The following is a 144,179-nucleotide window of genomic DNA, read 5'->3' as shown; positions in this document are numbered from 1 at the left end:
TGGCCGCAAGAGGCGCTATTGGAGGTGGCACAGAAGTTTTTAATGGGCTTCCAAATAAATGTTGCAGTACCCGGCAAAGAAGATGAGAAACACAGAGACAGTTTGATTGTTACCACTGAAGACAGGCTGCAGAAAGCTGTTGCTTACGTGTTCTCTGTGATTCATTCTAGTGTGGCACAAATGTCGGTGCAAATGCTAGCGGAAGTAAAACGGCACAATTATGTCACATCACCCAACTATCTGGAACTGGTAAGTGGTTTTAAGGCGCTACTAGAAAGTAAACGCTACGAAGTTTCGTCGAGCGCAAACAAACTACGAAATGGACTCTCGAAAATTCAAGAAACTCAAGAGAAAGTATCAGTAATGTCCGAGGAATTGAAAATCAGCTCGGAACAAGTGAAAGTCTTAGCTAAAGAATGTGAAGAATTTATTGCAATTATTGAAATACAAAAAGCCGAGGCTACAGAACAAAAGGAAAAAGTCGATGCAGAGGCTATAATAATAAGACAAGAAGAAGTTGTTTGTTTAGAGTTAGCGGCAACAGCGCAGGCTGATTTGGACGTCGTTATGCCGATGATTGATGCTGCAATTAAGGCCTTAGATGCGCTAAGTAAGAAGGATGTAGCCGAAGTGAAGTCTTACGGACGTCCGCCAATGAAAATCGAGAAAGTCATGGAAGCCGTATTGATACTGCTGGGAAAAGAACCTACCTGGGAGAACGCCAAGAAAGTGCTCGGCGATGTAAACTTCTTGAATGACTTGAAAAATTTCGATCGTGATCATGTCACCGATAAGACCCTCAAAAGAATTGGATTATACACCAAAAATCCAGAGCTGGAACCCGATAAAGTAGCTATAGTATCTGTGGCCTGCAAATCACTTATGCAGTGGATTATGGCCATCGAGAATTACGCTAAAGTATATCGCATCGTGGCGCCAAAGCAGGAGAAGTTGGACAATGCAATGCGTTCGCTGGCTGAAAAACAGGCAATGTTGGCAGCTGCTATGAAGAAACTAGAAGAACTTAATGCCGCCATAGCTGAACTATATCGTCAATTAAATGAGAAGACAGAGCTACTTAATGAACTGCGAATAAAAGAGGAAAAGTTGAGGTAATATAACTTATATTATAAATCAATAATCTTAGAATATAATGATCGCAATTTTATTTTTTTATTAGAAAACAACTTGAACGCGCCATCATTTTGGTGGAATCTCTGTCAGGCGAACGTGAACGTTGGATTGAGACTGTTGCCTTACTGGATATATCATTCGAAAAACTGCCTGGCGATTGCCTACTATCAACAGCATTCACATCATACCTCGGGCCATTCGATACCAAATATCGTGATATTCTCGTTGAGAAGTGGATCGGCTTGATTGTCTCAAATCAGATTCCCTGTACCGATGAAATGAAAATAACGCTCTTCCTCAGCGATGCCGTGACCATACGCGAGTGGAATATACAAGGTTTGCCGGCCGATGACTTCAGCACAGAGAATGGTGTCATTGTTATGGGAGGACAACGTTGGCCGCTCATTATAGATCCTCAATCGCAAGCGAATACTTGGATCAAAAACTATGAGGCTAATAACGATTTAAAAGTTATTGATTTTTCGCAAACTGACTATCTAAAGTCTTTGGAGCGTGCGATGTCAGCTGGTAACCCGGTATTGTTGCAAAATGTTGGCGAAGCTTTGGATCAAGCAATAAATCCGATTTTACGCAAAAGCTTTACCATGCAGAGTGGACAGAAACTGATCAAGTTCAATGATAAATATATAACCTACAATGATAACTTCAAATTGTACATAACCACCAAAATCACAAATCCACATTATCCACCGGAAATTTCCTCGAAAACGACTATTGTTAACTTTGCTGTGAAGCAAGATGGCTTACAGGCACAACTATTGGGCATCATCGTGCGTAAAGAGAAGCCAGCGCTAGAGGAGCAAAAGGATGAATTGGTATTGACGATCGCACGCAACAAGCGCACACTTATTGATTTGGACAATGAGATCCTGCGTCTTTTGAATGAAAGTCGTGGTTCACTGCTCGAGGATGATGAGCTTTTCGCTACACTGCAAAAATCGCGCCAAACATCTGTGCTTGTAAAGGAATCCCTGGCTACCGCTGAAGTAACCGAGATCGAAATCGATTCCGCGCGTCAAGAATACCAACCGGCAGCCGAACGCGCAGCTATACTCTTCTTCGTACTCATGGATATGTCCAAAATCGATCCGATGTATGAATTCTCACTGGCCGCTTACATTTTACTATTCATACAGTCTATTGAGCGGAGTCCGAAACATCAGATCGTTTTCGAACGTATACAGAATATAAACGATTATCATACCTATTCCGTTTATAAAAATACTTGTCGTGGCCTGTTCGAAATGCATAAACTTCTCTTTTCCATACATATGACGGCCAAGATCTTGGAATGTGCCGGCAAACTAGTCGAAGCGGAATACGATTTTATACTCAAAGGTGGTATCGTACTTGACAAACAAAATCAAGCACCTAATCCAAGTCCAAGTGAGTAACAATTTCCAAAACTCCGTTAGAACAGCATTCCTATGATATAAATTTAATGTTTCTTACAGACTGGATAAGTGAACAGGCTTGGGATAATATAACGGAACTAGACAAAGTCGCAGGCTTTCACGGCATAATAGATTCGTTTGAACAAAATCCGAAATTATGGCAGAGTAAGTATCCAAATCGAAAGTTCTTCTACATTAAACATTTTATCTAAAAACCTTCAAACAGTGTGGTACGCCACCACAACGCCCGAGAGCGAGGACCTCGTCGGTGAGTGGAACGACAAATTAACTGATTTTGAGAAGATCTGTGTCGTTCGTTGTTTACGACCCGATCGTATCTCTTTCTGCCTCACTCAATTCATCATCAATACACTTGGTCCACGCTTTGTGGAACCGCCCGTTTTGGATTTAAAAGCTGCCTTTGACGAATCCATCTCACAAACACCACTTATTTTCGTGCTTTCGCCTGGTGTAGATCCCACACAATCACTCATCACACTAGCCGATCAATGTAGAATGTCTCAACGCATGTTCTCACTCAGTTTGGGGCAAGGTCAAGCACCGGTTGCTACGAAAATGATCATGGATGGTGTACGTGATGGCAACTGGGTATTTTTGGCCAATTGCCATCTTTCCTTAAGTTGGATGCCCACATTGGACAAAATTATTGCCACTATGCAAACAATGAAACTTCATAAACGTTTCCGTTTGTGGTTGAGCTCAAGTCCACATCCCGAGTTTCCTATCTCTATACTACAATCCAGTATAAAAATGACTACAGAACCACCACGTGGCATAAAGGCGAACATGCGTCGTCTATATAATAATATAAACGAACAGAACTTTGAGTCGGTTGATGAAACGGGCAAGTACAAAAAGCTCTTATTCGCTTTGTGCTTTTTCCATACGGTTTTGCTGGAGCGAAAGAAGTTCTTGCAACTTGGTTGGAATGTTATATACAGCTTTAACGATTCTGATTTTGAAGTATCCGATGTACTGTTGGCTTTGTATTTAAATGAGTATGAAGAAACTCCTTGGGGTGCATTGAAATATCTCATTGCTGGCATCAATTATGGCGGGCACGTGACCGACGATTGGGATCGGCGCTTGCTCACTACATATATAAACCAATTCTACTGTGACGCCGCTTTAACTACAAACAAATTTCGGTAAGAAAAATATAAAATTCAGTTACCTTTAGCTGAAGATGATCATACATATTTGCAGCCTATCTTCACTCATAAATTATTTCATACCCGGCGATGGAGACCTGCAATCGTATATTGATCAGATACACCAATTTCCGAACTTTGACAAACCGGAAGCGTTCGGTCAGCATCCCAATGCGGATATCGCTTCATTGATTGGTGAGACGCGTCTGCTTTTTGAGACGCTAATGTCGATGCAAGTGCAGACCACCACTTCGGTAGGCGAGGGTATGGAAACGAAGGTTCTGCGTTTAGCCAAAGACATATTTGCGAGCACTCCAGACGAAATAAATTACGAACAGACCGCCAAGTTAATCGGCATTAATCGTTCGCCACTCGAAGTGGTGCTGCTGCAGGAGATAGAGCGTTACAACTTTCTGCTGAGCAGAATGAAAGTGCATATGCGAGATTTGCAGCGTGGCATAAAAGGACTTGTCGTGATGAGCACCGAACTAGAAGATATTTATCAATCAGTCTATGAAGGTCGTGTACCAGCAGTGTGGCTGAAATGTATGTATATATGCTGGTCAACTTGTCTGAAATACTTCAGCTAATGATGCTCCAACCTTTCCAGCTTACCCGTCCTTAAAACCGCTGGCTGCGTGGTCACGCGATCTCATACTACGCATCGAACACTTCTCACAGTGGGCTAAAACGCTGAAACAACCAATGCTCTTCTGGCTGGCAGCATACACCTTTCCTACTGGTTTCCTTACAGCAGTGCTGCAGACGTCAGCACGCGCCACCCGCACGCCTATCGACGAGCTGTCATGGGACTTCTTTGTATTCATCGAGGATGATGCTCAAGCGGCACGTATAGTACGCGAAGGTGGTGGTGTCTATGTGCGCAATCTCTTTTTGGAAGGTGCCGGTTGGTTACGCAAGTTGCAGTGTCTGCAGGATCCACAACCAATGGAGCTGATATCGCCAATGCCCGTGATACACTTCAAGCCAGTGGAGAATCTTAAAAAGAAAACTCGTGGCGTTTACCAGTGCCCTGCTTACTATTATCCACAGCGCGCGGGTTCCTTCGTTATTGCTGTGGACTTAAAATCCGGTAATGAAAAAGCGGACTACTGGATCAAACGTGGCACTGCTCTCTTACTCAGCCTTAGTGTGTAATCCCCGAGCGGCACTGCTCCACTGTAGCTCAATCCATTCGCTCTAATTAATTTATTGTTATTTTTTATAATTTGTTGGACAACTTCATGCAAATAAAGCCAGATACTTTTAAAATATAAACGATATGTAAGCAAAACATTAGCAGCTTGCACGCGCCACACATGCCTGCACAAAGCGCCACGGTAATTAAGTAATTACTTCTAATTGCGAATAATTATCGAGCGCACGCATTGCAGCGTTACATTAACTGATTGGTTTAAATGCTATGTTGACTTTTTGGCTCTCACTAAATGAGAACTACACCCATACATTAGTACCCTATACGTATGTGTAGTGAGTTGCATCGAAATATTTTGGATATATTAGAAAATTTGGTACAATGGATGGTAAAAAAAATAACATTGATCACGTGTATGTAGAAGAATAACGGTGTTTGTTTCATTACATTTTTTTATACCCAATCCATTTTATAATACGACTTCCTTGAGTAAAGTAACGTGCATTGCATTTGTACATGGTTAGGATAGAGGCTGACCCTCTAGTCAAGGCTCACTTAGAAACTCACTTTGGTAAGTAAAACCACCGGTCCTCGGTGACAATTATGTCTCATATATATATTTGGCGTATGAACCGCTTTAAACGATTATAGCCGAATGTACCTGAGGGCGCCACTCGTTTCTCCTTTCTGCTTTTTGGCGCCAACTGGAAACACCAAGTCATATATAAGAGTACAGGGGGATGGGGTCATATGTAGAAGTTCACGCAAGTGAGGAAAGTTTCTAATTGCCATTCACTTGGGAGTGGCCAGGAACAATTCCTTTGCATATGATTCATTCATTCTTTTGTATGTGGCTCAAGCAGCTCACGACTTCCGGTCATAGATCAAATATTCTCTGTCTATCTATCTATCTATGTAGCCAACAGTCATCCGTTTGAAGGCGAGCTAAAGTGAGAAGGGGAAGCCCGCTTTTGCGGTTGTGTGTAGGGTTTGGGATCTACCACTTAAAAAAAACCTCCCCAATGAAAGACCAATTATGGATCATACAAACCCTTTATATCGACGAAGTCAATATACAAATACAAATACAAATTTATTGAGTCGGAAAATTTCGACTGGTTCATTGGAATTGTGACTAGCGAGATGATTCAATCTGGACAGTGCTGGAGGAAGTAATTTATAGTATAACTTACCAACTCTCGAAATGTGCCGAATCCTATGCTACCTTGTCGTTTCACCGACTGATAAAAAAATAAATGTCATTTCGATTATCGCTTTTTCAATATGAGTTGTAGAAAGAAAATGTTTTGAAAAATTTAAGTATTTTAATGAGTTTTATTACATATTATACCACAGATAAGAAGTTTAAATGCAATATTATTTTTAATAGGGACTGCCTATAAGATCCGCGACAGTAAGTCCAGCTATAAAACTTGCTGCTACTTTAAAATTCCTTGGCCAACGAGGTTATCAGAGTCAAAGACAGCTTTGCAGGATTGGTAGTTAGTTAAACTATATCAGGGTCTAAGGACTAAGAAAAAAACCTTAATTAGATATTAATGCTCGAATAAGCGCCGTGAACCTACTATAAATATGCATAGGTTTTATACCTCCGAGTACGCTAATTCGCGAGGATGTTAGAAAAAATGAGATCCGTGGAATTTGTTTCGATATCGCAATCAATCGTTCAGTGTTAAACCACAAAAGAACAGCCCAGCTTGAGCGTGATAGCAACTTTCGCTTCCATACATCTTCCGACTACGGGTCTACGTCGTCGAGTACTATATGCAGTCAGAAATAAGGTGCCAAGATCAGTGTGGTCCGAAGCGTACCAACAACTCTTTAAACGATTTTTCATCCTATATCACCTTCTCTATCACACGTAGACTTAAACAACTACTATATAGAAATTCGTTAATATTAAAAAAATATTGAAATTAATTAAATTTTTTATAAATATAAATACTTTTTTATTGATACTTGTTCCCCGCTAACGATTTTGTGAACAAATTTTATGGTTTCATAATGCAGAAAAATAAGTGACACTTGTGAAAAATACAAACCAGTGAATTTTTTCATTGAAAATGAGTATGAATTAAAATACATTTGTATGATTAACCATACAACATATATAACAAATTTGTAACTGATAACATTGAATTTCAATTGTTATTGGATTGAAAGGCACCGAATAATATTCGAAGGCAGGATATAAGTTAAGTATTAGTAGCTATATATAGTATCTAAATGCCTACATAAGAACAGGTAAAAATGATATTAGCACCAATTTAAAAGGAATGCAACTTAATTTTTTTATTTTATTTGTTTTTTTTTTTAATACGATTTACGAAGTTTCCAGCTTGCCATAATTTATTTAATTCATCGCATTTTCTCACTACTGCAAGCAGATACCCCGATACATGAGCTGAGCCGAATTAGACGAATCGATTGGTCGAAAACAAAGCGACTAACGCCAGCCACAATTAATGACACTGCTGCTGAATGTAGAATAATTGAACCAAATATGGTGTATATATGTATGTACGAGAAACGTCTGAGTGGCGAGTATTCGTGCGCAAACCCCGTAATTATCCTTCGATGCCAAATCGAAAGACATAAAATTTATTATTACGAATTAATAAATTTCTTATACAATATATTGCATTGCCACTGTTGCAACAAAATTTCTTCAGATATATACATACATGTATACACACATTATACAAATGTATCTTACGTGGTTGTGCACGTTGCTATCTTTTCACTTGTCATGCTTCTTTTCTTTTCAGTTGGGTCGCTTGCTTGTGCTGCTCCTTCTTACGTATAGCTTTAAATATATAAGTTTATACAAATCTATACCCAGACACATTGCTGAAGTAACGAAACCTTGAGAAGAAATTTTTTATATTGCAAGTGATATGCGCTTATATGTGTGCATGTATAGACGCAGCACAACAATTTCGCATAAATTTTTTGCAGCTTTGCAACTTTTCACGATAACATCTCGCTGGTATTATTATTATTATTATTTATTTGTGAGTTATTTACCCGTTTGCTGCAGGAAATACTACTAGTAATGGCACTAGCGCACTCCACAGTGGCACGTTTGGCAACATGGGTGCCATAATCAGAGTTGCCACAACTTTTATAATGATACAGCTAAACCAAAAATCGTTTCCTTTAATTTTCAAAAAGTCATTTACTTCGTTCAAAGTATAAAGATTATGAAAATCAGATATAGAATTACTTATGATGAGAGAAAAGTCTTAAAAAGCCTTCCGTTTGGAAAAAAGCTAAAGTAAGAAGTCGAAGCCCACTTTTGTAGTTGTATATATATATACAATATATATAATAAAGTCCTCTAAATATATAAGATTTCTTTTCTTACGAAAAAATTTTAAATTGAAGTCATTTTTCTATGGATAAAAATTTTAAATATATTCCTGCTTCATAAGACTATAGGATTTAAAAAAATATACCATTAGTTGAAGGGCGTTATATATGACTTTTTAAATTGGAAGATGATTATGGCAAGTATTTTTGTAGTAATGAATAATTAGCTCCATTTGGTACTAGATGTTAGCTGTAGATATGGTTATTTGGTACTAAGAATTTTTATATTTGAATATGAGTCATTAAACAAAAAAAAATAAGATGATTTCCTATCAATCACGAATGGATTGCACTCATTTTCATAATAAATGGCAACACTGTCTGCATTGAAGAACGGGCGCGCTATGTGTATAGGATCGTATATTTCAAATGCTTAATATTGTTGCTGCAATTGTTGTTGTTGTTGTTGTTCTATGCTGTCTACAACAGCGATTAATGTCTGCCATCCTGAAGGTGGAAGATTAAGTTATAGGGTTTTAATATGCCTCGCCACCGCTTAGTCGCTGACTGCTATGAGTCACTGATAAGGTTGGATTAGTCAGCAGTAAATTACGCTCATGTCATGCACTTTTTTAGTTACACACAGTTGGTTTGGTGAGAAAGGATTACATTGGCTACTATATGCAGGTCCTAATACGTATAAATTTGTATATACTACATAGATATGTACTGACATGGCACTTCTGATGGAAATGATTTGTAAATGCATTGCATAGAAATAAACTCTAATTAACTTTCTGTAAGCACTTTAAAAGTTATGAATGACTTCAATTAGTAAATTTAAGTGCAAACTGATACTTATTTTTATTAATGTGATATTAATTATTATTTTCGGAGTGCGATTGGCGGTTTGGGTCTAATAAAAATTATACTTTAAAAAGTTACTTGTGTGCTCTTTTGACTTTTTATACTGAGGCAAATATGTATATACATACATGTATAATAGCTCTATCTAAATCTATCATTTAAATAGTTTATCTAGAAGGAACTATCTATAATAAGACTCTTATTATAATTTTTTTTTAATTTTTGATTTAAAGCGGGATTTACTTACTTTACTAACCGGTCTCCATTCCAATTCCCTTATGCAATATTTCATACATGAAATACATATGAAGTTCTCCCAATAAAATGAGATATGATTATTTTCATTACAGCTGATGAAATCTATGAGGAAGTATTTTTCCCCATTACACAAATATAACATATTTTATGATACACCATTTTCACCACCTTACATACAAAAAAGTTTAACTGATTGATATAAAATGTGTATTTTATTCGCCAGCAAATATTTACAATATTACCACACGTTGATTTACCACCCATCCGAAAGCCAAACACACAATGATCATTAAAAACTCCAATAAAATGAACAAAATTCCACCAGCCAATCCAAACAAATGGTCAAAGGCAGTGTGTATTGTTGACGGGCCGCGTAGCATCAACAAAATGGCTCAGCGATTTCATCACGGCATTAACGCAAAAAAGGCGTGGCACATGGCGACAACAAACGACAACGGTGACGACGACGAAGTCGAAGTCGACGAAACTATGATGACATTTGTATTGCTGGCGCAGCGATACAAGTAACCACTTACGCAGCGACGGCAATATGTGGGTGCTGTCACCCAAACCGTTGTATCGCAGCTATGTATTGTATGTGAAGTTGCGGTGGGCTGAAGGTGGCATCGGCTGTGTAAAAGCGTTGGGGTAACAACAAGAAAGTCCTACAACTTCAAGCAGTGAATTGTGCGTAACCCATGCCACCATGAAGCAATCAACCATATGCCTCATGTTTGACGTTGGCCGTGTTTGCTTTTGTTGTCGGCGAATTTTCACTACCACTTGTACTATGAGGTACTTGCCGTTGAGGTGATTATTGCCAGTTGTTGTTTTGGTTTCTCTTGTTTTGATTGTTGTACTGCTGTCAAGTTTTATTGCGCTGTCAGCTAAGCGACGCAACAACATCACTTTAACGTCTGCGTACTCGTACACACTACACATATACATAAGAGAGGGTATACACAGAGGGGTAGTAAGCATCATAAAAAGCACAGCGCTTATCCATTTTTTACACCGAACTGAAGAAAGGATAGTCACTGGAATGCACATTTGATATGCTAATTTACAGACGTAATAAAAATGTCACCAGAATTTATTTTCCTTTTTAACAATTTGTGAAAAAAATCACTTCACAAATAAAGCGGAATGCATTTATGCCTTGGATATAATGTGTGGCATTGGAATTTTCTATATTGTTTAGAACATTAAGATGTAGTGGGCTCATATCCAAATTTGTCTCAAATATGTACGTATAAAACCTCTCGGGCAGATGGTAGATATAATTATATGCCGGGTGGTGTTCGCGGACACAAAGTAAGACAAGTTAGAAAATGCTAATATAAAGTGCTGTTAGACAGATAAACAAGCCAAGATATATTAATGAAATATTCCTAAATAATTTTTTATTTTACATACTCAAATATCGACTAAAGTTAACTGAAATATCGGGAAATACTAAAATACTATAATGGGTATTCAGGTGCGTATGCCGATCATATTGATATCATTGGAAGCAGCGAACGTTAGTTTTGCTTTCTCCAGACTAGATAAGAAAACTAATGGGTCTGGTAGTGAATGAGAGCAAAGAGAAATACATATCTGTTGTCATCAAACAAACTGTCAGCGCATTTGCGTCTTGGCTCCCAAGTCACTGTTCTGCGAATTCTGCAGACGATGGAGCGGTGAGCTGTATGAACTATACGACGACATTGACATAGTTCAGTAAATAAAAATACAGCGGTTGGACGAAAGTGCTCCATCTTTGAAAGTGTTCGATGCAGTACTCGAACCGCATAAGCGGTGTTTACTTTAATAAAGAAGAAGAATAATTGAAGTGCTGGAGGAGGTAATAACCGATTTCAAATATTTCTTATACAAAATGACAATTTTTACTTAGAAATCTATCATACTGACCAACCGTAAAAGGTCAATATCAAGTTCTTTAGTTGAAACTTTCTAAGGTTTAACATCTGGTCCAATCGAGTAATTGTTTTGGATCTACAATCTGAAGAAATTGTACGCTCCAGACTACCTGCTATTATCGCTCAAAACTTTAAATTAAATCGTCCCTCGATAACTATCTAACGATCTTGATGAAATTTTAGACAGTTCTTGGAAATACAATTTACAAGGGATTGAAGGAGGAATTACTTTTTCATACAGCTATTTAAAACCAAAAAATTCACAAAATTTTAACCAAAATTGTTCTTTAAAACCTCTTCAAACAATCCAGATGTCTTAACTAAACACCTATTTTATATTGGTCTACAACTTTGCTTCCGCCGTTTTTTTTTTGTAAATTTAAATTTTTTTTGTATAAAACGGTTACAAAAATGTTATTCAAAAATGTTACAAAAAATGTTACAAAAATGTTATCCTGCTAGAAGTTAAGCTGTTAACACGGATGCACCTTTCTCCAAAAAGGCTCGCCGAAAATGATGCCACAATGGTACAAATTTTAATATATTTTTCAAACAATTTCTGTAATCCTTCATTAAATATGTATCTTTATGAATATGAATAATATGTATCTTTTGAACTAAATATTTCAATTTTTATATTAAAAAAACGTTATTGTAATTATACGTAATTTCCGTTTTTTCCGGACAAAACACCTTATTGCTAGAATCTCAATTTTCTGGAAATAGTTCCAGAAGAGAGTCGAGTACGGAGCGTGTGCAGCTGCATGAAGATCAAAATATTAGAAATATGCAAGCTCGCACTAGGGTGTCGAATTCTGAGCGTTCACAACGCCATCATAAACAGAGAGAAAGCCAACGAACACCGAAGACTAGAGATCGTAATCAGGTTTCAGCTTATGAAATGAAAAATGAAATTTATTAAGAGTATGCGGAAGTATATGTAGGTCGCAGACTGTCTGAGTGGTTTGTCGAACATAAAAATGTCAAATGGTTTAATAATAATATTGCATAACCTGTGTAATCAAATGTGTACACTTTATTAAGTAAGATAAATGTACGTATTAAGTTGTATATGGTATATATGTATGTCAAATTAGCACATAAGCTATTATTGTTTATTTTAAACTGCATATGTAACCGCCCAACGTCAGCTTGGAAAAACACCTACTTATGATACATACAAATGAACATATATACATACATATGTATACACATATACAGCTCTATCATTCAGCCCCTTGTCAAATTCATTACGACTGTCAATTTGATGGTTCGCTAATAACACTTCACGTAACAAAAAGTTCAAAACGTCTCTGGCAACATTGTGTGAGAATTTAAATATGCTAAGAGAGTGCATATTTGAAAAATGACTTCACAGCTGGACATACCACCACGCCATGCCGCATGGCTATGATTTAAATCAACGCCTCCTGACGTGTTGAAAGATTGACAATATTAATTGCGGGTTACTAATTGAATTAGGCAAATTTTTTATTGCCAAACTTACCATAAATAGTATGGTTTAAAACGAGTTCGTGTTTAACTTGACTAGGAAGTGGCATATGATGTCGCTAAGATACAATCATTAAGAAATATTTTAAGAGATATTGCTGGCATTTATATTCAATATATTTTGACAAATCGCCATATGTGTATGGAACTTTGGTACGCCCACCCCCTAAAAGCTTATATTCAAAATTAGTAAAAACGTGATAACTTCAAGAATATCGTACAGCAGGTTTATATTTGTACCACTATTTTGACAATGGGCGTGGTACTACCAAAATTTAGGTAAACAATTTTAAATTTCATAAGATTCTTCAATGATATATACACGACTGATCTCAGAACGAAACTTTACGCTCAATATTTCTTCTTCTCTTCTTGACAGCCGTAGACACCGCTTACGCGGTTATAGCCGAGGCCACTACAGCGCGCCACGCCTCTCTCCTTTTGCCAGTTTGGCGCCAATTGGTAATACCAAGGGTACTACATCGAACACTTTCAGAGCTGGAGCACTTTCCTTCATTCATGACCTAGCCAGCGTAGCCGCTGTCTTTTTATTCGCTGGACTATGTCTATGTCGTTGAATAAAAAATACAGCTCATCGTTCCATTGTCTGCGGTATTCGCCGTTGCCAATGTTTAAGGGACCATAAATCTTCCGCAAAACCTTTCTCTCGAGAACTCCTAGTGCCTCAAGGTTTGTTACCTCAAAATTATCTAAATCGAACTAAGTTTTGATAACTTTCAAGATCCCAAATATAAAATATGAGGAGATCAGTTTCTAAAGTTAATTTTAAAACCGAATATATCGATCAATATGTAAGGTATTTCAATACAATTAAGAATCATACTAACCCAACCAAAATTAACAATGTGTCTTGTTGCTAAGATTGAATACAATCGATTTAGTACTTAATACAGCCCCCATATGTGTACCTAATAAGAAGATTTTTACCATCCGGTGGACTACTGGTAGTATACCATAAATTAGTGGACTTCTTGCCTAATATACCGGGGAAATTGTGAATTGTCTTAAGAAAAATGCAAAGAAACATACTTGAACTTAAGGTTAAATAATAAGCTCAGAACTTCGCCTTTCCCATATTAACCACCATACCCCTAATATTTATTAGGACCCCTTCTGGTTGATACTTCAAATACTCTATATATTAAATTCGAATATGCAATATATCATTAGGAAGGAAAATGTATGGTATTACTTATATATAGTGGTTTTGGTTATATCGATTTTCATGTAAATATCGATAACATTAAACAAAACATAGTAATGAAACTATGGCCAATGGTATAAGTTGATAAAGTTACCAAATGCGACTGTAATTCATTAATACAGTGGAACTTCTCTAACTCGAATTACCATTATCCACAAAAAACTTCGAGTTAGAGAGACTTCAAATTAAAGAATTCTTCATTAAAACATAAAATTTCCCAAAAAGCTGTAAAATGTAGATTTATACACAGTATAATTTATTTACTTCGCATAAAGTTGTATGTAAATACGTTAAAACATATATTCTGTAATTTGTTGTTGTTTGTTGCAATATGCTGTTGTTTGGTTCTTGACGTCTGTATCCCATATCTGTGTTACATGATTTATGCAACCCTAAGTGTAATATCATATTTTTTGTTCGCCTCCATTCGAATATAGGGACTCTTTTAAAATCCTGCCTCGATAGTAAAATTTTATATTTTGTATTATACCCTGGTCGATAAGTTCGATTTATCGAAGAAAGTTTGTATGAAATTTTACTTCTATTGCCAATTCAAAAGTTCGAGTTATCGAGATCTTTGACTTATAGAAGTTCGAGTTATGGAAGTTCCACTGTATTTTCATTAAGCTACGAATATTGAAGATAATCAATATTTCTTAACCCTAAATATTCGCGAATTGCATGAATGGAATATAGCTTCTCCTTCTAAATAAAAAAACAACAACAATGGTCAGAGATCACGTAGACCTCTTATAAGTTTAATGTAGTCTTCGGCTTGGATTTGTTTTAAATAATTATTTCATACTGCTAATTTCGGTTCAAAACTAAATTATATCAAATTAATAACAACAATTGTTTTTTCACAGAAAACTCAACCGAAAACATGAAATTTTAAATTTGCATTTTGACAAAATTTTAACCAAAAAACTCACTTTTTTTGGAAAATTTTCGCCATTCATTCATTAACTAGATAATATTATTCCAAAGATGTGAGCAAAATTTGAAAAAAAAATTTCACAACTTTTCGAGAAATTGTATCCACCAGCCAAGATAAAGATAAACGCGTTTAAAGTTTACATTAAATTTAATTTAAATTAAAGAAGTAAACATATTGTACTATTTAATAAGACAAACATTTTTTTTTTACATTTTGAAATTTTGAAACCCACCTAACCCCTTGAGGAAAATCGGAATATTTATATTTAAATACCAGCTCCACACACACGAATATATCTGTACATATCGGTTTCATTTATCGTTCTAGTAAAACAAACAGCTAATTGATGAAAGCCAACATTCTGGGTACATAAAGGCTCATCAGGAGACAGCACTTGCTTTATTCAGTGTGCATAAAGGATCATCATTAAGTGTTACTACAACCAGAAGCTGATCTACAAATGTCATTAAAGTGTTCTTGCTCCGTTTTGAAATGTTCCAAATCTATATTTATCTTTCTAAAAAAATAGATTCTTGCTTTGTTTCTTAGATGCGATGTCGAATTTCATCAATTACACACCATGTTTACTCATTATTGCAGTTAGGTGCAACAGCAGCCTTTGTAACGCCTCACTCCGCATGCACTTGTCGGCGGAACCTTTGCGTATTCATTTATCACTTTCGTCGTGAGTTTTGTGCATCTTTCGGAAATTGCACTCTTTTTTGCACTTATGCGTTTGCATGTGCACTTGAATGTGTACAATTTGACAAATTGTACATTTTGTTCGACAGTAATTTGCCTGCTGCAACTGGTGTGCGCCACTATTTTGCACTGCTAGAATTCACAATTAGTCCTAACAAAAAGTAGCCAATTTCAGCCTACCCGCCGATCGTCCGACTAACTGAGGGACCAGACGATTCTTGTTTCCTTTTCTAATGAAATTAATTGACGCAGCAAGCAAAGGGCGTCTCTAATTTGGAAATTCAAATCGATCGACATTGTCATATTATATGCGTTTGGATTTCTATGTTCTGCCCGACTTCGTTGTTCTAGTTTGCTACACGTGTAGTTAATTTCTTTCCTTTCGTTCAATACATTAGTATAAACACTTGGGAGTCTAAGAGTATTCTCTTCGCAATAAACCAAGCAGACTTACATATCGATAAAACGAAAACAAGAAACATGTATTCTTGACTTACCGAAGGCATCATATATTTATTACGTGCTCCTTCCAACGGAGTGGAGGTCTTCCTCTTCCGCGGCTTCCTTTCTAAGCTGGAGTGTTTTCGTCCATTCGAACAACATGACCTAACATAGGCTGATATGCTATATTATTCTTCGTTGAACTATGTCAATGTCGTCGTATAACTCGTACAGCTCGACGTTCCATCGTCTGCGTTATTCGCCTTTACTCAGTTAAATTGTTAGTGTTGTTAAAACTAATAGTGAGTAGAAAACTGATCTCACAGCTAAAATTTGAGAAGCTAATGAATGACTACTGTGTGATCAAAGAAGCGCCTAAATTTCACTCTGAATATTTCACAACCGCATATGCTTCGTTTGGTTCGATTTGCACTATTTTTGAACTAGCTAAATTTACTGCAAGGAGATAACTTATCTAAAGACGCGCTTAGTATCCACATTTTCATAGTATTATCACAGAAATATTGGCTGTTTAGTATGCATCCATTGCGTGCTTATTCAGTGCATGCTTCAGGCAGAATCTAGTCAAAGATACACATAAACGCTGCCTTTTTTGACACCTGTTTGTTATAATCGTCTACATCCTTACGTCCGCCCCAAGTCTACAATGTATATGGCTGTAGTAGGCGTCATTCATCATTCGATATACAACGAATGGCTAGAAACACAAAGTAGCTAAAGAAAAGTTGGCTTCACCTTTTTTCGATTCATTAGTAGTTGCCGGCGTTTCTTTGCTCTGCTCTACTTTACCTGATATTCAGCACAATTTATTATAGTTTGAACATTTCTTGCCTTTCATTTTTGTTTTACATCGCAAACCTGTAATTAAATATCTGTAAGTTTAAACTTAGAAAGAATATTAAATTATTCAAAAAATGTTGTTTTTTTTTTACGAAAGGCATTGGTGGAAACATTCCTTGTAAGAATCTGTATATGTTTCTAGCAAGAGTTACAACATGCCGCTTACACTTCGGCAGATGTTTGGCCAAACTTCTGCTCCAATTTGTGGAATGTGTCATACATTAAAAACTACAAGTATTGAAATGAGACTGAACGGCCGACGATTACCGATTAATGTATACACTTTTATGTATGTATATATATCTTATATGTATGATTGTTGGGAATGGAAGTCGACTTTAAAACGTTTTTAAAGAACCACGTCAAGGTGCCACGAAAAGGGTTTCCTTTGGAAAATAACGTGCCAAAAGTCCACAATCTCGTATTTACAGTCTGCCGATTGAAGCTGCCAAATTAGCTGAGACCCTACTGTCCCAAACCAGGTTCAGTCGCAATTCGAAGGAGTTTCTTCGTGGTTTAATAGGCGTCTTAGAAACATGAATCCACTGGCACACACGACAGACTAAGGCAGAGGTAAAACAGTGGACTTCACACGGAAAATATCTGCCAAAGAAAGCGAAAGTTGTCCTATTGACCGAAAAGGTGTTATCTACCGTTTTCAAATCATTCGCTGGCCAGAAATTTGGGTGGAATGGTAATATGAACGCCAACACGGAAAACGCCAGAAAATGTACTTTTCAGACGGGCGATTAATATTACCCAGGCTTATTAACATTTTTGCAAAATATAACCTCTGCAACTTTTATATCATCCATAATTTATATTTAAAACCGTTTCAATCGATAACTACTTCTACTTTTTTATCGACAATATTTCAAGTGTTCAGCTCCTTTCCTAAAATGCGTAAATGTTTAAATTAGAAATTATTTCTCATAACATGCATATACAAATCGCTTAAAGAACATTACTCAAAATGTTGTGCGCATATTCTTACGTATCACACCCACTTCTGAGAAATCGTTTTAACTTAAATCCAACTTTAGAAAAATATAACGATTCCCACAGTATATTCAAGACAAAAATCATTTTTCTTTTTTCGAAATCAACCAAAACAAAAAAATAGGCAGCCAACTTGCAGCATTAACGGCAACAATTAAAAAGAAACCCTCAAAATAGAAATTAATTCACGAAATCATGTTGGCCCTTATTGCGAGGATTTCAACACAGCCGCACATATACGCGTACATGTACTTATGTTGTGATGCAACACTTTATCCTTTCGTTCCTCTTTTTAATCATCCTTAACGATGTGTATTTTTTTGTACAACACAATAACAACAAAATATGTGTGTTTTGATTGCGAAGACTAAAATTTGCTTTTTAATGTCTGCATCTTCCATCATCAACCAACAACTAGCAACCATCAACCAACAGGCATCACCTTCATATTTGAGCAACAACAACAATTTGTTAGCCAATAGCAAACATAATAATATCAGCAAAAAATAAGCAACCTTCAATGCCTACATCCCGGTTCAGCTAGAACAATACACAAGTATTTCCATACGCGTATGTAGGTGGAACCGGTGTTATGATGCCCGACGCTTCGCTTTCGTTACAGTTTCTCTACAAGTATACAAATCGGAATTGTGCTCTACTCTGCTGGCTGGCTGCCCAGTGGCGTCCGTTGTGTTTGTTGGCTTGGTCGCCACGGTTGTCCGCTTTGCGCTTTGTTCTTTGCCGCATTTTTGATTTGAAATCGTATTGTTGTTGTTGCTACATTTCTCCCTTTCTGCTGCTGCTACAACATCAACGTTTTTAGTTTGGCGTTGGTTGCAGTCTAAAGGCGTCGCGAGGCTTGGCTTTTATTTTCTCCGCACCTCGGTTAATTATGCGAAATCGGTGAGTGGCGCCACTGCGCTAGACTTTTTTGTTCTGTTCACTAATTTTTAATCGATTTCGTTTGGGTAATTTTATTGACCTAAAAATCAATTATTTTTCTATGACATACAATAGTTTAAAGTAAAATTAATTTCTCTTAAACAAAAATTAGTTACACACCTAACAGGTTACACTTCAATGCAGCGCTCCATGTAGACAGTGCGCCCCTCACATCTTCTCATCTAGCGCTGTTAGCATCATAAGCATGCAGCATATTTTCTCAGCAGCGCACTCTTTCAAAAAATTTTTTTCTTGTATTTTTGCCTTCTTTTACCACCGATTTCCTTTTTATTGCTTAATGAAGCATTTTTCTGTAGAAACTTTTTAAAAACATTTCGCCGTTGTGGCAACCTGTAATTAGTTGCCTTCACAAAGAGCTTTAAAAGCGTTTAGCTTTTGCCATAGCTATTGCCATTATTGTTGTTATTGTAGTTTGAAGGTGCTTAACCTAGTTGCAGTTTGACGTTTATTTTTTCTGCATAGCTGGCCATTCAATGATCTTTTCTTTGCGCACGGCTGATCCTGTGCAGCTTCGCTTCACACTCACTGCCTCCGAATGTTGCGGTAAGATGCTTATGCGGCCATTGGCCGCTAGCCAGTATCAAAGGCTTTGGCAAATATTTTATTCTTTACATACATACGAGGGGTACATTTCATGCATCTTTCGTTTCAGCATTGCTTTTGTTTTAAATGCCATGCATGTAGTTGCTAAGCACGCCATGTTGTTTCTTGTTCTTCGGTTACTCCGCCGTTTTTGGTGGGTGCAACCCGCCAAAGTCTAGACGTGATTGTATCACGATTTCTATCGCCATTTTTTAGACAGTTGCATGAACAAGTACATGCCCCAAATGCATGCTGTCTTATTTAACTTCAGCAATAAAATGGAAAAAAGCATGTCTTCTATACAAATTTTGTAATTGTATATATTGTAATATTAATTAAAAAAGTTGAAATTTATAATTTTTGTAATAGTTATAAATAATTTAGAAAATGTGGTTCAGTGCATTGAAACATTATGCAGTTGTTCACTACTCACAACAACAGACTTCATTGCTAAGATTGGTTTTAAGAGGTTTCCATTAATTTGGTTTATTTCCTGCAAAATTATACAATAAAATTTCTAGTTGTATGGTCTTGGAACACAAGGTCAGCAGCAAAGTTGTTCATTTAATTACAAGGTACCCCATACAATTAAAAGGAATCTAAGAAAGCGTACTCATTACATTTTCATAATTTGCTACATTCGATTAGATTAAGAATTGAGGAGCGCACTACGAACTAAGATCTATTGTGGTCTCTCCTGTTATCACAATGTACCATCCAACCCCATCGCTTTAAGAAAACTTACTAGTGTTCCAGGGCTTATGGACAATCAAGTAATCGATGCTCAGGTGTATCCGCTGCTAGATCACAGAGTCGCACTGATCCACCCAGCAGATTCCTGGGTTGTACAGATGGCACTTTAGTCTGCAGTGGTCGGTGTAAAGTGTCACTAGTTGAGTCAGTTTGTTTCTTGGTTGCACTATTAGTTGTTTAAATCCTTTCTGGTTATATTCCCCGAGAAACAGTGGCGAAGTCCCTGTAGATACAGCCAGCAACGGTTCCTACTTCTTGTAGACGACGATCAACTGCAAAGAAGGGCTCCGAGACTACATGCCGGGCAGTCGTGCCCTTTTTGGCCAGTTGGTCCGCAAGTTCGTTGATTTGTATATCTTTGTGTCCTAGATCAATGTTATACTATTGCTGTTGCAAACCCTGTTAAGTTTTTCAATGCAGTCCAGAACCAGCCCTGAATGTGTTTACACTGTGACTTAATGTAATTTCAGAACTATAGTTTAAATGGTCAGGATTAAATAGTATTTAAATGTAAAGTTTGAGTAATAAGAAAACACTTCGTCTATCTTTCACAAATTTCAGCCATCTTGAACAAAATTTGATTTTCGATATGCTAAGGAAATTCACTTTTTAAATGTCATTTGCTACACGGTTATGGCGACTGCTACATCTCCGACGCCCGCCGAGTGTGGTGTGAAAATAGGAGCAGAAAATCGAAGAAGTAGTTAGTAGTGCTAAAAACAATCGATCAGTTATCGTAAACAAGGAGTGTAAGATAGACAACTTTGATATGACTCAGGTATTAAACGCAGGTAGAGTCAAATTAACTTCAATATGAATCAGCTAAATTAAAAAAAAAACCTTAGTGATATAGAAAGTGTGAACTGATTAATGATAAATTCACATTATAATACAATAAATTATAATTCTCTTTTTAACACATAATTTATAAATAAATGCTAGTAGCTTAAACAAATCAAAGACGGAGATTCTTCTAAGTGGTATTTGTTAATTTCTAAGCAAACAAAGTGAACAAGAAATGAAGTTACACCTTTTCCACAATTAGTGCTTATTTTTAGCATATTGGAAAGTCAACAATGCGGTTTTCAAAATTTCAAATGTATTATAAGGATTATATTAATATTTTCTTTTTCCTGGAAATATTAAAACTTGAATTTCTATCGAAATAGAAATAATACATTTTGTATGAATTTATTTACAAAATATTTGTATTTGTAAATAAGATAATGTTACATCCTTACCGTAATGTTACATATATTATAGACATAATCACTGGAAGTGCTCCCTAAAATAAGCGAAATGTAAATATTTTTAGATCTCAGCAAGAAATTGCCAATAAATGGCGGAATATTGAGTTCCCTTCAGAATATTGGATAATAATTTAATACATTGTGGTAAATTTAGCCGTTGTTGATACCGCTCTTCAAACTAGAACTAGCTGATGTTGTCTTACAGGGTTCAACTATTATGTCAATATCTATACATATCTACATATTTACATATTATCAGCTGATAATGATCAGTCAAACAAAGGCTGCCGCGATTGCCACCTACATATAGAGAACATACGCAGGTCTCACGACAATAACAATTCCATTCAATCATTGACAAATTGATTGTCACCTTTTAACAAAATATGTTCTTTGTCCGCTTTCAGACTGTTTATTTGCTACTGTTTGCTTGTTGTTGTAGAAGAAAGAGAAAAAGACTTGTCGATGTCACCGAGGTGATTACCTCGTGTGCAGTAGTGGAACGAGTAGCTGAGCTCATTTTAATAAAATTAAGTATAGCGGTCGACAGGTGAGATTGAATGGAAAGTAACCGAAAAATTAGAAGGAGCAGAAGAAAAGAAATGAAGGATATAAAAAATGGATGTACACACATACATACAAACGTCATGTGCCAAGTAAAATATCAAACATTTACATCTGCACTACTTGATTAAAGTGTTTGTCAGTTAATAAAAGAGAAAACTTAAGCGCGTGTCTAACAACAAATACAATTCACTTAACAGGGATAGTAACTACAAAAAGTGGTTAGGGCGCCATTACGGCTAAAATAAAATCAGTTAATTATGATTACATTTTGTGCGTGAACGAGTACGAGTTTACCAAAAAATCAGCCAAACCAAAAGTTACACACACCCCAGTTTGTTTGTAAGCGTGTTTTAAGGACACGCATGTATCCTTTGTTTCGCTTTTTCCAAAAATACAATTTGTGGTTGAATGGTCAGGCACAAGCGAAAGCACACACCGAACGGTAGTAACACGTAAACTGTAGATTAGCAACTCCAACCTTACTAACTAGACCACTTTACTCGTGAATATACATATATATGTATGTATGTATATACACATATATATTTCAATTTTCCAATGAATAACATCTGGTCAAAACTGAAATATACAAGGTAATATAAAATATGCATATTTCTATATATGGATATACATTTATGTATTACTAAAAAAAATGATTAAAATTGTATTTCTGGTCAAAATCAATAGAAATGGCCCAAATCATTCATGCGGATACGGCACAAAATTAATTAAAACTGAAATACTTTCAACATAGGCTTCTTTCTATATTATTATATATTCGAAATATGGTACGAAAGATATCGAAATGACGATTACATGACGTCTGTCGATTCATTCGACCACTTTCCATATACATCTACTCTTGCCAACAGGTGCTACTTTAGACTGAGTAGGCAATTTAACAGTAAAGTCCTCTCTCGACGAACCAAAACCAAACTCTACAAGTCGCTTATCATTCCCGTCCTGCTTTACGGTGCAGAAGCTTGGACGATGTCAGCATCAGATGAGACGACACTAGGAGTTTTCGAGAGGAAAATTTTGCGCAAGATTTATGGTCCTCAGAACATTGGCAACGGCGAATACCGCAGACGATGGAACGATGAGCTGTACGAGTTATACGACGATATTGACATAGTTCAGCGAATAAAAAGACAGCGGCTACGCTGGCTAGATCATGTTGTCCGAATGGACGAAAACACTCCAGCCCTGAAAGTGTTCGATGCAGTACCCGCCGGAGGAAGCCAAGGAAGGGGAAGGCCTCCACTCCGTTGGAGGGACCAGGTGGAGAGCGACCTGGTTACACTTGGAATCTCCAACTGGCGCCGAACTGCGAAGGAAAGAGAAGAGTGTCGCGCTCTCATCGATTCGGCTATAACCGGCTAAACGGTTGAATGCCAATAACATACATACATAAGATATGTATTAAATTAGCTATAAATGTAAAGAAGGCCAACATACGTCAAATAGTTTTGTCAAAACAATTCCTGAAAACCATCCGATTTTCATGGGTTCAGGGTGCAGTTTGAGCATCGCCTCGCACGAAACTACGTTGAGTTTTCCGGAAATGTTCATTTATTGTTTCTTGAACTCCCATTTTCCAAAATATTAAATTATTTCAGTCTCTTTCGTCGACTTTACACTATAACTCTTGTTGTGCGTCCATGCAATCAAACATTGTATTGGTACTCGAACATGGTGTTGGTATATATTCTGACCTAATTCCCTGTAATAATTTAAAGTTTTTGATAATTTTTTCAAATTACGATAATTCTCGAAATATTAGTCATTTCGGTTTATTGTTACATGATATTACGCTGCGAGAAATGTAATCAACTACAATTATAACGTATGCAATGCACTTTAATAACATTTTCTAACACTCTAGCGAAAAATACAGATATTTCTGGGAATATATTCTAGGTGTTAACTATCAGCGTTTTATTGTAAGCCTTGCTGTCATTTTCAACCTTCTTAGAACAAAATCACCGTCATTAATAATTTGATTCTAACTCATGGCAGGAAGTACTAGCACACAGCGCAAATATGTGTCTTTTCTCTTTCCTCGTAAAGTCAACAAACGAAGTTTTCACTACATTTATTTGAACTCAAAGGAGACACACAGTTAATAGTTATCGTTTTACATATCACTGGGCTTGTCACTTAATAACAATGTGGCTACTGTGCTGAATTTCACCGGCATCGTCCACAGCTGGGGACACGACAAATATACACAATCGTACATACCACATAAAGCCAACAACCAACTCATGTGGTCAACCACTTTCCCGACCTTGCGTCTATACGAATATTGTAATTTATCTAATGCAGTCATTAATTTCGTATTAACAAGGTGTGGATGGAAAATTACCTTTACAATAGTTGCCAAGTCTGCGCTCTGCCAACATACCAAAATAAGACAGTCCATTCCCTTTCAACTCTGCTTTCGTACTAATTTATAATGTATGTCTGTATTTATTTGAATACTAGCGGGGTAATGGGTAATGGAGCGATGTCGTTAAGTGAAAGGAAAATACACGGTGATAAAAAGTGTCACTAACTATGCACAAATAATGGTACTAAATTATTAAATGATTGTATTATAATTAAGTGCCACTACGTAGATATTCATCAGGGTAACAGTTGATTCGGAAACTGATATTGATAATGCCAAACGTTAAACGAAAAATAAGGTGTCAAAGACAAAATAAAAACATTTTAATTATAACAAGTAAGGTCGGCTGAGCCTTAACGAACTTTATATTAACACACGTTCAGCAGATTAGGTCAGGAGATAGGAGTGATCAGTTCATGCTATTGTCTAGCAGACGGAACGATTTGAGATGTCAGCTACAAATACATTGTATCTGGATAAAAAAAAGTAAAATATTTTGAAAGAGAACGTTAATGGAGTCTTCCCTGATAACGTAAAAAAAAGAGTTTTATGGAAGTATTTAGAGCTAACAAAAAATACCTCTCAGAAAATATTTAAAGATATTCCATCTAATGGTTTGATGATGGATGTACTAAATCAAAACATTTACAAAATTACTTAAAGAATATCTGAAGATTCTTCGCTTGACAAACCTTATCTTACAAACTATCAACAACAAGTAAGGAAGGGCTAAGTTCGGATATAACCGAACATTTTATACTCTCACAATCTATTTACGTAGTTTTACTATGAGAACACACAATTCGACCCTTATATTCGGCATAAAGTCCATTAGAATAACGAAAATCATTGTATATAACTACTATATGGTAGCTGAAATAATTTCTGGACCGATTTCAACTATATTTGCCACCAAGCTACATTATATCCAATATTTTACGTTCACATGATATAAGATATCTCACATACTAACCGATATATACGGTATAAAGTGCACCGGAAGTTTGAATAGCGTATATGAGGTATATGGAAACAAGAGGAAATATGAGCCTGATTTTGCCATTTTTCGGCACAGAGGCACACTGTTATAAGTAATATATCTCCTTTGAATTTATTTAGAATACGATAGAATTATCGATATTTAGCCACATGCACCGAAGTCCTCATGATCGATATATGGGCCTTCGAAAAGTTACAGTTCAATGTCGACGATTTTTATACGAGCGATGTAACATTGGAAATGCGGTATGTGTGCAAAGATTTGTGTCGATATATTCACTGATGCTTAATTTATATACTGTAAAGTAAAAGTATCAGATGGACTTCATAATTGTGGTTTTAAAGAAAGTGGGCGTAGTTGTTCATCTATTTCGTCCATTTTCTATTAATACTATTGGCAAGCCAAGAACATGTCATGCAGCGTATTTCGTTGAAATAATTTTAATAATTTTTCACCAATTAGTAAGCGGCGCTACATCCACATAAAATTTTGTTTACCGATATGAGCGAATCTCTCCTGTACCATCTTTACCATAAAATTAAAGGTGTCTGGTATTTTTCCTTACTAAATTAAAGCATTTTTAGTAGATTTCAACATAACCTTTGTATGGGAGGTAGGTGTGGTTATAATCTGATTTCATCCATTTTCATACTGCATAATGAAATATACCCATCTCCAATACCATTCTTTCTACAAAGTATTACTTTTGTAACTTTATTTATGGCTTAGTTCCATCTGTTTATAGGTTTTCTGTTATCGCCATTTTGTTATATGGGAAGTATAGTCGCATGCGTCTCTTTCATATCATCTCATACCATAAATGTAAAAAAATTTGAAGTTTTTCTTTAACGAGTCAAGTAATTTTCACACATTAACATTTTGTGAGGTATGGGTGTGGTGATTAACTGATCCATCTTCACACTATATGTCGAAATCTTATAGGGAAAACACATTCAACCTATTAGGGGCGGAGTCATGGCTAAGTTCAAATTTTCGTCTAAAATTCTAACTCATAAACTATAGTAAAGCAATATTTTCGCACTATATTTTTGTCCCGTTAAAAAGCTAAAAAGAGATCTGAAGTGTAAGTTAAAAATCTTATCCACGAATACATGCCCATACCAGGTTAAAGTATCTGTAAATTCAAGCTTATATGGATTTCTTTGTATATGGATATCCACTTGTATTGACTTGACGCAGCGAGTGTGTAAGAAATGCAATACTGTGGCGTCACTTTATGATGTTGAGATAAAAATCTAATAATGCGCAACGCATGCGCGCTGATCGAACGATGAGAATGGCGAAATAACGATTACATTTTTTACTTATAAAAAAACTTTTCTTGCACATTTCGCGATACATTAGCCGTTCGTAAGGATGTTTGTGTGCTGGGTTCTGAATATGTTACAGATATGTGTGTTACAAAGTTGTGATGCCCAGCACGATAAGCGTAGGCATAAGAGCTTTCAGTTTTTTTCACTTTTATGTTTTATGAATTTTATTATTTTTGTGTGCGTGTTTTTTTTTTTTTCAAGTACACAGAAAACACTTTGGTCATGCGCTTGCACATTCGATCGCAGATGTGCATTGCGAAAATTAATTTCACGTCTATAAGGAATTTTTAATTAACTTGCAGTGCGAAAGATTTCATGTGAAGAAAAAATATTAGTATAACGTGTTTTGGACTCTTGCACCGACTCCCTATTGGCTTGTTGGTGCGGCAGTATACACAGGCGACTGCCAGTGTACGAGTACATACTTGTATATTATATTGGAAGCATAGTTAATGTAAATGCCATTATTTCTTAGATATTAAAGGTTATTTTATCTTGGTAATAACATTATAAGTAAAATTTGCAAACATTTTTATATCTGGGTTAGGTTCTATGGTTGATTCCCACTTGGATAATGCAAAACCTGAACAACAACAAGGCACAATAAATCGCACGAAACCTATCACAAATCTGCTTGTAGTTGTAATTATATTTCCGTCATCGTAGTTCATCTAATGATAGAGATCCAAAAAGTTTTAGACTTGATTTCACAATGGCAGCATTCCAGAAGAAAGTGTTTTCATGATTTTAACTCGTATTCTTTCAAACAACTTCTGCAGTTGACGTCCATACAATTTTTGATCTTACCGCAGGAACCCTGATGGAATAGTGATCAGTTAGAACACCTACAACTAGGGAAAAGTGAAGTTTGCTGCGAAAAGTTCATTAGATCTTCTGCGATTTTTAGATTACTATAATGATTGATTTGTGCCTACAATTTGAAAGTTTTCATACTCATTCTTACTGAAATATAAAGTGCTTGCGGACCAGTCAGACGTACCTACATCATATTTCAAGCTATTGGGATTTTAAATAAAGTATGAATTGCATATAATAAAATGATTGGAATTAATATATAATTGGATTGAAGATTGGGTCAAAGACAGTAGCGACATCTATTTATAAAACATTTCCCAATCAAAAACAATTTTATATACCATTAGGTGGTTTCTATAACGTAACAATGATGCCATCATCTTTTAGCACATATAAAACATCGAACAAATTTATAAATTTAAAATTAATGAAATGAACTATTTAAATTGGACCGCATGGTGACTACAAACAATACACGAATCCAGCTGAAGCTGAAGACAAAAAAATTTCATTCAAATCGGTTCATACGTACAAAATATAAAGATTTATTTATTTTTTTAATTTTGTCAATTTAATACGTATATATGTACATATGTAAATAATATTTTAAATATCTTGACATGTCATATTTTTTATATTCTAGTCAAAGGCTCCTGTATCATTAGATACACTTAAAATCTAAATTTTTTATTTACTTATTCTCTATTATTATCTCTTATAGTACTACTTGCAGTGTAATTAGACGAAACGTTCAAGTAATAAAAGCAATAATCATCTGTAACCACGTGGCACGCGCAAAACCATACTAATCACTACCTCGCTTGACTCCATAAACACATTTCCGCGATCTGTGTAATGCCTTTCCACATAAACTATAACTCAATGTCTGCATTGCAATGCACGCTACAAATTATATGCGCAATTTGTCGACTTACCTCATCCTTACTTCTGCATATATACAACAACACACCCGCACACCTTATCCTCATCGCTGAGACCAAATTACATCCTTCCGTTCGGGCATGCCAGCTACCGCACACAGATTAGATATTGCTAACGTTGTTTTCAACGCAGCGTGTGTCCTAGCTCATTACAAATGCTCCAGTCTGCCTTGGATGCCACACTCAAGCACACACATGCGCCCGTATTGTTTGTGTGTGTAAAGTGAAATTTTAAATCAGTGCAAATGCTCTCTGCGCATTTTCAATTGTCTCGCTCGTAATCAACAGAAAAGCTGTTGTCATTAGTTTCATTTTATAATTTATTACAGTCAACAAAGAACGCCCCATGAAACATATTCGAATAAAATTGATACTCGCACGTATGCGTGTTTGTATGTGTGTGCGTGTGTGCAATTACCACCCACCATCCGTTGCTGTATCTCAGCCTCATCATAATCATCATCAACGCTTTAGCCAACACATCTTCGAGCTCACGCACTAGCAACCACACCTACAAACACACGCACACACAACCAGTCATTATACTCTCCCCCTCCACCCGCTCATGTTGTTGAGCTCTAGTCCTTGTTGATTTGGATGGTGTGCGTGGTGGGGGATGAGTGCGCTTGGTTAGTGTTTTTGAAATGCGTGCAAGATTCTCGGCAAATTTTTCAAATTTAAAGTGTCCAACCAAGCGGATGCACTTTAATTTTACGACAATTGAGTAAATTGCGCAGTCATTGTGGTGCCACAGAAATGTCAATGTTGGCCACGGTTATTGCGAATGTAAGGCACAACCCCGTTACGCTTTGGCCCCACCACTTTTGTTTCATCTCATCTCATCTCATTGTACGTACAACAACTGACACTAATGTGTCAAAGGTCACGTGGCTTTCATTTGCGGGTATTCTCATATTTATCTTTCGGATTTTACAATCACCATTCAAGAGTGGTTGATTTGTAGTATAGCTCGATATGGGGATATGAGAAGGGATATTATATAGTAATTGGAGTTTATTTTCTAATTTGTTAAGAACTCAGCGTTGTCAAGTTTACAAAAAAGAAAACCAGAAACCATAGAAATAACTTATTGTTCAACTTCTGAATAACTCACATAAAAAATTTGTGTTAACCACCAAAACTGGAACAAAACGGAAATAGGTTAAAACTTACGCTGTTCCGATCGGAAGAAATTTTTAAACGAAAGGGTTAAGTCGGGTGTAACCTATATTTTATATTCTCTCAATTTATTTGTTTAATGTTATTAAGATACGAAAATCAATATATTTAGTATACGGGACCTGAGGTGATTCCTGGATCCCATTTTCACCATCAAACTTCATGACAATACGTTCGCTTAATTTTAAAATATCTCACATATTAACCGATATACACTGTATAAGGCCCACCGGATGTTTGCAAACCATAATATTAGGTTAACTCCCATGCTAGGAGAAATTATGAACCGATTTCACCAATTTTTGGTACAGAAACACATTATCAGAAAAAAATATTCTGAATTACATTAAATTAGCCGAGAGATTTAGCTATATTTTCATTAAAAAATCACCCTTAGGCATTAAGTTCTACTTCTTCGATATATGGGACTTTGAAAAGTTATGGTCCTTAAATACTGTGGTTGTGTAAAGTTTTCTTCCGTTTTTTTTTTCAATGGTTCTTGAGGTGTATTATATCTTGAGGTATATTGTAAAGTGAACGAATCATATGGCCTTGAGCATTGTGTTATATGGGAAGTAGGCGTGGTTGTGGTAACGGGGTCAAGAAAAAAATCTATATCAAATTTCTTTGAAATCGGTCGAATAGTTCCGGAACCATCTCGGTTATGCATTCAAGGATGGTACTTCGGATCAGGGTGTCAATATGCTACCTATTTGGATATGTAAATTCCAGGCTTCTGCTTGTGGAGCGCATTTCAGAAGAGGATGCTAAGAAGTTCCATGTCGCAGCGGCGGCAGTCTTATCAAGATATATATATATTATCTGTATGTCTGGACTCTACAGACACGTGTACCCATATTTTAGTCCTAAGGAGGTACACACATTTTTTAAAATACTCGTAACCTCCAGTAGAAGCGCATGTCTCTTTCCTCTTTTCAGAATCACGCAAAGAAGCGTTTTGAGGCCAGCAACTTGGATGTCGCCGTATTGTGGGCTGGTTCATTAGCCCTTTTATTACCACATATTTATACCGTTAAAGCTTTGTCCCAAATTCGGTTGACCTGGTGTTAAGATATAGTTATTATTCTAAATTAATCACATGGAAATTTTCCAATAAAACAATAACACTAAATAACCATCAGATCACTTCAAACATTGTATTATGAAACAAGTAAGGAAGGGTGTAAACGAACATTTTATACGCAATTTATTTATTTAACTTTATTAATATAATATTATATAATACACAATTTTACCCACATATTCGGCATATATATTGTATAAAGTCCATTGAAAGTAGGAAACCATAATATTATGTTAGAAGCACCGAGGTCCTCATGTTCGATATATGGGGCCTTGAAAACCTATGGTCCGATTTCGGCGATTTTTAAAATGGGGCTGCCACACTCTAAACGTAGTATTTGTGCAAAGTTCTGCACCGATATCTTCACTTTATATATTTTAAAGTAAATGATTCAGATCGTCTTCAAAGTTCTGGTATATAGGAAGTAGTCATGGTTGTGAAGCGATTTGGCCTATTTTTACAACATATCATTGGGATGTAAGGAAACTATTACAAACCAAGTTTCATTGAAATCGGTCGAGTAGTTCCTGAGATATGGTTTTTGACCCATAAGTGGCCGACGCCACGCCTATTTTCCATTTTGTAAAAAAATCTGAGTGCAGCTTCCATCTGTCATTTCTTATGTGAAATTTAATGTTTAATTGACGTTTTTCGTTTGTGAGTTAACCCACTTTTAGTAATATTCAACGAAACCTTTGTATGGGAGGTGGGTGTGGTTATTATCCGATTTCTTTCATTTTTGGACTGTATCAAGAAGTGGCTAAAAGAAACGACTGCAGAAAGTTTGGTCTATTTGAGGGCGGAGCAACGCTCACTTCTCCAAAAAAATTACATCCAAATATGCCCCTTCATAGTGCGATCCTTTGTACCAAATTTAATTTCCATAGCTTTGTTTATAGCTTAGTTATGGCACTTTATGTGTTTTCGGTTTTCGCCATTTTGTGGGCGTGGCAGTGGTCCGATTTTGCCCATCTTCGAAAGCAACCTTCCTATGGTGCCAAGAAATAAGTGTGCCAAGTTTTATCAAGATATCTTAATTTTTACTCAAGTTACAGCTTGCACAGACAGACGGACGGACAGACAGACAGACATCCGGATTTGAACTCCACTCTTCACCCTTATCTCTTTGGTATATATAATCCTATATCTAACTTGTTTAGTTTTGGGTGTTACAAACAAACGTTATGTGAACAAAACTATAATACTCTCTAGCAACTTTTTTGCGAGCGTATAAAAAAAAGTCAAAACTGAAGTCCATAATAAAACACCTTTGCATTCGTATATTTTGCATACGATGATTTTTACCTTATTTATTGATCAGAAAATTGAATTTTGCCAAAGAGTCCGCAATCGGCATAATAAACTCATCCAACTGACAATTGACTGACACCCATCATTCAAACGTCAATAGGGGAAGCCGAGCCACACGTTGCCCAGCCGCGGATGCTGCTCTTCGTGCGAACAAATTTGATGGTAAATCATCATGATGATGCTGGTGATGATGATAATAATTAAGTTGTTGTTCTTGTGTATAGTGGATATGAACGTCGCTGAAAAGATCAACGAAGCAACAAAACCGAGTAAGCACTTGCTGCCCGCACAGTAGTTGCAGCTGCTGTCCCAGGCGGCCTGCTTCCTTTATTGGGATTTTATATTTGCGTACATACATATCTGTACGATATACACATATGTATGTGTGTGTGTTCGAACGAATGTAAGTTGCGCGTCAAGTGGAGGGGCAGTCAGTTGTTGAAAGCGTCGATTAACTCTTGATGCTGCTGCGCCATTCAATTAACCTATCAAAATGAAGTGGTCATAAAGCTTAAAACTTCTAGTGGAGGGAGAAAAAAACAACACCAAACATTTTCGCTGCAGCATAAATACTCTTTTCATATGCTTTTGTAACCGACTTTCCAATATTAGTTGCGCGCGTTCAATAATAATAGCACGATATATAGCGCTGTGCCACGCATGTGGGAGCCTAACCTTTTCTCCCCGGTGGGGCGACTTGTCAGTTGGACACCTGTGTTCACATGCGTCCCATTAGACGCTCACTTGATTTGCGTATTCAATGCGGCATATCCACGAGGGCGGGTGGTTGGTAGGCATTTAGCGGTGCATGGCAACACTTCGGCTTTTGTTTTTCCAGCAGCTGAAAAGTGTTGGTCATCGCAAGCGAATTGTGTGCGGCTACCGCTCAGCCGCAACGCCACTTTGCCACTTGGCGGCATTGCCACTTGTTGTTTGCTGTCAAGTCATGTTGTGCACGCGTTCGATTGATGTGCCGCTCATCGACATTTGCCGCACTTTTATTGTATGAAAATCGCATATATTTGAGACACGCGTAAAAGCATTTTGAGTGATGCTGTATGTTATTAAATTTTTTGCACAGAAATTACCTTTTAAATGAAAAAATGACTGAATGCCCACATTTTTACATATTACCTACCTCAAGCGACTTCATTGTTCGATTCGGCGATTATTTATTCAAGAAGGGAGGAGCAACGTCACACAAATAACCCTTTTTTGTGGAGAACTCTGCTTTCGTAGTGGTTTTATTTAAAGTTTATTCATTTGCAATTGCTCTGCACAAATCACTGAATCGCATGAAATCTGTGAATTTCCTTTCATTCCTAAACAAACAAGTTAGAAAATTAATTCTGGAGTAATATTTGCTTTTTAAAAGCAATGCTTACATTTGAGTGAGTGTCAAATCGAACACTAATATACTCAAATAGAAGCCATTGTCTTAGACCTTACAGAGTGACGAATCGAAAAATGAAATAAATCAATTGTAACAGAGAGTGATACTGATGCCCTTGGCTAAGTATTGGCATAATCTATTATATTGAATTGAAAAACGAAGTTTCACAAGAATATATACAGTTACGAATCTAATCTCCTATCTATTATACTCTATGACAGAATAAAAAACTCTTATATAAGCGCTTTAAGGGCTTAAGTGGATTTCTGTAAAATAGCGTATTTTTTTGATACAATCATATAAAGGGTGATTTTTTAAGAGCTTGATAACTTTTTAAAAAAAAAAAACGCATAAAATTTGCAAAATCTCATCGGTTCTTTATTTGAAACGTTAGATTGGTTCATGACATTTACTTTTTGAAGATAATTTCATTTAAATGTTGACCGCGGCTGCGTCTTAGGTGGTCCATTCGGAAAGTCCAATTTTGGGCAACTTTTTCGAGCATTTCGGCCGGAATAGCCCGAATTTCTTCGGAAATGTTGTCTTCCAAAGCTGGAATAGTTGCTGGCTTATTTCTGTAGACTTTAGACTTGACGTAGCCCCACAAAAAATAGTCTAAAGGCGTTAAATCGCATGATCTTGGTGGCCAACTTACGGGTCCATTTCTTGAGATGAATTGTTCTCCGAAGTTTTCCCTCAAAATGGCCATAGAATCGCGAGCTGTGTGGCATGTAGCGCCATCTTGTTGAAACCACATGTCAACCAAGTTCAGTTCTTCCATTTTTGGCAACAAAAAGTTTGTTAGCATCGAACGATAGCGATCGCCATTCACCGTAACGTTGCGTCCAACAGCATCTTTGAAAAAATACGGTCCAATGATTCCACCAGCGTACAAACCACACCAAACAGTGCATTTTTCGGGATGCATGGGCAGTTCTTGAACGGCTTCTGGTTGCTCTTCACCCCAAATGCGGCAATTTTGCTTATTTACGTAGCCATTCAACCAGAAATGAGCCTCATCGCTGAACAAAATTTGTCGATTTGTCGATTTTTCGATTTGTCGAACCGAACACTGATTTTGGTAATAAAATTCAATGATTTGCAAGCGTTGCTCGTTAGTAAGTCTATTCATGATGAAATGTCAAAGCATACTGAGCATCTTTCTCTTTGACACCATGTCTGAAATCCCACGTGATCTGTCAAATACTAATGCATGAAAATCCTAACCTCAAAAAAATCACCCGTTATTTCATTTAAACAATTCAGCACATCAAATAAATGTTTTGTGAAATTTTTGTTTTAAGATACCAAAAACTCATTCGTTGGTACAACTCCCTTGACGTCTCAAAAACAAAATAAAATATTCTTGTCATGGACAGCATAACTCATTGTTGGTTCATCTAAAATCAATAAAGTAAAACTATTTCTCGTTAATGAACGAAGCCAAAAAGAAAATATTAAAATTTACATTTTTTACAGTTTTTTATTTTCGAGATATCGTTAACAAAACTAAAATTAAATTTAATTTTGAGATAAACGTGTTTGAAGTTTTAAATTTAACCGGACGTGGCCTGATAGGCGGAACTTCCAAGGGTATATCTCTTAGAATTTTACTCGGATTCATTTTCCCATGTGACGGCTTGATTTTTTAGAATTCTCTTTCTACGAGTAAATAGATAGACCTTTAAGTTTATTATCATTTATTAACATATATTTCCACAACACAAATGTAAATTGTAAGCTAAAATTAAGTTATCTAAGTTAAGTTAAAGCGTGGAGGATGGGATCATGTGTAGAAGTTCACGCAAGTGAGGAAAGTTTTTGATGGAGGATGGGATCATGTGTAGAAGTTCACGCAAGTGAGGAAAGTTTTTGATTGTCATTCACTTGGGAGTGGCCAGAAACGATTCTTCTCCACATGGTTCAAGCAGCTCACGACTTCCGGTTTTAGACCAAGTATCCTCTGGGTACCCAACAGACATCCGTTTGAAAGCGAGCTAAAGTGAGAAGGCGAAGCCCGCTTATGCGGTTATGCGTAGGGCTTGGGACCCACCACATAAAAACGAAGTACCAATGAAATATCTACGAAAGCCTCGGATGAGACACCCCCCTTTTGATGACGACCCCTGCAAACGTTTTAAGGATAATGATATAAGGGCATGCACCTGGAATGTCCGGACCCTTAATTGGGAAGGTGCCTCTGCCCAGCTAGTTGATGTCCTCATACGACTCAAGGCTGACATCACCGCCATCCAAGAAGTGCGATGGACGGGACAAGGACGGAAGAAGGTTGTGACATCTACTACATCGGCCATATAAAGGAGCGCAAATTTGGTGTTGGATTTGTGGTGGGAGAGAGACTCCGTCGCAGAGTCCTGGCATTCACCCCGGTGGATGAACGTCTTGCCACAATCCGCATCAAAGCGAGGTTCTTCAACATTTCGCTGATTTGCGCCCACGCCCCAACGGAAGAGAAGGACGATGTGACCAAAGATGCTTTCTATGAGCGCCTAGAACGCACCTATGAGCGCTGTCCCCGCCACGATGGGTAAAGAAGGTGTTTTTGGCACAACAGTCGGAAAATTCAGCCTCCATGACGAAACATCGCCAAACGGCCTGAGGCTGATCGACTTCGCTGGGGCCCGAAATATGGTCGTCTGTAGTACCAGATTCCAGCATAAGAAAATACATCAAGCTACTTGGCTGTCTCCTGACCGAAACACGCGGAACCAAATCGATCACGTTGTGATAGACGGAAGACATGTCTCCTGTGTTTTAGACGTGCGTACGCTCCGAGGACCAAATATAGACTCGGACCATTATCTGGTCGCAGCGAAGATACGCACCCGCCTCTGTGCAGCAAAGAATGCCCGTCAACAAACACAAGGAAGGTTCGACGTCGAAAAGCTGCAATCGCAACAGACAGCCACGAAATACTCTACTCGACTTGCACTCCTGCTCTCTGAGAGCACTCATCAGCATCTCGGTATAAGGGAACTGTGGAACGGCATCTCAAACTCACTGCGTACCGCTGCAGCCGAAACAATTGGTTTTCGGCAACGACAAAAAACAAGCTGGTACGATGAGGAGTGCCGTCTCGCAGCGGAGAGAAAACAGACTGCCTACCTCGCAACATTGCAAACGACCACAACACGTGCGGGATGGGATAGATACCGAGAGCTGAAGAGGGAAGCGAGACGCATTTGCAGACAAAAAAAGAAAGAGGCCGAAATGCGTGAGTACGAAGAGCTTGAGAAGCTGGCAGACAGAGGGAATGCTCGAAAATTTTATGAAAAAATGAAGCGACTTAACGAAGGTTTCAAGACCGGAGCATCCTCATGTAGAGACCAAAGTGGTAATCTGGTAACTGATGTCCAGGGCATACTGGGATTATGGAGGGAACACTTCTCCGACCTGCTGAATGGCAGTGAGAGTACAACACCAGGAGATGGCGAACCCGATCCCCCAATCGATGACGATGGAACAGATGTTCCATTACCCGACCATGAAGAAATTCGAATAGCAATTACCCGCTTGAAGAACAACAAAGCAGCGGGGGCCGATAGATTACCGGCAGAACTATTCAAATACGGCGGCGAAGAACTGATAAGGTGCATGCATCAGCTTCTTTGCAGAATATGGTCGGAAGAAAGCATGCCTGACGATTGGAATCTCAGTGTGCTCTGCCCAATCCATAAAAAGGGAGATCCCACAATCTGCGCCAATTACCGTGGGATCAGCCTCCTAAATATCGCATACAAAGTTCTATCGAGCGTACTGTGTGAAAGACTAAAGCCCACCGTCAACAAACTGATTGGACCTTATCAGTGTGGCTTTAGACCTGGAAAATCGACAACTGACCAGATATTCACCATGCGCCAAATTTTGGAGAAGACCCGTGAAAAAAGGATCGACACACACCACCTTTTTGTCGATTTTAAAGCTGCTTTCGACAGCACGAAAAGGAGTTGCCTTTACGCCGCGATGTCTGAATTTGGTATCCCCGCAAAACTAATACGGCTGTGTAAATTGACGTTGAGCAACACCAAAAGCTCCATCATGATTGGGAAGGACCTCTCCGAGCCGTTCGATACCAAACGAGGTTTCAGACGAGGTGACTCACTATCGTGCGACTTCTTTAACCTGATGCTGGAAAAAATTATAAGAGCTGCAGAGCTAAACCGAGAAGGTACAATCTTCTACAAGAGTGTACAGCTCCTGGCGTACGCCGATGATATTGATATCAGCGGAAGCAACAACCGCGCCGTTTGTTCTGCTTTTTCCCGCATGGATAAGGAGGCGAAGCGAATGAGTCTGGAGGTGAATGAGGACAAGACGAAATATCTCCTGTCATCAAACAAACAGTCGGCGCATTCGCGTCTTGGCTCCCACGTCACTGTGACAGTCATAACTTCGAGGTCGTAGATAATTTCGTATACCTGGGAACCAGCATCAACAACACGAACAATGTCAGCCTCGAAATCCAGCGCAGAATAAGTCTTGCCAACAGGTGCTACTTTGGACTGAGTAGGCAATTGAAAAGTAAAGTCCTCTCTCGACGAACCAAAATCAAGCTCTACAAGTCGCTTATCATTCCCGTCCTGCTTTACGGTGCAGAAGCTTGGACGATGTCAACATCAGATGAGACGACACTAGGAGTTTTCGAGAGGAAAATTTTGCGCAAGATTTATGGTCCTCAGAACATTGGCAACGGCGAATACCGCAGACGATGGAACGATGAGCTGTACGAGTTATACGACGACATTGACATAGTTCAGCGAATAAAAAGACAGCGGCTACGCTGGCTAGGTCATGTTGTCCGAATGGACGAAAACACTCCAGCCCTGAAAGTGTTCGATGCAGTACCCGCCGGAGGAAGCCGAGGAAGGGGAAGGCCTCCACTCCGTTGGAGGGACCAGGTGGAGAGCGACCTGGTTACACTTGGGATCTCCAACTGGCGCCGAACTGCGAAATGGGACTGTTTCTCACAATTTCTACTTCAGATCCTCCAAAACCTCTTTATAATTTCAAGCGCATCAAAAAATACTTCGTTCATTCCATTGAAAGTATGAAATTTATTTAGCAAACCTCTTACGAATCGTTTATTCGCCTGGTACAACTCATCGGTGCACTTTTTGAGGATGGACCAGCAGCGACCAACAATAATAAATCTTACGAACGTTAACGCGAAAACACTTAACATGATATATAATAGAACAAAAGTGTTCCTTGAACCCCCTCGTACAAGGATTTAACTTTAGTGGCATCTTACGTAGAAAGAACACGAACTTCTCCCACATTCTCCACATCTCGCGTAATATTTATCTACATTACATAGTTATGTAATTATAAAAATAGTAACTGAAGCAGAATATAAATTGAGATAAGTCAAACATTATCAAAAAATAAATCACCTTTGTCACATGCATATATTAATCGAGCAATATAAATACCAATAGTACCACAGGATGCTCATATTAAGTACTTTTCCACAGATATATTTATTTATTACATTTTTTAACAGCAAAAAAAGGGTTATATGGTGCTTAAGCAAACACTTCGCTGTATAAGAATGAGCAAAAGTAATTGTATGTCGATCAAAGAAAACACCAAATGGATGGGTGTTAACCCATGAAGGCGCGCAACCACTTTGTCTACCATTGAGACTGTGCAAAGGTTCAATTGGAGCGTCCAACATCAAAGCGGTACAAAGAAAATTTCAAAACCTCCTACCACCAAACTTAACAATCGCCAAAGGAAACAAGCAAACAAAAAAGCGCAAGGATTATGAGCAAAAGGGTTCTGTCAACGGCGTCGGCATTTGACTGTTGACAGAGTGACGCATGTTCTCGTATGCTTCAGCGCTCTTGAATACTGGCACACAAGGCCACAGACACCAACTCCAACATCCAAAAGGATGTGTGGGTTGCGCACGCATACAGGCAGATAGTATACGAGTATGTATGTTTATAACAATGTTAATTCAAAATGTCAATGGGAATTCGACTTTGAAGATGCGAAGGGGCGTACGTGTGCGTGTGAGTGTGCAAGTTGGCTTTTGAATTCGAAATTGAATGCTAATGCTAATGCTAATGTGTCGAAAGGCAGAGAATCGGAAAATTTATTCAATTGCTGACAATTGAAGTAAATCACTTATTGGCCTTATTGTTGCTGACTCGCGATATTATTGCCACGATGTTGCAACCGCATAGTAATTGTTGTATGTTGGTATTCGGGTTGTTGGTTTAGATGTCATTTTCTTGCTATTATTGCCTGCCATTTCTGTCGTTGCCATTAGTTGAGTTAATTTAAATACACGCGTTTTAGATTATTTGAATACGCGTTAGGAATACTTTCTGCTTCACTACTATATATTTATATATACATCAATATATATGTATGTACACTAATACAAACCAATTTACATGAATTTGTTTGAACAACTTTTGCTGGAAATAATTTGAAAATTGCCAATAACGGTATTTGAAGTTAGTGATGTTGATTAGAGAAAAAGGAAATTCGCTGACGGTAATTTATTATTATTCAAAAAATTGGTATATGCTATATTTACGATAGATTTTTCAGAATGCTATATTTTAAAGGGCAAAATGTGTCATTCGGACAACCGCTTTCAGCAGCCTTGAAATAATATAATAGCTTTCCCAAAAAAACAAAAAAAAATGATTACTAAGTAACTATTACAATTAAAACTTAAGTCCATAGTTTTGTATAATATATGATAAGAGACCATTATTCTTCTTCTATTCACGTTCTATTAGGTCTAGTAATCAGAAAGACAATATTTTCAATATATGGTTTTAGTTATCTATGTATACCTTAGATTGTAAAAGTTACGCTATAAGGCATTAGAAACATACAATTTTGTACCAAAAACCTTTCGGACCGTTTTGTGATTGCTTGATTCAGTATTGTTTGAATACACTTCAAAGATGGACACCAGTAAAGAGAAAATATCTCATATCTAATAGTTTTTTTTTTCAATAAGGCGATAACGTAAGCTAATTGGCTGTTGTTATGTACTGTTATTGAAAGACCCAATCACGCGCAATTATGGTTTCGTAGATAATGTAATAATAGCAATTTGGCCAATAAAAATGGAATTGTTTTCTATCAGAACGACATACTCATTGACACTTATTATCCGGAAGCTCCGGGTGCTTGGTTGGGAGGTTCTTATGCAACCACTATATATGTAACAAAAGAAAAACAAATACAAATAACATCACAAAATAAGTAATCAACTCAGTTCATATGTAAATATGAAGTTGTTATTCATTTAATTTATATTCAAAATTAAATAAATTATTATTATAAGATATATGTTATAGAAAGAACAAGTAAGGAAGGGCTAAGTTCGGGTGTAACCGAACATTTTATACTCTCGCAATTTATTTATTTGACTTTATTTATATTATGTAATACATAATTTGACCCACATATTCGTCATATATATTGTATAAAGTCCATTGAAAGTTGGAAACCATAATATTAGACTAGAAGCACCGAGGTCCTCGTGTTCGATATATGGGGCCTTAAAACCCTATGGTCCGATTTCGGCGATTTTTAGAATAGGGCTGCCACACTATAAACGTAGTATTTGTGCAAAGTTCTGCACTGATATCTTCACTTTATATATTGTAATGTAAACGATTCAGATCCACTTCAAAGTTCTGGTATATAGGAAGTAGGCGTGGTTGTGAATCGATTTGGCCTATTTTCACAACATATCATTGAGATGTAAGGAAACTATTACAAACCAAGTTTCATTGAAATCGGTCGAGTAGTTCCTGAGATATGGTTTTTGACCCATAAGTGGGCGACGCCACTCCCATTTTCCATTTTGTAAAAAAATCTCAGTGCAGCTTCCATCTGCCATTTCTTATGTGAAATTTAGTGTTTCTGCCGTTTTTCGTTAGTGAGTTAACCCACTTTTATTAATTTTCAAACTAACCTTTGTATGGGAGGTGGGCGTGGTTATTATCCGATTTCTTTCATTTTTGGACTGTACTAAGAAGTGACTAAACAAAACGACTGCAGACAAGTTTGGTTTATATAGCTCTATTGGTTTCCGAGATATGTACAAAAAACCAATTTGAGGGCGGGACCACGCTCACCTACCCAAAAAAATTAAATCCAAATGGGATCCTATGTTCAAAATTTTATTTTCAAAACTCTATTTATGGCTTAGTTATGACACTGTATAGGTTTTCAGTTTGTGGGCGTGGCAGTGGACCAATTTTGCCGATTTTCGAAAACAACCTCCTCAGGGTGCCAAAGAATATGTGTTCCAAGTTTCATTAAGATATCTTAATTTTTACTCAAGTTAGCGCTTGCCTTGCACGGACAGACGGACGGACAGACATCCGGATTTCAAATCGTCATCCTGATCATTTTGATATATATAACCCAATATTTATAACCCCTCTTTTATTTTTTGGTGACACAAACAACCGTTATGTGAACAAAACTATTATTCTCTGTGCAACATGTTGCGAGAGTATAAGAATTCTATTTTAGTGTTATCCGAAAGAAGTAGAAAGAATCGGCTAAGGATCGGTCTAATATGGCTGATGCCGATACCGATGCCGATTCTGAATTTTGTAGCCGATACTGGCCGATGCCGATACCAAGGCCGATTAATCAGTCGGTCTCTGCATACCTATGTTAGCCAAAATAACCAAAATACTTTTACTATATATATAAGCACTGAAGTGCACTGAGATAATTTTACACTGTTGGTAACAGATTACATTACGTTTACTTATATTTGTAATAATTCTTCTAAATTCAACGATATATTCGATATAAACTCACCCATAGACTCGGAGGTCTTTATATACGGTATCTGAGGCTTGGAAAAGTAGCAAGACTACAGGATTACTACAGTAATCCGATATGCAGAATTAAATCAATATATTATTTTTTTTATAATATTTGACCTAGATAGTGCGGAGTTCAGATGTTATTTGAATTAGAGAATGAATTGAATTCTCGACTCCATATGCTCAAGCGATATATGAGTTACTCTTAAATTTAGTTCGAAGAGAACCATATGCTAGAATAGGGTTTTCGAATCGTTCGATGTGCTATAAAAGCAAATCTTAGAAAAGTTTCTTGAACTTCTCTTGAAATGATCACAGTAGGTACGAAGCGCAAATAATTGTAGAGTAATCAAAATTCGTTTCAAAGATTTACTTTTCTGTATTCATTGTAATTCAACAAAAAACTTCCGTCAGATGTTGTCAGCTTATATTCTAAAGTTGTTGAAGAATCATATTCCTAAATGTCCTTTACTGCCTTTCTTATATGGTTGTCAACACCTACAGCTTCTAGTTTTCCTTATGAAATCGTTCACCATATACTAACAAATAGTATACTACACACATATGTATGTTATGCTGAGAGTTACTCCCAGAAGAAATGTGACGCCAAATCATTAGAAGAACATATTTCTATGAAAAACGCGAAAAACCTGAGCTGCAAGGTAGAGGAAATCAAATAAGTAGACTTGAAAATGGTATCAAATTATAACACATTTGTTGCACTCTGCAGATGCGTGTGATTTCTGCGCATATAAAGGACTTGTGTGCTCACCATAAAGACAGGGCTAATTTCGTAGATTTCAAATAGCAACCTGCTGCGATAAAATCTTCTCAATATTCAATGCGTAGATTCCGGCACTCAAGCAAGCAGACGCTCGAACAATGCTTGCAACTTAAGAAGAGACTTGTCAGGATGTGTCAAGGATATCCTTTACAGTAGCAATGCATAAAAATTTGTACGAAATTATTGAAGGATAATGCAAACGTAAGTGGAGAAAATTGGAATATGTATGGAAATATATTACAAATTTATTTATTATACACTGAAAGCATATACATACATTAAACTTGTCACATGAGCACACTACAACAACTGCTCGAGCCCCCTACAAATATAATTTCTTTTTTATCCGAACTCGCACAGTTTTTCCGTTGAGTACAATTTACTTGCCGGCAGCGGATGTGTTGATGTAGTAAATTTTGTCAAACCGTATTGATGTGTTTGTGTTCATTTGTATGTATTCGTATGTCAACATGTCCTTGTGCGAGTGCCTTTGAGTGCTAGCGAATCGTTTGCCTATTCCGCAGCTCCCCTTAACGCTGACACGTGCATTTGTTTGCATTTCGACTACAGTGACAATGTGCAACAAAATAAAAAACACGCCACTGGACAAAGATTCATCCTGTTCTCTGCTTTTTTCCTACTTTTTCCGCACATTCTAGCCGGTTTATTCAATTTACTGCAGCAAAAATGTTGTCACTGCCCATACAGCACTCATCCTTCGTTACTAGCGGTCGGCGCGTTGCCATGCTGCCCTCACACATTTGCAAATGTTTTTTTTGTTGTTTATCAATAATATTTCATATGCATTTTGTCGTTGCTAGTCGCTTTTTGGCAAGTTCATAAAAATTCAAGAGCTTTTTAAATGCCGTGTTGAAAGCACTTTTTATACAGTTGACATATTTGGTTGTTGTTTTTTTGTTTGTGAGCCATTTATCATTGATTTATGTGCATTTGAATGGCGATCAGATACTTAAGTGAAGCACTTCCGCTTCCGACGTTGGTGTGAGATTCACTCGACATTGGACATATTTTGGACATTATGGAGATTTCCATGTGCATCCAATTGTCACATTTTCGTTTAATTTTTTTCTGTGTGAAGTACGTTGTAACTTACTTTGAAAGTGTTACAATCTACATAAATATATTGAATGAAACAAGAATTTGGTGAGAATAGGTTCTTTATGTAAATAAATAAAATTAAATAAAATTTAATATTATATTAAAACAAGTAAGGAAGAGCTAAGTTCGGGTATAACCGAACATTTATCGCAAATATTATTAAAATAGCTCACAATTAGAGGAAAATATTTGGCATAATTTGGCTAGAATAACAAGAATCACTATATACAGTATATGGGGGCTGGGATAATTCCTAGACGGTTTTTCTCATTTTCACCACTCACCTACAACATATACAATATTATATGTTCACATAATATAATATATCTCACATATTAACCGATATCTGCGTTATAAAGTCCACTGTAAGTTTGAAAATCCGTGTATTAGGTCTATTTGAGGCTGCAGAAAGTATTGACCCGATTTTGCCAAATTTTTACACAGAGGCACACTAGTAGAAAAAACAGATGTCCTTTGAATTTCTATAGAATATTTGAGAGATTTAAGGAAATTTTCGGTAATAGGTCACAAACACCAAGGAAATGTTACGAACCGAATTTTGTTCAAATTGGTCGAGCAGTTTTTGACCCATAAGTGGGCGGAGCCACGCCCATTTACAATTTTGTATAGAAATTTCAGAGCAGCACTTCTGTACCATCTTTAACATGAAAAGTAAAGTTTCTGGTGTTTTTCCTTACTGAATTAAAGCATTTATACGATTGACTTCGTTTTACGACTGTACAAAGAAGCGCCTAAAGGAAACGACTCTAGACAGTTTGGTTGAAATAGCTGTATACGATATATGTACAAAAAAGTTGGTAGGGGCGGCGCCAAGCCTACTTTCCCAAAAAAATTACATCCAAATATGCCTAGTGCGATGCTTTGTACCAAATTTTACTTTTATAACTTTATTTATGTCTGAGTAATGGCATTTTATATGTTTCCGATCATCTGCAATGCCAAAGAATACGTGTACCAAGTTTCAATATGATATCTTCATTTTTACTCAAGTTATCGCTTGCACAGACGGACAGTTATCCGGATTTAAAATTTTCTCGTCAACATGATATTGGAGTATGTATATAATAACTTTGGTATATATAACCTTATATCTAAATCGATTAGTTTTAGGTGCAACAAGTTACGAGAGAATAAAAATCACTTATTGTATAGTTTAGTTGTATAGTTTATGGTTTTCAACACAAAACCAAAAGAATAGGTGGTGTTTAAAATACCGAAATATGAGTGGAAGCCATTATACTTAACACTAAAACAGTCTGAATCTATCAATATGTTGCACAGAGTGTAGATCGTCTGACGGTGCATTAAATAAAATCCCATACATAATATTATGTTATATCTTTGTGTTAGAGTTTGAAAATGGGCAAAGTCGTAAATGAAACAAATTTACATAAATGATGCCTCAAAGCATGACGTGTCTAGCGCCCAGATACCGAATACCAGGAACTCAGTGGTTATTGCTGATTTTTTACAGTAAACATCGGCAAATTCAAATGACGTCTTTTCCTGATAATCCCAGTTTCAAATTTGGAAACCGAGTCAATACTTTCCTTATGGGCCATCCATAAATTACGTCACACGAATTTAAGGACTTTTTAACCCCTCCCCCCTCCTTGTCAAAAATTGTCACATTTTGAACTCACTGACCCCCCCCCCCCTGACGTGACGTCACCCATTTTCCAATTTTATGGATTTATCATAAAAAAAAAATAATAATAATCTTTAATAAAATCAACATTTAGTTAAATATTAAAGTACAGAGACAACGAATGACTAGTCAAGAAATAATAGATACTCAATTATGCTGCTGCGTGATCGGCGTGGTACAGAGCAGCCAGTCGTCTAGCACCCAGGAGCGCAGCAGAGTGGGAAACGATATTGCCCTAAATTTTGAAATGTGATGTCACAAAGCTTTTGACCCCCTGCCCCTTCTGAATGATAAAGCCCCCCCCCCCCCTTCAAGGTGTGACGTAATTTATGGATGGCCCCTTAGCTCCCATACATAATATGTTATAAAAACTTTTAAATGCCCGGGATCTTGGTCTAACAAATTCCGAGAATATAAAATATTAATAAATATTTGAGGAGTGTTGCTACCTACTAGCTTATATTATAGGTATTGAAGAAAAAATATTTAAGAAATGTGATAATTGAAAATATTTTTGGAAACGGTTGACACTTCTTAGGAACAAATTATTCAAAGTCTAGAATACGGTAGAAAAGTTCAAGATGCAGCAGTTAGAAGACGGAGCTGTTCGAAGCACTGAGTTGGCAGTTGGAAACTTTGAATGCATTTTTCTCAAAACTTTGTTTTTCATACTTACCTCCATCGTATCTCAGAAATGACTCGGCTGACTTCAAATTTGTTGGATGCTCGCAGCACATGTAACCGCATTGAACGTTCTATTATCAATAAAAAAAAATTGAGATAAAATTTGAGAGTTTCTGATGTAGTTCATAAGTATCTCTCAACTATTTTATTAAAGAATTTGAAATAATTTTGAACGCTTTTTTTTGAAGCCAGTCACAATATTGAACTTTAAATCCTCTGCGGATTTATAAATTGTATTTCATATAATTATTTGTTTGAAAAACACATTCGAAAGATTTGATATTCGTTATAAAAACTGTATAATCTATAATAATTTTATAAATTTTTAATTTGTGAGTTTCAACAACCGCTCTGAATTCTGTAACTAAATGAACACTCAAAATATTATTTTATTTTAAAATTCTTCCTTTATCCTATATATTTTTACTCGTTAAAAAGAGTAATGTCGTTGTTCGAAACACATATTCGCCGCTTCTTTTCTTATTTATCTAAAATAGCACAAACTACAAACAAGAAATAAACCAAAAATACCACAAAGTATGGTAAGTAAATATTACCGTAAAGTAAATATTTTCACTCAAAAACATTTAACACCGCAAGCTAATGACTTGGAGGCCGATTTGTAAGGTGCTATGTGTATAGTAATAAACTCGAATCGTTAGCCTGTGCCACATATACATACATATGACTGCGAATGTAGAAACATCACTCGTATGTCTGTCTGTATATTTATGTGCAGCTATGCAACATGTAAGAGGTGCACATAAATCATAAGCGATTTCCAACCGTCAGACATTGAGCGGCCAAAGCCTATATATCATTGTGCTATATACGCAAAGGTCAAAGTTAAAAAAGAAGGAGTGAAACAACATGCCGTCATTTAAGGGCTCCTCTGAGAGAAAAAGTTGTTAAAGTCTCACTATGTGCCGTGACCGAGTTATCTTGCAATGTAGTTAGTTAGTCTTAATACTATGTGAGTTGTTATTGTTGGCTGTTATTTATTGCATGTAGGCAGACGCTTAAGCTAAAAGCAAAAAGTTTGTTGCGAAATAAAATATATTTTGGAACAAGTAAGCAACTTTGAGCAGAAACATATGACTTTCGGCGGGCTTGCAGTTAATTATAATGTGATATTTGCGACAACTTGGGTCAGGATATGTTAAAAGGAATCTATCAGCAAATCGACATTAACTAAGAATGCGATATGGGACCAATGATGACACCAGAAAAGGGATAATGAGAACATCCTAGAAAGAAAGAAAGAAACTTTCAAATTCAATATATAAATGCCTCAATTGATATGGTATCGTTACTTTAATTTCAATTATTTGAACTATAGTTTAAATTATTTATTCTAAAATTTAATTAGTATACAAATTTTAAAACTCCAAAGCAGTGGAATTTATCAATTTTAAAGACTTATTTTAGGCTAAAGGAATCTGAAACCTGTCATACTATACGAATAAACGATTTTACTAATTTAATATCAAATTCTTACATACTTATCTAAATATTTCAAAAAGGGAGAATTCTTCACACATACCTACATGTATGTGGCAAAAAGCCGTATGTATTTACAGCCGCATGATAAATCAGTTCACTACAGCCCTTACGGCGGTGAATTTTTCACTTCACTCGATAATTATAGTGTGCAATCTTAAAATCACATTTCATTTCAGTTTCGGTTTAAATTCCTTCTTGCCTCGATTCTACTTCATATATCATTGTTTTTATATTGCCCTTACTGAATTTACCATTCCACTTTTTGTTCTTTTTTCACTATTTCTTGACTCTTGCTTAAATTAGATATTAAAAACATTGCCAGACTGAACAATATTTCAAATATGTCATTTTTACTCTTCAAATATACTTAAGTTGCGCCCATTTCTAAGCTTTTGATTACCTGATCCAGTAGATTGATAAATCTTGAGACCCAGCTTTCAGCAGCCAAATTTTAGAGTGTTCATGAAAACCGTGGAGAGTCGATTTGGCACCGACTATATATACATATGTATATGCCAAATAACATTCTTTCGAATGATAATAAGCATTCCCCATTAAATTTAATTTGAAAAGTGTTATTTTAATTTCATATTAACGTTATTAAGTTGAGAGAGAGATAGATAACGGCTATTAAGTTAGATCAACAACGCTGAGTTCAAAATTATATATGCAAATTATGGTATAATGAAAATCACCTGTGCTGTGCACCTATGGCATATCATTAAATTTATAACGGCGGTGAGTTAAAAAACTATCTTATTAAAATAAATTCTTACGCTTCTTCTTCTAACAACAGCACCATAACATAATCGTATTAAGAATTAATTTGCGTTAAAAATATCTGTGGCGCCACTGACCGGTCAAAACTAGCATGCAGTGATTAAACCAAAAATAATCTATACGAATGCGATTATGCGCAAGATCATGCATAAAGCCCCGATTTCACAACTCATCCACCCCCATTGCACAGTCGCTTCTTTACTATTTACTCATTGCTCTTTCTTTCACATAATCGTCCATAGCAAATCGATTTCGAAACAAAAATCATAATCAATTTGTTCCGCTTTTTGTGGTCAAACTGTTTGTATTTTTCTTCCAAAACACTGCATTGTATGTGCATAAGCATTTAAATACATTTTAATTTTCGAAACACAGGCGATGAATAAGGGAACGTATCCTTAAGTGATGATGACTCGTAGAAAGTGGGATATCAGTGAATGACTATATGTATATAGATAGGTGGACTATACGTAGGTGCATGCACTGCGGGGGTGGACACACTTATAGCGGTCCGCAAACTAACCGTATATAAATCATGTGTACACGTAAGTCCTACGATAAACAAATGTAGAAAATCGTCAATCGTCTACTTTGACTATGAGCATATATATCCTTATAAGTACCATATATTCATTGTGCTCACATAAAAAGCCGATTGAAGTACGAATGAATAATAAAATATGTATGTGTCCACACCGCGACCAACAGCAACAACATCGGAAAGTGTCGACAATAAATAATGAAAGTAAAAATGAAGGTGAAGGAATAATACAAAAAAAATACACAGTCATTGTGGGGCCATTAGTTGTGGCACCAGACAGAGCACGCGTCTCGCAGTTGCTACGATTTTTCGCTTCCACACATGAGTGGAATTCTATTACTACTATTAATATAAATATGTATGTATGTATTATAATGGCATTAGCGACAATGCACAACATGCGGTGCTGTGAAAATGAAAATTTCAAGCCTTACATATGTCGTGGTCCTTGCTTGGCATCATGGCACCACAAGCACCAGGACACAGCCCCCATTATCGCCTTATTCTTTATGCTTTAAATACATTGGTTGTTTGTTTTTCTTTATTAAGGCTTATTTTGAGTGAGTTATTTGAGGAAAATCGGAAATTAGAATCTTTCGAACGTTTGTATATCCTTTGGGCGTTGTAAAGTGATAAGCTTATCGTTGAAAATGTCACGGCGGGATGTGATGTTTTCATTTGGAAAATTTTTAATGCAGTTGTAAATATGTTGCAGATAAGCATGACTAAGAAATTTTTTTAAATGCATATTTTTAACAGATGTTTATTTTATGTTTTCTTTTAAGTCATATTGTTTACTTAGTTTTTCATCACTTGTACTTAACCCATATTGGAGAGAGACTTTAAATCACGTAGAAGTAAGAACATTTTGAATAATTGCTGTCACGTGAGCTAATTGCAGGCCTACTGATGAATAGCTAAAAAAACTTCACATTTATACTTTTTAATCTAAATAATCATGGTTGAACTGAAACCGTTACATATATTTTAGTTTTTTAAATCCGAAGAGCAACCATTATTTAGTTAAAAAAACGCTAAAAAACTAATGTCAAATTTAAAATGGTTATTCAACATTTTTGGAGAATAATTTCTTTATTGTAAAAGATATTCTTGCTTGATAATCAAATAAATAGTTTTAAATCCGATCAATTATTTCTGAGTTCTCACCAATATGAAATTTCGTCAGGAACTTCCTGAACAATATTTTTCAAAATATGTAGTATATTTTAACTCTCTTGACATTAATTTCCACATAAGATCTTTAACTGGTCTTTAAATTCTTGAATTTGGTTACATTTATTTAACTTTAAGCCAAAAATGCCTCTTGGTACTAGTTTGTCAGGAACAAGGAGTAATCATAGGAATGCATGAAAGCGGTTCCACAATGTGCGATATTGCATCTAGGCCAAAGCGACATCAAAACCATATATCAAAAATTCTTAAAACCCCACTGATACAGTGCTACGCAGCGAACGGATCGGTATTGATCGGTAACATGACTTTGCGGTTATCAGTGGTGGATTCGATAAGGAGCGGTTAAATACGGACCATGACTGTAAATAACAAGAGATATAATTGTTCAAAAAATACATACAAATCAGCTAATCGCTAAAGAATGGCACATGAAAGCACATTTGACGTTTGCAAATAAAAGTCAGATAAGTGTCAAAATTTAGTATTTAATGACGATATGTAATTAAATTTGGTGTGCCCAGATTATTGCTAGAAATATTGGAGGGATTCGCATCAGGAACGACGATCCCGCCGAAAGCTATGCTTTGAAGGCGGTACTTTGATGAAATGGGTAGTATTCTGCTACATTGAAAAGATATCTACATAGTTTATATCCACACATAGTATTAAAGTTAGTATGTATGTAGATCTTTTGGACAATGAGTTGATTCCATACCCAGAAATACTTTGCAATTTTGTAATCTTTTATTTTTTTTGCAAAAAGTTCTTATATATATAATTATTTGTATGCGGTATATTAGTATCACTTTGATTATGATCTCCTAAGAATAAGCAAAATCACAATTGCATCAAAATCGATATTAATGACTGAATAACAACCTGTCTCAACAGATTCGGGGAGGCACACAAATTTCTTACAAATTAAAATCCCATAACGAATTAGCTAAACTCGATTCTAGCTAAAAATATTATTACATTTTAATCACCCAATTGCTATACAATATGAATTTCTTTTCGTTTCTCTGAGTTCTGGAGTAAACCGAATTTCTTGTTAAATTTATCAGGATTCAGTGGCGAACGCAGGAAAAAAATTGGGGGGGGGGGTTTTAGGTAAAAAGACAATGTTTCATTATTTTATTTACAAATTGAAGTCTAATCTTCTTTTATTTTGGGCCATAACATTTTAAATCTCTTCCTCCGTCACGTCTATATCTCTATGGATATTCAAGAGAGCCATTCCGTTCAGGCGTATTTCTCCAGTTTTATTTCTTAAATATGTTTTAAGCCTGCGAAGTGAGGAAAACGAGCGTTCACTTGAAGCGACAGATATAGGGATTGTTGCTCCAATCTTTAAAAAACGATGCACTGTTTTGAAAATTTTCATTTGAAAAACAAATAATAAGTAAAGTTGTGTATCTAATTCAGACCAGTTTTTTCTGGTTGTTTTTCTTAAAAATATAGACATTTTAGTTAAGGCACTCAAGTATTTTTTTGCAAATAGCATATTTTTTTTTAATTTAAATTTATTTCACAACAGTTTGGTCATGGAACAAAAACAGAAAGTCATAATAAATGAGTTTTTAGTTTTCCTGTGTTATGATTAACAATAAACTCTAAAAAAATAATAGAAACCTTATTGGTGACTTTTCAGTTCAGAACTAATTTTCAAAAGAAGTCCATCTCGGACCCACAATTCTCCTTAAATCTAAAAAAATCCAGTTCAGCAGCCACAGAGTTATAAGGCAAACTCATTACTTTGAAGCAAATTAAAAAAATGTCTCTGTCTAGTTTATATTTGTCTGTGTTTTTTAATTGGCCTACATTCCCACAACTTTTTAATACTATCCAGATACAATAGGTTTGTTTTTAGTTTAACATTTTCATAGTTTCAAAAAATTAAATTCTATCAGCAGAAAAGTATCAAAAGTATCCGTTTGTGAACAAAAAAGTATCAAATCTCAAAATTTAGAAAAAAAGTATCAAAAAAGATGCAAATGTATAAAAACGGCAACGCTGTTAGTGACTAATGTATTCATTTATTTTACATATTCATACATCGTCGGCAGAAAGATTGCTTTGAAAACAACAAATTACAATTTTTCAAATGACTATGTAGAATTAAATTCTATTATTTAAAAATTCAATTTTTTTTGGGGGGGGGGGTTTTAACATCCCAAACCCCCCCCCCCCTGCGTTCGCCCCTGTCAGGATTAATTAAATAGAAATCCGTAATAATAAACTGGCGCAACTGCTCCCTAAAAAACACAAAGACAGAAGGTCTGACTGGACAATTAAAGTCAACATTTATTTTAAATGCACAAAACAACAACAAATGTGGACCATATGTTGCAATATTTTCTAATAACCTTTTGTCCAATAGAAAATTTTGAAAAAACAAAAAACAAAACGCTAACAAGTAAATGCTTACATGAGAAATACATAAATCTATAATCATCGTTGGTCTTGTAGTTAACGCCCACTTTACCGCAGAAAAATACCGCACCGCTGTGCTGCACAGTACGCCAACAAACTTTGTCGTCCTTTTCAACAAAAATTGCATACATACAAACATATATGCAAGACGATCCTGCCTAAATCCAAATGGACATAACAGGCTTCTCAATATTTTCTAGTTAAGTCATATGGTCACATAACTAGCTGCTGCACATGCGCAGACACACACACATATGATATATAAACATACATACATGTATGTATGCACTGCTGACCATAGTGATAATCTCTCGCATGTCCTGTGAGTCGGTTAATGCTGCATTGCTGCTTGCCACGATCACCCTTAGATCTCGAGTTGGCCGCTTGTCAATAAGCGTGAAAAACAACCGAATTTCATACCGACAAAAAGACGAATTTCTGCAGAAAAACTTCGGTCCGTAAAACGAAACACAAAGCGCCATGTACGACAACTACAACACAACTGCCACTAGACCCTTCGTCACTTTGTCCTCTCACATTCGATACACGCTCATTAAATGCGCTACTTCTTTGTCATTTCGGTGCATTGCGGCTTCTTTTGGTGATATTTAGTTTTGTTTTATACCCCTTAGTGATTGGGCGCACGGACTTTTTCAAGTGATGGCAACCTATTGTGCAACATCTTTATTATTTACAGTTTAACTGCAAGTAGCGAGTGCTGCAAGTGATGCAGCCAGCATGTGCTGCATTATGAAACAGCTAAGTACTTTTTCTATAAGTATGTGGCGTTTTGACACTCGTTTTGCGGCCATAAATCTGAATTTACATGTTCGGCTAAGTGGCTCGTGTGTAATATAGTAGTTACGCAAGAAACAAAGATATAGTGTGTAATCCACAATTGTATCGCTTGTTATATTGTTAAAAGTGTCAAATCACTAATTTTCTGAGAAGATTGAAAGAACTTTCTTCATGCTATGTCAATTTGAAAGAAATATGTACATATGAATGATACATACATATGTATATATGAATATGTTTCAATGAATAGACTACATCGAGAAAAATCGGCTTTTTGGCATTAGAAGTTATTGCTCTACTTTTCTCAATGAGCACTTGACTTTTTGTTGAATATTTTTCGAGCCACTAACAAGAGTTAATCAAAAATGGTAATGTAACTAGGTTAAGGTATAAACACAAATTTGTTATAGTAGATCACAGTGGGGAGGGGAAATTTTAAAAGTGCGGTAGTCCCCCTTCTAAATATAAAACAAGTGTTAATGAAGTCTTCAGAATTAAATCTTTACTTTAATAGTCTCAAGTTACAATATAGTCAAGAAAGTAACAAATGACCAAATTTCATAGTTGGCTTTATCTTGGCTTTGGTGACAATATTGATTACCTTCTTCACAGCCAGTCTTGTTCTTTTGCAAAGTTTGATGTTGATTTATGTTACGCAGCATGATGACAACTCACATTACTTTTAATTGCAAGTGAGTGGGGATAGTCCAGCAATTTAAAATAGTATGTGGGATAATTGAATACGTCATCCTGGTTTGTAGTTGAGTCAACTCTCCTTTAACGAAATTCTAAATTGTCGCATTAAGATCAAAGAGATCCTTGTTTTTTTACCACCAATATAGGTCATTAAATCAGTCATTTATGTTTATTATATTACGGTTTCATGTCAGGAAAAACACGATGAATAAGCTCCTCTTTCGAGGCCATGAAGTGACAGAAACCCGTTAAAAATGTTATTAATCCATCGAGGTGTCAACTGTGTCACTACCATTTTCAACTATTTCTACAATCGCAGTATGATATTGTTGGAAAAACACTCGTATACTATTTGTTAATTGGTGATTCTTTATGTGTCGCCACAAATTAGATGATTTTAGGAATGTGATTAGTACGTCAGCAACAGTTGATCCAGGAATAGTCTGGTGAAAATCACCTGCCAACAAAAATATTTTCGTTGTCGCGTAAATCTTTTAAAGTCCTCTGCAGTACCTCCAGCGACTTAAATATCTGGAAAATCTTCTTTATAGCTCTTTTGCAGACTGGTGTTTCGTTGATTTGCAATTTAGGGGTAATTTCAAGGCCGAATTGCCGTTTGTCTGCCTACTAACAGGTGCCAAGTTGCCCCTATTCCCCTTATAACTTTGCGTTGAAGATGAGTGAAATCGGTTCAGGAATTACCTCAACCCTCATGTACTATATATGCTGATTTTCGTTATTCTATTTGACTTTATTTCAAATTGTGTGTAATAAAATTACATCAATAAATTGCGAGAGTATAAAATGTTCGGTTGCTTTTCCCTACTTGTTACAAATTGTTTTGGGCTATCGACACAGCCTTATACAATTGAACAATGATAAAAATATTTTAACAAAGCAACAATGACAACTTTCAAAATATTATTATTTTTTGTTTTTTTTTCACAATTTTTCGATATATACTTACTTTCTAATCCTTCCCTGGCCCTCCATAAATATTTTAAAACTAAAATTAGCCAGATGATGCGAAATCGGTTCAGCGGTTCTCGAGTTATGCGCTTAGCAACACATTTTGCGATTCATTTTTATATTATTGATATAATGAAATTTGAACTTTCGGTTGACTTTATATTCTATTTTCTGAATATACCAAAAATGTGAAGTGAAATGAAATGTGATTTCAGTCCATTAATTACCGTAAACCTGTTAAAACATCGCTTTTCTGTAAAATTTTGATCTTTTAAGGAATCTACAATCATTATTAGATCCAGGATGGTCAAAATATATATGGATAAAGTTTTTATTTGCCATTTTGCACATCGATAGAAATTAAAATATTGATTTGCTTACATTTTTATCAGTCTAAATGGGATTTCTCGCTATTGCCAACTACTTTTTTTTTTTGGAAAAAATCAAATTATTGTGAATGAAAAAAATAAGCTAATAGCCGGTCAAATAAAACACGCCTATTATATTAGAAGATGGCTCCCACAGAACATGTGTAAGATCCTAGATTTCTTCGAAAGATTTTAGGAAACGTCCAAGTGGAGGTATACTTATAATTTGGTATTGCCTCCTGAAAGCTAAGTAGAATGTATGTTTTGGATAATCTCTAGTCTAGTACTCTTGATTTCTTGGTTGTCTTTTCTGGAATACAAATATACTGCTGGCTCTCCTAAATGTCGTGAATCAGTCCGAGCTTAGCACTAAAAGCTGAAAATGGAAAATGATAAAAATGTATAATTAAAATCTAATCTTTTTTTACATTTACTAAGGACTAAAATAATTGCATAATTATTTTTAAATTCTTCACTATGCCATGCAATTAATTTATCTAATACAGTATACTCTCGAAAAGTAAATCGATTGGTATTTTGGGTAATTTACTTTTTCGAATAATTTACTTTTCCAAATATATACATAAATTATCTGTTTTTATAATATTAAATGAATTTTTAAACTTAAAAAAATCATTCATTTATTTGCTTCAATAAAACATATGTATTTACTATGAAGAGAAAAAATCTTGAATATTCTTTTGCTTTATTTCTTTTGCAATATATTTTCTGACCATTTTTGTACGACAATTCAAAAGGTCTGACACCTGATTTGCATCGTTTTCATTTTCATTTAAACCAGTGGATCGATAAACAAGAGAGTAAGTATTTTTGCAACATCGTAAAAAACGCTGCTTGGTTCGTTTCGAATTTTTTATCATACCCTCTGAAAAGTAAATTAAACAATTTACTTTTTCGAGGTGCATGTGTAATCTTAAAGGTGATTAACTTTTCCGGGATTATTTACTTTCTGAGAATTTACTTTTCGAGAGTATACTGTACTCACTATTTTAATATTCAAGATAAATAATTGCGTTAAGTTGTGTTCTCACGATCCAAGATTGATGTGTAACTTCTAACAAGATATACATTTTGAAAGGTTTTTTTATTTATCTGTTTTATTATATTTATGGCTACATACATAAACTTTTTCAAGAACAAGTATTTGTTTACTTTTAGCTTCATGGATCAAACCGCAGCCTAATCATTACATTATGTTGGCTCTGAATTCACATACCTCGATGAATGGTTTCAGGGCATTAAATTTTAAACTTTCAATATTGAAGACGAACAAACTTTTGAACATATACATAATGTTATTGTACGAGTATGTTAGCACATAAACAAAACATACCAACTGATGCTTGAATATGCGTATAGTGTTTGTTGTATAACCCAATAATATAAAATATCAAACACAACAGCATATTGTACTGCATACATATACTATGAAACATAAGAAAAATTAACAAATCATAATATCATAATTTATCATCATTAAATATAGCCAACAAATGTTCTGCATGCCAGTAGGCAGTGCATTACAGGTACCTGTGTACATGGCTACACATTTTAAGTATGTTTGTACAAGTATGTGTCGCAACATTAAAGCCAAGCGCGCCACACGCATGAGACTAACGAAACTTGTGGATTATCATGTGTACATATGTTCATATATGTTATTAATTGTTTCTAAAGCACACACACACAACAGCAACAACGCCAATGGCTGAAAATGGTGTGAACGCGTTCCTAAATATTGCTTTGTATGTATATTAGAAATTTATTGTAAATAACATAAATAATTGCAGCTAAGTAAAAGCCAAAATCCCAGCCAGCGAACCAACCAACACGCTTCGGTTATAAATCAATCAAATGCTTCGTTATATGTGTAGCCACGGGCTTCAATTGGTACCAAAACTGAACCGCTTGAAGATTATTTACAAGTAAAAACCGAAAATATGCGCCAGCCAATAGACGAAAAGAAATTCAAGGCACTCAAGATATTGTTTATTATAACTTTTCTTTTTGTATTAAAGCAGAGATATGGGAAGAGGCTTGCAAAAGGGCCTGCTTACCCCTCCATTATGCCATCATATAAATTTAAAAAATGATGTTTTACTCTTCGATGCCACCACGCCGCGATCGCACCGGGTGCAAATGGGCCGCCGACCAGCCAACTGTCAACACCACACATCAAATGCCACGCAGCATGCGACGGCCGGGACGCATGGAAATGAGTGCGTGACTGACAGTGTGTCTACTTTGTCGCGCATATTTGTGTATGTATGTGTAGACCTTAATAGAATTTGTTTTAGAGAAAACTAGCGACCAACAGAAAACATAAGGCACAACAATAACATTTTAGCCACAAGCTAGGCTCAACGCTTTTACCTTAACATTTAATTGCAGGCTTAGTGCGGCGGAGTACGCCTTAGCTGTCTTAAAAGCGTAATAAAATACTTTGTGGCTATAAGCTGAAAACTCTGCAGCTAGCACCAACTTAGCTCCACTCAGCTCGGGATTGGCGTGATTTGGAGCGCGCGTCTGTGTTACTGTGGCCGCGTTTGATTTGTTAAAGCTGGCGTTGGCGTGTTTCAGTGTATGTGTGTGTGTGTTTGAGTGTAAGAGGTGCGAGATCGATTGCATCGCTCATTCAACTCGAAAATTGATTGATGCAGTTTATTATGGCCGCCCGGCACATAAATCAATATCGTTGTGCTTGGCTGAATAGACAGATAGATATGCCTACACATATGTATATGTACAAGTATATATCTGTAAACATACCTACATACACTTGTGCACTGCAGATTTAGGTGTAGCCATGAGGCTCATGAGTATGCAATCAAAATATCTATAATCTGTGTACTTGACAGCCGCTTGCTTCCATACAAATTTTAAATTTAATTAAAATTTCTTTTCTTTGATATAAACTTAATGAATTGTACATGGTTTGTTGTTGTTGTTTTTAAGTTTAATTTTGTCCCATAGCCAATGGCGTTTACGGCGCTCATCGTAGCGTATCGAATGTATATATTAAGCACTCGTATCTGAAATTGACAGGTGTGGCGCCTTCGCATTTTAATTTTGTACCTCTTAGCAATTTGTCTTATGACTTATAGGCCTCTTTTAATAATACACATATTTCATTTAGGAAGACATATTTGCGTTTTGGCTTTAAATATTTTGATTTTCGTTAACACATTAATTAAACTTGCTTGAGTGAGCTAATCAATGCCTTGAATAACGGTTTTAATTATAAGAAAAATAAAAATTAAAAATTCCATAAATCCGTGAAAATATAATAAAAATCTAAGAGAACTCTCTCTCTCTCGGTTATCAAGATTTCACGGAAACTTCTCAATCGATATTGTTGAAATTTTAGACAGGTGTTCTAGGTAAATAACTGTACGAAGGATATACAAGATTAAATTATTTTTACTACCATTATAAAAATTCTTCTCCTTCTTCTTCTAAAGGCCAAAATTAACCTTCTAGTATGGACTAATTTGTAGAACTTTTCGAGACACACCAAATGTGAATATTGTTTGAAATTGTGGAGAACAGAAGAGTACATTATCGCAAAATGTGTGCCAACATATCCGACACACCGAAAGTTGAAGAAGGAAGCGGGAAGCATTTGCAGACTAAAACGCATGAGACGAAATGCTTGAGTATGAAAGCTTAAAAAGCTGACCGATATGGATAATGCTGGAAAATTCTACGAAAAGATTTAGGACCCCTAGAGGTGATGTAGGGATTGGTTCCCAGAGTACACAAAATTTGTGGAGGGAACACTTCTCCCACCTGCAGAATGGCAGTGAAAGTACAACGCCAGAAGATGTCGAAACCGATTCCCCAATCGACGACGATGGACCGTAAGTTCCATTGGCCGACCATGAAAAATTTCGAATAGCAATTATCCGCTTGAAGAACAACAAAGCGGGGGGGTAGTGGATTGATGACGCCCGAGCTATTCAAATACGGCAAAGAACTGATAAGGTGCATACATCAGCTTCTTTGCAGAATATGGCCGGACGAAAGCATGATCAACGAATGCAATCTAAGTGTACTCTGCCCAATCCACAAAAAGGGAGACCCCAGAAAATCTGTGCCAATTACCGTGGGATAAGCCTTAAATATCGTATAAGGTTCTATTGAGCGTACTGTGTGAAAGACTAAAGCCCACCGTCAACAAACTGATTGGACCTTATCAGTGTGGCTTTAAATCTGCAAAATCTACAACTGACCAGTTATTCACCATGGCCCAATTCTTGGAAAAGAAGACACACACCACATTTTTGTCAATTTTAAAGCTGCTTTTGACAGCACGAAAAGCAGCTGCCTCTATGCCGCTATATCTGAATATGGTACCAAAGCAATACCAAAAGCTCCGTCAGGATCTGAAAGGAGCCAAGCCGTTCGATACCAAACGAAGTTTCAGACAAGGTGACTCACTATCAAGTGACTTCTTTAACTTCAAGCTGGAGAAAATAATACTTGCCGCAGAGCTAAACAGAGAAGGTACAATCTTCTATAAGAGCTGCTGACGTACGCCGATGATATTGATATCATTGAAAGCAACAACCGCGCCGTTAGTTCTGTTTTTTTCAGACTCGATAAGGAAGTGAAGCATATGGTCTGGTGGTGATTGAGTACAAGACAAAATATCTCCTGCCATCAGACAAACAGTCAATCGCGTTTTAGTTCCGACGCCACTTTTGACCGTCATAACTTTAAAGTGGTAGATAATTTCGTCTATCTTGAAACCAGTATTAACACCTATCTATCGACGAAGAAAAACTAAACTCTACAAGCCAGCCCTTATCATGTCCGTCCTGCTCTATGGTGCAGAAGTAGACGTTTTCGAGAGAAATGTTTTGCGGAAGATTTATGGTACCTTGTACATTGACAGCGGCGTGGAAGTTCTGGAGCTCTTTCAGCTCATAACAAATTACAGTCGGATGATGCAATCCACAAGCACGGGGATTTAACAAAAATGAAAGTCAAGTAATTTTGAATGCAAGTAAACTTTTAATTTTATTACATATTATTATATATGGACTTTTATTTATCACCTAGAAAACATGTTGAAAGAACATAACAAGATTGGGGTTATTATTTTTCTAATACATTATTACATACATACATATATACATTCGAGATACATAATTAATACTAACTTTTCATATTTACAATTAATATTTTTAATTTAATACTAATACCATTCAATATAAATATGTTTAAACATTTCGAAAATTGAATGAACTATTAAAAAACAAATAATTATACAATAATAAAACCTTAATAATGTTAGTTAAACTTAGACAACAACAACGAAAAGCCACTTTGTAACGCAGATATTTTGTATACATATAATCTCAACTATATTGAACAAATAAAAAACAAAACAATCGATGTACTTAAATATAATAAGCAGCAATCTGGAACCGTTTCAGATTCTATGGATTGATTTGTCAACATCAGTGCTTAGGCGGTGGCATGTGAATGCTGATATGCGGCTGCTGTCGCCCAAGGATTGTGCGCGTGGTGGTGGAAAGCGCCGGCGCTGGCGTAGCCCGCACTCGCGCTGAAATCCGGATAGGTGGTGTACTCGGATTTCATGTGCAGCAGACCAGGATATGTGTGTGATGTGGTGGTGTGTTGTAGGTGGTGATTCACAGGCGAACTAGAACCGTTAGAGTCACCGGGCGAACTCATCGTGAGCCCGTACTCGGCGGCCAATTGGGACTCACTTTGCATTGCAAGCGCGGCATAATGTTGGCTACTCGTTCCTGTGGTCGATAAACTCGACTGCATGTGTTGTGGCTGTTGTTGTTGTTGTTGCTGGAGGTTAGGCGTTGCAGCTGTTGAGGTAGTTTCAGTATTTGTGTTGTTGTTGTTGCTGGCAGGACTGCCCTGCATTGACTGTTGCTGTAATATGGCACTGCGACTAATTTGTTGTTGTTGATGCTGTTGCTGCTGCTGCTGATTGCTTGTATGGCTGTTCCACAAGTCGAACGAAGTGCTGCTCGACAAGGGTGAGGATAAGGACACGGAGGAATTGGAAGTTACGGACTGTTGCTGTTGTTGTGAGCCGGTATGTTGTTGCAAACCGCCGCTATAGAGGCCAGCGCTAGAAAGCGAATGCGTATGATGGAAGAGCGATGTGCTTTGGTGGTACAAATTCGAATAAGCGTTATAGCCGCTCATTGCGTCTGGTTGTTCGGTCTTCATTTGCAGTTGTGTTGGCGTCGCTGTGGGAGCAGCGAGTCTGGACGCGGCTGTGACTGAAGCGGCAAGCGGTTTCGTCGTGCTATTATTGTTGTTATTGTTGGTGATTATATTTGTGGCGGACGAAACACTAGACTGACTTGCAACCGAAGATTTGGAATTATTTAGACTGCTGCTATGCGCCGTTGTCTTTTCCTGTTGATTATCCTGGACTTTCTCTGGCTTTGCTGCGGCTGATTGCTGTTTAGCTTCTGCTGCAAGCGCTTTCTTGCTCTTCTTGTCTTTAAAGTGTGTCTTTTTGTGCTTGCTCAAGTGATCGCTGCGCGAGAATTTCTTCGAGCAGATCGGACATGCATAAGGACGATAATTGGTATGCGTACGTCCATGACGTTGTAACTCATCTGACCGCGAAAAGCGCTTGCCGCAGGTCAGACACAAGAATGGCCGCTCACCGGTATGCCAACGCAAATGTGTCTTCAAATGTGAGGCTTTGCCGTAGAGACGCTCACAGCCGGGTATATGACAAATATGTTGTTTGCGTCCACGCTCATCAGGACCCACAATTGGTGGCAAACCGGACATTTCGTTAGCACAATTGGGACATGTGCAACGCACTGAGCGACGCTGCAGTTGTGTCTGGAAGGCGATGTCGTCAAAGTTGAAGCTGGGATACGCCTGACTCGACCAGGGCTGATAAAGACGATCCTGGTGCGTGAACCAGGCGCCGGCGGCTGCGGCCGAAGCACTCATGCCTACGTTGCCGTAGTAATCCGAGGCGTATTGGGCGTACGGAAATTGTGTGCTGCAGAGGAGAAAGGAAAAAGGAAAAATTGAAAAATTATTATACGGAAGTGACGGAAATGCAAAAATGAAAACTCAACGGTACTAAACTGTGCAACATATTTCATATTAAAATAATGAATTTTGCTAATGCAACTTACCGTGCAGGCAACGCGGCTGCCGCCGAATAGGTGTTCCACGAATAGGCTGCACTCGCAGCCGCAGCTGCACCTAAATCCGTATTTGATGCAGCGGCTACGGCTGCCGCAGCGGCGCTAGCATGTGCAGCCACCGCTTGGGCGGTGGTCGGTGAGCCGGAAAGTGGCGACACCGACGATGAGGTTGCCGATGCAGGCGGACTCGAGGAAATCGATGCAAATGACTGGGCGGGCGATGGAAATATGCTGGTTGGCGAAACAGACGCCGATGAAGGTCCCGAATGTTGACTCGATATGGGCGAAGCCGTGCCGGTAGAGGATGATTGTGGCGGATATTGCATTTCCATTTTCATGGCAAGTGCCGTACAAGCGTCTGTTGATGATGCGGCTGTTGCTGATTTCTGTCCATAAAGTGAAGTGAAATTGCTGGCGCTTGTTGCGAACCCGCCGAGATGTGTGTTGCTGTTGCTGCTGCTGTGACTAACTTGGCCTGCCAATGTTGAAAAATGTGTCGCAGTTTGTGTAATTGTGGCTGCTGCTGCAGCGGCTGCCGACAACGATGTAGCACCGGGCTGTTGCTGTTGCTGTTGGAGGTGATGATGATTGCTGCCGATGGACGGCATTGTGGCGGCGGCAGCAGCGAGCGAGGCGGTTGTGTAGGGATTCAAATAATTGCACGCAGCGTCAATCATTTTTATATATTTTATACAAATTATATTAGTTGCCTAATATGGGGTCTCACTCTTCTCTTAAGTGTTTAGTGTATACACTTAGTATTTGTCTTGTCTTATTTTAAACTGTAAACGTTTGATTTTTATCTTTTTTATTATAAATGTCATTGCTCTCACGTGTCTTTATTTTACTTTGCTTTCGTCTATTATTTATTAAGTTTTACACTTATTCGCTCTTCTTCATTATGGCACACTTTACACTTGTTAACTTCGCACTATGATTATAGCTCCCCGTACGCCGTCGTAGTGGGCGTTATTATTACGGACTCCTTTATTTTGCCTTCTGTTTTGAGTCAATTTTCTTTCACTTGCTTTTCTTAGTTTTGCGTACTTTTATTCTGAAGCACACAATTCATTCTACACATTTTCTGCTATTTCAAATTAAATTGTTCGCACATCAAAACGGAGTTTCAAAAGCACAAATGCACTAATCAATATTCTCAATAATTACAAGCTTTGACCGAAATTGTTGCGTAGCCGCTAGTTATAAAATTGGTCAGCCAAAAGCGTATGCTCCAGTTGTTTGTTCACAACTTCTTATTTTATTAACTGTGACTGTTGTTGCTGCTGCTGTAATTTACTTAATTCAATTCGCACAAAACTCACAACTCGGTGCTGGATGATGACGATGGCTGGTTGTGGGCTACTCGAAATTGGGCCTCCACGGACGCGCTTACAAAATAATGATGACGATCACAATGACGACGTTCCGTAAATTGCGCCGCAAACGCGTTTACTGAAATAATTACTGGGCTAGTAGTGTTGGCTCGGAGTGTGGCTGTGGCTGTTTGTCGCAGAAGCTGAACACGGCTGTGCATGGAGATAGCACGATACAACGATACTGTGATACCAACGTACTACCAACACTAATTATCGTTGCCGACTGAATTCCAAAACGCAGCGAGAGAGTCCAAACAGTGCCAAACGACCGAACGAACGCGGCACGAAAATCCAAAGACGAGTCAAGGCAGCAGCACAAAAACAGACCCAACAAATACGAGCGGTGTGTGCATGCAGGGGAAATCGCTTATACAAATGAGTGAGTGTGAACGTGCGTGTATCACTGTTGTTGCGGATTGGTGGTGGTTCATAGGCTATTTATGTATGTTTGTAGATTTAGTGTTTTTTTGGTGGTTGTTTCTTGCACTAGAAATATATATGTGTGTTTGTTTGTTTGTATGTACTTATGAGTAACTCTGCTCAACGAACGAACTCAGTGTCGTCGAGTCAATAGTTCAAGGTGTGGTGCGGCTATGCGGTATGTATGGATGCGTTGTGTCGTGTTAGACGGTGCGGTAGAGAGTGTTGCAAGTTTAAATGCGTTGCGCGTATTTTATTAATGTCTGAATACAGCGAGGTGCGGTGCGAGTGAGATAGCAATAGACACGGCAGCATAATGGCAGGATTACTGCTGCACGCGTGTACGTTTGCAGGCATTAGGTAGCATAGCAGCTAGTACCATATACCAAAATTCGGAAAGTATAAATTTATTGCTGGCTGCAGACGTTTTGCCGTTTCAAAATGTCTCTTTCTTACCTCCAAGGCATAATGCGCCGCTAATCTTTGTCTGACTAACTAACAGACAAACGTCCTGTTACCTGTGCGAGTTGTTGTTATTATTGTTGTACAATTAAAATAAGCGTTATGTCAAAATAATTCCATGTAATTTAACAAAAAATTACACCAAACAAAACTAATCGCTTATATTTTTGTTGTTTAAACATACATACAATTCTACTTTTTAATTTCGGTTTTACTTTTGCTTTTTTAGCGCTTCCCTTTATGACGTAAATAATGAAATGCTTAGCTTTTGTCAACAAAGCCGGTAAACGAGTTAATGGCACTACGTCAAAAAAGGCAAAATACTACTGCATACCAAGGTGCATGAATAGTTTTTAAGAACATGCACATTAAGTCAATGTATGTTGACCTTCAATTCTAGGTCAATGAAGGCGAAGGTGTTTAGGAATGTCAATTTTTAAACAGTCGTCATTTACTTCATATTTTACATGGAAAGTAGGGTAGATTGGAATATGATTCAAAAAATGTTATGCACTAACAATTGCATACGTGCTAAATCTAGTGTAATCTTAACTTTTGATCTTTATAAGTTTTCTAGAACTTCAATTTACACATACGCCTTAAGCGACTTAAGTTGCTTCTATAGGGCACATTTAACCAAATGAATATTTATAATTATAAATATAATACTAATTTTTAGAACTTTTCGAAAATCGTATCTTCGGTATATATAAATACTCCTTGAGTTATTATTTTTATTATTATTTAGTTTAGTTTTAAAATTGTAATACTTTAATAATTTTAAAGTTTTAATAATTAAACAACCAGATCCAATTAATACAGATTCTTCAATATATCTTCTAGTTATAATCCATTTTCATACTTAAAAGTATATACAAATGTTTGTCTCAATGTTTGGTTTGCAAGCAATTTTACATATTCATAGACCTTTCATAGCATATATTTTTTAAACCAAAGACATTTCTAGAACGCATCGTTAAGTTTTACTAAAAGTTGAGTTTCAAAACCCTTTTTCAAAATTTTAACACAACAGTTCCTAAACAATGCTCCACTCGTGACTCTCTTCAAATTATGTCTCTGAATAGTCACACTCCCAAATCATAACTCTCAATATGCAACAAATGTAACACGAGAAGTACATATGTACATACATACAAATAAATGACAGCATTTATAGAATTTCTGAAAAATTAAAAAAAATAACAAAACGAATGACACCAATACTTAAGAAGTAACGACGTCAACGCAGAAAGTAATGAAAAAATGGGAAATAAAGCACACAAATTGGAATTGAAATAAATTTTGTGGTTGCGGCCCAATGAAATAACTGTATTTAAAGGGGCGTTACCAAACACCGATGTAGTAGCAACAACAGCAAGCATTGCCAGACAGTCGCACAACAGCTGCTGGCACCGACTAATAATCACAGCTGCATGCCTATAAGCGCATTTGTATATGTGAGTGAGAGAGAGAGCGCGAGGCACAGTGAGAAAATGAGCATAACACTTGGCGGAGAGACGATGCCACAGCATTTATATTGTTGTTACACCACTCTATTTTATTCGACCTCCTCCACACATCCCTTATTTCCACCCACATTTAAATGAAGTATCATTCCACGTGCCGCATAGCACCATTTTATCCTTTTACTTGGCTTAGTTTTTGCTTAACGAACTCTCAGTTTCATATAATTTTTTATTTCCATATATATGTATGTACATATGTACATAATTTTAAAAATAAAAAAATAGTATTTTTATACGATGAAAGAATGAGGCATGAAAATGTTATAAAGATATAAATAAACACAGAATTTTTCACATCTTTGATAAATATAGAAAAGTTTAAAAAATTAGAGAAACAGCTCTTTGTAATCAATTAAAATAATTTTATTATAAACAATTTCTTAATACTATATATGTATGTAAATATTGTGGTAACACTATTAAAGTGGCTCAAGTCATTCCATACTTGAAGCCATGAGCCATTATGGGCAAACAATTGTTAAAAATGGCTTGTCTGTAATTGTCTGGTTAGCTCAGATGTTCTTCTCGTAGCCCTTCACTCTCCACAAGCAACAATCTCCCTCCTCAGAATTATTCAAAGAATTGGCTAAACCAACCTGTAACTTCAAGCGTTTGTGCCCACCAAAATTATACACTGCTCCATAGTACTAGTATGAAGCAGCCAATGCTTGCCCCATTCCCATACTTAAGTACCTTCGAATGTAAGACCTGATATTCGGTTACGAGCCCTGCTTGTAATTGCGGAGCTAATGGCGTGTGCGTAACATATAATGAAACGGAAGATACAATTATACTGAAACTGCTTGCACTTATCGCAGTTAATGGAATGCCTTTCGCACCCATATGATGGGCAGTGAGTAACACACAATAAGCTCGTTGTACAATGATCTAACAAGAGCGAAACAAACAGTAACCAAAATAGAATTGATAAAAAAATAACAGCGTTCATCTTAATGTTGTTGTTATTGTTGTTAACAAGATTTATGACGACTAAGCTGATTGAATGTCTACAGACTGGCCAAATGAGTGCTGTTGAATGTTTGAATGCCTGAGTCTGCTTCTGATTTGGTAGCAAGATGAAATACTATTCAGCTCACTTTCACAAGGAGCCTATCCACTTATGTGGCTGTGCATAGATATCGGCTGTGGTGAATCTATGTATGCGCTATGATGGATAGTAATCAATTATTGTTGTAGCTATTTGTTAAAGTACGTATATGTACGTATAGTGCGGCGCTTGGAAGTGGGCAGGCAGTGATCTATGGGAAATATGTTGCGTTAAATCTAGGACAGTGGTTGGGGAGATTGTACTCTTGTTGTGGATGTTACGCGTGCTTAAGATTATAAATTAATGATAAAACACTCGAGCGCGTACAAATATATGTATGTTTATATATAATAAGGTAATAAAAGGTATTACATATGACTTAAGGAGCCATATGTTTATGTGCCAGGCTTTTTACTAGGTCACATGTAGAAGTTGATTATGGAAAAAATTATTTGTACTTATTATTTGTAATTATAATGTACAATGCCTTGTAAGCTCTTAATTTCATATACATTTTATTTTTTAATTTAGGATTACTACACAATAGTTAAATTTACACCTGCAATTGTTAAATTTTTTTATATTCATACATTATTTAACCATAATTTAATGATTCAATTTTGTGGATGCCCCCTAAAATATATTCGAAAACTTAATAAAAAAAAAATTAAAACAAAATTTCAGAATTTATTTTTATTTCGATTCTGCTGTATACACTACTATGGCGCAAAATCATTAATTTCATTTCATTTTTTTTATTTCAAATTGTTAGTAAAACATATTAAAAATATCTTGCCAAAATTTGAAATGACTCCGTGTTCGATTGACTTGTGCATTAAAGTCAATAACTCTCCTTCATGTCACGAAAGCGCCAAGTGTTGTTGTTATGACTGTTATGATTTTTTATTTCTGGTGATGAAACACACATCTTCTAAAACGACTTTGTTTTTGAAGTCGCGTTCAAGCTAGTTTTAAAAAGTGGCAATTAAAAGTAAATTCTAAGCTCGTTACCCGAATATGCGCAAAATTGTTAGTTTGATTATGATCTGGAATTTGAGCTCGATATTATTTTCGGTGGATATATTTCATAGTATATAATTACTTACATATATGTATCAAATATTTTTAATAATTCAATAAATTACACTGGTCGACACAAAAAATGCATCAAAGATCAGACAATGATATTCTTATAGGATTTTCATCGCTGAACACGAATATGTCCTCCAAAAGTGCCTATCACGTCGAGATTTTGAGCAAAATGGACTCAAAGTCTCAAAAAACCCTGTTTTTGGCCTTTTTAGATCACGTCTAGAGAATTATGCTGACGTGCTAGAAGTCTCTAATTAGGCTTAAATTGAAGCTTAAACTGTCAACTATAAGAATCTAATCGAAAAAGTTCTGAATCAGTCAAAAATGGTCATATAGCACAACTTTTTCATGTACTTGCACTCATAGAGCGGTACACTAGGGCACTCTTACATATTAATGAAAAGTTGTGCTATATGACAATTTATGACTGATTCAGAACTTTTTCGATTTGATTCCTATAGTTGACAGTTTAAGCTTCAATTTAAGCCTAATTACAGACTTCTAGCACGTCAGCATAATTCTCTACACGTGATCAAAAAAGGCCAAAAACAGGGTTTTTTGAGACTTTGAGTCCATTTTGCTCAAAACCTCGACGTGATGGGCACTTTTGGAGGTCATATTCGTGTTCAGCGATGAAAATCCCATAAGAATATCATTGTCTGATCTTTGATGCAGAGAAAAAGTTACTTTTTGTCGACCAGTGTTATCAAAATTGTTATACGGGATATTTTTTATAGTTAGGTACTAAGTTCTTTAAAATTTCAAAATTTCGTTTCAGAAGTAGGATTGAAAATTCGCAGTTTAGATTTAAACTCGATTTAAATATGTGTGTGAGTATGGATTTAAAATCGTTATAGAGTTAAAAATCGTCATTGAGGTTCACGAAACGGTAACTGTATATATTAAAATTATTTAAATGTAAAGTAAAATAAAAATATTTTTCAACACAAATAATGAATGTAGGTACTGTGTGTAATTAACTCTTAACTCTATCGTTTTGACTTTGGGGCGACACTACTGTTTAAGTCTACAACAAACAACTGCAAATTTAACGCCTACCTATAATACATGCATATGCTAAAGTAGTGCAGCATGGGCTTAACGTTAGCAAACTAAATTAAAATCGTTATATTTAACTTGGTTTACGCACAGAATTCAAGAAAATCGGTTAAGGTTCAGCAAAGGTAGTTAAAAGAAAAGGAAAAATCGGTCATTCCTTGAAAAAAAGTCAACATATTATTTGGGATATGGAAAAGTTCCCGGTACAAATGACTTTAGCCTTCATTAATATTCTCGCACCCACAAACAATACATTTCCTTTGTATGATGGGCAGCAGGCAGAAAAGTTAACATGTACACACATACACACAAGCGCTATAAATGCCGCCATGCACTCGAAGTTTTCCCAGAGTTAATCCGGTCAAGTCATCTTTTGTTTTATAAAATATTTACCAACTCCGCGAGAAAATACCAAACAAAATCACCTTTGTTTGGGAGTTTATATGCGCCTTTGTGTTAACTGTTAATAGTATGTACATATGTATATGTATGTGTGAAGGTATATGTATATAGCTGTTCGTGTGCCTACCTATATTTGACCCAAGGCAGTATGTCCTTTCAGCTGAGCGAAAAACAATAATCTTTTAACCAACTAGCGGAGTCTTGTTGTTGTAGAGAACTCAAACCGCAGTTCATAAAAGCGTTTTACTACTAACTTAGACATAGAAAATGTAGGCTGCCAACATGCTAACAAACAATTGCGTTCACCCATACAAATATACATTTCTACTAACTATTGACTGGAAAAGTCAAAAATGTGTACTGCTCTCTGATCATTTCACGCAGACAATTCAGCGCTTCCGTTACTCTAGCTAGCCGCAAACGCTAACATCCTTGGACACGGTACATATTATACAAAGGCACTCACAGTGAATGCCTATATAAAAGAAAAATATTTTCTGGTATTTAAATTTGTTTTGTTCAGTCTACTGTTCGTCGCTATTCAGAAGTCTGCAACATAATGACATTGCAAAAAGTCGATTCATTAAATTGGCTGTACAATGTTGTTCACATTTGTTGTTGTTTTGCCTGTAGCTTAATCCTTTCCTTGTGTTTGGTAAGCCAAATTTTCACACTGCACCACCCATGGTCCGAACTAAGTAAGCGTAGGCTGAACAGCAACACCAACGAGCTCTTCGGCACAATGTCCTGCATCCATAAAAGGTTTCTCGGTTCGTTATGCAGATAAGTTGTTAATTGGATTTATGCGATTTTCGCGTGTAATCCATATTCTGGCAGCAAATATTTTGCCATTTTGCAGCTCAACGAAAGGGGCCACGAAAGGATTATTTATTTAGAAAAATCTCGGTATAATCCAGGGTTTTTTGATCATTGACTTCCAAAGCCATATGCAATTGATTTGGCCTTTCTATAGCTGAGTAGGTGACTTTCGTAGAATTTATCTCCAAAATGATGGTTTGTTTAGGATTAACCCTTTAAGCTCAAACAGAAGCGGAGAAATGGTAATAACAAAGAAATATTGTCATTATAAATATACGATAAAGTTGTTATTTGTTTATGAAACACTTCAGTTCTTTCGATACTTTTATACTCTCGCAACAAATGTTGCTAAAGAGAGTATTATAGTTTTGTTCACATAACGGTTGTTTGTAACACCCAAAACTAAACAAGTTAGATATAGGGTTTTATATATCAAAGTGATCAGGGTGAAGAGTGGAGTTCAAATCCGAATGTCTGTCTGTCCGTCCGTCTGTGCAAGCTGTAACTTGAGTAAAAATTAAGATATCTTGATGAAACTTGACACACTTATTTCTTTCTTGGCACCATAGGAAGGTTGCTTTCGAAAATGAGCAAAATCGGACCACTGCCACGCCCACAAAATGGCGAAAACCGAAAACACATAAAGTGCCATAACTAAGCCATAAATAAAGCTATGGAAATAAAATTTGGTATGAAGGATCGCACTATGAAGGGGCATATTTGGATGTAATTTTTTTGGGGAAGTGGGCGTGGCCCCGCCCCCTACTAAGTTTTTTGTACATATCTCGCAAACCAATAGAGCTATATAAACCGAACTTCCTGCAGTCGTTTTTTTTAGCCACTTCCTAATACAGTCCAAAAATGAAAGAAATCGGATCATAACCACGCCCACCTCCCATACAAAAGTTAGGTTGAAAATTACTAAAAGTGGGTTAACTCACTAGCGAAAAATATCAGTAACACTAAATTTCACATAAAAAATGGCAGATGAAAGCTGCACTCAGATTTTTTTACAAAATGGAAAATGGGCGTGGCGTCGCCCACTTATGGGTCAAAAACCATATCTCAGGAACTACTCGACCGATTTCAATGAAACTTGGTTTGTAATAGTTTCCTTACATCCCAATGATATGTTGTGCAAAATTGGAGAATCGCTTCACAACCACGCCTACTTCCTATATACCAGAACTTTGAAAACAATCTGAATCGTTTACTTTACAATATATAAAGTAAGCACTAGTGAAGATATCGGTGCAGAACTTTGCACAAATACTATGTTAATAGTGTGGCAGCCCCATTCTAAAAATCGCCGAAATCGGACCATAGGTTTTTAAGGCCCCATATATCGAACACGAGGACCTCGGTGCTTCTAACCCTTATTATGGTTTCCAACTTTCAATGGACTTTATACAATATATATGACGAATATGTGGGTCAAATTGTGTATTATATAATAAAAATAAAGTTAAATAAATAAATTGCGAGAGTATAAAATGTTCGGTTACACCCGAACTTAGCCCTTCCTTACTTGTTTTTTATATTTTAATTGAGAAAACATATAAAATTGCGCTCTAAATATCATTAAAATTATAATTAAGTTTTGAAATCTATCAAATATAAAATCATCGTTGCCAAAGTCGAGTTTTTTATTTAATATGCATATTATAATCGTCTAGCAGGTCAGATGAATATAAAAAAATACAAAAATTTTTAAACATCCGTACTTAATCATTGCCAGTCAACTTAGCTGAAATTAAGTGTTTTATTACAAATTGAAAAAAACAACAACAAATAGTGCAAATAATACCAGCTCAAATAGAAAATTTGTAAAATATTAGCGCGTAACATAAACAAGTGCAATGAGACTGAGGCTTGGGTCAAAATACTTTGTTTAATCTCACAATAGATAAATTGAACCTAAATAAATAATACAAAATAGAACTGAATATATATATACATATCGAAATCCATATTCAAATCTTAAATGCTCGAAATGAGACCATAAAACTGAGAATTTCCTGATCCGGAAAATATCTGAATAATGTGGTCTGGTGTTTGGTATGAATAAACCATCCCTAGCCAATACATATATTAATTTTCAAAACGGTTGACTTTCAAAATCAACCTTGGTCTCAGTCTAAATCTGTTTGGTATATTTTATTACTATTAAAATTTAATGATTAGCCCCATACCCCTAATATAATGATTACCAAGGTTGACTTGTTATCCAAAATATTAAAGTGGCATCCTTTGGTTAAGTTTATCAGCGCAGATATCTCAATAATATTAACTACGAATACATTATTATGTCACATCACTAATATGATGAATAGAGTGATTTTTGTTATATACCTCAGTCAAATAATTATATATGCGTGATCTTTTTGCAAAAAAATTAAAGATTACAAAATTGCAAAATATTTCTGAATATGCAAGTTTGTTATTATTAATGTATACGACATAAAAAACAAAAAAATAATAAATTTCAAAAAATTTTTAAAACTATAAAACAGAATTGAAGTAATATTTACATATACATATGTGAATTTTACTATTTTTACCAGTAAAGCCTATACATTTGAATTTAACTGAAAGAAATGTTTATTTATCTAGTCAGTAGAATTGTCCTTATATTTTAAAACTAAATTAAGCCGCTTAATCAGAGAATTAAATACTGACTGTTGAATAGTTATGTAAATATTTTCAAATTCTTGCTTTATGGCTAATTTAACGTAACGTACTGTCTCAAACTGCTTTCCATTTTGGAAAACAGGAGCAGAGAGGTTCTCCCAGAGATCCTCAATAGGATTTAGGTTCGAACTCAATGTTGCACATTGTAATACCGGAATTTTTCGGTCGTTGATGATGTTCTTCGTGTGGATTGAAGCGTTGTCCTTTTGATATGACCAGTTATAAGCCATAAATATTGCCAGCAAATTGTGTTAACTCGCTGTCCAAAAGATCTACATTGATATTTGCATTCATTTGAGTGAATATAAAACATGTAGATAGCTTTCCACAACAGTAAAATACAGCCCATGAAATCCAGGTACCGCTTCCAAAACATCGCTTGTAGTAGGACCGTCGTTCGTGGTGCGAATCTCTCCAATATTTCTTGCAATGACCTGGGCCGACCAAATTTAATTTTTTTTCGTCACTAAAGACTGTATTCTATCACTCATCGGCACAGAATTGGTTAAATAAATTTAAATAAATGTTATCAAATTTTTAATAATTGATTAAGTTAATGCATCTACAATAATTTTGAAAACAAATTTTATCAAAAAAAGTTTTTGCTGCGGCACTATCAGTAAGAAAGATCCGCTAAACTGATTTTGCACATATAAATATTTAATATGCAATACCCAATTCACAAGAACATTCTTAATGTAACTGTACAACGAACGAGAAAAGTATGAAACAATTTTCGTTGCATAGTAACGGTAACATATCAACCTTTTATTCCACATTTACCGAAATCCAAAAAAATAACAGTGAATAAGAAATATAAACAAAAGCAAAAATGCACATATAATTATTTGACTGGGGTACACATATATACATAAACATGCACTAAAGGCAGTAAGTGAGTCATTGGCCCAATAGTATGAGTTTATATTATCCCGAATATAGTTGTAACCGATTAAATACTGCTTCTAGTAAAGATTATGGAATTCACATGAAACACTTAAACTAATAAATAACTGTATATTGGTACTGTTGAATTAAAATTTCCAAGTTATTCATATTTATAGTCTCGCAACATGTTGCACAGAATACATATAAAATATTAAATATTTGAATGTAATTTTTTTCGAAAAGTAAGCATGGCCCTGCACTCAAATACGATTTTTGTATATATCTCCAAAACCACTTAGGCTATATAAACCAAACTTTTCTCTTTAGTACCCCATCATACGCCATGAAAATGCACAGGTGAAAACGGATAATAACCACGCTCACCCCATAAAAACCGTCAAAAACACTAAATTATGTAACCGGGATTATGGGATCAGTTGGAAATCCCAAGTGAAACCGGATCGCTCTCTTTAGATCTTTCCAACGGAGGGGAGGCCTTTCTCGTCCGCGGCTTCCACTGGCGAGTATTGCATCGAACACTTCCAAAGCTTGATAGTTTGTGCCCATCATGACGTCGGCAACATAACTTAGTCCGCAAGCTGCTGTCTTTTTATCCGCTGGAGTATGTCATTGCAGTCGTATAACTCGTACAGCTCATCGTTCCATCGTCTGCGTTCTGCCAATGTTCAGAGGACCATAAATCTTGCGCCAAACTTTTTTCTCGAAAAATCATAGTGTCGTCTCATCGTATGTTTACATCGTCCACGCTTCTGCACCAGTAGTAATAACAGAAAAAACGACACTCAAATTTGTATTAAATATTTAAGATGTCACATCTCCAAAAACCATACCTCAGGAACTACTCCACTGATTTCAAAGAAATTCGGTACATACTATTTACTGAACTATAACTTTTCAAGATCCCGGATATCGAAGATGAGGAACTCAGTGCCTAAGGGTAAATTTTTACCGAATATATCAGTAATCCTCCCAGATATTTTAAGTTATTCAGCGGGAGTTCTCTTCTGTGTCTTTGTACCAAAAATGGTTAAAATCTGGTCATAACTTCCCCTAGCTCCCATATACCTAATTATAGGATTTTCAGAATTACGTAGGACTTCATCTATACTACTATTCTAAAAAGGAAAGGTTTGTATGTATATTTGTAATGAATAAACTCAAAACCGATTTCAAAAATTCTTTCACCATTGGAAAGCTATATTCACCCCGAGTAACAAAGGCTATATTTTTTACTACAATCTCAACTTTCTGGAAATAGTTCCTACATGAGGGTATCACAAAAACTCCGTGATGGAGAATATTAATCTGAAACTGAAAATCGTCTTATTCAAGTCATTCTCTTCGCATCGCAATCGCGTGGCAAAGATTCAAGTAACGTGCACTCGCAGCTGCTTGCTGAACAAAATTTAAAAACCTCCCAAGTACGCGTTTGAGAGTTGCGTTTAAACCCGTGCGAAGCCAGAGCGGTCTGCTAGTACCTTATAAATCAGTTAATATGTGAAATATCTTAGCCAAAGTGAGCGTATAGTCTTGGATATAATGTAGCTTGGTGGTGAAATTAGTTAAGGAATTACCTCAGCCCTCATATACAATATATAATGTTTTCGTTATTCTAGTGGAATTTATGTCGAATGTATGGTTCAATTTATATGTTATCTTATTAAAATTAAACAAATACACGCGAGAATAGAAGATGGTCGGTTACACCCGAACTTAATCGTTCCTTACTTGTTTTTGAGTGTCTCTTGTATTATTTATGATATTATTTATCTGTAACCTGTTTGGCAATAAAATATACCTACTTATTTTATAATTAATATGACTTCAATATTTGGTTCAAACGCACACAATGTTATTCCCTTCACATACATACATACATGCATACCTATCTAAATATAATTTTCATCATTTTGTTAACTTAATATTTTACTATTTTCTATATACGTATTCATATAATACATACATATGTATATTATAAGCCGTGGAATGAAATCTCAAACTCCAAAGCTAACATATGGTTTGAGCGAGCGCGTCAAAATCTAATTTATGACATCACCTGTTACTTCGATTTCAGTTGTTGCTTTTACTCTTTTGCTAAGGAAGGCTCCTCAGACACACATGTTCCAATTGAGAGAATTATGGTGGAATTTCTGTAACTTCTGGCACACCCCCAACTACACTCGCCATGCCAGCAATACGATTTCCTAAGAATTCTCTAATCTAACTGCTTTGATGCAAAAATCAAACTCCGAATTCAAAAGGAATTACCAAACAAGTGTATAAATAAAACCCAAACGAACTATCAAGAAAAAATGTACGAGCGTACGAAATGACACCGTAACGTCAAATGACAACAGCAAATATGCAGTAAGCAATAGTGTATAACATTTTTTTCCTTTTTTTATTAATATTTCGCTTGCATTCGAGCAAGTATATGTATGTTTGTATGCAAGTGCGTTTGTGGGCAGCCACACACACTTCTCTCAAATTGGGTCGAGAACAATCGAAAAGGCGTACAATAAATTTCAATAATACACATTACTTTGTCTATTGGCCAGAGACCGCTCCAAAAATTTTAATTTATTGCCCGCCAACATGAAACGCTCATTGCTGCAAAACCTAACCAAAAACCACACCAAAATATGTGTGCGTGTGTGTGTGTGCATAGTATATAGAAATTCACAATAATTTTGGTTATATAAACGCCGTGTGTTTGTGCAAATTTATGTGTTTGTATGTATGTACATATGTATATACCTGCGTACTTAGTATTTGGTAGAAAAAGAAGAAGCAGAAAATATGTCTAATTTGTGCGTCGATTTGTCGTTAAAGTCACAAGTGTCAAAGTGGCCTTATTGTTGCCTTTGTTGTTATGCCGTTGCGCATAGTAAAAATCGTATGCCATAAAGAAATCACAATTTACGCAGAATTGTTAGAATTCAATACTAAATAGCTGACCTATGTAACGGCAACAACAAAATGCATGCACAAGTGCGCAATAAGACACCACTGACGCACTTGTGTCTGCATTACATGCTCATTTGGAACGTTTGAACAACAAGTGCAACAATGCAACAATGCCCACATTTATATACATACATGCATGTACATATGTATGTATGCATGTGCAACTATGCATTTTTTCTTGCTACTCTTCGCCATCAGATTGGGAATGACATAATTTTTATTTGCTGCCGCTGTATTGTCTGTGCCTGCAACACGCCTTTGATTGTGCCGCACCCCTACTTGCCCGTGGCAATAGTCATGTGTATGGTTGCCCGTGTAGGCGGCGTGTTCTAAAAAGGACACAAACGTAAACGCAGTGAGTTGATTGTTTCCAAGCTGTCTATTGTCCAAGAAGCTACATTGTTTTGAGGTGAATTTAACTGTGCGAAAAATGCATTCGTTGCACTGACCGTTTTTCAATGTACTCGTATTCGAACAGTTAGGAAAATATGCAACATTTGACATTTTTATTACGTAGACCGGGTGGCGCTAAAAAGAACTTGTTCACCAAATATTTTCTCACAGAAATTAGTAACACCACAGCAGAAGGCGTAAGCCATTTTTGTATGCAGTTGATGCCTATATGTATAATCTGGAATCGGTTAAAGTCACATCGGTTAAAGTCAAGTATCTTGCAGGACCCGAACTTGCAAACCTGTAGCACAGGGTATATTAGATTTGTCAAATTCTCGAGAGTGCTTTAAACAGACTCCACAAAAAACGCAACAGGTATTCATTGACCACATAAATCTTGTAGGACCCAGCAATCATTATTGGATAATATTCGACCGAATAGACTATGTCCAGCGTGCGGTGAAGAAAATAAAGCAACCGTAGCTGAAAGTATACACCTAGACCGTAGAGAGTCGATTCAGTGCCGTTCGCAACAACTCAAATGACGTGTGGAACGACCTGACCTATTTTAAAAGATTAAATAGAAAGCGTAAAACTACAGTTTGTGCTAGAACTGAAGCCGCACGACTTTCCCAAGCGACATAGCTTCGCTCTATGGACGCTTGAAAAGTTCCAAGAAGATCCGATGTTTTCGAGCCAAATTCTGTTCAGCGCTGAGGGCCATTTCTGGCTCAATACATGAAGAGATTCTAGAGCTATCATATCATACAAAAAAAACAACTGCTTGGTGTTGTTTGTGGTGTGGTTGTCGGTGGAGTCATCGGTCCATATTTGTTCAAAAAATTATGCATATGAGAACGTAACTCGTGATCTCTGCGACATTTGGTTTCCACAAGGCGGCGCCACTCCCCACACATCGCATCGATTGGCCACCAAGATCGTCTGATATCACACCGTAAGACTTTTTCCTGTTTGAAAGAAATAATCTTAGAATAATCTTAAATGCCAAAGAATGTTCTTTCGGATGATAATAAGTATTTCCCATTAAATTTGAATTATTTGTTTTCTTTTTTCTCCCTTTATATGTATATACATATAGTCTTTACGATACTTACAAAACGAATCTCCTTATCACCTTATCTCCTTTGAGCTGTGTATATATTAGAAAACTGACCAACTTTTTGGTTAAACCCAGCCTGCAAACTACCGTCAGTCAGTTACCATATTCATATATACAGTCATAAGTTAGCGATTGTATATATTACAAATTTGACAACGTCCTATGAACTATTTAACAATTTTAATCGTACTTATAAAGTACTAATGTTTCGCTGAGCTTATATTAGAAGACATTCAGAATATTATATAAACATATATGCTTTATATTGAAGTATAGAACTTAAATGTAAACTTCGAATATTTTCGAGGTTCGGTCGCAGATATTGTTCTTATTGTAGTGTTTCATTACAGTAGCAATAAAGGATGGGGTGTCGAAACCATGATTGCTCATTTGGATACCCACAGAGAGCAACGATGATGTCCAGCTGAGCGCCTGCTGTGTAAAGTGAAGCGTTAGATTATGCCGCTAGCTACTGCAAAGTGTACATACAATGCAGGTGCCAAATTAAAGATTTGTATTTCGATACAACTTTGGTACATATGTTGAAAATGTCTTTAGATTTTTACTTTTGCACAGCAGTAAACAGGAATCGAAATTTTTCTGACTTCTGTTTGGTTTTGGTTTTATTGCTTTTGTATTGAGCAAATCGCTAAGAACAAAAGATTAAACGGAGGTATTCAATAGAGGGATAAAGTCTAGAAAGCGTGTGAAAATTCAATATTATGTGGGTAAATTAAATATGTAAGAAATCTAAAAACTATCTAGTAGGAACTGGCTAAGTACGAGTAATATCTCTAGGTACTAGCGAAACGCTAAACGAATCGACGCCTGTGATATGCTGCTGAAACGGATCGAACTCGACCCATTTTTGAAGCGGATGGTGTCTGGCGACATAAATGGAGCACATACGACAATATCAAGCGACAGCGGTCGTGGTCGAAGGCCTGTGAATAGTCCCAAACAGTGTCCAGCCGGGATTGACGGCCATGAAGGTTTTGCGGTGCATTTGGTGAGATTGGAAGGGAATCATCCACTATGAGCTGCTCCCATAAGGCCAGACGCTTAATTCTACTATCTACTGCGAACGACTGGACCGCTGGAAGAAGGCGATCGACCAGAAGCGTCCAGAATTGGCCAACTGGAAGGATGTAGTGTACCACCAGGACAACGCCAGACCACACACTTCGTTGATGACTAGTCAGAAGCTACGGGAGCTCGGATGGGAGGTTTTATCGCATCCACCATATAGCCCGAATATAGCACCAAGTGATTACCACCTGTTCCTGTCCTTAGCGAACATTGCTGGTGTAAAGTTGAACTCAAAAGAGGCGCAAATAAGGAGGGGGCTTCTACGAGGGGAGTATTATGAAGTTGCCGTCTAGATGGAAACATGGTGAAAAATATTTAAAGTACATATATTCAGAGTATTCATATACTGAAAATGTATTAGATGAAAAAGATACAAGGCGGTAGTGATAGCTTCCCTAACTCGAATCACCATAATCCACAAAAAATCTTCGAATTTGAAAGACTTCGAGAAATAGAAGTTTTCATTAAAACATGGACTTTTTCAAAAATATATAAATTACAGATTTATACACAGTGTTATTTATTTACTTTAATACTTATGCTCTGTAATTTTGTTGGTTAGAAATAAAAGAGGCTATTGTTTAACGTCTTGACGTCTGTAACCCACGCCTTTGTTGCATGATTTGTGCAATCCATAAGTGTTATATCATATTTTTCGCCTCCTTTGGAAATTCTGCCTCGATAGTAAAATTTTAAATTTTGTATTATGGCTTGGAAGGAAAATTCTATGAAATTTGACTTCTAGTGCCAATACAAGAGTTCAAGTTATGGAGATCTTCGATTTATGGGAACTGAACTGTGTTAATTATTTAATTTATTTTATTATAAAAATTAATTAAACATTTATTGCCATACATTTAGTTGATGTTAAAATATATATGGGCATTTCCGCCATAGCGAACGTGACAATCGTACACTTTTAAACTAAAAAAATATGAACTAAAATGTTTTTTTAATATCGACAGTAGGATTTTTTAATAGCCCTTCATTAGTTCTACATTTAGTGTTAAGGTTGATTTTGGAACGGTTTTCATTTTCAAGATAATTGCAAAAAACCAAGGCATTCGCACGGGACAAAAAATGGAAGTCGTTTTTGGGGACAACGGCGATTTCAGCGAATTGTGAGGCAATATTCAGATGTTTTTGATTGTAGAGCGTTGTGAATGGATGCCTATAAAATTGATATGAATTTCACACAAAAATAATGATTAGTTTTTTTAATTAAATATTAATCACATTCGCACAGGATATTTTTTTCCATATTAATATGGATGTTGATTTTGTTGTTATAATACGGAATTATTTAACAACAAGTCCAATAAAATGGACTGAAATAATAGTAAATGTATTTATTTATTTATTTTAACTAACATCCAACGAGAAACACAACAAAAATTCTATACTATAAAATGAAAATAGTATTATGAATGTGAAATACAGTTTTTTCAGAAAATGCTGTCCTCGAGTATACAATTTTTTGGATTTCCTTATCTGCTATACTTTCCTTTTGATAACTGCTCCCACTCCCTGAAGAGTATTTTAATTATTTTATAAAATCAACCAGGCTTGATAATATAAATTTGATTTTAAACTGAGAGCAGTTACCTTAAAAAAAAAAATATTTTAGAAAAGCAACTAAAGGACTTATAAAAGCAAACGATTTTCTCCGACAACCTTGTTAAAATGTGCACTCTTATTTTGATTTGTAAGCCTATAATTTTCGCCAAAATGTTTTTTAATAGCTATTTCAGTGGAATTTAAAGTGCCATTTTTGATCATATGTAAATAATTAATGTAAATGTGTATATTTACATATTTAAGTCAATTTTATAAGACAAAAAATAATTTTAAATTTTTAAATTCCACACCTATGATGTCGCACGTGACCAATTTTAAGTAGTTACCAAAACCGCAAATCTTCTGATTATTGAACAAGGTTTCTTTTATTTTAATTGTATAAAAATTTGCTGTTTATACTCAAAAATTTGCATGTTTTCTGCTTATATTTCCGGTGCAGTGGGAACAAGTGTTGTTTTTTGATGTCGCTTACTTACTTATTATTTATACTTATTATTACTTACAGTTATTTGCAATCGCATTATTTCTTATGCATTTTATTTTCCTCTTTGTACACAAAGCAAAAATTAATACATGATATGTTTCTTTAACAATTTTGACGAAAAAACAAATGCAGAAGAAAAATCGAAATGAGAAAAGTAGCTCCTATTCTACTTGACTTCGGTATATCTTGTAATTGGTTATGAATTAATTTAAAATTAATTTAATATAAATAAATTTAAATATTTTCCTATGAAAATATGCAAAAACTTTGTAAATCTAATAATGTTTAATATTTTGTCTGTGATGTAGCTTCTGGCGGAAATGCCCATATGTGTAGCTATTATACTGATTTGTTTTTAATATATAGTACGACGAAATTGTCTAAATCAGCACTCAGTTGCTTATTTGATAGTTTCTGCACGCTTTGTTCGTTTTTTTTTTGTTTTTTATTTTTTTTTGCCAGTTTATAGTGAAAATCAGCTGTGATGAAACAAAATACGGCAACAAAGGGCGCTAAATCAGAGTCGCGTAGGTAAATTTCGAGTAGATTAGCTTCAAATCACTTCGGTGACGAGATCAGCAAGTGTAATTTCTGTAGGTGGAAATCTTACTAAATCCAGTTGATTAGTGATATAATCTACTCAACAGCCAAAATCTCGCAATTAAGTGTCGATTGGAAGATGCTATTACCAATATATGCTTTCTGGCGCCAACTGGAAACACCAAGTGAAGCCTGGTCACTTTTCACCTGGTTTCTCCAACGGAGTGGAGCTCTTTCTCCTACAGCGGATACTGCATCGAAAACTTTCAATAAATTTAACAATACTTACAATAAATTTCCGTATCCTTCAATTTAGTTTAGTTCCCTATAGAGGTCGCGGCCGTTGAATTTATATCTCTACATATTAACTAAATAAAACGAGATGTCGCTATAACAATATGTTGCATTGCATATATTCCGGTCACATTTGTAGACATTTTATCTGCACTGATGTTTTCTAATTACGCCAACAGATGGCGCTAAATTGACTGCTGCCCCAATTAGTGCATTAGGGTTGCCGAAATGTACCGAAATGTTTGTATAATTTTTTTTGTTTCTACAAATAGGTAAAATGTACAATATTTTCGATATTTGATATATGTATATATATTTATATGCAGAAAATCTACATATTGTTAATAATAACATAACATTTAACATTAACGTGTTATTATAGTATTACTAATGTTTAGTTTGAGTTTTTTTTGTACAAATTATTAAGCGTGTGGCAATCGTGATTGATACATTGTTTTGAAAGCGTTCAAAGCGCTTATCTTGTCACACAAGCATTTCAAGTAGGAATAGTCAACGGAAGCAAGTAAAGCAGGCCTTCACTAGGCCTGGATCTTAGTTTTTACTTAAAAAACATTAAATAAATATAAAATTTAAGTTTAATTCATTCTTGGCAGCGTAATATGTATGCGGAGTGAAAAATGTGAGAAAATTGTGTTAAATATATTGAAAATTTAAATATTTTCAAAACTGTAAGTCTGAGTCACAGTATTTATGCATACATAATCCTTATCTAGAGAGCCACACATACCACAATTCGTTGTTAAACCGGGACCGCCAAAATAATCACAATCTTGTCAAAAATATATATGTATGTATCAGAGAGCAGCTTCGGGCAGAGAACTTACAACATAGAGAAGGTGCAGGTTCGACAGCGAAATAAATTCAAGTCTGAAAACTTTCAACGGGGGAATTTACCACACTAGCGGGGAATTCACCTTCTGAAAAGTTAACAGCAATTTCAGTTTTAGCAGCAGGGAATCTGTAAAACGAGAAATTGCTGGCACATGAAATAATCATGTGATATTTTTCAAATCCATTTAAATTTTTTATTATTTTTTATTTTATGTTATTTTAAACTAATTTATAAATTGATATAATTACTAATTAAAATCATATTTTTACCAAATTATTAATAAAATTAATAAAAATAATGTTTATGATGGGCGTCGAACCTGATGCCCTTTCTCAACTAGGGAATTCGATGGCTAGGCAAAATAGGAAAATATGTGTGAATAAAATATGCGAGAATTTATCAATTGATGGTAAACAATTCTGAAAGTCATGTTTTATTAAATTTATATATTATTCAATAATATTTTTATTTCATTTAATTTTCTATATTTTTTTCATTTAATTTTTATTAGATATTTTTTATTTATTTTAAGTTAATTTTTATTTATATCTGATTAAAAAGTTTGTCTTATTCTTAATTATTTAAATAAAATATATAATAATCTATAATATCATTATGAACTCGAACAATCATTGATTTGCCGTCGGCAAATTTCATAATAATGTGAATGTTATACGTTCTCTGCATACGCGTGCAGAAATATATATATACATATATACATATAAATGTGAACATACAAATCTACATTCCTCACATTTGTGGTACCATAGGAAGGTTGCTTTTGAAGACAGACGAACTCGGACCACTGCCACGCTCACAAAATAGCGAAAATCGAAAATATTTAAAAACATAAAAATATTTTAGAAATAGGGATTTTTCTTCTAATAATTCTAAAAATTACGTTATAAATATTAATAAAATTAAATAAATAAATTGCGAGAGTATAAAATGTTCGGTCCTTCCTTACATGTTATAGTGTGTAATGAGGTGTGTAAGGGAAGTGACTGCAGATAGTTTGGTTTATATAGCTTTATTGGTTTGCGAGGTATATACAAAAGACCTATTTGAGGGCGGCGAAAAGACCATTTTCCCAAAAAAATTAAATCCAAAGTTGCTGCTTCCTAGTACGAACCTTTGCCAAATTTTACTTTTATAACTTCATTTAATTTTCGGTATTCGACATTTTGTGGGCGTGGCAATAGTTCGATTTCGCCCATTTACGAAAGCAACTTTCTTATGGTATATCTATATATCTAAACAGTTAGTTAGTAAAGTTACAGCTTGCACGGACGCACAGACTAGTTTCTCGCAAGAGGATAGCACTATAATGCTGACTGTAGTTCATTTCTACTATATTATGGTATCCTTCATATTGTAGTTTTTACGAGTTTTAATTAATAATTGAATATATTGAATAGTTGCTTTAAGAAGTTAAATCATAATGCACTATTTTCGTAAATTGTCAACCGCAGACATTTTCCAAATAGCAAGTGACGCAATAACGTCTTTTGCTTGTAACATCAAATGGTCGTTTGCGATTAAATAAAAAAATGTGTAATTAACTGACTTTCAATGAAATGAGAGTTGTACGTCTCTTTATCTCTGGGTTGAAGTTTCGAATAAATTTATGTATGTTCTATTGCCAGTGCTTTTGACATTTGATATTTTAGCTACGGTGGCCAGTTTGGCCGAAATATACCAATTTGTGTAATTTTGTTGTTGCTACAAATAGTTAAAATATATTTGATATGCATACATATGTGTTTACATCTATTATTATATATATTATATATGTATTAAAGTATTACTAATGCTTTGTTTGAAATTTTTGTGCACAAATTATTAAGCGTGTGGCAACCGTGATTGATTCATTGTTTTAAAAGCGTTCAAAGCGCTTATCTGGTCATACAATCGTTTCAAGTACGAATAGTCCACGAAAGCAAGTAAAGCCAGCCATCATTAAGCCTGGATATTCAATAATTTTTACTTAAAAAACCTTAAATAAATATAAAATTTAAATTATTTCAATGCTGACAGTGTAATTTTCAATGTGTGAAGTGAAAAATGTGAGAAAATTGTGTTAAACATATAGAAAATTTAAATATTTTCAAAACTATAAGCCTGAGTCACAGTATTTATGTATGTACATATAATCCTTATCTAGAGAGCCACACATACCACAATCCGTTGTCAAACTGTGACCGCCAAAGAATTCTCAATCGTGGCAAAATTATATATGTACACTTATGAACAAAATAATAGCGTGTTTATAGTTTAGCTGATACTGTTTTTTCCAAATCGTGTTGTAAATATTAGTATTTTGTTTTGATGATTTTGGCGTTGTTTGATTATGATGAAGGCGAAATAGTAGCGTAGGATTAACAACAACTTGCATAATTTATTTGTAGATCTTACATTTTGGGCACATGATAACCATTGTTTCATTAAATGTGCTTGGCCAATATAATATAGGTGTAAGTCAAATATTTAAAAAATAAGTGTTTTTTCGAAGTTTCTTTCATGCCAATATAGCATTGGAGTATTTGCATTTTATCTTCCTTTGAACACCAAAAAATATTCAAATTGGGTCGTAGAAGCCCCTACTACACCGATCCAAAGCATCGATTTGTAAAAAATTTATGCATGAAAAACGCACAGATTCACTGTCAGTATATTAGTATATTGGCCAATTTTCACAATATATTATTGGGAGGTAAGGAAACTATTACAAACCATGTTTCATTGAAATCGGTCGAGTAGTTCCTGAGATATGGTTTTTGACCCATAAGTGGGCGATGCCTCGCCTTTTTTTCATTTTGTAAAAAAAATTGAGTGAAGCTTCCTTCTGATATTTCTTCTGTAAAATTTATTGTATCTGACGTTTTTCGTTAGTGAGTTAACCCACTTTTAGTAATTTTCAACCTAACTTTCGTATGGGAGGTGGGTGTGGTTATTATCCGATTTCTTTCATTTTTGGACTGTATAAGGAAATGGCTAAAAGAAAGATTTAGCTCATTTTCAATACCAACCTCCTCATAGATATCTCAATTATTACTCAAGTTATCGCTTGCACAGACAAACGTACAGACAGACTTCCGGATTTGGAATCCTCTCGTCTTTCTGATCATTTATATATATATATATATGTATATATGTATAACCCCATATCTAACTCTTTTATTTCTGGGTGATGTAAACAAAACTAAAATACTCTGTGCAACATGTTGTGAGAGTATTAATATTCGGGAGAACTTGATTGTTGGAAAAAGAAAGATAAAACAAAAGTGGGTACCAGTACCACTGTGACATATAGGGCAACGAATTCGCCGACAAAGAAGCAAAAAACACCATACGTGGCCCGTGTATTTATGTTAAAGCTTATGAAAACAACGATATTTCAAAGTTTATTAAAAACTATGCGAATCTTCAAATAAGCGTTGCTCGGCCTACGTATAACAACCACTATCGACTCACAAATCCTGAGCACACTTCTTCCTGCAGCATACCGGAAATTAAAATTTTCACTCGGCTCCGTTTAGGACATTTTTACACACCAGCATATTCTGGAACACAATGCAACATGTCGACTTTGTAATAGTTCTACGAATTCTGTAGAACACTTATTAAATCACTGCCCTGCTCTATGCAATATTTTACAGGAATTCTCTTACCCAATATAAAGGGTGATTTTTTAAGAGCTTGATAACTTTTTAAAAAAAAAAAACGCATAAAATTTGCAAAATCTCATCGGTTCTTTATTTGAAACGTTAGATTGGTTCATGACATTTACTTTTTGAAGATAATTTCATTTAAATGTTGACCGCGGCTGCGTCTTAGGTGGTCCATTCGGAAAGTCCAATTTTGGGCAACTTTTTCGAGCATTTCGGCCGGAATAGCCCGAATTTCTTCGGAAATGTTGTCTTCCAAAGCTGGAATAGTTGCTGGCTTATTTCTGTAGACTTTAGACTTGACGTAGCCCCACAAAAAATAGTCTAAAGGCGTTAAATCGCATGATCTTGGTGGCCAACTTACGGGTCCATTTCTTGAGATGAATTGTTCTCCGAAGTTTTCCCTCAAAATGGCCATAGAATCGCGAGCTGTGTGGCATGTAGCGCCATCTTGTTGAAACCACATGTCAACCAAGTTCAGTTCTTCCATTTTTGGCAACAAAAAGTTTGTTAGCATCGAACGATAGCGATCGCCATTCACCGTAACGTTGCGTCCAACAGCATCTTTGAAAAAATACGGTCCAATGATTCCACCAGCGTACAAACCACACCAAACAGTGCATTTTTCGGGATGCATGGGCAGTTCTTGAACGGCTTCTGGTTGCTCTTCACCCCAAATGCGGCAATTTTGCTTATTTACGTAGCCATTCAACCAGAAATGAGCCTCATCGCTGAACAAAATTTGTCGATTTGTCGATTTTTCGATTTGTCGAACCGAACACTGATTTTGGTAATAAAATTCAATGATTTGCAAGCGTTGCTCGTTAGTAAGTCTATTCATGATGAAATGTCAAAGCATACTGAGCATCTTTCTCTTTGACACCATGTCTGAAATCCCACGTGATCTGTCAAATACTAATGCATGAAAATCCTAACCTCAAAAAAATCACCCGTTACAATCTTCTTAAAGAACCGTCAACTACCGACATAAAAACAATACACAATTTCATCTCCAAAACCCAATTAAAACATCTAATCTAAAACGAATTAATTATTCACTACAGCATATTATTACAATCTCCAAACAAAATACCTTTATATTTATAAACCCGTATACCGAAAGTTTAATAACACTTTATACTAAACAGCCGAAGGCCCTGTAGCTAGTAGTATAATAATAGTAGTCTAGTCTTATAGGTAGTATAATAATTTATAATTGTACTTCATTTAAATAAATAAATAAAATGATATTCACATACATATGCATACGCAGAAAATCAACATATTGTTAATGCCTAAGGCAGGCATATGGTTTCTATACTAAGATGTATACTACAATAAAAGCTCAAGAAACCATATACCAGCATAGTGACATACATGTAGTACATTGTACTATGTTTACATTCATCAGCTGATACAAATAAATTCAAGCAAAATGTAATTATGAATAACAGGCAGGAAAATTATTACTGACTTAGTTATAACTTCAAGCAATCTTAAAATATTATTGTCCAATATAATTATTACATATTACATACATATTACATATTTTTCACATAATTTTTTTAAAATTTTGTTTTTTGATTTCAATTAATTTTGAATTTAATTTATGTTCTGTATGTCAAAATGTCAGAAAACATATGATTGTGGCAGAAGAGCTTAAAGCTTTCGGTGTGTTGAACACACTGTGTTCAATGCAATCCATTGTAGTACATTTCACAACACCACAAAATTTCAATGGTTTCTAGAACTCTATTGTAGTACGGAACACCATTTGCTTTCAAACAAAATTCGGAAAACCGCTGATACACATATGGTTTCTGAAGCATACTACAATGTATACTACATGTCTGTCTCAGGTATAAAAATAACATAACATTTAACATAAAAGTGTTATTAAAGTATTATTAATGCTTTTTGGAGTTTTTTGTGCACAAATTATTAAGCGTGTGGCAACCGTGATTGATACATTGTTTTGAAAGCGTTCAAAGCGCTTATCTGGTCATACAAGCGTTTCAAGTACGAATAGTCAACGAAAGCAAGTAAAGCCAGCCATCATTAGGACTGGATCTTCAATAATTTTTACTTAAAAAACCTTAAATAAATATAAAATTTAAATTTAGTTCAATGCTGACAGTGTAATTTTCAATGTGTGAAGTGAAAAATGTGAGAAAATTGTGTTAAACATACATATGAAAAAATTAAATATTTTCTAAACTATAAGTCTGAGTCACAGTATTTATGTATGTACGTATAATCCTTATCTAGAGAGCCACACATACCACAATTCGCATCTCTCTCTTACCCATTTAAAAAGTACGATGAATGAATGTTACTACTCCAACTATCGAGGTAAAAGTTAGTTGTTCGTATGTGTTGATAAAAGCTGAAAAACTTTGTAGGTGTAGTGGTGTATGAGTTAAGTTAGTTTTAGTTTCCAACGGCTGCACAAAAGGTATAAATTATTATATATGTATACATACAAGTATGAAAAGAATCAGCTGGTTAATTTTTTTGACATCTGAGATAACCTGATCGATTTACTACTTGTTTCGACACAGAGTTTTAAATAAACGCACTGTAAAATGGAAATATTTTTGCGGATAAGTATTTGATAGAATATATTAATGAAAAATTAATAGTTAACCTACTATGCGAGAATAAAATATACAATATATTCTAAAACCCCTATCTAATGAATAGTGGTGGATAACCTGGTTCTAAACCTGATATTTACCATACAAATTATTCTTTATAATTAAAAAAAAAAAAAGAAAAATAATTAAAAAAGTACCAAAAGTTTACTTAAAGTAATAAATTGAGTAGCATAACACGGCAACTCGTTATTCTAGATTTTTTAGTACGATGCAACTCGCGTGAAGTGCCCAATGCCTTGAGACATTTGGCTTTTTAGTACCAAAATCTGCACGAAACCCACGCCAAATGCCTAGCGTTTTCCTTCATTATCGTTTTCCATCAATATCTTTTAATGTATTTTAGACTTCTTACTTGTATGTTTCACAATGGTAAAAATTGTGGTGCGCTCGTGCAATCGTCCCAGTTTGTTTTAAGCGTTCAATTGGAGCAGTTAATTCTTCAGATCATTGAGAAGTAAATCGATATAAAAATAAGTGAAGTGTTATTTAGAACTGAAATTTGGAAATTGAAATAAGCTACCAACACTTACGGATATAAATGTAAGTATACTATATAATTGGTATTTTTTAAGCTCATGAGTCAACAAGAGAATTTGTGTAATTCAGTAATTTATTAAGTCGCAAAACTCGAATTTAGATTAGAGCAGGTTCTTCTTTCTTGGAAATAGTTGTGAAATTACTGCACAATGCAAACAGATTAGGTTGACACATATGAGGGAAAGGTGTGGAACTGGAACTTTATCAGAATAATATAGGCGTGGTTCGAAACTAATTTGTACTATTTTCATATAATATCGTTGGGAAGCCAGCAATATATTAGGTTGCCAAATATCTCCCTTCCACTTTTTTGCTCTTTATTCAATGGTTTATAAAAAGTGTTACAGTGATCAGATTTGAACTAAATCAAATATACGCCGTTTCGTTCAATAATCTGTTTCCATCTAGACGGCAACTTCATAATACACCTTCGGTGAAGCCCCCTCCTTATTTACGAAAAACTCGGACAGACACTTTTCACAAACCTCTTTTGAGTTCAACTTTACACCACTAAGGGGGTTCGCCATGCTCAGGAACTCTGATGAAACACTACACCCTTCCTGTGGAACAATTCCGGACCCTTCTGGTCGATCGCCTGCTTCAAGCTTCTGCAGATGGTTTGAAATGGTTTGGTGACTCACTCCGATCTCCTGGGCGATGTCACGAGATGCCACATGCCGGTCTAACTCGATGTTTTCCATGATTTGATCGGTATTCGTCGTCACAAGTCTTCCGCCGGTGGCTTTTCCATGATGTCGTTTTCACCCGATCTGAATCGTCGAAACCATTCCTCCGCAGTTCGATATATATTCGTCATGGATAATATGATACGAAACTCTTCTCTTTTGCTTGTTGAGAGAGCCCATGAACTCATTTTTGATGTTGGCAACAAAGCCAGATCATGGGCTACTGAACAGCTGACAGTCAAAATGACGAGCTACCACTAAGAATCCCGCAGAAATAAATGATTAAATGGTTCGTTTTTGTACGATAAGTTTTTTGTGATTTTTGAATTACTATTAACTTTTATTTAAATGGAGTTAATATGTGTACATTATTTAAGAAACGGTGGCTATTTGTACGAAAGTAATATATGTACGTTCTTTAACAGTGTTAAATGACATTTACGTAAATACATATCTGGGTACAAATTTTCTCTTAAACTTTTAGAGAATATATTAAGGTGTTTATTTGTTTATAAAATATAAATAAATATTTGTTACTAAATTAAACTAAGCTCAATTTTTGTTTTTGTTGACTTATAATATGTACGATTTTTAATTATTATAATATTTTATTATTTTTATGTGTAGATGTCTATTGTTTATCTTAAAATATATATTTATAAGTGTATGTGTTGGTGTAATATTGGTTAAGAAGTCTCTATTAAGCGTAAACTGCAAACCAATAAATACCCAAGAAATCGAATAAAAATCTCTTATCTTATATTTTCCCGCAGTGGCACCACTGCCAAATGTTATAAAAAATGCGGACTTCGACAGCTCTCTCACGAATGAAAGAGTTTCGTATCATGTTATCTTTGATATTCGTGATAGAGTACCATCCTCCAAAACACCATTAGTCTCACGGAACGTTTCTCTAGCAGATTTGCCTTTAACGAAGGAAAACTTTAAAATAGCGTGAATTTCAGCGTTAGTGAACTCCATGTTTACACGTCTATAAATGTTGAACGTAATATCCAAACTAATCAAGCATAGCGTCGTTTTGTAGATGTAAAGTATTGCCAAAGATGTATAGTTTTGCCAAATACTAGCTCTATAGCGCTTTATACATAGCCGCGAAATTAAAAAGACAAAAAGGCGTAAGGTAGATATTTGATATGAACCGAATTTCATTGAAATTGGTCGAGTAGTTTCGGAGTTATTGTTTTTGACCCATAAGTGGGTGAGCCACACCCATCTAAAATTTGGTATACCAATTTGAATGTAGCTCTTCTGTACTATCTTTACCATAAAATTTAACGTTTCTGGTGGTTTTCCTTACTAAATTATAGCAGTTTTAGTAGTTTTTAACATAACCTTTGTATGGGAGGTGGGCGTGGTTACGATCCGATTTCTTCCATTTTTAGACTGTATAAGCAGAGAACTTACAACATAGAGAAGCAGAGAACTTACAACATAGAGAAGGTGCAGGTTCGACAGCGACTGAAATTCAAATCTGAAAGAAGTGTACTAGGGAATTTACCACGCTGCTGGGGAACTCACCTCATGAAAAGTTAACAGCGTTTTCAGTTTTAGCATAGGGAATTCTGTAAAACGAGAAATCGCTGGCAAATGAAATAATCATTTGATGTTTTTCAAATTCATTTAAATTTTGTATTTTTTTTTTATTTCAAGTTATTTTAAACTAATTTATAAATTGAAATAATTAATAATTAAAATCATATTTTTACCCAATTATTAATAAAATGAATGAAAAATTATGTTTATGATAAGCGTCGAACCTGTTGCCCTTTCTCAACTAGGGAATTCCTTGGATAGGCAAAATAAGAAAATATGTGTGAATATACATATGTATGTACATATGAATGATAATTCACTGATTGTGCGAAAATTCGCCAATTGATGGTAGTCAATCCTGAAAGTCGTGTTTTATTAAATTTATATATTATTCATAAATATTTTTATTTCATTTAATTTTTATTAGATATTTTTTATTCAAATCTGATTAAAAAGTCCATTTTATTCTTTAATTATTTAAATAAACTATATAACAAATCTATAATATCATTCTGGACTCGAACAATCATTGATTTGCCGTCGGCAAATTTCATAACAATGTGTATGTTCAAATATTTTTACTACCATACGCGTGCAAAAATTTATATGTACATACATATGTACATATAAATGTGAATATACAAATCTACATTCCGCAGATTTGTCACTTCGACACATCTTCGGAAAAAGCAACTCGCCTACAACAAAAAATTACAACACATTTCCATGTTGAAACGCATGCGTATCAACAACAAAGCATGTGAACTTCATTCATAAGCGCAAGCGTCGCGCACATCTCCGCGCATACCTTGCCCAAAAGCGGCATTGTCTGGGATGCTAAAAATCACAAATTCAAATAATTTCTGATATTTCCTTCAAAAGAGAAAACTGGCAGTGGCCGAGAATCATTTTCATATTTCTATTAGAACGAGCATCTTGTCCTATGGATTATGAAATATCAATTAAGCTGGTTGATTTTCAACAGCTTTCATGGTGCGAGTGGTACGCGCGCATCCGATATTTAGACAGTGCTCGGGTTCAAATCCTGGCCGAAGTCTTATTTTTCTGCATATTTTATATTTTTGCCACAATTGATGGCAAATATGAAAATTGATTCTTTTGTGATTTTTGTCAAGCTGCTTGAACTGTTGCCACTTTTCGCTTTGACTTCAGCATCAACATCGAAATATGATTTTAGCTTTTGTCTTCGTCGCGAGGAAGCAGTTTGTCTACACCGACGGGTGCAGCGGGGAAAAGAGTTGACATATTGTTGTTTCTTCTTCTTGATGTTCATAGTTTTTTGTAGTGAGTTACTCATGTATGTAAGTTTGTATATGCGTTGGTTTGGTTTTTGACGGTCATTCACATTCACATATTCTAATTGGTGCGTTTGTTGTTGCGCATATGAAGGAATGGTGTTGTTGTTCGTATGACGATTGTCAATTCGTAATATTCTACATACATACATATGTACGTACACTTGTAAGTTTGTAGGTCATTCGCGAATATTTGTGCGTTGGTGATTGCTCATATGAAGGAATTCCCTTTTTACGCTTACATAAAAATATATTTATGAATGAATATAGTAGATACATACATATGTAGAAATATCGTGTACGTGGTAGGTTTTTTATGTGATCGCGCATATGACAGATAATATATACATGTGCTCATTTACATACAAATGCTCATTTATACCTATAATTTTTTTAAAATGTAGCAATTTTTTAAATTTTAACACATTTAATTTATAAAACCGAAATATTGAAAAATATTTTTTTAATTTCCTACAAATTCTATTCAATATTTTTCACATTTCATTTATAAATGAAACCGAAATATTGACATAAATTTTTATTTATTTTTCTACAAATTATTTTAAATATTATTTATGAGCTGAAAAAATTCTATTGATCAGTTAAAATTTATAAAAAGTAAAAATAGTTTATCATATCAAAGCATGGGCATATCACATCAAAATGCCAATCATCACAAATGTTCATTCCCCAGCAGTCAATTCTGTTAAATAATAACGAGTAACGAGCGAATGGTGAATTCCCTACTAGCCAATTATAAGCTCTGTAAATGACCGTATCGAGCATCATACAAAAATCAAAATGCTCCTTCTCTATGTTGTAAGTTCTCTGGAGAAGGTGCAGGTTCGACAGCGACTGAAATTCAAGTCTGAAAGAAGTGTACTAGGGAATTTACCACGCTGCTGGGGAACTCACCTCATGAAAAGTTAACAGCGATTTCAGTTTTAGCATAGGGAATTCTGTAAAACGAGAAATCGCTGGCACATGAAATAATCATTTGATGTTTTTCAAATTCATTTAAATTTTGTATTTTTTTTTTTATTTCAAGTTATTTTAAACTAATTTATAAATTGAAATAATTAATAATTAAAATCATATTTTTACCCAATTATTAATAAAATGAATGAAAAATTATGTTTATGATGAGCGTCGAACCTGTTGCCCTTTCTCAACTAGGGAATTCCTTGGATAGGCAAAATAAGAAAATATGTGTGAATATACATATGTATGTACATATGAATAATAATTCACTGATTGTGCGAAAATTCGCCAATTGATGGTAGTCAATCCTGAAAGTCGTGTTTTATTAAATTTATATATTATTCATAAATATTTTTATTAGATATTTTTTATTCAAATCTGATTAAAAAGTCCATTATATTCTTTAATTATTTAAATAAACTATATAACAAATCTATAATATCATTCTGGACTCGAACAATCATTGATTTGCCGTCGGCAAATTTCATAACAATGTGTATGTTCAAATATTTTTACTACCATACGCGTGCAAAAATTTATATGTACATACATACATATGTACATATAAATGTGAATATACAAATCTACATTCCGCAGATTTGTCACTTCGACACATCTTCGGAAAAAGCAACTCGCCTACAACAAAAAATTACAACACATTTCCATGTTGGAACGCATGCGTATCAACAACAAAGCATGTGAACTTCATTCATAAGCGCAAGCGTCGCGCACATCTCCGCGCATGCCTTGCCCAAAGGCGGCATTGTCTGGGATGCTAAAAATCACAAATTCAAATAATTTCTGATATTTCCTTCAGAAGAGAAAACTGGCAGTGGCCGAGAATCATATTCATATTTCTATTAGAGCTAGCATCTTGTGCTATGGGTTATAAAATATCAATTAAGCTGATCGACTTTCAGCAGCTTTCGTGGTGCGTGTGGTACGCGCGCATCCGCTATTTAGACAGTGCTCGGGTTCAAATCCCGGCCGAAGTCTTATTTTTCCGCATATTTTATATTTCTGCCACAATTGATGGCAAATATGAAAATTGATTCTTTTGTGATTTTTGTCAAGCTGCTTGAACTGTTGCCACTTTTCGCTTTGACTTCAGCATCAACATCGAAATATGATTTTAGCTTTTGTCTTCGTCGCGAGGAAGCAGTTTGTCTACACCGACGGGTGCAGCGGGGAAAAGAGTTGACATATTGTTTCTGCTTCTTGATGTTCATAGTTTTTTGTAGTGAGTTACTCATGTATGTAAGTTTGTATATGCGTTGGTTTGGTTTTTGACGGTCATTCACATTCACATATTCTAATTGGTGCGTTTGTTGTTGCGCATATGAAGGAATGGTGTTGTTGTTCGTATGACGATTGCCAATTCGTAATATTCTACATACATACATATGTACGTACACTTGTAAGTTTGTAGGTCATTCGCGAATATTTGTGCGTTGGTGATTGCTCATATGAAGGAATTCCCTTTTTACGCTTACATAAAAATATATTTATGAATGAATATAGTAGATACATACATATGTAGAAATATCGTGTACGTGGTAGGTTTTTTATGTGATCGCGCATATGACAGATAATATATACATGTGTATATGCATATCTATACATACAAATGCTCATTTATACCTATAATATTTTTTAAAATGTAGCAATTTTTTAAATTTTAACACATTTAATTTATAAAACCGAAATATTGAAAAATATTTTTTTAATTTCCTACAAATTCTATTCAATATTTTTCACATTTCATTTATAAATGAAACCGAAATATTGACATAAATTTTTATTTATTTTTCTACAAATTATTTTAAATATTATTTATGAGCTGAAAAAATTCTATTGATCAGTTAAAATTTATAAAAAGTCAAAATAGTTTATCATATCAAAGCATGGGCATATCACATCAAAATGCCAATCATCACAAATGTTCATTCCCCAGCAGTCAATTCTGTTAAATAATAACGAGTAACGAGCGAATGGTGAATTCCCTACTAGCCAATTATAAGCTCTGTAAATGACCGTATCGAGCATCATACAAAAATCAAAATGCACCTTCTCTATGTTGTAAGTTCTCTGGCTGGAGTAAGGCGGTTGTGACGTTTCGCAATTGGTAATTCAGAATTGTGGCACATTGATGACCGCCGTGAAAGATCACAAATACAAATTTAAAACAATAAAAATAAATGAAAACGTGATATTTAAAAGTAGTTGAGTAGTTTGTGATTTGCAACATCTAGAAACTAATTTTCCATAGAAAATTACAAAAATACTTATCAATTGTCAGTGGACTAGTATTAATTCACTTTATTTATTTATTTATTAATTTAAATAGTTACTTTTTATATTAAACAACCAGTATAGAATAATTTTTAATAAATGTTTGGTTTTTTAATTTAAACGTCAAAACATAATATTTGGTCTGATCTGACATCAATTCAAATTGTTATAAAAATGCCTCTTTTCAGTGGCTCTCACACTCTCACGCCCTGAGTTCCAGAGAACTTACAACATAGAGAAGGTGCAGGTTCGACAGCGACTGAAATTGAAATCTGAAAGAAGTGTACTAGGGAATTTACCACGCTGCTGGGGAACTCACCTCATGAAAAGTTAACAGCGATTTCAGTTTTAGCATAGGGAATTCTGTAAAACGAGAAATCGCTGGCACATGAAATAATCATTTGATGTTTTTCAAATTCATTTAAATTTTGTATTTTTTTTTTTTATTTCAAGTTATTTTAAACTAATTTATAAATTGAAATAATTAATAATTAAAATCATATTTTTACCCAATTATTAATAAAATAAATGAAAAATTATGTTTATGATGAGCGTCGAACCTGTTGCCCTTTCTCAACTAGGGAATTCCTTGGATAGGCAAAATAAGAAAATATGTGTGAATATACATATGTATGTACATATGAATGATAATTCACTGATTGTGAGAAAATTCGCCAATTGATGGTAGTCAATCCTGAAAGTCGTGTTTTATTAAATTTATATATTATTCATAAATATTTTTATTTCATTTAATTTTTATTAGATATTTTTTATTCAAATCTGATTAAAAAGTCCATTTTATTCTTTAATTATTTAAATAAACTATATAACAAATCTATAATATCATTCTGGACTCGAACAATCATTGATTTGCCGTCGGCAAATTTCATAACAATGTGTATGTTCAAATATTTTTACTACCATACGCGTGCAAAAATTTATATGTACATACATATGTACATATAAATGTGAATATACAAATCTACATTCCGCAGATTTGTCACTTCGACACATCTTCGGAAAAAGCAACTCGCCTACAACAAAAAATTACAACACATTTCCATGTTGAAACGCATGCGTATCAACAACAAAGCATGTGAACTTCATTCATAAGCGCAAGCGTCGCGCACATCTCCGCGCATGCCTTGCCCAAAAGCGGCATTGTCTGGGATGCTAAAAATCACAAATTCAAATAATTTCTGATATTTCCTTCAGAAGAGAAAACTGGCAGTGGCCGAGAATCATTTTCATATTTCTATTAGAACGAGCATCTTGTCCTATGGATTATGAAATATCAATTAAGCTGGTTGATTTTCAACAGCTTTCATGGTGCGAGTGGTACGCGCGCATCCGCTATTTAGACAGTGCACGGGTTCAAATCCTGGCCGAAGTCTTATTTTTCCGCATATTTTATATTTCTGCCACAATTGATGGCAAATATGAAAATTGATTCTTTTGTGATTTTTGTCAAGCTGCTTGAACTGTTGCCACTTTTCGCTTTGACTTCAGCATCAACATCGAAATATGATTTTAGCTTTTGTCTTCGTCGCGAGGAAGCAGTTTGTCTACACCGACGGGTGCAGCGGGGAAAAGAGTTGACATATTGTTGTTTCTGCTTCTTGATGTTCATAGTTTTTTGTAGTGAGTTACTCATGTATGTAAGTTTGTATATGCGTTGGTTTGGTTTTTGACGGTCATTCACATTCACATATTCTAATAGGTGCGTTTGTTGTTGCGCATATGAAGGAATGGTGTTGTTGTTCGTATGACGATTGCCAATTCGTAATATTCTACATACATACATATGTACGTACACTTGTAAGTTTGTAGGTCATTCGCGAATATTTGTGCGTTGGTGATTGCTCATATGAAGGAATTCCCTTTTTACGCTTACATAAAAATATATTTATGAATGAATATAGTAGATACATACATATGTCGAAATATCGTGTACGTGGTATGTTTTTTATGTGATCGCGCATATGACAGATAATATATTCATGTGTATATGCATATCTATACATACAAATGCTCATTTATACCTATAATTTTTTTTAAAATGTAGCAATTTTTTAAATTTTAACACATTTAATTTATAAAACCGAAATATTGAAAAATATTTTTTTAATTTCCTACAAATTCTATTAAATATTTTTCACATTTCATTTATAAATGAAACCGAAATATTGACATAAATTTTTATTTATTTTTCTACAAATTATTTTAAATATTATTTATGAGCAGAAAAAATCCTATTAATCAGTTAAAATTTATAAAAAGTCAAAATAGTTTATCATATCAAAGCATGGGCATATCACATCAAAATGCCAATCATCACAAATGTTCATTCCCCGGCAGTCAATTCTGTTAAATAATAACGAGTAACGAGCGAATGGTGAATTCCCTACTAGCCAATTATAAGCTCTGTAAATGACCGTATCGAGCATCATACAAAAATCAAAATGCTCCTTCTCTATGTTGTAAGTTCTCTGGAGTTCGTTGTCTTAAGATATTCAAAGAACTCAAAATTTTTGAATTTAAAATGGATCCAAGTGAGTAAAATAATGTTTACGTTTGCAACATATACATTTGAACATTTATTTTATTTGTAATCTTTCTTAGCGGATTACGTTTCCGTTTTAGAAGATGATTTACCGGATTTATTAATTACAATGTCAATGTTGTCATTTGACAACAATGGGACTCTCGAAATGGATACAATGCCTGGTAAGTAATGCCATATGATATATGTGTATATCATTTCTAAATATAGTAAGTCTGATATTCAACATAACAGGGAAATTAATTTTATACACTTCCTTAAAACAATGTACGATTGGGGTTATTCGAGCTAACTCCCATTTAATCCTCAAAATTTTAGAGAGTTAGTGGGAGTTCGTGGCATTTTTGTTGGCAACATTGTTAAACATGACCACTTTTAACCTATAGTAAATGAAAATATGCAATACTAACAGCTGTTCTTCAATTAAATGTAAACAAAAACATACGCATGCAATGAAATAGCTAATTTTTTAATGGAAGTTCTATTAATGACGTATTTATGTATATTTTTTTATTAATTAGTAATTTTGTATTAATTGTACGGCTGACAAGCGCAATATTTGCTATCTATTCAATTTGATTTCATCAAAATGGAAATATTATTGCCAATCAGCTGTTTATGGAAGTTTATAACTCGCTTTGCTGCCGTCTGCCACCTACAAATTTGAAACTGATTAAAAGCGCAGTTAATCGGGGTTAACTCTGCCGTCTGTCTAGGCTTTTAGCTTATATTAAGAACGACAGTTTATCTTATAAAAGTTTAAGTCTTTACGATTTTACGACACTTTATGGCAACTTGTGAGTACCCTAATTGTGTTTTTATAAATAAAGATCAATGAGAGTGTTATAGGGCATTAGGTAAGGTTAGGTTAGTCTGGTTGGCGAAATCCACACATGCACCAGTTTTGGTCCATTGTGATACCAGATGGAATACCGTCACTTAATGAATGAGGAGTAGTCATCCTTTAGGATGCCTGCGCTTGTCGCGAATTTTAGTAGGTTCTGAAGTTTTACTAACGATACCTCTTCCAGATTCTCGTACTGTGGTGCCCCAAAGTGCTGGAGCCGTTGCCTTAAGAATGCAGGACAAGAGCACAAGATTATCCATTGTTTCTCTTATACCTTGCTCTTGACATTTCCTGCAGTCATCTCGTCAGCCCCATCTTACAGGCGTGTGCCGCCACTAGAGAGTGACCGGTGAGATTCCAACCATGCTCCTACAGTTGCTTCTATCGAGGAACTGTTAGATTTTTGTGTATTTCTGGTCTACCGATTTCCACATGACTTTAACTGTTTTGTGCCCAGGTATACTTTTCCAGCTCGTTATGATCTTCCTTGCCATGCTCTGACCCAGATCATCGTATATACAATGCATGGGCTTGCCAAAGTTGGTTTGGATGTTTCCGTCTGAAAGTTATACACCACTTTTAGCAACTGCGTCTAGAATCCTGTTGCACTCAATGCCTTTGTGGGCTGGCACCCAGTAGAAGTGTAGCCACTTGTAATTCGGTAATTAGAAAGGCTGTTTTACTCCTAACTCCGAAAAATATATCCACGCGCCTACTCCGTCCTCCATTTTCGAGCCATCCGTATAGATATTTAGTGTGTTACGTGTTCATGCCATTTAATTTAGTAGTTGGTTTTTTACCTATGAGTGGGCGACGCCACGCCCATTTTTCATTTTCTAAAAATATCTGAGTACAGCTTTCTTCTGCCACTTCTCTTGTAAAATTTTGAGTTTCTGATGTTTTCCGTTAGGAAGTTAACGCACTTTTAGTAATTTTCAACATAAGCTTTGTATAGGAGTTGGGCGTGGTTATTATCCGATTTCACCTATTTTCATAATGTATACTGGGGTACATATACATAAGTATATACCTTAAGTGATTTGCGAGATGTATACATAAAATATATTTGGCGGCGGGGACTTCCACTTTAAATAAAACCAAATATGCCTCTTGTGCTATCCTTTGTACCAAATTTTATTTGTATAACTTTATTTATGACTTAGTTATGGCACTTTGTATGTTTTCGGTTCTCACAATTTTGTTAGCATGACAGAGGTCCGATTTCGCCCATCTTCGAAAGCAACCTTCTTATGGTACCAAGGGATATGTGTACCAAGTTTCATTAATATATCTCAATTTTGACTCAAGTTATCGCTTGCACAGACAGACGGACGGACAGACACCCGGATTTCAACTCCACTCGTCATCATTATCAAATATATACAGTTGAACTTTCATATTTCGAAGTTCTTGATAACGCGTAATTGGCAATAAAAGTGAAATTTCATTTTCGGAAATCTCTCTAACTCGAAGTTTTTTGTGGATTATGGTGATTCGAGTTAGGAAAGTTCAATTGTATATATAACCCCATATCTAACTCTTCTATTTTTGTGTGACACAAACAACCGTTATGTGAACAAAACTATAATACTATAATAAAAATAATTGATATCAACTTCATAGCCTATTGCAGCTTTTAAACGCCCCAAACTTAAAATCATTCATGAAATTACATAACTATACACTCATATGTTTAAAATTGTCCAGTACCGAATTCCTTAACAATATTTATTTTATCCCTCGTTTGTATGGCATCAAATCACTGTGTAATGCAACGAGCAGATGTGTTAAACGGTAATCTTACTCAAAATCAAATCCTTCATCAGCAGCAACAACAACCGTGTACCTCCCAACAATCTGGTGGTGGTACTGCTGGTGGAAGTGGTGGTGGAAACACAGGCAGTGGATCTAGTGGTGGAGGCCAACATCTCTCTGAAGAGCGAAAAAAGCACATACAGCAACAACTGGTGCTCCTCTTACATGCGCATAAGTGCAACCGTCGCGAATCTCTGAACCCTAACCGTGAAAAATGCACAGTTCCCTATTGTAAATCTATGAAAAATGTGCTGGCGCATATGGTAAACTGTAAACAGGGTAGAGAATGCAGCTTTCAGCATTGCACTTCGTCTCGTCAAATATTGTTGCACTATAAAACTTGCACACATTCGGATTGTATTATATGTTTTCCGTTCCGTCAGCAACAGACTTCACAGGGAAGTAATGACAGTGCAAGTAATAATGCTGGTACTGAAGAAAGAGACTGGCGTGAATCGGTGACTGCTGATCTACGAAAACACCTTGTTCATAAGCTTTTTCAAGCAATATCTGATCCGACAACCATGGCTGATAAACGTATATCCAATTTGGTTTCTTACGCTGAAAAAGTTGAGAAAGATATGTATGAGACAGCTAAGTCACGGTCAGAATATTACCATCTACTGGCCGAAAAGATCTACAAGATACAAAAGGAGTTAGAAGAGAAGCGCATCAAACGAAAGGAACAGCAAATGTTAATAATGCAGCAACAGCAACAAGGAAGTGGTGGAGGGGCGGGGTCCAAGTAATGCTTTGTCATTTGGTCATCAACTTCCTCATAAATAATTAATCGTTTAATGAATAAAGTGTACTATTAATGTAATAAATAAATTTGACCTAATTCTGCAAAGCAATTTAGCGTTCATACATACATATGTGTAAGTAGAAACATTTTGTATATTGTATACCAAGTTCTTTTTTGTGTAGACAGGAAAAACATCCACTTTAGTATTAAATAAATGATATTTTTCAAATTTTGGTAAGTACCTCGATGCACCTAAGCGGGATGCATTTAAGTGCCTTCCCGCTATAGTACCCCAAAAGTGTTACATTTTAAGCAGTGCCACCTAAGCGGGGATTACTGTATTACAAACAAAATCAGACTCAGTTTGGAGAGGTTCTTAATTTTCATTTCCCTATAGGAGATTGATGGATGTGATTAATATACTGCGTTTTGAAATTCGAGAGAAAAATTAAGTCCACAGAATCTAGTTGATATACCTTCAGTACTTTGGATTATGATAATTACAAATTTTGGCAATGCTAATTTTAAAGTAAAGTTAAATAGACAGAAGGATGCTGGCATATCCGCACATAAAAATTATGTGAAGGAGCAGTGTCTCCACTCATTGCATTTCGTATTATTTGGTACGATGTTCACTTTGGTCATATTTCATATGAAAACACAGATCATCTTCTATTGTAACGGATTTCCAAAATATGTTGTTTATCGATTTCGATTGTTGATTCTAGTTTCTTCTGGTATTCATTTTCGTTTCAATATGAAATATAATGGGGTAAGTATTCAAAGCTAGATGGCGCTGTTGAGTAGACATCAGTGTATCGAAGGCGTATAGATAACATATACCAAAAAATATATGGAGATAAACTGTATTTAATGCTAAACAATATTACTTCCATAGGCTTCCGTATCCATTCAATACTATTTAGTTCCCTATAGAGATAGCGACCATTAAATTATATTCAATACATGAAAACGAGATGTCGCCATAACGAAATTCTAATTGTACAAGTTGCGGTAGGATACTTGGCTTTTTATCACATTTATAATAATTTTGTCTACAACGATATTTAATACTTATGTCAATAGATGGTACTGAATTCCAGTAGCGCAGAAGATCCATACTCCTTGTTTCATAATTTATTTTTATATTAAAAACTTAAATAAAAAATTGAAAAATAACTAAAAGAAAAAATATTAAATACAAAAACAAAATTTGTGAAACATATATACACATATGTAGCATATATGCCAACAAATAATCTATTTTGTGGTTCCAATAATATTCTTTTTACTCATACTAATATTATAAAGTAATGTTTACTTATTTAAATTAAAAAATCAGTTTTTAAGAATAAACAAATTAAGCAAAAACTTTCACAATGATTTTGTATTACTTGTACATCAAGTAGTATCAGGTCACAGATAACCAAATAGTACAAATACATTATATTTAATACAATATCTAACAAGCCAACTTTTGTCACTGTAGCTAGTTAGAATACTAGCACTAGAATACTAAATTATAATTATAATGTATTTGCGTAAATTGTCAACCACAGATATTTTTCAAGAAGCAAGTGTGACAATAACGGGTTTTGCTTTCTTAGTCGTTTGGCTTAAATAAAAAATTTAAATTATTTAACGTTTACCATTCTAATAAAAAAGTATAATGAGTAATTAGCGCGAAATTGACATCATATAAACAATACTACTTAGGACATTCATGCAATTATTATATACATATGAAATTATAAAATAAATATATAAAAATTGTTAAAAGAAATGTTACAAATTGGTTGAACGATATTTTCTGCATACAAATTAAAAACTTAATCCTTGCACTTAGCTAGTTCAGCATCACGTTTTTGAATATACATATAGTTGTTTTCAATTCAACCACAACTACATATTGTAAATAATTTGTTCAGAAGATAGAAATAATATTTTATTAATGCACAATTTGAGCACATGAATGTAAGTTGCCACACTTTCGTCAGCCGCAACGTTTTTGCGAAGTATAATTAGACACCTTGGATCACACTTATTATATAACCTTTATTACCAACGAGGATTAAAGAAATATTAGCAAACAATATGTATTTTAGAACTATTAATAAATAAGCAATTATTAGAAAAATAATAAATAATTTTTACACGTTTATTATACCCAATCCTTTAATAAGAATGAGAATTAATATAAACCCAATCTTTTCATTTACATTTTGTACATGTTATAAATGTGCTCATGTATAGTATGTGAATTAGTAATTGAAAATTACCAAACAATAATAGACATCTCATTTTGTTGCAATTGCCGTCAGATTTAGGACATTTTTCTAATAATAACAAGTTTTTAAACTGTAAATCTCACAAATTATGATTTTAAAATACATAGCAGTTTATTTGTAAACATATTTCGACCCCGATTTTATAAATTAATGATGGCAGCACTTGCAATGCCTCTCATATGGACATCTCTGTTTTACTTGCGGCTAGTACGGCTACTGAGTAGATCCGCCATTTTGTTAGTGTGTGCGCGAACATGGTCGTGGCATTGTAGTGATAGTTGCGATAGTGGTCAGATAAATAATGTCAAATACATGTTAAATTATTTTATTATGATTGAGCAATAGTGTTTTCAATCATATTACTAAAATATAAATATAAATATTACAATATTATGAAATTTTAAAGAATATTGTAAGCTTTTGTCTCGCTCTGTTAATATTTCGGTTCGATTTTCTCTCGGGTGAGTTCGTATGCGTGAGTGCATTTCTAATTCGTCGTGATTTTTCGCAGTTCGTTACAATGTACAATGTTGAAGTTTTTTATGTTAAATTGTTTGTAAAAGTTTATACAAGACGATGCATTTTTTAATCATTTAAAACATTTGTCCGATAGTTATGTACTCTTTAAAGTGTGTAAACTGCCTAAATATGGGATAATTATTTGTATTAATCGCAATTAAATATTCGCTGCAACTCGCTGATTTATCCTCATACGATTCGGCAGCGGTGTAACTGTGTATGTTCAACGAGTATAATGTGCATAGAAATTCGCTTTATGATTGAACTCGCTGTTCACTTATTTATGTCAAAATCGAAAAAGGTAGATAGTGAAACGGAATGTGTCAATGTACTATTACAATGTGTTAGAAGAGTGTCACTATAGTGATTGTTTGTGTGCGAATGTGTTGCATGGCATAAACGTTACTTATTACTCATATACTGTCTCTTTTAGCCATCGGGCTACATTGTTCTTCAACCGAGTAGAGACGAAGTTTGTATCAGTTTCCTACACTTGCTTTTCGGTAAGAAGTGATGCCAATACTTTCTGTGCGACGGGGAATTCTTACCGTGACAAGTTATGAACGTGTGTTAAATAAATGTAATAATGTGTTTTCGTTTTCCAACGTTTTAACTTAAAATAAATTGTAGTCAAAAAGCGAATAATTTATGCAATTAGTGTAAAAGTAGCGTTTATATATTTTGTTTATATTTAGTAAACTGTTTATAAAAAATCCCTCTATAACTTTAGTTGGGACCAATTGATTTGTGTACGCATCACTTAACTCGCGCTGTTCGCCGACTCTCGCAAATCGCACTCGACTCTTGTAATTTCAGTCTTTCTTCCTAGTTCTGTCGTTACTCGTTCGCGAAATCAGTTGAGTTTTTGCTGGTGCGGAGCAAACGGACTGAATTTTTGTTATATTGTTGCGAAAAGACTTAAAAAAATTGTCAAAAATTCGAAATAAATACAAAAAGTAAATGAGTAAAATTCAAAATATTTAAAAATTGTGAATTTTAATTGAAAATAAATTGCGCGGAGAAAAACATTGTTTTTAATAAATATCTGAAGTGAGAAAATTATGTTAAATTTTTTTGAAATAAAACTAAGATTTTTCTGTAATTTCGCAATTTTGTGATTTTTTTTTTTAATATTTCCTTAAATTAAAAATAAATAAAACAAAAAATCTGCAAATAGAAATTTTCGATACGACGTGAAAACTAGCGACAAAAAATTTCAGTCATTGCTTGTCTGTTTTTCTTTCTTTTTCCAATACTGCTCACACTCGTTGCTAGAGGTGGTCGTCATGCTAGTGTGGTAGTGCAAGCAACACACTGAAAGTTCGCGTTTCATATAGCGCGATGGGAGCGATTCGTTCGACTTGTGGTAGCGGGGCTCTAACGAGCAAGCACAGTCTTATAGAGCAAAAGTCCGTCAGTAGAATATAACGAGTATTGAAGAAAGAATCGGACGAGTTGCATTGACAAAATCAACGAGTATTTTTTTTTTATCCTAAAATACGTTTGTTCTTGTCGCTCACTAAAATGGCAACAACTTGGGCTATCTGAACAAACGAGTGAAACAAAATATATATGCAATATGGTCCTACTGTTTAAAAATTAGTGGTCGCATATACGAAAGAATGACACGAATGTATTAACGGGCGGTCGGTTGATATAAAATAAGAACGAGTCGAAGAGAAAATTAATGCAATTGCCATTTGCCTGTGATGATTGTGGCTTGGCAAATTCAAAGGAATTTTGTCAAGCAACACCACTGCCATATATTTACTTCTGAATTTTGTTTAAATATTTAAATAATTTGAAAATCAATAATAACATATTTGATGTGTGGTTAAGAAGATGTAACAATATCTCAAGTGTCGTTAATTTTTTCCACTTGGTACACAAACAAATAGGATAATAATATTTCTTTTTAATAATAGTGACATTAAGGATATAACCGAAACAAAATCAATAAGATTCCCAAATGAAAATAAATTTATAATTTTTTTCTAATCCTTTTACAGTTGATGTGCAATTAAATATCGCTATATTGTTGGAGTTTTATATTACATTGGAAAAAAGGCGCAAAAACCTTACAAAGCAATGTTTGATTCAATAGATGTTGCTGGTGATAAACGTCGGCGTTTAAAAATGTTGATTCAACAAACCGTGGAAAATCAGCAATGTTTCGAGTGCCAATAAATGATTGAAAATCTAAAATGAACTTAACTTTTATTCACTTACACTTAGAATTTGCTTTAAAGACTCTTTAAAATAAACCTCTTACACTGAAGAATTGTAAGAAATAAACAAAACAAAACGGAATAAATAGCCGAAACTTTTCGGTCGATGTTTATAATTTCTGACACAAAATGCACTCAATCGCTGTCGGCAAAACCGCTTTAACTCAGTTGAAACATTTTGTAATTGTGCGAAAGCGATTTCATAGAGTGCAACCACATATAAACCAAATTCAAACTTGGGAAGTTTTGACTCTTTCTGCTAATGTCAACACAGCCGCTGCAGCTCAAATAAAGGCATCAGTGTCGAGTGATCGTATTTTGAAATTTAATAAAACATTTCCGGAAATCATTTTTTTCCTTCCACCAAATGAACATACACAACTTTTTAATTTTTCTATAATTTCATCGTTATTAAGATATTCAAAATAAGCTTTGAGATTGCGCTTGAAAATTTTGAATTTAAAACAACAAATAAGGAAAATCATAAATAATCAAGTGAAAGCGGCGTAAATTGTACGAAGTTACGCATATTTAATACCAAAATAAACATTATAATAAAGACGTCTCAATGATGGCAGATCATATGGATGAACCACCGCAGAAGCGGACTAAAATGGATCCAAGTGAGTAAAATAATGTTTTCGTTTGCAACATATAAATATGAACATTTGTTTAATTTGAAATCTTTTTTAGCGGATTACGTTTCCGTTTTAGAAGATGATTTACCGGATGAATTAGTTACTGGTAACAGTAATTGGCCGGACCCTCTTGGCGGTGGCGGTGGACCAGGAGGATCAGGCGCAGGTCTTGGTGTCAATGTAGTAGGTGGACCCAACAAACCCCCTGCTCAAGGTCCTGGACCAGGTGGACCACAAATGAATGGCGCAAGCGACGATAACACAGGAGGAAACCAAGGTGGTGGTGGCAATCCACTACGTCAAATGCAACATCATCAACATCTGCAACAATTATTGCAACAACAAGTAAGTTCACAAGTAATTGCTTGTTTCGTAAGCTTTTCTCAGTGTAAAAATATACGTTTTTAAGAACTTTTAGAAACACAAAAGAAAAGCAAAAAATATAAAATTGAAACATAACTTGTACCGAGACCTCTGAAATGAGTACCGTTATTCTATTTAATATATATTTTATCTTTTTAGGGTAATAAGAATACAGGAATGATCGGCAATCCAATGGGTGCAGCTGGAATGAATCAGTTAGGAAGTAAATCGCCTAACTTGCAATCACCAAACGCAGCAGGCATGCAAGTAGTTGGTGGTCAAATGGGTATGGTTAACTCAATGTCAATGTCTATAGCCAACAATGGTACTCCCGGAATGAATACAATGCCTGGTAAGTAATGCCATATTATATGTGTGTGTATGTATACCATTTCTAAATGTAGTAAGTCTTATATTCAACATAACAGTGAAATTAATTTTATAAACTTCTAATTTTTTTGAGAAAATGTGTAGTATATCGATTTTATTCATAAAATGTTGCGAAGCATAACTTCTTGCATAACACAATAGATTTATAAATATTGTTTAATTGTTTATGGATAATATGTATTGAATCAAATGAAGTAATATTTAAATTTTGTTAAAATTTTCTACACAGGCATGAACACGATTGCTCAGGGGAATTTAGGTGGTATGGTGATTACCAATAGCAATTTAGGAGGTTTGGGTGGCGGTGCTGGAATGGTGAATACATTAAAACAACAAATTGGTGCAGGTGCCGGTGGAATGATGAATGCTGGACCTGGTGGCGTGGGACCAGTTGGAAATATGGGTCCCGTTGGTGGAGCAAATCAAGGCATGCATTTAGGTGGCGGACCTGGTCATCCGCAAAGTTTACAAAATGGACCGATGATGGGTAGAATGGTTGGACAACATCTTCTACGTGGGCCCAGTCCACACTTAATGGCTGGCAATGGGCCTGGTGTTGGACCAGGGGGTGGTCCGCGAATGCAAAATCCAAATATGCAAATGGGTATGTATTTTATTTGCTTACTTTTCATTATAATTCACAATGACAAAAATCATACAGCGCACAGTGATTCGACCCGCGTTTTTAAAAGCTGCAGATATAGATTTATTCTTTTATTTTACAAAATTATTTATATTGTAATTGTTCTAAAATTTTTTTGTGAAGAACATGTTATATATTTATTATTTGCATTATAACTTCTAAGATAAATTATTTAATTAAATATTTTGTGATATTATTGGTTTACAAAAATTAAACATCAACATGAAGGGTTATTTCGAATTCCTTCTTTTAGATATATATATTGTGTGTTTAGAAATGAAGATCAGTGAAGGTGTTATAGGGCACTTAACTTTAGTTTGCAATTTTATATGTAAATTTGTGCTCATATCTTTCCATAGTAAAATATATGTCATAGCCTTTTGCAGCTTTTAAACACCCCAAAATTAACATCATTCATGAAATTACATAACTATACATGCATATGTTTAAAATTGTCCAGTATCGAATTCCTTAAAAATATTTATTTTGTCCCTCGTTTGTATGGGATCAAATCACTGTGTAGCTCAACGAGCAGATGTGTTAAACGGTAATCTTACATACGGTGGTCCAGGTCAAATGGCTAATATGGTTGGCGGTAATGTAGCAGGCGGACCGAATGGACCTTACGGAAATGCCGTGGGAGGTGTTGGAAATTATGGTGGTCCTATTAATGCCCAGGGTGGCATTAATGTAAATCCCAATAATCCACAGCAGCAACTTTTGGCACAGCAAATGGCACAACGTGGTGGTGTTCATCCTATGCAACAGGGTAACCGACCTGGTGTACCCATTGGAATGGCTGGAGTTGGTAATGACGGATCACTTGGAGGTCTAGTGGGTGGTCCACAACAACAACAACAATCACAAATGGGTCCAAATCCCCAACAAAATGCGCAAGGTGGTGTCATGGGAGGACCACGACCTCCGCAACCTGGAGGTGGCCCTCAACAAAATCAAATCCTTCATCAGCAGCAACAACAACCGGGTACATCCCAACAATCTGGTGGTGGTACTGCTGGTGGAAGTGGTGGTGGAAACACAGGCAGTGGATCTAGTGGTGGAGGCCAACATCTCTCTGAAGAGCGAAAAAAGCACATACAGCAACAACTGGTGCTCCTCTTACATGCGCATAAGTGCAACCGTCGCGAATCTCTGAACCCTAACCGTGAAAAATGCATAGTTCCCTATTGTAAATCTATGCAAGATGTGCTGGCGCATATGGCGAACTGTAAACAGAGTAAAGAATGCAGCGTTCAGCATTGTACTTCGTCTCGTCAAATATTGCTGCATTATAAAACTTGCACACGTTCGGATTGTATTATATGTTTTCCGTTCCGTCAGCAACAGAGTTTCCACAACAACGCAAGTGGCGCTAATGCGAATGCAAATACTAACCAACCATTACAAGGTATTGTAAAACAACAACAGCAACAGCAGCCAGATGGAAATACCGTAGGAGGTGGTGGTCCGCAAAATTCTGGTATACCACAACAGAATACTGGTGGCACAAATATTATTACTGGAACCGGTGGTCAAGTTGGCATGACCGGAGGTCCAAATCAACAATTAGGTATGAAGTCTAATGTAGACATGTCTCAACAAATGCAACAACAGAACTCACAGAATCAAAATCAAGAGATTCGACGGTTTGATAGTTTGGGAATGCAAGGGGCTGTTTCTAACTCCGGACCAGGAGCTAATATGCTGCAAAATAATGCAGTGAATCCACAACAACAATTACAAGGTATTCGTATGCCGGGAGGCGGACCGGCGGTGCGAGTTATGTCAGCTCAAGTTGGTGGACCCGGAGGTGTTATAGGGGGTGGAGGACCGAATTCAAATACAATCATGGGAAGTAATATGATGATTGGAGGAGCTGGAGGGCAGGATAACAGCATGCAACAACAAAACCAAAATGTTCAACAACTTTTACAGGGCGGCGGTGGCGGCGGTCATAACAATCCACAACTAGCTGGTTTAATCGGAGGCCCTAACACCAACAATACTGGTCCAAATCAACAAAATGCTGGACAACAATCACAGCAATCAAACATTCCTCTATCAGTTAATGTTCATAATATTAATAACAATTCCGCTTTTAATAATGCACAGTTAGGAGCTAATAATGCCGGTAACTCAGCAGACATGGGAGCAACGGGCGGAAACGGACCACCACCTAACAAGCAGCTGGTGGGACCGCAAGAGTTGGCCAAGATGAAAATGCAGTCGTACAATGTCATTATGGCTAATTCGACGACAGTGAGTGGCCCAGCTGGCGCACCTGGTGGAGTCGTCGGCGGTAACAACAATTCAGGTGCTTCTGGCGTACCTGGCGGAGCCAATGTAAATTCAGGTGGCATGGTAGGAGCTCAAAGTAATAACTCATCCAGTGGTGGTGCAACCACTTCACAGGGCGGTAACAGCAGCGCAAGTAATAATGCTGGTACTGAAGAAAGAGACTGGCGTGAATCGGTGACTGCTGATCTTCGAAAACACCTTGTTCATAAGCTTGTACAAGCAATATTCCCAACATCTGATCCGACAACCATGGCTGATAAACGTATGGCCAATTTGGTTTCTTACGCTGAAAAAGTTGAGAAAGATATGTATGAGGCAGCTAAGTCACGGTCAGAATATTACCATCTACTGGCCGAAAAGATCTACAAGATACAAAAGGAGTTAGAAGAGAAGCGCATCAAACGAAAGGAACAGCAAATGTTAATAATGCAGCAACAGCAACAAGGAAGTGGTGGAGGGGCGGGGTCCGGCCCCGGACAAGGACCAGGTCCAAGTAATGCGGTGCCAGTTGGTCAACAACTTCCCATTGGACATCCCCAAGCTCAGCAAACTCAGATTCGACCTTTGATCAGTCCTATGGGTGGCAGTGGAGGCCAAGGTATGCCGTTAGGTGCTGCTGGAATGATGCAAACACAAATGCGAGGACAAGCTCCCGGTAATGTGGGAATGATGCCTGGACAAGCAAGCCAAAATATGGTAGGAATACGTGGTCAATCTCCTGGTGGTAACTTGCTATCTATGCATCCACAACAGAGAATGCAGTTTCCACAACAACAAGGCAATTTATTGGTTGGTCCTCCGGGGCCTAGTCCAAATAGTGGCATGGGGGTTATGCCAACATCTACACCACAAAATATTGTCGTACCAAGCCCTGTTTTATCTCCTTACGGTGTTCAAGTAATTCCAGCTAGTCAAGTAAGTGCCGGTGGAGTGTTGACAAGTCCTGTTCCCGGTCAACAACAACAATTTATCACGGCCAATGGTGGGAATAATTCACAATCAGCGCAGCAAATTTCTGAAATAATGAAGCAAAGGCTTTTGCAAGCACAACAACAGCAACAACAACAACAACAACAACAGCATCAGAACAATATGTTATTGCCACAATCACCATTTAACAATCCTGCTTCTCATATGCAACAACAACAGCAAGCGCAGCAGCAACAACAGCAAGCGCAGCAGCAACAACAGCCACAAAACCCCTTTCCTTCACCAATGTCACAACAACAGAAACAAAATATCGCTTCGGTGGGAAATATGCCTCCGACACCTACTAGTCTTGAGTCATTAGTCGGTGGAAATTCGGTAGGTGCGAATACCACAACTGGTGGCCCCTCAACAGGTGTTATGGTAGCCGCGCCCAGTCCCTCACCAAATTTCACCTCGAATGGTCCAATAGGAACACCTTCCAACAATCCTCCATCAGTAACATCGCTTATGCAGCCACTTAGTGAACGAGCAAGCAGTACTCCACCCATTATGGCACCGTCCCCGGCATCGGCAGCATCTGCAACTACACTGTCTGTGAATGCTAGTACAGCGTCCAGCAATGTGGGTGTGCCATTGAGCAGTGGTGGTACTACAATGACGACAACTGCGTCATCTTCCAACACTCAGTTGTCGGTGAAACCTAATGCCATTAACACAAGTAGTAATGGTCCGTCTATGACACAGCAGCAGCAGCAGCAGCAACACCAGCAATTATCGATGGGTAAAGGCGGTAACAGCAATAGCTGTAATAGTGTCAGTGCAGCAGCCACAACTACAACAACATCGACTGTGATGAGTTCGCGTCCTACATCAAGTAGTAATCTTTCATCGCAAATGGCAGCGCTTGAAGCAGCTGCGCGTGATAACGATGAAACTCCTCCCTCGCCAAGTGCTGATTCTGGCGGTGAAAGTGGCAACGCTTCCAAAGGCAAGTTGGATTCCATTAAGCAAGAAGATGAAATTAAGAAAGAGTACATGGAAGATGGTAGCGGTGGTGGAGACAATTCTCAGATGGACACACAATCTTCGGCCGGTGTTGGTAAAAATGTTAATAATGATGGCACCAACATGAAAGTTGAAATCAAGACTGAAGACGGAGACAGCATTATTAAAAGTGAACCAATGGACACGGACGACAATAATGCCACAAATGGTGTTGGCGGAATTGGGAATGCAGGAGATTGTAAAAACGAAGGTAAGGCATCAGCTGATGGTGATACTAAAGTCAAATCCGAAACAAAACCTGTAGTGCCAGAACCACTGATGCCAAATGCTGGTGATAAGAAAAAGAAATGCGGTAAGTTTAAAAAAAATGCATTCGATGGAAAATATATATGATTTTGTTTTTTTTCAGTATTTAACCCAGAGGAGTTAAAACAGGCACTACTACCAACACTTGATAAGTTGATGCGTCATGAACCAGAATCGGCACCTTTTCGATATCCCGTGGATCCGCAAATACTTGGTATACCAGACTACTTTGATATTGTGAAGAAACCCATGGATTTGGGAACAATACGTAACAATTTGATGAATGGCAAATATAATGATCCATGGGAGTATGTCGATGATGTATGGCTAATGTTTGACAATGCTTGGCTATATAATCGTAAAACTTCTCGTGTTTACCGATACTGCACAAAGGTGATTTTCAAATGAGTGCTACTCTAAATTTAAAAAAATCTACGTGCATTTTAATATAACGGTGTTTACATATATTTTCTTTAACTTGTAGTTATCTGAAGTATTTGAGCAAGAAATCGATCCTGTAATGCAAGCACTGGGCTACTGCTGTGGTCGAAAGTACACATTCAATCCACAAGTGCTATGTTGCTTTGGAAAGCAATTATGTACCATACCTAGGGACGCCAAGTATTACAGTTATCAAAATAGGTATGTAATTTTTTTTACTATTTTTTATTATAATTATTATAATATTATTTGTTGGGTTTAAGTGGGTATACAATTATTTGGCTTGTAACGTAAAAATTTTAACAGAAATTAAAGTGAAATATAGATAATATGTTAATATGTTATCTATATTGTAATAGTTAATTATTTTACTCACGGTAAACGTTTTTGATTATTAAAATAATTTGTAATGCATTTCAAAACACAACACCAAACGAAACCATTTTTTGTTTACAATAATAAATTTTGTAATAACAATAAAAGTATTATATATTTCGTATTCAAGTAGAAATTTTGCTTTCATTAACCCAAAGTTAAGTTTTAAGCTTTTATTTTCTTTTTTTCTTGGTGTGTGTTATACTGTTCTAAGAGTGAACTCAGAAAAACAAAAACGCATTTGCAATTAAGACTGATGTGCCTATGAAATATGTTTTAAAATTAAAATACAAGTTTTATCTGAAATATTAGATCCATATCTTGTTGTAGGCTATCAGAACTTGTCTCTATAGTAATTTGTTTTATTAGCAATTACAGTGGCAAAAGCAAATTAAGTTGCAATGCATTTCGTTGAATTAAAATTAGGCTGGTATTCTCACTGGCGAAACAAATGAAATTTCAGGCGAATTTCGAATTGGGAGTAGCGAGCGCATTGCACATTCGCCGTAAATAGACAAAACAACCAATAACAATATTCAGCTTAAAGCCGTCAAAAATTTAAATTTTGGATGACATTTTCAATTATTTTGTGTGACATTATTCAATTATTGTGACATTGTGACATTATTCAATTATTTTGATATGTCAACTAAAAAGTGGACATAATGTCGTCATTCGCCAGTCACAATATGAAATTGAATTTTCGCCAAAACATTCGATTCGCCAAATGCATTTGCTTCGTCAGTGACAATACCAGCATTATTAAAGTCTTTGTTTTCCATGTATACATTTGCTCCGTATTCCATATCTTATTGACTAAAATGCAGTTTTTGACTATTGCAACTAATGTTGACTTCTATGCTTACATTTATAAATGAATATAGTCGCACAAATTTATTCATTATACGCTTAAATAACCCCACTTTCAGTATTGTTTGGTAAATTTACTAGTACTTAAGGTGTACATAAAATATGTGTGGAATAAATAAAACATTAGAAATTGCATTGCGTGAGTATTGTTTATAGTGCTATTTTAAATATAGGAGCTTTCTCATACTGCTATTAATAGACTAATTTTTTGTCATTGAGAACTCAATAATTTTGTAATCCGTGGATCTATCATATCGCAAAATTTTCAATCAAAATGAAAAGATTTTAAAACTATATACACTTTAAAATATATGTTTTGGTAAAGCTTTACACAAAACGGTTGCTCCGTACAAAAGGAGTTGTTCGAAAACACTTCGAATTAGATCTAAAAAAATTTTCCATACAATTACTACGCTAAATGTTTTCCAATTAATTTGCTCTATATTCAAACAATTAAAATAATTTAATCATCGCAACCATATTGCTTGCAGTACAGCGTTACGTTGTTACTGCAGTCTAAAAGCAGGCATTGGTTACAAAAAATCTATTTTAAAAACATTTCTTAAATATAATAATACTTGCTGCATGCATGCTCTTAAATATTATCAATTACATAAATTGTAGTATAAACAAGAAAATCATTAATTCGCCATTGTTTAAATTGAAAACAATTAACAATCCTTATTTATTTTAATTTTATATGTAGTTTAGTGGCATTGCCTTTATTTATAGTTTGTAACCAAACAATTCTAATGTGAACCTTGTTATTTTTATTTTCTTCTATTCCTTTGCAAAATCCATAAAAAATATGTGGTAATGGTTTTTTGTGTGCGTCTGTAACGTCCTAATACATCTATTCATCAACAACCATCGACAAAATAAAATCAACCTGATCACACACATTTGCTTATGGTGTAACTACAAAATAATCAATATTTTTACCGCTGTTGCCGCCCTTAAATGCTGATCGTTTGCTACTTACAACAATGTTTTGAAACCTGATGTGGCATTGGTTCCTCTGTACGCACTCTCATTGCTGATGTGTGATGTGTACTAAATGTTCATATATACACATATTACTAAACCCCTCCCACACACATTAAATCACATTATCACGAATAAAACATAAAAACGAACACATGTAACAACGTACCTTGTGACAAATCAAATGTCATTGCTTTTTTCGTAAATTTTATGACATTTAAATCTTATTTCTGCGTGTGCTTCACTGCTTGGACGCGATCCGACCAAATCATTCACAAATCATAATAAATAAACAAAATATATTAACCAATTTGTTGAAATTCGTATTGGTTTTTGTAAATACTAAAGTCTAAAGGATTATGGTGTTGCCTCAAACAGATACACCTTCTGCCAAAAATGTTTCAACGACATACAAGGAGACACTGTAACTCTCGGCGACGATCCCCAGCAATCCCAAACGTAAGTATACACTTAGATGAATAAATAATTAAAAGCTCTACCGAAACGTTTTTATATTAACTAATTTATTTATGTTACAAATTTATTCGCTATCTACATCAGACAAATTCGTAAAGATCAATTCAGAGAGATGAAAAATGATCATTTAGAGCTTGAGCCGTTTGTAGATTGCCAGGAATGTGGTCGCAAGCAACATCAGATTTGTGTACTCTGGCTAGACACTATTTGGCCAGGTGGTTTTGTCTGTGACAATTGCTTGAAGAAGAAGAATTCCAAAAGAAAGGAGAACAAGTTCAATGCGAAACGACTGCCCACCACAAAACTTGGTATTTATATTGAGACTCGTGTGAATAACTTTTTGAAAAAGAAAGAAGCCGGTGCTGGTGAGGTACACATACGGGTTGTATCCTCCTCTGATAAATGTGTAGAGGTAAAGCCAGGCATGCGACGACGATTTGTCGATAATGGGGAAATGTGTTCAGAGTTTCCATATCGTGCGAAAGCCTTATTCGCCTTTGAAGAGGTTGACGGTGTTGACGTTTGCTTCTTTGGCATGCATGTACAAGAATATGGTTCGGAATGTCCACAACCAAACACGCGACGTGTGTATATCGCCTATTTAGATTCGGTACATTTCTTTAAACCTCGTCAGTATCGAACCGCCGTATATCATGAGATACTGCTGGGTTATATGGACTATGTGAAACAGCTGGGTTACACAATGGCACATATTTGGGCTTGTCCACCTTCCGAGGGTGACGACTATATATTCCATTGTCATCCGACGGATCAGAAAATACCTAAACCGAAACGATTGCAGGAATGGTATAAAAAAATGCTGGACAAAGGTATGATTGAGCGCACCATACAGGATTACAAAGATATATTGAAGCAAGCAATGGAAGACAAATTGACATCAGCGGCAGAGTTGCCCTATTTTGAAGGCGATTTCTGGCCTAATGTACTGGAAGAAAGTATCAAAGAGTTAGACCAAGAGGAAGAGGAGAAACGCAAACAAGCCGAAGCAGCAGAAGCTGCTGCGGCAGCCAATGTAAGATTTATTTCCTGTTACAAATGAATTGTACTACATATATTTGTTTCGCATTTATTTCACAGATATTTTCAATTGAAGATAATGAAGTTAGTGGTGATGGCAAGAAAAAAGGCCAGAAGAAAGCGAAGAAATCCAATAAATCCAAAGCTGCACAGCGTAAAAACAACAAGAAAACCAATGAACAACAGACAGGCAATGACCTCTCTGCCAAGATCTATGCCACAATGGAGAAACACAAGGAGGTGTTCTTTGTGATTCGCCTGCATTCGGCACAATCAGCTGCGAGTTTAGCGGTAGGTGTTTTCAATATGCATTTGTTTTTTTTTCTATTCATACTTGCACCAAAAGTATGTTGTTTGCATTACATCGATTGCAATTGCTCAGATTGTCTTATCAGTATAGTCTCGAACTTTAGCTTTAAATCATTGTTTTCTTTGCTTTAACAGCCTATACAAGATCCAGATCCATTATTAGCATGCGATCTGATGGATGGCCGAGATGCGTTCCTAACACTCGCAAGAGACAAGCACTTCGAATTTTCATCACTTCGTCGTGCACAGTTTTCTACGCTATGCATGCTGTACGAACTGCACAACCAAGGACAAGACAAGTTCGTCTACACATGCAACAATTGCAAAACTGCGGTGGAAACCCGATACCACTGCACCGTTTGTGATGTGAGTGTATATTTTGTTTTTGTTTTGCATAACTCGATTACTATTTGGTTTTACTTATTTGAATTTAGGACTTTGATCTCTGTTCGGTGTGCAAGGAGAAAGTTGGACATCCACATAAAATGGAGAAACTTGGCTTGGACATTGATGATGGCTCATCACCGGCTGATCTCAAACAGGCTAACCCTCAAGAGGCGCGCAAACAATCCATACAACGGTGCATTCAGTCATTGGTGCACGCATGCCAGTGTCGTGACGCTAATTGTCGCCTGCCTTCGTGCCAGAAGATGAAACGTGTGGTTCAGCATACCAAGAACTGCAAACGCAAGACCAATGGAGGCTGTCCAATTTGCAAACAACTAATAGCGCTTTGCTGTTACCATGCCAAGCACTGCCAGGAGCAGAAATGCCCAGTACCGTTCTGTCCAAATATTAAACACAAGCTCAAACAACAACAATTGCAACAAAAGTATGGATTTCCTATATTGACTTATATAGTTATCACAGATGTGTTATAATCATTATTTTTATAATTTTATTTAATTATAGATTACAACAGCAACAGCTATTACGGCGTCGTATGGCTCTTATGACTCGCACCGTTACTACACCAGCTGCTTTAGCTGGTGGTCCAGTTGTTGGAGCGGGCCCAGTTGTAGTGCCTAGTGGTGTTGTTGGACCTGGTGGGGTTGGCGTTGGTGTTGGTGTGGGTGTGGGTGTGGGTGTGGGTGTACCCGGCGTAAATGTTGGTCAGTCAAGTATGCCTGGGCAACCAGCTCTAATGGCGGCGAATACTGCTGGTGGCATGAGTCCATCTACAGTGGCTGTACCCTCGCCGGTATCGGCACAGATGAGCGGAGGTATGACATCACCGCATCCACATCAACCTGGTATTGGAATGAAGCCTGCCGGTGGTCATTCACCTTCACCCACTGTTTTGCAAGTAGTTAAACAGGTGAGCAAGAAATAACATAAACTCCATTTTAGTTGATTGACAAACAGTTATTTCTATTTCTATCCATGGAATGTTTAATTAACTAAATTTTTCTCCTATGACAGGTCCAAGAAGAAGCCGCTCGACAACAAGGTGGTCCCATGCCGCCTCCGGTTATTCAACGTCACATAGGAGGAATGCCTAATCAAGGCAATCCTGGTGGTGGTGGTATGATAGGAAGCAATGTGGGCAATGTTGGCGTCGGGGTTGGCGGTGTGGGTGTTGGGCAAATGGGTCAAGGTGGTGTTAATGCTGTTATGGGCAATAATATGCCGATGGATCAGTGGGGTGGCGGTAATCGGTTTCAGACAAATGTCAATCCAGGAATGCGGCAACCAAATCAAACCCAGGTACAAATGCAGCAGAATACAATGCAGCCGGTAAGTAAAGGCATCTTATTTACATTTAATCACTTGAAATTGACATTCACGATCACTTTGTTTTTTGACATTTTAGAATATGATGGGCATGGTTGGGGCCGGCGGTTCGAATCAAATGCTTGGCGGTCCGGTTGGCAATATGGGTGGCAATGCTGGTGGCGCTGGTGTTGGTGGAATGAACAGCCCTGGCGGTGGCATGGGAGGCATGGTCGCTGGCGGCCAGGTTGGTGGGCCCGGTAGTGGCATTCGGCCGCAAGGTGGCCAGCATAATGCAACTGTTGATAGTGGTCAGACGCTGAATGAAGCACAACTTGCGCTCATCATGCAGAAGATTAAAAACAATCCATCACATGACAACCAACAAATACTGCAAGTCCTGAAACGTAATCCGCGAATAATGGCTGCCATCATTAAGCAACGGCAACAGAGCCAACCGAATGCCAGTGGAAGTGGTGGCGGTGGTCCAGCGGGGAATGGACAACAGCAACAGCAACAGCAGCAGCAACAACAACAACAACAGCAAGTGATGCAACAAAACCAACAGTTACAACACATGATGAGCCAGCAGCAGCAGCAGCAAATGTCTCAAGCGAATCAACAACAAGTGTTGATGCAGCCTCAACAGCAAGGGGGGCCACAACATCAGCGTATGCCAGGCATGCAAAACCCCATGATGATGCAACAACAGCAGCAAGTGCCTAGCAATATGCAGCCACAAGGACCGGTAAATAGATTTTTCGTAGTACTAACTAAAAAATAGTAAATTTCAATAAAAACAATTATTGGTTTAACTTGAATACAGATGCCTAACATGCAATGGTTTAAAGCACGTCAAATGTCGATGCCTAATTACCCGCCTCCTTATCCCCAACGTCAACGCGCACCCCCACAAATGGGCGGTGGTGGTGGACAACAGTTTGCCGGCGGTAACTTTGGTGGTCCTGGTGGGCCTGGAGATCAGTATGCAGTGGCCGCTGCGGCTATGCAACAAGGCCTAAAACCACCTACACCACAACAACAAATGGGTGGTATGCCAGGTGCTGTCGCACAGCAGCAACAACAACAGCAGCAAATGATGCAAGCAGGTGGCGTGGTGGGAGGACCCGGTGTAGGAATGGTGGGTGGTCCCAATGTAATGGGACCGCCTACGCCTCACACACTGCAACAGCAACTAATGCAATCGGCAGCGCGCTCCTCGCCGCCCATACGATCACCGCAACCTACACCGTCACCACGTTCGGCACCATCGCCACGCGCTGGTGGGCCATCGGCCTCACCACGCCCGCAACCATCGCCACATCATGTGATGAGTCATTCGCCAGCGCCTGGTCCACCGCATGATAGCGGTCTACATAATCACGTGGGCGGTATGCATGCGCCACATCAATCACCACTGCCAGGTGGTGTGTCTCAGGATGTTGGCGTTGGCGGCGGAGTTGTCGGTGGTGGTGGCCCGGGCCAAGCTGTCGCCGATGCATCCGATCAATTGACCAAATTTGTGGAACAACTCTAGTGCAGCAATTAACAGTTGCAGACACCTACTACCACGTTCAGCAACAACAACAACCACAACAACAGCACCAACAAGATGTACCCGCGTTATTACTGAGATAAACCGCAATTGTGCGTCTATACAGGTTAATCAATCATAATACTTTTTGCAGATCTTTGATTGATTTTTTTTATACTATTTATGTTTATATTTTTTTTGTGGCATCACCATTGAAGTTATTCATTTCAATTTTCTTATCTCTAAAAATTAGGTTTATAATTCATTTTTTGCTTTGAATTATATCCATAGTTAAGAATAGTGTTTAGAACTCATTGAAGTTATGATCAAACGTTCCATCGCAACAAGTTACACCTAATTGTCATAAGCATTTAAAGAGTAATCATTTGGTTTGCCGAAAGATGCATTAGATGCATATAATCATATAAGAAGAAGTACTCCAAATAGACAAGATCGATCAAAGATACAGTATGGTGCAGATACCAAATTAAAGGTTGGCCGTTACTAAAGTCCTGTTCCCTACAAAACCATGCATACATGCTAATTACATTGTAATTAATTTTTTTCACTAAACATTCGAAAAGTCAGTTTTACATTCATATAACATGAAATTAAAGTCGTTTACAAGAAAAAGCATATATCACTTTAAGATTTCATTTTTAAAATATTGGTTGCGCATTCTTCTTCTCCTTTCTTATACATATATTATTGCGTAGGAAACTCCATTGTGTTCGGCCCTTTGTGCACATTTAGAAATAGCTTAAATTACGTTTTTGTTTAAATTTGAGTTAAATTGATTTCTACTCGTTCTTAAAATGCTGTTGAACGTATACACAACCACATGCACATACACTGATAAATCTATCTATATATATATAGACCTAATGCAATTTAAATGATTAATAATATACCATAAATCATATGTAGATGTATGTAAATGTAATATAAGACGCAAAAGTTTATTTTTATCACTTTGAGGACTGTAAAAGAATAAAAAAGATAAAATCAAAATATAAAATAATTTTGTATAAACGGAAAGAATTATAGTAAAAAACAAGTCAAATATGCAAATACTAAAAAGCACATGCACACATTGTAAATATGTATTTTTTAAGTAACTTATATATACAATTTAAATAGGTTTTAGTAACATTTAAACAAAAGAAACCAATATTTAACAATAACAAATAAAAAGAAGACCAATCAATCAAGCTCCAATTAGTAAGGTAATTACAAATGAACAAGCAATAGTTTATATATGTGCAAAACTCTTCACGTTTCACAATTTTTAGATTGTGAGATAATGTTCCGTTATTTTTCAACATTACACTGTAATTAACATTATACTTGAAAAAGTTCCATTATTTTCGTTGAAATGATTTCCATAAATGTCTCACACCAATCTTTTGCTGCATTGGTGATTCCTAAAAAGGCAACTGTAGTCTTCACACTGTAGCGTCGCTGTCAACATTTCTCACCTACATTGTTTTTACGCTAAATACATGTGTAAAGCGTTTTGATGTACTATTATTCTATGACATCCAGTAACAATATTAAATGTGCCTTTTCAGTATTTGTACTTTAATTGTAATCTTATTGCACTATGTTGGCCACTTGAATGCTGACTTTTCATTCGAATTCATATTATTTCATCATTAGAGGCAACTCTAGTTGATAATGAATGCAACAACATGTACGTATGTATGAGTCGCGCTTTATAGTTTGCTTTACCAGTGAATTGTGTTTGCAGAGATTCAAAATGTTAAATCTAACAAATAATCCTTATCTAAGAGTATATTAAGTATTCTTTACTTTGTAGAACTATATTTAAAGCAATATTGAATTGAGAAGAAGGCCAATTAATCACAACAACACAGTATAACTTCAAAATAATTACAATTGCAACTGTGTAGCTGTGCACATTTCTACACTTTAACGGAGTTCTTGGTAACGGCACTACGGCACATCTCATAAATATTTCTATGCTATGTCTAATGAAAGAAAACAATGTACATAAGCTAAATTACACTCATTCAAAGCCGTCGCAAATATTATACTTGCAGCAAATATTACTTGTTTAATTCACTTTATTACTCGTTAATAATAATTTAAAACTTAAGTAACTCTTACTTTATTTTCTTAAATGTGAACATTTCAAATTTCATACATACATAGTAGTATAATTAGTGGTACTGTACGCATGATTAGTTATATTTTGTGATAGCTTTTTTATATGATAATATTTAATTTTAGTTGAATTGCTTTTTTTTCTGATTGGTGGTGTGATAAATCATGCGCCGAAAAATGTTAGCATTTTTAATATTATAATTTAACATAATACATACTTACATACATATAATTTCGAATGCCCGTGTACTTTGTATTAATTCTTTGGCTATGAAAAGTGCATTGGTGTGTTTAGATTATACTCTGCAATTATTTGGTACGCAAAGAAATTATTTACCACCCGTTGACTTGAAATCCGCCAATTTTTCCAAGTACAAACACGGTGGTAAGCAATTTCTTTTCAAGCCTTTTTATATTTGAGAAAATTGAACATAAAAAATATGTACAATATCCTTAATAAATATTTATTACTTCACGCGTATGTGTGCTTAAAGAGCCGCTCACCAGTGCTTCAATTGCTTTATATACGCATAAAAAACTACAAGATTTTGAAATTTTGAAATTAAAATAAAATGTTTATAAAACTGCATATTTTTTTTATTACAATTACGCAATAGAAAATAGTTAGCCTAAGTTGTAACTGCAGTCTGTTTTATGTTTAGACTTGCACAATTTTCGCGTGAATATGTGTTTGTTGTTGTTCGCGCCCGATAGATCTGCGCGCCCGCCAACCAACAGCAAACGCACTATTGCTGGCGAAAATTGCGCAGCTCGCGTAATAAATTATAAACAAGAAATATTTGAAAATACAAAATAAGTTAAAAAGAAAGTATGCATTGTATATACATAAATAGTTAGCTTATAGCGTAGAACAAAACAGCATAAATATTATATAAGTTACTTATTAAAGGTATGTCATAATATAAAATAGTATGTGTAATTTGTATGTTATTACTTATACTTGTAATACAATATTTTTAAATGTACATATATACATAATTACCTAGCTGCTAAGGATCATTATATAAGCTAGTTAATAAGCGTATATTGAAAGATAATAAAAGCACGGAAATTTATTAAAACAAAAAATTAAAATTGTTTAAGTATTGGTTCCAAAATATTTGTGATTTGCATACCGATGTACATACATGTGTAGGTATTCGTGTTTCAATGTGTTTGTGGATAGCAAGTAAAGTGAGAATTGTAGAAAATGTTAGGTAATCTAATATACCTAAAACGCTATATTTACACTATATATACAAATATTATTTTCTTACAAGTTCGTAGTTTTGAAAGTCAAGTGTGGTCTTATTAAAATTATTAAAATAATACATTAAATTTGTGACGATCTCTTCAACTCCACTTTTTATGCATAATGTTTGATATATGTTAATTTGTGAAAAAATAAAAATTAAAAGTTTTTAAAGGTTGATAATCACTACATGTAAAGTATTAGTCTATTTTAAATTTAAATATAAACAACATAATATTATGTTATAAAAATGATACACTTTTTAGTAAGGAAAAATCATACATATATGCTATGCACCGATTGCTGAAAAGGAATCTGCCAACAAGCTGGAATCAAGAATACGACAATTACTAATTACTAGTAATGATTAACGCGTAAAACGTAATGCGCCGTCTGTGAAATACTGTGAAATACCGTTAAATAACATGTGTCTAACTATAGAGCAAATTAAGTATATTTTGGTGGTTTAATATTGTATGTATATATGTATAAGTAAGCGTTTATTACTAGCCTGAAAATATGAAATTAAACAATTTAAATGAGAAATGTGCCTGCCAAGCACATCACAACATACATACATACATTGCAAACGATTTAATTGACATAACATACAAAAAAAATGTAAATGCCAGAAGCTTAAGTTGTACGCGGTCTGATAGTAAATAAAAAATAGTTACTAAATAAAAAAGCGTAATAAAAATAAAATTTTGATTAACAAAATAAAAATTAACATAGTTGTAGAAATTGATCAATCCGCAATCAGTTAAAAAATGCATAAATTGTTGCTGAACATATATGCCACGCATAGCTTGTTTTTATAGGTCATTTGCATGTGATTGCATGTGAAATTGTGTGCGGTTATGCGACAGCGCAGCAACTAAGTAAAATCTATAAAATAGCAAAAAAAAGGAAAAGAAGTATATATTAACAACTAAATCTGTTTTAAGCACTTCATTTACTGCGAAATCATTTGTGTTTATTTGTATGTAAGTAAGATAGTACTCATTGAAATAAAATATACAAATTTTATAATTTGTATGAGCTCCAAAAAACCCAAAACATCTAATCTAGCATAAGTATAAATTAACTAAATTTGCATTTGATTTGACAATTTTCTAAGATTTATTTGTCAATCGATGTAGAGAACTTAAAATATACATAGGTCTAATCGCTAAGTCCTAGCATAAATGTATTACAATAAACAGAAAAGTATCATAAGCATTAAATTGACAAAAAGCTAAAGCTAAACTGGATATAAATATAAATATAAAAAATATACATATTACACATAACTGTGGATGAAAGTAAAAAATGGGCACACGCGTGTATAAGGAAAACAGCATTATTTGTATAGTAACAAAAATTAATGATAACGGTTTATATAATTATAATTATATACATACATACAATAAATAATTATAAAAATTATATACAAAATTTAAAATGCGTATATATACATACATAAAAAGAAATTGAAATAAAAAATATTGAAATGACAAAATACAAATATTTGTTTATTTCATCGCACATATAAAATTTTTCTATAATTATAGGATTATTGTTTTAAATGGGGAAATTTTATATTCTTATGTTAATTGTATTTTTTACGTTTATTAAAACCTGTTCCCTATTCAACTTCGTTAATCATTCAGACGGCCGTCACTAGAATGGTTATATAGAGTTGAGGGAGCGTATTTCCGAAAGAAAAATGTACATAAATTTTTAGAGAAAAAAAAAACATAATGCTTAAGAAAACTGATTACTTAAGGGGTTAGGTTGGTTTCAAAATATACAATTTTTTATTTCTTATTAAATAGTATAATATGTTTAAAATATTCTCCAAAATTTTCAAAATTGTTCTCAGTAAAATTTTAAGATATAAATCCTTTGGAAGTTCCGCCCAGTTTCAATTTAAAACTAAAACTAAACGGGTTTATATCAAAACACGATTTCTCAAACAGTTATGGAGCGATTTCGCAAAATTCTGTGAAACAACATTGTCTAGATAATGAACGAAGAGTTTTTTTAATTTTTATTACAGCTATTAGTCTCTACATAAATAACAAAATAATATATTTTTCTTTCGTTCATAAACGAAATTTATCCATGAACTATAGAGATATTTTTGGTATATTAATTTTAGATGAACCAATAACGAGTTATGCTGGCCACGGCAAGAGGTTTTTTAGACGTCAAGGGAAATGAGGAACCAACCGCTGAGTTTTGGGTATCTATGTATATAAAAGAAAGCCCGCGAGGCCCGGGCCTAGAGCGGCACAATTTGGGGGGAGGCAAATTTTTCAGAATGTCAAAATTTTAAATCTGATATAATGTAACGACAATACATTTTAAGGATTTATTCTGATTTTTTTTTATATAAATTTACAAATAAATTTCTATGAAATAGAGTGTAATTCATTTTCTGATTAACTTTTTTATTCGTGAGTGCAATACTGATAAAAAACGTTTTATAACAGAAATAATTGAATATTGATAAGCTTTTTCTGACGAATTTTCAAAGCTCTGTTGACTTGTTGTATCTTTAGTAAAGTTAATCTTACAAGTGAGTCGCTTCTAAAATTGCACAATGTTTTCTTATTTTATTTTCAATGATTCCAGTGTTTCATATATGAATTGATATAAGTATTCATTTAAAATTCATCTTTTTATTCTTAAAAATGATTTCTATAGAATCAAATAAATGAATATACTCATTTTATAGCAAATTTTTTGAAAAATAGAAACAATTTGACGAAAATAAAAATTTAATAATATTGATGTTTCACTTTCGCAATATTGTAAATTATATTGACGAATTGACGACGATTATTGCACTCAACTTTATTGGAGAAAACAAAGATGAAAAACCTACTACGCGAGCTGAAGCTAAGGGACTGCAGCAAAAATTACAACATCTAGAAATAGCAATTCTAGTCATTGTTTGGAATGCAATTTTGGATCGCATTAATGCTGCGAGTAAAAAGCTTCAGGATTCTCAAGCTGATTTATTATCTGTGATAAGAATATATAGTTCTTTGACATTATTTCTCCAAGATATGAGAGATAAACAATTTTCTGATTATGAAAAAAAAGCCAAAGCACTATCTGGAGTTCAAAATTATTACCACTATGACACCCGTCGTAAAAAAACCCGAAAACTTCAGGCTGACGAGTTACGGGAAAATGAAAGAACAGCTTTATCTGGAGAAGAAAATTTTCGAACCAAAGTTTACTAAACCAAAGATACTGTAAGTGTACAATTGACAGGACGTAAAAGTACTTATCATAATCTTTACGAATTTTTTTTTTTTTTGACAATTTATATGAAATAGTTACCAATGAATTAAAAATTCGCGCAGATGAATTAGTTACAAAGTATTCTGATGATTTGGAAGATACTTTCGCGAATGAATGTATTTATTTGCACTGTCAACTCAAAGATTCTCTAATGATCACAAAAGATATTCGTTCCGCGCAAGGAATATAAAATTTTTTGCATTCTCAAAATCTTCACGATGTTTATCCAAATGTAGACATTGCTCTACGTTTTTTTGCTCTACGAACTGTTCAGGAGAAAGATCTTTTTCCACCTTGAAAAGAGTCAAAATGTATTTACGCGCAAGTATGGGTCAAGAGAGACTCAATGCTTTAGCACTACTGTCAATTGAAGCCCAACTAGTTCAAGACGGAGTCAAAGAAATAAAATTTCATCCTTTAAAAAGGGCGGCTAATCAGACAGGGCCTAGGGCGGCAAAATACTAAAATCCGCCAATGGTAAGAAGTGGTAAAATTTACTTATTGAAAGAGGATATTAAAAGCACTAATTAAATCTGTTTAGTGTCTTTTTACTAAGTTTTTTTTCACACTTCGGGCAATGTAAGATTTATATACAGAGGTAGTCAAAATTATTTACAGATCGGACGTTTTTTTACATGTTTCACACAAAAAGCTTTCGCTTGTTGTTGTTGTTGTCGCATGGTAACAAAATGCTATGTTGTTGTAAATCTTGATCTATTCCTGAGCGAATGAAGTCAGTTTGGCTAGAATAGCTAGCTAGCTAATATGGCGGAGATATAAGCAAACGAACTACAGACTCGTAGTAGTCAAAAGTATTTTTTTGCGTCAAAAGTATTTACACACCGCGATTTAGCCTCTATCCGTGGATTTGGTTTAAGCAAAAGTAGTGATTGGCTTCTATTGCATTCATAACTAATTAACAAAGCCTTAAAATATAAAACTTGGTAAATAAAAAGCCGAAACCAAAGATATTATGGATTATAACTAGATCAGAGACTGTTACTAAGTTTAAGGCTGGTGTTTCGGCTTCGGAGTTAGTACAAAATTTATAGAATTTAAAGGAATACTGTTTATTTATATATGACAAGGGCTATAGTATAAACGAGAACGTTAATGTGATCACCAGAAATTAAATTTAGTAGTTCAAAAGAATGTACATCTGTTGAATACACAACAAAAATACGTTTATGATACACTAATTGTTGAAGGAAATGGTGGTTTATATTTCCTGGAAGTCCCTGGTAGAACTGAATAGAACTGAAAAGACATTCCTCATGCCATTAGTTGAAGCCGCTGTTCGCGCTAGATCCAACAATGTGGTTTCAGCTGATTCTTCTCGAATAGCAGCCACATTGTAAGAAGTATTACGTAAGGTTCATTCAAGACTGAAACAGAACTGAAAAGACATTCCTCATGCCATTAGTTGAAGCCGCTGTTCGCGCTAGATCCAACAATGTGGTTTCAGCTGATTCTTCTCGAATAGCAGCCACATTGTAAGAAGTATTACGTAAGGTTCATTCAAGACTAAAATTACAGTTTACTCTTCAAACTGTTGAAGAATCAACATGTAATATTGCAAAACACTTTGCGATGGCACAAGTTTTATCAGCATCGAAAATCAGAAGGGACGAATTTACAATGACAGATAAACGTGCCATGGAAGCACTTAATCGTAAACTAAAAGATCTAAACATTGACTTGAGATGTTTTAAAGTCGCAATGATTTTACTGTTTGGCGATTTCCCCCAAAAACTAAAAGATTAACTGTTACCGACGAAATAAACGATTGCCTCAAATCACCAAATGGCGTTATGTGAAGGAACTTCAGCCAACAACAAACATAATAGTTGTGTTCCTGAATGATACATCTGTTGAAGATACCTCTGAGAAATTGCTGACAAATGGTAATGGTCGAGTACCTTTCGACAAATCGAAAGGATTTCGAATTTCTGTAACTTTGTCTTATCGAAAAATGAACTCATCAACAAGGTATAAATCACAAAAATAATGACTGGTTGAATGCGCTAGCAATTTTGCCGGTTAGGAATAAAAATGTAGATAATTCAGAATTAGATCATTGGTACACTTCATTCATTCAAATCTACTGACTGTGTAATAAATGAAGATGAAGCCATTAACTATTCAATTGAACTTTAAAACTCTTGGATGTGCCTGTACAACAATAGAATTTACGACTAAAGATTGGCTTCGTAGTAATCAAGGTTCGAAACTTAAACCAACTAAGACTGTGCAACGAAATGCCTTTGATGGTAAAAAAGAAGATGTTCTCATTTCGAGGATATCGATGATACATACCAATGTGATGATTGAGTTCAAACGACTTCAATTTCCGATCCGCTATAAATTTTAACATATGAGAAGGCTAATCCTTGAAAGTTGATTAAATTGAAAAAAAAATTCATGCTCCAAAATACATAGCTAATAAAGAATAATTTAAATACTTTAGTTTTTATGTTATTCTAATAAATAAATTGACTCGATAATATCAAAAATATGCTCATTTATTGCCCCTAAGGCGGAAGAAACTTCTCCTCTGGGTCAGCTAGTTATTAAATAAAAATGTCATAAAATATTCTTTGATATGCTGAATTGTGAATATGAATTAAATGATTATACAAATATATGTACTTAAAAAAAAAGGTAAAATACCTTTGCTTTCAACTACTGAAACCCACCTAACCCCATAATACCACAAAACATCATATCATATTGACGATTTCAAGGCGTTATATCTAATTTTAAGGCTTTTTACTTGCGGCGAGGATTTAAGCATATGCCAAATGATGTCAATTCTATATTTAATTCAAATAGGTTGTGCAGTTGCTGAAAGATCAGGTGTCACCTTAAAGTAGGCATGTCCATTGTACCCTGTCCGATTTGTTTACCAACTCACAGAACTACACCAATACTTTATTCAAATATCTCAGATATATTAAAGTTATTACATGCTTCCTTATTTGATAAAAAATATCACACAACAATATTAATTGGTCGTCCTTTCTACTACTGACTTTAAAAGTAACTAAGTTCAAATTGTTCTGTTACTATAAACATCCACTTTGTACTGGGTAATCAATCCATTTACAAACTCCTTATTTTCCAATCTTTATCCATTTTATCTCACCTACATAATCTTATTTTACCTATGTATGTGCGAAAATCTCTCTCTGTTTACAATTTAGTTTAAGGAGAAGTTGTGATTTATTACTGAATGCATTATTAATGGGAACAATTTGGTAATCAGAAATCAGCTGATCGATATAATTTAAAATTTATATGGCTGAAAAAAGTATTAAGATTTGGAAAAAATGAGATATATATATCTACTTATAGTACAATATAAAACTCGCTAGGAGCAAAGTGTGAAAATTATGAACTGCACAAAGACTATATCTTTAACAAAATATTATAAAAACGAGTTGTGTAATATTGGACTGCGGAACCTCAAAGTGAAATGGTTATTTATTTTGTTTTATTTCCTAAACAAATTATTTGAGTTCTCCGGGAAGAACGCCTGGTTGAAATGAATGCATTTTTATCACTCAATTAATTTCAAATATGTAACGACAATTTTAAATACCACAACAATATGCACTGCATTGGTATTTAAAAAAATTTTACAAAAAGTACAATTCTCTTACGTTATGGAAATGACATTGAGTTTCTCATAGACCCTTCAAGGTTAAATTATTTCTGTTTAGATATATGTATATACATATATAAAGCTCTTTTCGAATATTATCCGTAAACTGTCGAAAATCTAAATCAAGAGCTTAAGGGATATTTCACTCCCAAAAAGAAGAGAAACGATCTATTTCCAAACACTTGCAAAAACCGGAAAGATAAAACAAATCAATTGAGTTGGCTTAAATACAAATTATAAACCATCTTAATTTGAAACGTTGAATATGACCACAACAGTAGTGGTAAGTTGATTGGACCTTAATTATATTTTCTTACTATAAACCCCGAAATGTATGAAGTTCAGATTTTATTATATAAAAATAAATTTCTTGATTGACATTAATATTATATACTTTTGTGTTGAGTAATTGTGTCCGGCTGAAATTTCTCTAGTACAAAATCTGATTATTTTTGTAAATAATTTTGTAAAATCTTTCCAGTTGGGAATATTATGAGCATTGAATGATAAAACGGTATATTATATTTAACGTTTTATATAGGTCAATACACTATCAAGTGGAATTAATTGCGTTGACGTAAACTTTCACGCCTGCAAACTAAATTATATATATATATATATATATATACATATGTATGTATGCCACTAAACATTTAGTATCTGCACTTTACAAAATCTAATCAATATCATGAAAAATAATATTTTCTTTATATTTTGATATTTGCTTTGTATACGTTTGCACATATGTGTCTGTATGTCGATGCGGGAGTTCTCAAATATTGGCCATTGAGTACAGTGAATGGCGCATCACTCAATTTTAAACAAACACCTGATTTTCTTTGTATAGGAACGCTATTAATACAGTGTTTCATTTAATTAAAAAAATATTGAGAAACATAAATATTTTAATAAACTAAGAATCACAGATTATTTATGTTGTGTGAGTATGATTCCAATATAGTCATGAATAATCGATCCCAAAGCAAATCTTGCATTAGTGCCTTAAAGCAGAGTTGTTCTGTAACACTCTACAATACTCGACTAAACTAGCTTTTTCCAGGAGATTGAGTAATAAGTAAAAAAATTGAATTCTGCGATTTTCGAAAATAGCCTCCAGAATCGAAATATTTGATTGGTATTCTCCGATTCTCGAAAAATAAAAAAAAATATATATCGAAAATTACTCGACCCCTTATAACATCTGTCACATAAGCTTAACGACAGTTTTTTTTTATTTTTCGAACTGTTTTTTTTTTATTTTTTTATGTCAAGAGTTTAAAATAGTATGACCGTTTTAGTTTACAGAAAATTTGAAAATTTTGTTAGTTGTATCTTTTCATTCTCCCTTTTCTAAAGCCATAACGTGATTTTGGAACGTGACATTGGAACTATTCACATGACAAGTCTAAGAGTGTTCCAAGGTAACATGGACCTCACTAAAAGGCGAATCCCTTTTCCCACTCAGCTTAAATCAACCAATCCAGGTCACCTTTCACCTAATTTTTCTTTATTATGAATTGTTGTTCATTTACAATACACTGTATGCCGTTAATTAGCTCATACTAAATTTTATAACTTATCTACATATGAGCACTCAACAGATTGAAGTGCAAGTTTAACTTACTTACTTATAACTCAATTCGACAGGTATTGCGTAGATAGCTGCTTATAAATAATAATGCTCATCGTAGACGAGTTTCAAAACAACCGCCAACCACATCACTTCGTCGCTTCGTTAGCCTGGTCATCAACGTGTAAATTCTAAATTCCGAGAGGCATTGTGTTACATAATTAATAAAACAAAGCGAAAATGTCAACGGCGTCTTGGAGGTGTATAAAGTTAACGTACTTCGTAATTGGTATTATTACTACCATGCAAGGGTCTGTGAGCGGAAGTGAAAATATTCATGATGTAAATTATGCGCTCGGTATTAATTTTTTCGAACAATTTACAAACTTTGATGAAGTGAGTTTAGCGTGTTTAACGGATTTAAAAATTGTGGCGGAAGCGTTGAAAGACAATGCGGATTGGGCGCTAAAAAGTGTGTACATCTTATATTTATTTTAATTATTTTTTAATACAATAATATTTTTTAGTGCTTGATGCTTGGGGTAAATTCCCCTCTGGTATACTATACGGTCATCGCATGGAGATGGGAAATTTCGATGAATGCCTCGACATAAATTCACCATTGTTGGGTAAATACTGTCAGGCGTCTATTCCCGTAGAAACGACTGCATTTGGTTTGAATGCTGAAATACAGCTAGGCATATGCTTTCCAAATAAATGTAGTACGGAGGACTTTGATAAGCTTCTAAAATACTTTTTATCAGATTCATATAAATTAAATTTCAATGTGACAACCAAATTGCTGATCGCATCCACCTGTTCAACTCGCGAACTTGTCGAACTTGAGCCTCTCGATTGGGTTGCAATGTAAGTACGTGTTGATATTGATTAATATTACTTCATATACATATATAGACACAATATATACGAGCTCGTGTTATTAGGTTTTATTTTTCAATTGTTTCAAGTGTTGCGACGTTTGAAAACAAATAAAACGCTTGAATTCAAAAGCGCGTCCATTATGCTTAGAATGATTCTAGAACGTTGCTGCATATATAATAGAATATTTTCATTCCCACACTATTCTTGAAGAATTTTCCAAAATTTTCGATTTGCTAGTATTATTTAAATACTTGCGCATACACACCGAAGTATGGTATTTCCGACCACTTTTATTAAAAGAAAAGAAATTGAAAATCTATAGTGATTCTTTTCACCGATATCATACGATGACGAAGAGCTTTTAGACATACTTCTTTGGTACGGTGTGTCATTTTGAATATGTGCTGATGTAAAAATGTTATTTAACCCTCTGTGACTGACGTGATATAGTTCTAACAATTCTAATTCTAAGTGGTAGACTACCAGACACCATTTCTATGTCTTATATTTTCCAAGTTCCGTTTTGTAAAACTAATAAAACCATTTTTATTTATTGTTTATAAGTTTAAGCTATTATTTATAAAGGTATTTTTCTAATTCAAAGCGAAAATATGTGTTATTTATCGGTATGGCATGATTTTTCTGCAAAAAATATAGACATGTATTAGATCATCAAAAAACAACTCAAAAATAAATTTTTTTGAACAAATGTTTTTAATTTTTTATTATTTAGACTTCAATTTAACAGTTGATAACAAAAAGTTATAAATCCAGTGGTAAAAAAAAATTAACAAACATGTTAAATGGTACATTAAAGCTTCTAACTTAACAAACAAAAAATATTTAATGTTATAATTTATGTAGCAAAAATGTTAAATTTTGCTTAATTTGCATTTATTTAAACAGTCTTAAGACTTGAGATCATATGTATCTATAAATGTATAAAAACTACAACTTTTCCTGGGAGGTTTCACAAAGAGGCTTGGAGCACTGGAGGCAAATTAACTTTAAGCAATCACAACAGCAGTACCTTGTTACCCTTTTTATTTTTTTGGGACAAATTGAACACAATTTTTTACCACTTGGTGGATTAGATTGAATAATTGGTGGAGGAGGGGGTAGATCTTGGTCAAGTACCTTGGTGAGCATTATTCTTAGTTCTCGTGGTAACCTTTCATGGTACACCCGGAATTTCATATGGTCTAGCACCAATTCTCTTGCCAGATTGAGCATAAATGTTATTCTTCTCATTTTTAGATCACTGTCAGTACACATTTGATATAAGACAAAGGCATTAACTGACGTGTTGTTTAGGAGACACTATGAAAATATAACAAAAATACTGATGTTATTGTCTCACAGACACCTACCTTAATATTGATGTGGTTGACTCGCAGACACTTTTTCGCCTAAAATGACACGTGTGCGTGCATCAATTGATCTGAACAAACTAACATAGGCATAAGTACACAATAAGAAGGTACAGAGAACGAGAGAGTAGATGTATGGAAAATAACGGTACAAAATACTCTTTTGTGTCTGTTGGAGTCTGCTAGACTACCACATCAGTCACAGAGGGTTAATAATGTAATGCATTCGGTCTAAGCATTGAATCCGTTTCGATGGAAACATTTTATGAAGGAAACCGTATCGAAAATAAAATTTACGATCACATTGAACTCACTTACCTACTCGAAAAAATACATTCCGTTGCTAATAGATGTCGCTAATTACGAAATCATTGAATCCGTAAAATCGAAAATTTTGCTAGAAATTTATCCGTTGGTGCATGAGTTGCGGAAATGTAAAAGAAATAAACCTTTTGGAAGTTTTTATGTAAACAATTACTGATTACGGACTAAATCATGTTTTAAATGGGTATTTTAGAGGTATTTTAGAGACGAGAGACAAAAACGGACTAACAAAAATAAATTAAAAATGTTTAAAAGCGATATAATGTTGGCCCCTCGAAGAAAAAATTTCACAACAGTTAAAGGTTAATTTTAAGCACAGACACTTTATCAAATTTGTCGCATTTGTCGATAAAGGTCGATTAAACAGTTTTACGTTCATGCTTTGTGGTAAAGCAGTTTATTGACGGAATCAATGATTGCATGAACATTTTCGTTCGAAAATCTTTATCGTATCCAAATCGAATTCGCTGCGGATTCAATGATGAGGCCAAGAATGATTGAAGACAAGATTACGACAGTCGTGTACAGTTAGCTTTTTTGGGTTTTGAGTTCCTGTTAAGTGACAACTTTCACGACCCCGAACACCCGAGCAAACAAACAAGTAAGGAAGGGCTAAGTTCGGGTGTAACCGAACATTTATACTCTCGCAATTCATTTATTTAACTTAATTAATATTATATAATACACAATTTGACCCACATATTCGTCATATATATTGTATAAAGTCCATTGAAAGTTGGAAACCATAATATTAGGTTAGAAGCACCGAGGTCCTCGTGTTCGATATATTGAGCTTTAAAAACCTATGGTCCGATTTCGGCGATTTTTAGAATGGAGCTGCCACACTATAAACATAGTATTTGTGCAAAGTTCTGCACCGATATCTTCACCAGTGCTTACTTTATATATTGTAATGTATTGTCTTCAAAGTTCTGATATATAGGAAGTAGGCGTGGGTGTGAAGCGATTTGGCATATTTTAACAACATATTATTGGGAGGTAAGGAAACTATTACAAACCAAGGTTCATTGAAATCGGTCGAGTAGTTCCTGAGATATGGTTTTTGACCCATAAGTGGGCGACACCACGCCCATTTTGTAAAAAAATCTGTGTGCAGCTTTTATCTGCCATTTCTTATGTGATATTTAGTGTTTCTGACGTTCTTCGTTAGTGAGTTAACCCACTTTAAGTAATTTTCAACCAAACCTTTGTATGGGAGGGGGGCGTGATTATTATCCGATTTCTGCCATTTTTGTACTGTATAAGGAAATGGCTAAAACAAACGACTGCAGAAAGTTTGGTTTATATAGCTCTATTGGTTAGCGAGATATATACAAAAAACTATTTGGGGGCGGGGTCACGCCCACTTAAAAAAAATTACATCCAAATGTGCCCCTTCCTAATGCGATCCTACGTTCCAAATTTTACTTTTTAACTTTATATATGGCTTAGTTATGACACTGTATAGTTTTCGGTTTTCGCCTCTTCAGGGTGCTAAGGAATGTGTGTTCCAAGTTTCATTAAGATATCTTCATTTTTACTCAAGTTATCGCTTGCACGGACAGACGGACAGACATCCGAATTTCAGCTCCACTCGTCATACTGATCATTTATATATATATAACCCCATATCTAACTCTTTTATTTCTTGGTGACACAAACAACCGTTATGTGAACAAAACTATAATACTCTGTGCAACAGGTTGCGAGAGTATAAAAACAAAAGATAAATTTACAAATTGCACGGTGGTACAAAACAATAAAAGCAAAACAAAGAGCTGAAGTCAAGGCTAGTGCTTAATTATTATTTAAAATTCTAAGTGAAAATGTATTAACTTGAAAAAGAAGTCCGCAATGACTGAATTAAACAACAATAGTACAAAAAAGTCGTCTATAAAGAATTTTTTTCACTTTTCCAACCAACAAAAAAGTTGGCAAAATGGCGAACTTTTTGTAACAAAGCATATAATTCATTTTATATATGATGATTTTAAGAATTACGTTCATTGTGATATTTTATCTGCACATTATTCAATTTGGTTCACTATGTTTCACATTTCCGTTTTCCATTTGACAATTCTTCTGTTGCCTACTCCATTCGTGGGTCGTGAACGCGTCACTATGTCGTAATCTTGTCTTCTATCATTCTTGGATTAGGCCCATTATTGAAAAAAATGTTTGTGCTCCCAATATATGTATGAGAATAATTCGATAAGTACTTAGCCTAGAAATTTACTATCGTTGAATACATTTTCGTAGACGACGAAGGCTATTGGCAAAAATTAGCATAAAACTCGTAATTTTGAATGCTGTGTACGCGGTATATCAAACGGTTGGGTCATATCTTGTATGAAATATCGAGCGTGAGAAAGATGTCGGTATGGCGTTGGCGTTGAGTAAGCTCAATCCGAAGGAGGTTCTGAGTGATTTCATTCCTTCCAAGCAGCAGTCTAAATAGAGTTCAACTCGCGAACTTGCTCCAAAAAAGGCGAAGACTGTTCAATAAGTAGAACCAATATTGACTGCATGTCCCGAATAACGTAGCAGGAAAAAATAGCCTATTTAAATGGTTGAATTAAGCTTTAAACTGCTATTCTATCCATTGTATTCACCATGTTTGGATCATGCGGTTTTTTGCTCCTAAATATCATCTCTCGAACAGAAAACGTGGCATGGACAACTCAAAACTAAGGATAAAAAAATTAGTTCGCCAATTAATTAGAGTTGAACTTTAATAACTCGAAGTTGTTCATAACTCGAAATCTGGAATTGGCAATAGAAGTCAGATTTCAAAAAAATTACCTTCCGTAACTCGGTAGTCTCTCTAACTCGAAGTTTTTTTTTGTGGATTATGGGGATTCGAGTTAGGGAAGTTCAACTGTATTTCTCCATCAAAGAAAATAGTTCAACACTATTGCTCATATTTAACGCGACATTTTAGCGCAGGGTAGTACCTAAGTGCAGCCTGTTCGTTTGAGTTATAGGATAGTGTGTTCTATTGGCTACTCTATAACGCTTAGCCATTCTATGACAGCTAATGTCATTATTAGTATTATTGAATTTGTTGAAAAACTCACAAATTTGAAAGTGCTCATGCGTTGGAAAGAATTAAGGTTAGGCCCACAATTTGGGTAAATATATGTATGTTAATTGGGCCATACATTTTTTAAGTTCTTTCAGTAGGGTTAATACGCAATACACCTCTAACTAATGGTATATTAAACTACATAAAGTTCAGTAATTATCTAACTTAATTTCTGTACTAAAGTAAATATCAGTAAACGACTAATTTAATGATAAGTTACTGATTTTACTTCACTACTACCTCATTCCATACATTAAGATTAATTTAATTATATTTATAAATATTGTGTTAAATCTCAAGTTCAAATGTAACGATGACCTCTCCTGTTTTATTTCCTTTAGTGGGCTTTTCATTACTTTGGCACTTCTAATGGCGCTGAGCACTATCTTTGACTGTCTTTATAGTTACAAAAGAAGTAAGTCTTTCGCAAAATTTAATCATTTCTGTGAACATATTTATACACATATACAATCATGTATATTTGTATATGATTACAGAGCAACCCAACAAGCTGTTGGTTTCTTTTTCCATACCTAAAAATCTGCAGCAATTATTAAAAATTCAGCATGGGCACATACCCTGTCTCCATGGCATACGTTGTCTTTCACTGTTTTGGATAATATTTTTACATTGCTACCTGTATCGTATACTGTCTCCAAATATAAATGCGGTCGATATAAAAAGTGTAAGTCAGTCAAAAGTTTATTTTCTATGTAACCAATGCCATAGATAGATGGCATTCATATATGTTTGTATTTTTATGTAGTGGGAACAAACGCCATTTTCGATGATCGAACAGAGCGGCTCAATTGCGGTGGACTCATTTTTCTTTCTTAGTGGTCTATTGCTAATCATGGTGTCCTTCAGAGAAATGCAAAAGTACGTGGCAAGATAAATTTTTTTATTGCAAAATTTAACTAATCTTTATGTTACAGAAATGATGGAAAACTCAACATACCACTGATGTACATTCACCGTTATTTACGCCTTACGCCAATTCTTGCTGTAGCTGTTTTATTTTACATGTCGTTATTTAATTACATGGGCAATGGACCAATTTGGAAGAACCTTACTGTTGCAAATAAGATATGTGACAATACTTGGTGGGCCACACTATTGTATGTACAAAACTATGCAGCACCTGGTAAACTGGTGAGTCGTTTATTTTGTTGAGCTAATGTAAAGAAAACTTAGTCTGATAATACCTAAACACACACACAAAACCAATATCATTGCTCTAAGCATCCAAAAGCCACTCATACGCCCCCAATGTCTTTGACAAAAATTTCAGAATAACTGAGACCAAACGTTGTTACACTTATTAATTCGCCTTTCAGTGTCTTGGTCATACCTGGTATTTGGCAGTGGATACTCAGCTGTTCTTTTTATCGCCTATATTTTTAATTATGATCTGGAAGTGGCGGAAATTGGGTACAGCGGCAACAATAATTTTTGGTTTATTGCTGGTTGCTTGTTTATTTACCGTTATTGTGATAAATAAATACACAATTTACGACATTGCACGGTACACTTTATATTATATAATGATTTAAGCATTTTATTTATTAATATGCAATTGCAGAAACTATGGCACGGCAAGTGAGGCAATGCCGAAAATTTACTACTCCACACACACCAGATGCTCAGCCTGGTTGATCGGTCTGCTTTTTGGCTGCTACTTGCACTACAACAATGGACGCATCGCTAAAATATCAAATGTAAATACATTTCAACCCAATGCAAATTTTGCAATACAACAATTGCATAAATAACTTTAGTACACATTTTTTAGTGGTTAGTCGCATTTGGTTGGGTTGTATCGCTCGGCATGCTCTTCACATTGGTATTTGCTTGGTATCCGAAAACACTGCCCACCACAAGCGATCCCACCGTACTCGAGAGTGCTTTTTATTTTGCTGGGGGACGCGTAGCGTGGCCTTTGGCATTATGCTGGATAGTCTTCGCCTGTATAAATGGTTATGGTGGTCCGATAAACAGTTTTCTTTCATGGACCTTTTGGCAACCCATTTCGAAGCTTTCGTACATTATGTACATTTGGCATTTGATTGTGATCACTATAAATGCGTCGCGTATCAAAACTAATACATATTTTTCTGATTATGATGTGGTATGTCAGGAGTTGATAGTGTCCAATCTAGATATAAGAACATTAAATGTTAACTTTTGTCTATATGATTTCAGACTTTAAGCTTCTGGAGTAATTTTGGTGTAACACTACTCGTATCTGTTTGCCTTCATTTGGCTGTCGAGGCTCCGGTGGCCGATATAGAAAGTTACCTGCTACCACGGAACAAGCCAAAGACTGCTAAACGATCCACATTGCCCGTTACAACCACAATATCTCAACAGAATTTATGCGAGTAGGATTATAGGAGATATATTTCCAAATTTGTAATATAATATAACTATTTTTAATCCATGTATATATGTATATATTGCCAACTGATGTTATATACTCTCAGGTTAGTAGGTTACTTTAAAAAGCACAGGAAATGTTTTGGATCTTTGGGATCTTCGTATACAAATTTGTACACTGTAAACGTAAATGAGACTAGTTTATGTCCATAATTATTAATAAATATTAATTTAAAATTATAATCTACAATATGTAATTACTTGTATATTAACAATTGTATGTGTAAATATAAATTTTTCAAATAATAATATTTTTTCTATTTTAAATAATAGCTTTTGTTGCATGTAATGGTGTCAAACATTGAATAAGAAACTTTCAAGATATCAGATAATGTAACGCTAGGTGCCGCTGGAAACAAATGTATATAATATTTGTCCTAACTCATGCCTTACTTTTGATGTGCATTGAGAAAAGAGTTTTCAGTGATACTTTATACCAGAAACGATCAAAAGGCTACCTTTGATGAAAGAATTATAAAAATGAAGATACAAGCCTAGTAATGTACACTTCAATTCCGAACATACTTACATACAACTGAAGCTAATGAAAGCATATTAAAAATGATTAATAACTTGCAATGCTAATGTGTATTACAATGTTAATTAAGGAAGACGTAGTATAGTTTACTCGAGAGACATTTCAATGAGAATTCAGGGATAAAACAAGCAATTAAAATATTAGTTATGCATATATATTACCGATAATATTAGTACTGTTAATTTAACAATAGTCATCTTCGCTATCAATCATTATATTCTTTATTAAATTTGAGCTCTGTCTTTCCAAAAAATTATATTTCTTAGTGTTTATGATTAAAATATGGATCAAATACCATATTATCTTGATTTCTATAGATCTGACCAAATGTTAGCTAATACATGTAATCCTTTAATTTATCAATTATTAAAAGAACTTACTCAATATTTAGATGGCTAAAATATAATCGACCAAGCTGAAAAATATTGCGAT

At 35.3% G+C, this 144,179-nt stretch overlaps 5 protein-coding genes and 1 long non-coding RNA gene across 9 annotated transcripts in view; 5 read left to right on the top strand and 1 right to left on the bottom strand.

Annotated features, from left to right (window-relative positions):
• The window catches only part of LOC105213944 (dynein axonemal heavy chain 2), a 17,659-nt gene extending 12,660 nt beyond the window's left edge, over positions 1-4,999 (top strand). For both annotated transcript variants that reach the window (XM_011187060.3, XM_029041442.2), the window contains exons 11-16: positions 1-1,112; positions 1,181-2,541; positions 2,610-2,714; positions 2,776-3,718; positions 3,777-4,267; positions 4,332-4,999. The exon at positions 1-1,112 is cut by the window's left edge and continues 1,410 nt beyond it. In XM_011187060.3, the coding sequence (XP_011185362.1) occupies positions 1-1,112; positions 1,181-2,541; positions 2,610-2,714; positions 2,776-3,718; positions 3,777-4,267; positions 4,332-4,879 (4,560 nt within the window). In that variant the 3' untranslated portion in view covers positions 4,880-4,999. The remainder of the gene's footprint in view (positions 1,113-1,180; positions 2,542-2,609; positions 2,715-2,775; positions 3,719-3,776; positions 4,268-4,331) is intronic.
• A 56,169-nt stretch (positions 5,000-61,168) lies between these two features.
• Positions 61,169-64,659, bottom strand: LOC105213945 (transcription factor btd). Its single transcript, XM_011187062.3, has 2 exons — positions 63,059-64,659; positions 61,169-62,919 (listed from the first exon to the last, which is right to left on the bottom strand). Exons 1-2 carry the CDS (start codon positions 63,745-63,747, stop codon positions 61,374-61,376), a joined length of 2,235 nt encoding a protein of 744 aa, XP_011185364.2. The 5' UTR covers positions 63,748-64,659; the 3' UTR covers positions 61,169-61,373.
• Positions 64,660-83,834: 19,175 nt separating this feature from the next.
• On the top strand, positions 83,835-84,465 carry LOC128922128 (uncharacterized). Its single transcript, XR_008471417.1, has 2 exons — positions 83,835-83,979; positions 84,074-84,465. It is a non-coding gene; the product is annotated as an uncharacterized LOC128922128 (long non-coding RNA).
• Positions 84,466-89,855: 5,390 nt separating this feature from the next.
• Positions 89,856-103,962, top strand: LOC128922325 (histone acetyltransferase p300-like). Its single transcript, XM_054232374.1, has 6 exons — positions 89,856-90,107; positions 90,861-91,057; positions 98,072-98,100; positions 100,382-100,435; positions 100,506-100,610; positions 103,076-103,962. Exons 4-6 carry the CDS (start codon positions 100,426-100,428, stop codon positions 103,855-103,857), a joined length of 897 nt encoding a protein of 298 aa, XP_054088349.1. The 5' UTR covers positions 89,856-90,107; positions 90,861-91,057; positions 98,072-98,100; positions 100,382-100,425; the 3' UTR covers positions 103,858-103,962.
• Positions 103,963-107,297: 3,335 nt separating this feature from the next.
• Positions 107,298-127,489, top strand: LOC105219570 (CREB-binding protein). Of its 2 annotated transcripts, none has more exons than XM_011195805.3 (17): positions 107,298-107,710; positions 108,670-109,511; positions 109,582-109,871; positions 110,049-110,241; positions 110,509-110,883; positions 111,446-115,507; positions 115,565-115,854; positions 115,946-116,103; positions 118,510-118,590; positions 118,693-119,641; positions 119,707-119,937; positions 120,091-120,321; positions 120,390-120,787; positions 120,868-121,273; positions 121,378-121,692; positions 121,769-122,416; positions 122,495-127,489. In XM_011195805.3, the coding sequence occupies exons 2-17, from the start codon at positions 109,457-109,459 to the stop codon at positions 123,203-123,205; spliced, it is 9,393 nt and encodes a 3,130-aa protein (XP_011194107.2). In that variant the 5' UTR covers positions 107,298-107,710; positions 108,670-109,456; the 3' UTR covers positions 123,206-127,489. The 2 variants fall into 2 exon arrangements, with proteins under 2 accessions (XP_011194107.2, XP_028900992.2); XM_029045159.2 differs by having other exon boundaries at positions 118,480-118,590.
• Positions 127,490-129,328: 1,839 nt separating this feature from the next.
• Positions 129,329-143,481, top strand: LOC105219569 (nose resistant to fluoxetine protein 6). Of its 2 annotated transcripts, none has more exons than XM_011195796.3 (11): positions 129,329-129,829; positions 135,190-135,584; positions 135,640-135,979; positions 141,115-141,188; positions 141,271-141,458; positions 141,540-141,652; positions 141,709-141,925; positions 142,111-142,298; positions 142,356-142,491; positions 142,566-142,901; positions 142,976-143,481. In XM_011195796.3, the coding sequence occupies exons 2-11, from the start codon at positions 135,353-135,355 to the stop codon at positions 143,156-143,158; spliced, it is 2,007 nt and encodes a 668-aa protein (XP_011194098.2). In that variant the 5' UTR covers positions 129,329-129,829; positions 135,190-135,352; the 3' UTR covers positions 143,159-143,481. The 2 variants fall into 2 exon arrangements, with proteins under 2 accessions (XP_011194098.2, XP_011194097.2); XM_011195795.3 differs by lacking the exon at positions 129,329-129,829 and adding an exon at positions 133,576-133,825.
• The last annotated feature ends 698 nt before the right edge of the window (positions 143,482-144,179 follow it).

The sequence above is a fragment of the Zeugodacus cucurbitae genome, chromosome 5 (assembly GCF_028554725.1).
Source record: "Zeugodacus cucurbitae isolate PBARC_wt_2022May chromosome 5, idZeuCucr1.2, whole genome shotgun sequence".
Classification (NCBI taxonomy): Eukaryota; Metazoa; Arthropoda; class Insecta; order Diptera; family Tephritidae; genus Zeugodacus; species Zeugodacus cucurbitae.
This window is presented reverse-complemented; position numbering and strand designations above follow the sequence as displayed.

Coding starts and splice junctions, on each gene's coding strand:
- LOC128922325 (XM_054232374.1), top strand. Junction 100,611..103,075: donor CGAAATGGATACAATGCCTG/GTAAGTAATGCC, acceptor TGCAACGAGCAG/ATGTGTTAAACGGTAATCTT.
- LOC105219569 (XM_011195796.3), top strand. CDS start 135,353: ATGTCAACGGCGTCTTGGAGGTGTATAAAGTTAACGTACTTCGTAATT. Junction 135,980..141,114: donor CCTCTCGATTGGGTTGCAAT/GTAAGTACGTGT, acceptor TATTTCCTTTAG/TGGGCTTTTCATTACTTTGG. Junction 141,926..142,110: donor ATGCAGCACCTGGTAAACTG/GTGAGTCGTTTA, acceptor TTCGCCTTTCAG/TGTCTTGGTCATACCTGGTA.
- LOC105219570 (XM_029045159.2), top strand. CDS start 109,457: ATGATGGCAGATCATATGGATGAACCACCGCAGAAGCGGACTAAAATG. Junction 109,512..109,581: donor GCGGACTAAAATGGATCCAA/GTGAGTAAAATA, acceptor AATCTTTTTTAG/CGGATTACGTTTCCGTTTTA. Junction 121,274..121,377: donor TTTTGCAAGTAGTTAAACAG/GTGAGCAAGAAA, acceptor CTCCTATGACAG/GTCCAAGAAGAAGCCGCTCG.
- LOC105213945 (XM_011187062.3), bottom strand. CDS start 63,747: ATGATTGACGCTGCGTGCAATTATTTGAATCCCTACACAACCGCCTCG. Junction 62,920..63,058: donor GCAGCCGCGTTGCCTGCACG/GTAAGTTGCATT, acceptor TCTCCTCTGCAG/CACACAATTTCCGTACGCCC.